Genomic DNA, 139,017 nt, shown 5'->3' on the forward strand with positions numbered 1-139,017 from the left:
ACAGGGAATGAGGGGGAGGAGGGAGAGGGAGGGAGAAGGAAGGGGAGGAAGGAGGAGAGAAAGACAGATGGGATGGGGAGAGCTATAAACAAACAGCAAAAGCACGAGACACAGGATTGCCTCTGTGACAGGGAAGAGGTAGAAGCAAGGGCTGTGCTTGGAGTGGCTTGGTGGCAAATGAATTGGTCCTTCAGAGCAGGTCACAGGAGCTCGCTGCCTCAAATGCCAAGGAAGGCCTTACTGACCCTACACCCTTGAGCCCCACAGCTAGTAGTGGCTGGCATTTGACCTAACCACCCACCAGTACCATTAGTTGTTTGCTGCCAGAAGCATTTTACCCCAGTTAAAGAGTAAATTCTGAGAGACTGCCAAAGACATGGGTCCTCAAAGAGGGTGTTCAACACTCTGGGGACAATCAGTCCAGAACCCCTGGCACTAAGCCCTCCCACAGCATCCACCCCCTTGGATGCTGCTACCCACCCCATGTGCCCTCCCTGCTGGCACCAGCCCTCACGCAGCTCCCCATGTGAGGCCAGTGGTGCTTCAGCAGCCTAGAGTGTGCAGCGGATCTCATAACACAGCTTACCTCAGCACAGGATAGCATTCCCTCTTTCCTGGCTCTCCAAAGGGTTACAAAGTCAAACCCAAAGGTCCTCCTTGTCAAGGCATTCAATGGCCAATGCTGACTGTTCAGGAAAAAACAGAGCTGAAACTCTGAGATGAAAATCACACCTAAGGCTCTGGCTGCCCAGCTCAGTGACACCTCTTACAGCAAGGGCAATACCTTGTCACATCAAAGCCTGGGCGTTCTCAGGGCTTACGGCATGTTTGTGAGGTATTCCGACAGCAGTCCCACATCACCACAAGCTGCCTTACCATCTGCAAAAAACGTGAGGTTGAAAAGAAGAGGTTGAAAATCCAAGTGCTAGCATTTGTCTGAACTTGGAGTCAGCTAGGAATGGGTTGAAATAGAATCAGCTCTCCCCTTTGGAAATATCCACTTTGATTTCCAGTCACAGAAAGAATAATCACCCTGATGGAGACCTCTGCCTCAAGTGAATGACCCAGCCTTGCAAAGACAAAAGCTGTCACTGAAATCAATGAATCCAGTAAGCTCCAGTCTTGGAGCACCAAGCAACCTTGTTTGCCCCACAAATGGTCTGTCATCCTCCCTCCCAAGTTGTATTTGTTGATCTAATCAGAGGCAGTGCCTCTTCCTACAAACCACACTAAAATATCTAACATGACAAGACTTTGAAATACATATACAACACGTCAATTGTCAGAGAACTGAGAATGTGAACTGCAGCTTTCCACTGCAATAACACCCACTTCAGCTCACATGAACTACTGCAATATGCCTAAAGCTCCCAACATCTGCTATAACACCATGATATCCTCATATCCTTTGATTTTAACTAGCCAGCCAGACACTCTCTCCTAAATACCCTTCCTGTGCTTAACCTTCACCCTGCTGTTTGCCTGGGCAAACACTGTGTGCACGTACGTATGTGATCAGCTAGCTACTGCCTTTTCCAGCTGATGAGTGATGATTTGTCCTTGCAATCACACCCAGTAAAGACACTTAGTTTCCTCTACCCAGGCTCAAGTTAACTGCCGTGGTCCTACAAGTTATATACATTTAAGGTGATTGTCTCTGTGTGACAATGTTTGGTGGAACTGGGAAATGGCTGTAGAGCTACAGGTGGAGATACTGATGGACTTATCACATAATATATATATATATATATATATATATAATCACATAATATATATACGCAAAACTATTTCTGTTTTGAGAACTCAAATACCTTACCCAGTTTTCTCTTTTCTCCATATATTTTCCAATAGATAGAAAACTTCAAACAGTTGATGGAACAGTCTGGGCTGTAATTCTGAAGGCAAACTGGATTCTGGGTTGAACATCCCTCTGTGCCTTGCTGGCCACTGGCTTACCGACCAAGTCAAGCATTAGGTGAACTGATTACATCCTGCTTGTTAAGTCTAGCCTACCAGCCTAGTAGTAGTGTTAGCAGTTACAGTAGTATTAGCAGTTACATCCTGCTTGAAAAGTCTAGCCTACCAGCCACTACTTAGAGGCATAGCTTTATGTTCAGTAACCAAAGAGCACTACATAGTGAGCACATTTTGGGGTCTAAGTGCTGTTCTAGTGAAAGTATGGGTTTTTACAAAGGTGTCGTATCCCTATAGATCTGTTCAGCATGATCACTGCACATCACCTGTTTGGTGGACACCTTGCTTGGACAAGGCTATAACCTTCATCTGAGGGGCAGGCATCTGCTCACAGAGGCATCTGCTCAGTGTGAGGTAGGTGCTACTCTGTTCACTATACCTCTGTTTGTGCCTCCCTGCATTAGCAGTCACACAAGATGCCTTCAAAGATGACAGTTGTGAGAAAAACAGGTAACATACAGGCAAAAACCAAATGCATATACTGGATTGTGCATAGCTGTCTGATGAGCTAAGCCAGCAAATGACAAAGAGAAGTCGCAATACAATACCTTCTTTTATTTATCTGCCACACAGCCCATCAGGTTCCTCCTTGCTCTTGCAGGCAACAACATTATCAGAAGAGCTGGAACTACTTTCATGGTGCTCATCGTACTCTTTCCATGTGCCAGCCAAGGCCCATTCCAGCTCTGCTCTACACCAGAACCTGCAAGGCTGCATATAAGGTTGGGGGAAAGGAGTCTGAAAAGTTTAACAAGTTGATTCTGTGCCTTCTGCCAGCAGTGTGTGGCCAGGCACTGAGAAGGAAGCACAAGGTGTTGACGGGGCAAGGAGAGAGCTCCAGGATACATCTCCCTTACTAAGCAGACAGCTGACACTTCCTGAGCAGCATGGGGAAGATTTTGCCCAGCTGCCTTTCTCCACAAGCTTTTCAGCAGAGCTGAGCCCCTTGCTGCTGCTCCACATCTAGGCGGAGGGGGCTCTGTGGAGCAATGGTAGCACTCAGTTATGCATCTCATGGACTTCGCTGTGGCTCTTGTGGCTGCCTCCATTGTTTGAGGGATATTCTCCCCCCCTTCCCTCCTTCTAACAAAGATTCTGATTAATGATCGCTCATTCCTAATTGTCAAATTTCTTTTCCTTCATCCTGTGTCTAATCACCAGTGACAGAAGCCATTACGCAAATGAGAGCAGACGACTTCTCACAACTGTTCTCTTTGGTAAAAGCCTTGTAATTTAAAGCTCTGATTTGTAGAGGAAAGCTGCGTTTCCCCAAGGCGTCCGGGCATCTGTTCCACTTACACTCCACGAGCCTCTACTTCCGCTCCCTCCCCCCACAATTAGTCCTCTGCTTGCAACAAATATTTGACTTTGCAAGGCAGTAATTAGAACTTACTTTGCATGTGTTTGTCACAGTAACAGCGTCTTTTCCTTTCCTTGAACAGGAACTCCTTCACAGCACCAATACAGAAAATCACCCAGGGAAGTTGGTGCCTTCAGAACTTCCTGGGACACTGACAGCAGAGGTGCTGTCTCCCAAACAGGATGGTAAGCTGAGGACCATAAAACAGAGTGCAAGGATACCCCTTGTGCACATGTGGCAGAAGGGAGTGCCAAGGCTGCAGTGCGCTGTCCCCATTCTAGGGCTTTAGAGCTGAGCAGCTGGTTGTGTTCAAGGTCAGCTTGCTCCTTGCTAAGAACTGCCCTAAAGAAAAGTAGCAGTAGCTTTGCCTGAGGCCTGCCCTTATTTATTTCCCTCAAGAGCTGCTTTAAAGCTGAAGGTCTCACCCCCACCTGTGTTACGCTGCTCCAGCATCACAACTATGTCTGCATCTGGTCTCATTCCTTCTCATTTCTGACCCTGACAAGGCTTCACCTTGGAACAGTCAAATGCCGCAGTTCGCATACCTGTTTCCTGTTTCTCTGCGTGACCTGAGACACTTCTGAGCTTCGTGGTACCAGCCGTGCATGTTACTCAAGAGGGACATGCACAAAAAAGACTACAGAATCAGACATTCGAGCAACTAAGCTCAGAATAACAGAAGCAATTGTGTGTCAGAGATGATGATCCCAGCAGGCACAGCAGGGAAGGGTGAATGCCCATGGCCACAGAAGACTTACCCACTTGTCTTTCCTACTCCCTCCACATTCAAAATATCCCTTGAGGATGTGAGGAGACTGCCAATCACGGTACCCCAGGGTCAGACAGCTGTCTGTCTCATCACCACCCCCAACATCCCTATCCTCTGTTCAACTTCTCCCCATTTTACTACACATTAGAAATTTGTGCTGATTTTGCCAACGACGTTTCACTGCTGGTTAGATGCTAAAATTGCTGTAGTTACCACCAGCATAACATGATCTATGCCTTTGGTTGGTAGAGAGGACTCCACCACCCAAGACCGCTAACAGGGAGAAGAGGTACACAAACAGGAAGCCTCCCACCAAAATCACCTTGACTAAAGCATGAATCAGATAAAGGATCTAACAGAGGACAAGATATTCCAAAGGAGAAAAAACTGACAGAACACAATAGACCTGACGATGTTGTTTGCTCCATTGGTTTCATCAGCGACCAGAGCATAGTGACAGCATTCAAGTCAGCAGGGAGAGGAATTTGTTCCTTCCCTAACATGTCATTTACAAAGTTCAAAGATATCATTTTATTCCCAGCTTTCCTTTCAGGCTGATGGGAGTAGTATGAGAAAAAAAATGCCACAAAGACACAGTAATGCAGTTGGTATTGCTGTTTTGAAGACAGCTTTGGAGACCAGCAGCCTTCAACAGCGAATAACAAAGTGAAGTTAGGCTGAGAAATAACTCCACACACACATCTCCTTATACAGCTCTCTTACGTAGCCACTCACAAAATAGAAGCCACACGGTTCTGTTGTTCAACATTGGTTGTATTTAAGAACTACACTTCAGAAGGTACCGTGTGTTTGTCACACCCCACCCCCTGCACACACACACCCCTAGCAGAGAACACACACAGCTTCCCAATACCATGGCAAGGGGCATTGAAAGCACAAGGTGAAAACGGAAGGGGAGAGTCAGTCCATCAGTGCATTGTAAATGAGCTTTCACGAAGTCAAGTGCAGCAAAAACTGTTCAGACACTTAAAAAGTTAGACCTTTGGCAAATAAAGATAAAAAGGATCCTAAAGTTCTGTAAGTACCATTCTCTCTCCACATGGGATGTGAACTCCCACCCTGAGCTTCAAGAGTTGATGGTGCCTAACAGGTAGTACTGGAGACTACTGTGTGCTGAAAAAATAGCACAGAGATGGGATTTAATTTGAGCATCTTTCAACCAAGGCCAGAGACTGCACATATGCCCAGGATTCCTGGGAAGGTCTTGCTTTTGGCCCATCAGCAGCCTAACTTTCTTCCCCACATGCCCAAAGGCTGAGCGTTGATAAGCATCCAGCTGAGTGACCTTCGTTTGGATCTAACACAGCTCTGGATAGTCTGCAACAAATAATATGGCAGTCAGACTACTCGGTGACATGGACACATTTCTTAATCAAGGGCCCTGTAGCTGCCAATTACACTTAATTTGTTCTGACCTGTAAGCAGCCATAAAACTATCCCCTAGGACTTCCTGTTCAAGATATCCTTCACCTTTGCGCAAGAGAAGCTCACAGCAAGAGGTGCATGAGCTGTCCCAGAAAAAAATGGAGCCTGAAGCCAAAGGCAGAGCACTTCCTGAGCACCATCTTCTCAACACTTATTAGAATACCATGTCAGGAAAAAAAAAAGGAAAATAATGGGAAGTCTCAACAGAACATTTGCTATTCTCTGCAGTAAAATACAACAGCTTCTCCCACCTCTAGCTCTTGGGACCCATTACAACTGCATCAAATATACAAGTCCACTACACTGCCCCAAACCAGGAGGAGCAGTGCAGTGGACCATGGGGAATAAAAAGCCAGCCTCCATATGAGCCTAAGGCTTCTAGTGGCAGAGGTGGAAGAAAGCAAAATCATTTTTTAGGATGATTGCCAAGGACTCAACCAGGAGCTCCTCTTGATCTTGTGCCCCTGGTCTTGCCACTACTTCCCAGCCTGCCATGTCAAGCCCCAGAACACAAGAAGAATCAAGATAAACTTAACCACATTAAAACAGAAAGCCCTGACCTCTTTCAAGTGACTGTACAAGGAAGGGAACCACACACTGTCATGGATTAAACTGATGGACAGGAGTCATACAACATCACACAAACATGCGCGCAAGTGCGCGGCCACACTCACTCGAGTTCTTGCAGTTTCAGTAAAAAAGGGCACTTCCCACGTTAGTCTGAGGAGCCAGCACCCCTGGTGGGGAGAAGGGAGGCTCCCCACCTGTCTGACACTGTCTTGACAGTCTCTCTCTCTCTGTGCCCCTACAGATATATATATATATATTTTTTAAAGATGTGGCTTAATCATTCAAGACTTGAAATTTGGCCTGGCATTTATGCATCTCCCTTCATAATGCTTCATCCTCTTTTAACCACACTACAGCTCCACAAGAGTAGGAGAGAAGCCTTCACTCCCCAAAACTGCTGTCAGAATGAAGGAGGTTTATCTAGACTCCTACAACACGGACATTTGGAGAGCACGGGATCTGGTGCTCACATACTAGATGAATTCACTTTTCTCTCTCTACCCCGTGCAAAGTCCCAAGCATGAAAGTCTTGCATTGAAGAAACTGAATCATTTGTCCAGTTGCTCATCACGCACAGGCCAGCTCACATTTTCGTTTCCACTACAGAAAAAGGTGCCAGAGTTGAGCATGGCTAGGTCCTCTAATAACAGAGGACTGTGAAACCTATCACTTTCCATCTTATATCCACTGCAGGCACCAACACATAAACCCAGCAAGGAGGCCCAAACCTCATGAGGCTGAGGAAACAAGATCATTCCCAGTTCCCCTCCAAGCTCTTCTTCAAATGCCTGAAAATCCTGAAGCAACACACCCGAGTGCCAGAAGCTGTGCTCCTTGTTGTGGCAAACAGGGCAGAGGAAGGGAAAAAAAACAAGTTAGTGAGCATGAATCCAGCTTCCAATAAGTGCAGACTCGTTCTTGGGAGGTTCTGTTAGATGACAGTGAAGGATGAATGGGGTACTAATGGTTTTGCAGTTCCAGTAGCCCCCTTTGTTGTAGTGGGGCAGGGACAGGGATGGGCCAGGAAACCCATCAGTCTGTTAAGTGCTGCGTGCAATACTAGCGCTCAGTATCTTCCATTGCTTGTGAACAAAGCAGCTCCAACATCAGTCACCCGGGGCAGCCAGGCATTAGTCATACCGTCCTTTAATCATCATATTCAACAAGGGACCCACCTGTTCAAAGCAAAAACACACTGTTAGCCAGAACAGCTACAAGTGGCAATTGCACAGTCTGCTTCTCCCACATCAAGACAGCTTACGAGCTGAATAGCCCAGGGCAGAGGATGTCAGCATGCAAACTGATCCTAAGGTACACTGAATCGGTTTCTAGGTATCTTCTAGATAACACCCTGGGGCACTCGGAGTTCTCAGTCAACACTCAACTTTAGTTGCCACCAAACATCGTGTGTGTAGCACTGCTTTGACTTTTTTTCACTTCCCAGCAGAGATTTATGATTTCTCAGTAGATGCTATTAAAAGGAACCAGTAGGCATCAGTTGCTTTTTGCAGGTGAGAGAAGGAATATTATTACCCACTGAATCCTCTCTGGTCTTTGGGGTCACCTGGAATTAAGGCCAGTACTGGCAGTTTTGCAAGGTTTTGTTTCTAGCCAAGACCACTCCTATTTCTCAGCACTGCCTGGAGGGAAGAACTTCAGCATGCCATGGTGGTAAGAATAACTACAGAGGAAAGGCCTGACCTCACGCTACTGAACTAAAGAAGAGTTCCTGCACAGTGGTAAGGGATACTGACCATGAAAGCGTTTCTATTCACATCCAGTATTTCCACTTTCAGAATAACATGAGATCTTCAAAAGCATGTATTAGTACTTTAGCGTACCATTTTTTAAAATACCAGTTGGTTAAAACTGCAAAAAATATGGAGATGACTGGGATGTGTTAAGGGGGAAGCAAATGACTTTATTGAAAAGCTGTTTCCAGTTTAACTGATTTGGATTCAATAGGTAAAACGGCTTTAGTTTTTGGCAAATACTGGGTATTGTTGCTGCATAGAAGACCTTTGACAGTTTGAGAGCAACACTTCCCTGGCAGTGCCCAAAGCCAAAATACGCCTTCCCGCATATACGAGAACAGTTATTCCACTGCCTGTAGTTTTCCTCTCCATAAGTATAACTTAAGGAGTTTGCTTTTTTCTAGCCAAAGAACCTTGTGAATACAGCATGAAGAACCCAGTCACAGCAAAAGAGGAATGCTGCTTTTTCCTACCCACACTGTGACAGTGTCTGCAGAGCCAAATAAGCAGGCATCTTGATTTTTGCATTAACCTACAAGCATTTCCACAGCAGTGACTATTTAGTTCTCCTTTGTACCTCTTGTGGATTTCCTAAGGCTTCTCCCAACATCTTCTCGATGTTCCTCATTATCGCCACTTTCTGATGAGCCTTTAACGGATATTCAATTCTCTTTGGGGTTGGGGCACCCTGAAATACCAAAAACAACTCATTGCATGCTTACTGAATTGACAGCTTGTTCCACCATCTCCCAGACACCCAGCTCTTTGCACACCACAGGAAATACAGAAAGTAGCATTCAATATTCAAGCATAGGATTTGGTGCAATTAAGTTACTGCAATGAGAAAACGTGCCGATACAGCTCTGTTTGAAGAAGTCCACTGGAACAGATCTATCCAAGCTGTGTAGGAAAGTGCTTGTACTCACCTTGTACCAGAAGTTCACAGTGATGGTAATCCCGCCATTCAGTAGAGATTCAATGTGGTGCCACCTGCACGGAAACAGCGGGAAAAAAATCAGAAACTATTGCTACAGCTTATAGGCAAATATTTGGCAAACATGATGTGTTCAGACTGCATCGGACAATCCTGGCCCTATATATCCACCACAAAGACCACAGAACTTCTGGAGAACTCTCCTTATTTAAATACAGACCCTTTTCTAGCATTTGTTAGTAGAGCGCACACACAACAATGTAGTATCAGGGAGAATTACCATTGCCATCCTAAAGTTAGGAAGCAGACTGGCCCAAGTTATCACAGAAAACATCATACTTGCTGGAACTGGCAAAACAAAATTTTCTTGAGCCAGACCAGCAGTTTAAAGAACAGAACCTCTGTTAAACCTCTGTTTGCGCGTCACAGCACAGTTCCCACCATCCTTCTTACCAGTACATAGGTATGTATAGTACATCCCCTGGACCCACCACCGTCTCATAGCCAACCACGCTCCGGAAATTTGGAAACTTCTCATAGTCGGGATTGTCAAAGTCCACCTAACACAAGAAAAGAGTAAGAAACTCAGGAAAAAACTTCCTGCAATGAGAGTTCTCCTTATTAGGTCTCAGTATGAAATCCTCCAGATCCTTCCTTTACAGGTTTTACATCCCCATTTGTCTCAACTCCATAGCAAGCTCCTGCAGTATCCTCAAAGTGCCACCACCTCAAAAGGAGTCTTGAAATTTGTCTACAAGTAAATCTGTCTCTGACCAAGCGATCAATGAACCAGAGCAGTGGAAGCAGCAGCTGCAGACCAGTTTTGTTATCAGTGGGAGACATTTATAATACTAATGCTTGCAAGTTAGGAACTGGCACAAACAGAAACTCCTCCAGTTCTCCCATCTATTCTCAATGTTAACCGATCTGAACTCAGGCATTGCCAAAATTCAGAAGTGGTATGCAGTTTTAATTCTATATAGCTTCTTCCCATCTAGCATCTTCATAAATGCCCTTTCCCCCCCCCCGATGAAGCAGAGAACAAATCTGCTGCTCTCACCTGGCTCTGTCTGTCACATGGATGATGCACAGGATAAGGGTAGAGGCATTCAAACTGATCAGGAGGGAAAAGGATACACCTCTTGTAACCCTTAATCTGAGCGAAGAAGTTCTGCTGCTCGTCATAATGAGCTGGCGTCACGTTCCCTACACGGAAAGGGCAGAGGATAATCAAAACAAGACACTCATGCAGTTAAAAGAGACTGAAGCAAGTTATATTCCTTGCTAGAGTGAAGAAAGTAAATATACTTCCATATATCAAGAAAATAAGCAATGAACATGACCCCAGAAACGCTACAAATTCAACATGGCATCAGTCAGCCTTTATTGAACAGTTGCTACCCCATTTAACAATTGCCATTCTAAATCCATATTCAGCAACTTGTGCTCCGCAGGATTAGGATTTCCAGCTTGTCTCCATGAACAGCAGATGGCAAATGTTGATGGGAAGTTTTTTCATAAAACAATGTTTAGCTGACAAGCTGTGGAATGGACTTTATAAAATTAGTATTAGTCTAAAGGAGTCTAATAGTCTGATTCTGAAAAAAGTCCTAGCAGTTTTGCCAAAAAAAAAAAGGAGTAAAGAAATCTAGTCATTGCGCCTTCATAACACAACTGCCCCTGCTCAGCCTAAGGCACTGATTATGAAGCTTGACTATCACCACTAGACATTAAGTTTAATCAAATCTTAAAACACAGCAAGTCATTTCACACCCCTCTATTGTTTTCAGGCTGTTTGCCAGTTCAGATATTGCTCTTTTGGCTTTTTGTTTTACATGTGTTTTCAATTAAGATATATTTTAGAATGAAGATAACAGTTAACCCCATAACTTCATTAAATAGATCACCCAATCACATGCTCCCATTGAGACATCCCTTTTTACTACTACACACTGTTTCACAACAATCCCTTGTTATTTTTGTGCAGAACCTGCTGATAATAGGATTTTTGTTGACAGTATTATTACCTATATGGAAGTGTTGATACAGTACTTTTATTTGAGGTTCTCTCTTCTCAGTTAGAAAAGCACATGGCGAAGACAAACTGCTGTAAGCTGAATATAACTTAATGCAGAGGGGAAAAAATACCTGCAGTCAGAACTGAACAGCCATGAACTGCAGGGTAATTGTAATTGGACAGATGAATGTTATGGCCACACTGATTATGGGCCAGCCCACTCCACAAAACTGTGCGTATTCCTGGCCCAATCGTTGAGATTACTTTCTGCTGGAGTGCGCTCCTTGTGAAGTGCAGTAGTACCTCTATATCCCAAGACACCTGCCTATGAATGAGTCTCCACATGGATTTGGAACTCTATCCAGTTATATTAGGGTTTATCCATCTTAAAGTTCTCCAGTGCCCTCTATTCAGTTCTTAATTGAAAGAGAATTCCTTTTTACCGTGGTGTGCCAACTCAAATTAGAACAGATACCTTGTAGAAGAATCAACATTTCCTCCTGTGGAGGAAATCTCTTGGGGGTGGATTGGTCACTCCTAAGAAAGGCCCAGAAGGCTAACTTTGCTCAACTTGTAAACTCCGACTCCAGGCACTGAAAATCTACCGTATCTGAAGCATCCAATCAACAAACATGTCTCAAAGTATGATCAGCAATCACTGAAAACCCAGCCCTGAGAGCATCACACAGAGCCTTTCCACGAACAGGAGATTACCTCCAGGCATTCTCAGTAAGCAGGCTATTATTTTGGGGTTTTTCTTCTCTATAACGTGTGTTGAGTTGTGGCAACAGTCCCCTTCCAGCCAAAAGCTTTAAACTGCTTGCTTGGAAGGAAAATTTAGAAACTAGTGCAAAATTAACTTGAAAGACAAACTTTCTCCCTGTCTCTAGTAACAGGAAGCCACTTACCTTCCATGCCAATAAGAAGCAAGTTAGAAGTCAGTTGACCCCAGCCACGTTTCCCTTGCTGTTTGTTAATCCAGTTCCAGTTGAAGCCAAGGAAATCCACTACAATCTTCCTTCCAACTGTGTCATTCAGGGTTTGCTGCAGATATAGCCTGTATTTCCCCAGAGGAAGGCAAGAATCAAATGTTAATCATTGTAATGAACATAAAGACGCATCTCTGCATCTCTTCAGAAAGACTTTAAAAACAGAGAGAGAGAACTTCTAGAGATTCTATCACCACCATAAACAGCTTCCCAAAGTCCACAACATTTGCCAAATGATTCCCTGGTACAAAACGGAACAGAACACAACTATGCATGAACAATCGCTGGAGAAAAAACTTAGAATTTTAGATCAAGAACAACACCTCATGGTGTAGCAGGAGGAAGCCCTTACCAGACCGGCCACTATCAAGTATCAAAAACACTCATGAATGATCCCCAGATAAATGTCACCACTTCTAGTCACCTGCAATGAGTTACCTCATCTACTACAAGCGTGTGAGGGCAAAGAAGTGCTCAGGAAACAGAGCATGTTTCCATGCAGCCTTTCCATCTGTAACTAAGCTCCTCTACCAATAGCACAGTCCGCCAAAACCAAGGGATGTGTAGGGCCTTCTCTATCCAAACCCTGCCATGGACAGAAGAAAGAATTTCTCTAGACATACAATTTGAACAGTTTTGGTTATTTAAGTGCATGGCTTTCTTTAATCAGATAACACAGCTGTAGCAGCTATGCAGGAAAAGCCTATACAAATGAAAAGTTTAAGAGGTTTTAATCATCAATGCTGAAGAGAAACATACCCAGTACATAGACTTGCAGAAACAGAAAGTCTTCCACATATCACTTACCTCTCAGCACTCCCTTTTTGTTGTATTTCCTGGAGTCTGTCCACAAACTCTGCAAACTTCATCTCTTCCCTGCTCGACTTGGGTTTGAAATTCTTAAAATTGGCCATCTTCTTCTCATCATAGTACAAAAACTTGTGTGTGCTGGCACTGTACACTGAGAAGTCCCCATTGCCAATGTTTTCCTGGAGGTAGTCCAGGTCCCATTTGAGAGCAGGATAAACCAGATTTGTATCTGTCAGCACCACTGGCTCCTGGAGAAAAACAGGAAGTTTATTAATTCAAGGACCTTTTGAACTCGAGAATGATCGCATTTGTTACTGCAACCCCACAAATTCTCTTTGAATGTGGGCAATTGAAAGAGGCATTTAGTGTGATGAGATACCTTTATCCAGATAGAAAAATGCAAAATATGATAGGAAGTTTTAAGAGAGTGGTGGCCTGCTCCTGCAGCAGGCTCCTAGGAGCAATGGGACAGGTTCCGCTATCTACTTGGCTAATCTCTGACATGCGAGGTTAGACAAACACTGCCTGGGAACTGTTTTAGGCCTGCTTGGTCCTGCCACGTAGCAAGGAGACATAGTAAATTCTGCCTGGTCACTTCCAGCTACTAAGAGGTAAATGTTAGCAAAAAGATGGTTTGAAGACAGAAAGGAGACAGCACTCATCTCTGTTCCTAGAGAATCACATATAACCTACAGTCACCCCAAACCCAAGAAATTATGTCATTCCCCCTACACTAAAAAAGAACTGCATTTTTAAACAAAGGTAGCCACCTGCCTCCTCGTGTGTAAACACTGAGACGTAAAGAGGAACAACAGCTGCTCTGCTCCCCAACTGTACACACACAACCTCCCTTCCTGCAGGTTTGCCTGCCCAAAACCTGCCAATCTTACCCAAACCAGACAGAGTTTGTCCTCCGGAGCCACCAGAAGCGCAGCTACCCCAACACAAACTCCACATCTGCGGCCGCTCTCATTTCAAAAAGTGCAGACGGAGCCCGCAGTTCTACCTAACATCTCCATGACTCCCACCCGAAGAAAAAAGAACGCGAAGAAAACGCAGCTCTCACAACCCGGCGCTGCCGAAGCGGCGGCGAACGCTCGCTACAGCGGACGGGGACGGGACGGGACGAGCCCCGCCGCACCTCGTTTTCGATGAGCTCCTCGGCACGTGGGTCGCTGTGGCTGAGCCGCGGGATGGGCCGCGTCTCGAAGGAGTAGCGGCGGAGCTGGGCCTCGCTCCAGCCGGGTCCCGCCGCCGGGCCCTCCCTGCACCCCGCCGCCGCCGACGAGGAGGCCGCCGCCATCGCCGCCTCCCACCGGGAAACCCGGAAGCGGCCGGCGGCCGGAAGCGGAAGTCGCCCGCCCCTAGCAACGCCGGAAGCGAGGGCAGGGGCACCATGGAGACGGGCGGAGGGAGCGGCGGCGGGCAGCGACCCCAGGCGGGCAGGGCCCGGTTCAGGGAGCCCGAGGCCCTGACCTCGCCTCGGCGTCCGGCTCCGCGCGGGGGCAGCCGAGGGAGCGCCGCTGCCCTCGTCCCGTCAGTGGGCCCGCGGTTAGCGCTGCTCTCAGCACTGGCGGCCTTAACGAGGGCCGGGCCGCGATGCGTTTCGATCCGCTGAGGGTCATAGCGGGGGTCGTCACAGGGACACTGCCCATTGTGGGAATAACCGGAGGGGACGGGCCCAGCCACCGCCGGGTTCACATAACGGAGCGGACTGCAAAGCCTGCTCACGCTCACAGTGATTTCACCCACGACAAGGCGCCGCTCGCACCTGCAAGCCCACCCCGCTAAACCCACGCGCCGCGCTACCTCCGCCCCGAGCCTTTCTGTCCCCGCCGGCCGCCGTCGGCGGCGCCTGCGCGGTGGGAGGAGGGACGATGGCGGCGGCCAGGCTCGGCGGTGTCCTCTGGCTGCGGGCGGCCGCCCGCCTGCGGGCGCTGAGGGTGGCAGCGCCGCTGGGAGCTCGGGCGGGTATGTGGGAGCTCGGGCGCAGCCGTGGTGAAGCGGGAGGTGTCCCTGAGGGCTGCGGGGTGGGGGTGTGGGGCTGGGAGGGCAGCGCGGCCCCCACTGGCCCGCACCCACCCCGCCTCGGTGCTGTCCCGCAGCCTCGGGTCTGTCCTCGGATTTGCTGCCTGGGCCCTACCCGCGGACGCCGGAGGAGCGGGCAGCCGCTGCCAAGAAGTACAACATGAGGGTGGAGGACTACCAGCCCTACCCCGACGACGGCTTAGGGTGAGCTCGGGGGGTTTTGTGCCCCTGGGGCAGCTGAGGCCTCAAAGTCTTCTCTGTTGTGTACCGCTGGATGCTGTGTGGTGAGCTTATGGCTCAGAAGGAACGCATAAATGCTCAAAACAGAAGCAAACAAAATGAATGGGAGGTCTGTGTAAATGTAATACCCCCTGACAGACTTTATATGCTGTTGTAATGAGAGGGATAAACTCTGTAAATTCAATTTACAGAATAAATATTTCAAAAGTTTAAATTCTGTGAAATATTCAGACTAGTAAAATAGCAGACAAGAAGGGTTCTGTATTTCAGTGAAGTTTACATTTTTTTCCCTGTACCATAGCCTGACAAGCATACCTTGAGGTATGCTGTTTGTTATAGTAACTCCTATCAAGGTGGTGATTGTGCAAGTTGCATGTGTGTACTTAAAAAAAAGTATATGCATAGTTCAGGACCCATAGAAAGTGTTCTTCCGTTTTCATACATCTATTTCATAGCGCCTTATACAATATATATCAAATTTTAATGCAGTTCTCTTGACTGTTTGTTTTCTGTGCCCCCGTTTCTCGCAGGTATGGTGACTATCCCATGCTCCCTAAGCGCTCTTCTCATGAGAGAGACCCCTGGTACCAGTGGGACGCTCCAGATGTGAGGCATAACTGGGGGGAGCCGGTAAGAATGCTACTAGCAGTTTTCATGCTGTTAATGCTACTGTTATTAAATACTAACACATGTCTACTTAGTGCTTTCTTTGTAATTCTTTGTCCAATTGCATCCCTGAGTGCAGGGGTTTGTTGCCTATGCACAACACAAAGACAGTCAATTAGAATTAAATTTGGGCTGTGGTCATCAGGCTAAACAATTGCTGTGGAAGTGCTGAGGAATGTTAACGTCTCATTACCTATAAGAATAACTTTACAAATTAAACTTTCTCTGTAGCAATGGGAAAGGCTTCTCCATTTTCTTTGCCTGATCTGTCTCAGTATCAGAACTTAGTTCAGGTTCATCTAGCTAAGAAGCCTCGTTTGTGTAGAGGTCCTTCTAGTCCAGTGGAAGCAGCTATAGCTGTTTTACGACTCCGTGATTCTCTTGGGATAGAATAGAAGTAAGGAAGCTTTCTCTGAAGAAAGTGTGCAAGACAGCCTAAAGAGAAATGGACAAACAGAACATCCACATCAACTTTCAAAATCAAAGTTTTTCAGGTTTCTTGTCAGGAGCTTTCAGTTAATACATGGTTTTTCTGTGAAGGGCTGAACTCTAGCTGTGCTTACCGAACTTGGTAGTTGACTCGAATGCTTTTTATTAGAATTAGAGATTACGTAAGCACGTGTATGTCATATGTCGTAGTATAAGCACGCAAGAGCACCCTATCGTGTGTACCACAGTAAAATTTAAAGTCTATGTTGTAATGTCTGCAGAAGCAATTACATGGAAGACCTTGCAGTGATTCTGTGCTGCTTGCTACAGGAATGCTTGAATAGTTACTTGGGCCCTTGAGCTGGGATAAGATCTTTACTTGTTAGAACTGACTCTTGCTTACAATTTATAGCTGTAATTTAGGTTTGAACAAGTGCTTGAAAACAAGGCCTCCTGCCCATACATTGTCCCTAATCTCATTGCTTTTTAGGGATGGCACCGTAACGCTCAGGGCAGGATTCAGTTGCTTAATCTCAGATTTTAGTGCCTTTTGAATACCTGAGGGGGGCTGAAATTTCCATGTGGAGTTGGCAGCTGGGGGCCTAGTGGCATACACTGGCACATTGTAGGTGTTGGCAGATGCTTCTGTTTAGGCAACTGAATTCTGTTCAGTCTGGCTCTCTGAGGTTGACAGCAAAATGTCTGTGTATGAAAATTAAAAAGTGGGGCATCTAGAGGTAGTACCTGAGCTGCAAATTAATGAGTTCTCTGTTTTCTGTAATGTGGTAAGAGACTAGGCAGAATGTGCTTAGGACTTCCCTATGTATATTTTGAGGCAGAAGTTTGAATGTCCTTCTGTTTCAGTCAAGAAGGGCATTGGCTTGCTACTGCCCCTGCTCTTGTCATGGAGCAGCAGCAGCAGGTGCTCTACCTGTTTTGAGGAGCCAGCTTCCAAATGGCAGGTACTTGCTTCTTTGTTTGAAATAAGTGCTACTTCTGCTGAGGTTTGTGACTGATCTTCCATAAAAAAGGGTGCCAATTTCTGCCGTGCCTTCTCAACAGCACTGGGGAGCAAATCTAAGGTGGAGTCATGATGCAGATAAAAGCTGCTGGTATGTTATAATTAACCATGCTTGCCTGGTATAAGCACATAGGTATAAACATGGTATTTGGAGTCTTGACTTTTACTGTAATCAACAACTTGTCGTGACTAGAGGTGACTTACTGCCTGTGTGAAACATGAAACATAGCTTCTGGCAGTTTTGTGAATGAGAATGCTGTAAATCTCTCCTAGGTAAGAGCAGCTTGAGTACTGCTGGTAAATGTGCAGTCTTTTTCCTTTGTTCTTTAGATGCACTGGGACTTTGACATGTATATTCGGAACCGTTTTGATACATCCCCCACTCAAATTCCATGGCATACTATGCGCAAACACTTCTTCATTTTTTTGAGTACCATGCTGATCATGTTTGGCATCGGAGGGTTCTACCCATCTTACAGGCCTGTGGTGAGTTACACCCCTAGGTAAAGGGCGGAACAGTAGCTCTTCCTTGCTGATGGCCAGACGGGTGTTTTTGCTGAAGCTGAGTGAGTGTGAGTGTGAAACCCTGCTGGCAGCAAGGGAGACCTCGTTCATTCTGAGTTACTCTGTTAGCTGTCTTGGCTCAGCTCACAGATTGTCTCAGTGAGCAGCTCCCATTCTTGGGGAACTATTTCTTAATTTTCTTACAGGATCCTTCCTTTGGTCTGGGTATTCTCCTCTGTGTGTGTGTGTGCATGAGATGCTTTTTCCTCTTCTTTCTCCCTGTGTTTAAGTTACGTCATGATCTCCATCATTTGGAATACTTCTGATAAATAAGTCTGAACATACAGAGATGAGCTGTTGGTTGATCAAATGTTTGATGTTTCTGATAAAGGACATGGATTTATACAAGAAAACTTATATTAGAATATTAGAGTACAAGGAAATTGAATATTCTAATTCTATATTGAATTGAATATTCTAATTCTAATACTGAATATTAGAGTACAAGGAAAGTCTGGAACATTCCTACTGAAGCACTTAAACATGAATTTAAGTTGTAACTGACAAGCCTTGTTGGGGGGGAGGTAAGGGAGCAAGAGGGGGAGATTGGTGGGAACTGGATGAAACATTTTCTCCTTACTCCTTAGGTTGCTTGTTTGAATGTCATATATTTGCTGCTATTTTTCTGCTTTTATAGGGACCGAAGCAGTATCCCTTCAATGACCTGTATCTGGAGAAAGGAGGAGACCCCAATAAAGAGGCACCAGTGGTGACGCACTATGAAATCTGAAAGCTGCTCTAAGTGTTTCTCCTGCATCAGCTCTGCAGGGCGTGACATCTTTAGTGTTCACTGTGACATACGTTAATGGTTGTTCAGTGTTTGACCACTAACTGCAGTGAAATATATCAATAATACCTGTTGTGCTAGTTGTCTTTCATCAAATTGAGAAGGTTAAGCAATGACCAATAAAATTAAATGGTGCCTGTCATTTTTCTAGGCAGGCTACTATATGGGGCTAAGTTCTGAGAGCAGTCCTAGGACTGCTGCTAGGTTTACTTACCTCGTGCAAAAATCACCCTTTGCTAAGCCCATTTATGTAGGAGATGTTGCCTGTTACAAAGTGGGTTGCTGCAGGTGCAGCTTGGAATTGAACTACAGCGCAATCATGTCACATGAAGTGACAGGTCTAAGAGCACCGATGCTGCAGTTGGCTGCTACGTGACCTGAGCTCTGCCACCAGGTTTGGGGTCAGCCTGACCCACAAAGTGAGCCTCTCTGGCTGCAGACCACAGCCTCCTACGGCTTTATCTGCAGTCTGATTGCGAAAGTTATGCATAGTTACATTTGATCAAGCTCCTAGATTATTTAGTGACACCCTTCCTTTTCCATAAGCTTTTCCCTTCTGTGGCTGAAGGGGGAGATACCTTCAGCACTGGTTTACGGTGAAAATTCAGTTCCCTTGATGCTGCGCCTGAGACCCTGCTCTTTGGTTACAGGAGCAGGTGATCACAGCAGGCTCGGAGTGCTTCCTATGAACCCCATGCTGTGCTTTGCTACTAACACCCTCTCACGACTCAGTTCGGTGGTTTCAGGGAAGCACATATTGAAAGAAAATTACATTATTTAAAGAAAAAAATGAAGGGGGCCGAGCCGCGGTCGCGCAGGCGCAGCGGGGCGGGCGGGGCGCTCCTGCGGGCGGCGGGGCGGGGGCGGCGCCTCTTGGGCTCCCGGCGGCCACCGGCGCGAGGGCTCAGCTCGGCGGGGACGGCCGGGGAGGGCCCGGCAGCCGGTAAGGGCCGCGGCCGCCCCTCCCCGACCCCCCCGCTCCGCCCTGCTCGGGCCGGTACCGAGCGGCTGCCACCGGCCCCGCTGCCTTGCCCTGCCCCGGTCCCGTGTCCCCGTCCCGGCCCCGGTTTCTGGGCGGCGGGGGGGCTGTGGGGTAGCCGGGGGACACCCCGGTCCCGTCGGGCAGCGTACCGCTCGGTGCGGAGCCGCTTGTCCCACACGCGTCGTGCTCGGGCGCTCGGGGCAGCTCTGGGGCGTGAGGAGCTTGGTTCCATGCCCCGGCGGCTGTCAGGGAGGAATGTGCTGAGCTCTGCCCGCGCCAGCCCCGCCTCGCGTGATCAGCTGGGGTTAGCGCTGTGCCTCCCGCCCCCTGCGAGCGGGCTGGGAGCGGGGAAGGGAGCGGGCCAGGCCCATGCGAAGGGAAGGGGCAGTGCAAAGGTTTTAATCGACGCTGGGGTGTGGAGAACGTAAGGCAGTCTGCACCGTAACCCTCGTGTCGTGGCTGAAAGGCCCTTCTCAGCCCGTAGGGTGGCTGCTTTCCTCCTGGGTGACCTTGGACAAGTCTCTTCTCTTCTGCTGCCCACGCCTGACCCTGAGCTGAGGGGATCGGATCAGGCCCTCAGCTTCCTCTGCCTGCTGTGCAGGAAGGCTGGGGCAGAAGGAGCCCTTCAGAGGTGAACAGCCAAGCTGGGGGAGGACTGGAAAAGTTAGGGCCGTACTGACAGAATTGGGGTGGTGGAAGAGAGAGAGGGCCTTACCGGAGAGAGCAACGCCAGGGTTAATTAGCACGGCAGGTCTTTTACAAAGTACTCTGAGCCACAAGCGCTTCAAGTTAGCGTAGGTGAGGAGTCCTGCCTCTGTCAGCGTTATCCGTGGTGGTTCCAGAGCGTGTGCCCTCACTCGTCGCTGCTTGCCGTGTGCCCCCCGGTGCGAGGCGAGCTGGCACCTTCTGCGGGCACCATGCAGGACAACACGGCCGGGGGAGGCCTTGGGGAATCGCTGCTCCTGGCCTGGGCTCCCCCCGGGGCCGCGATCCGCTAATACGTTAGACCCGCGATGGGATGCTTGGGGGAGGAGTTGTCATGGTTAATTAATTAGAGCTCCTGAGAAAAGCAAGAGCTTTCTCGGAAGTCTTAGGTGCTATTTTGGAGAGGTGACAGCAGGTGGCAATCTCTGCCTAAACATCCTAGGGCAGAATCCAATACTGTGCATTTCTCTCGGGCAGCCACAAGAGGTTGCTAAAAAGCTTCTTTTTTCCTTTTTTTTTTATTTATTTATTTTTATTTTTATTTTTATTTTTCTTCCCCTCTTAACGTTATGAGTCGAATCCTGGATATAGACTTATTCGTTGTACAAGACCCTTCTCTATTCCCAAGGCTCAGGCGTTTTTTCCTTCCAAACTCAGCCTCGTGATTTAAAGAGGTGCTGCTGCACTGATGCAAAACCTCAGCTGCAAAGGAGCTGGACTGGCAGCAGCACGGAGGGTAAGAGGTGGGAGCTTGTACCGTTCACCTGCTTGCGATGGCTGCAGGCTTCATTGCTCCCTTACCAGAGGGAGGTCTCTTGGCTGTTCTCTAATAATGCTGATGGGCTAACAGGGGAGCTGTCCTCTCAGAAGTCATGTGGCAGTGAGGCCTGGATGTACAGCCAGCTCCTACAACTGATGGATTGCAAGTGGAGGAGGAAGAGGGAAAGGGAAGGTAGGGAACATACCGGCTGTCCTGCTCCCCCACATCAGCGGAGTCACAGTGCTTTGTGCTGTAGGCCCGTGCTGGCAGGTCCCTGTGACTCCTTCTGGGGATATTTTCATTCCCCACTACTGATAAAGGGAGCAGACCGGGACAGTGTTTCTGTGCCAGCGTGGGACGCAGACAAGTGGGAGCTGGAACTTGGCAGAAGGGGTGTGGTGGAGCCCAAATGAGTACTAGGTAAAGCGTGTGCTGGAAGATAGGAAAATAAGCTTTAGAGGTCTGTTATGGCGATGAGGAGGATGTGGCGTTCCACCTTTGTTCCTGGGCTGCAAGAGGAAATAGTTGCATTTGTTTTATTGTGCAAGAGTTCTGTTCAGCTTCATCCGGGCCTCAGCTAGGTTGGGGCAAGGTTAATGTGAGAACAGCAGGTCCTTTGAGCTTTGGGAGATACTGCTGCAGGCTAATGCCAGAGAACATCAAATCCTAATTAAGGAGCATGTCCTGACAGTACATGGGGGAGAGAGAGGGTGCCCTTATCTTCTGATTGGTGGTAGAGAAGAAACCCTAAACAAGGTGTGGAGTTACTAGGCGGGAGGTCCAAGTCCAAGAGGCAATGCTGACTGGGTTTCCCCGTGTGTGGGCCGCTGGTAATTGGAGACTGTAGCTTCACACAAGCCGCAAGATGATGGAAGACTTTTTCAAAACTGTTTTTTAATATGGTTTGGCCGGGCAGTGTGCTGGCCGCAGCAAGATACCTCTGTGAACTTGGCTAGGAATAAACATCCATGTTTTGGTCTAAGTGAGGCCAAACTCTCAATCACTGACGGTTGTAGCCTGCATTTGGACAGAGGGAGCATGTGAACGCAGGCTGTGATTTAATTGCCAGCCTGGCTAGTGCAAACAGCGCCAAGTAGCCAGGAGAGGCTAATCCCAGGAAGCCAGTGAGATGCGGAGTGTTTTGCTGTGCTGCCTGCTTCCAGTCATATTATTCAGCATGATATCATCAGTATCATTTGAGTGCATAGTTAGCAGCTTTTCTTAGCTAGAATTAAAACTTGCACCGCAGCTAAGCTCAAAAGGTTTAGGAACTGCTCACGAGAGTGATGCTGCTAGCTTGTGAATGGTATCTCCACACATTACTTATGTCACTGACATGCCTAAGAGGCCTCAGACGGACATAGCCTGGGACTGAGAGGTGCTGGGGGCTTTCTTTGCATGTAGAACAGGATCCTACGTGGAACAACAATTTGTTTGTATTTACATTCAGCGTGTTGCAGCCTCCTGGCTGTGTACTGTTTATGTTTGGCTTTCAGTGACATGGGGAAGTTGTGTTGCTGTTTTACAGGTGTTAGCTGATCTATCGAGAGTCAATAAAAAGAATTACTGTCAGAGCTGGGCTTGAAACCCAATGGTTAACTTATGGATCGCTTCCTCTCACCTTCACCTGCCATTCACAAACTGAAGCAGAAGGGCAAATGATTTTTTCCTTTGGCTTCTCAGAGGAGTGAGAACAAAGTGCGTTAACTGAATTGGCACATGATAGCATTGCACTTTGTTTTCTGTTGCCACATCACTTTACTGCTTGGAATTTAGCCTGTCCTGAGATTCCTTTGGCTCCATTTGGCTTCCATATGCGTGCACTGACATCGGCTTGTTCAGAGGGGGCAACTAGTGCTTTGCAAATACGTTTAAGTGAATTTCCGCAGCTGATTTAAACCAGCCTGGACTGAAGACTTGAGTATGTTGTTTAATTTAGATCACCTTCCTTTAACTGAAACTTGCATGTAACTGGGGTACATGGAAAAAGAGCTATGTAGGAAAGAAAATCAGGGATCAGAAATCTGGGATTGTTGCCTTTTTTTGTTTGTTTGTTTGTTTTCATGATTTCTGAAATACCCAAATTCATCCCTGTAAAACTGTATACACCAACTCAGGAAGTAGTAAGTATCGTCTCTCTGAGAACAATTTCTTCCTTGGTACCATAGTAAGGGGGATATTTTGTTACCGGTATGATTATTTTCATGTTGGCTTTGTCTGGCTACTCTAACTGCTATGTGAAATTACTTCTAGAGCCTAGAAAATGAAGCTAAAGGAGATTGAGCGAACAGCTGTCCAGGCATGGAGTCCAGCAAACAACCACCCCATTTATCTAGCAACAGGTAAAGTTTTTCACAGTTCAATAAAATTAAAGTATGAGTCACAGAGAGACTCTTACATGCAGTTGTATTGGCTTTAACTTTCAACAATTCCCACTTTAATAACCTCTGGAAAGCTTACAAGCAGTATACTGAAAACATGACAGTGTTGTGGTTTTTTGTTTGTTTGTGACCTCCAGAGGATTATTTTCATGCCTAGCTTTGACAAGTTAGAGGGCTGTGATTTTTCAAAGGGTGAATACACTTTTTTTAAATTTAATTTCTATTTAAGCTTGTGTGACCTCCAATCCAATACCTGCTTGCTGTAAAAAATAAAACAAAATAAGGTTACTTACTTGGAATGATACAAAGTTCACTCTTATCACGTTCATTTCAGCTTACTTTCACTTTGATGGTTTTCAGTGATGATCATGTAGCTTGGCAGCCAAAGAATAAAATTTCCTTCTTCCCAATAGTGCCTGTTTTGATTTACATTCAACATTTTCAAAATCTTTAATCTCCATTTTTTATATTAATCATTATTCGCTACTTTTATAATCAGATTATTTCCTGAAACATGAAGTCAGCCTGTTCACTGAGATGGCAGTAGGTGAATTTAGTGTTCATGTGGAACTGTCAGCTGGGTTGTATACCCAGCATGAGAAGTAATCAGGCCTGTCTCTTGTCTGGGTTGTGTGGGGCTGCCATATTGTTCTTTATTTTTTTATTTTTTATTTTTTTTTCCTCCAGGAGTGACTAAAGTTCAGCTGTGACCTTAAAAGCAACATTACCACTTTTGGGGTAGTCTATTTTGTGTTTCTCTAATAAGGCCACAGTTTTGGTTGGACCAAATGCCTTGGCTTCAATCTGCTTTAGATCAGAGGCTGCATTGTTTCATTATTTATACTCCTTTTTTATAGTCTCTTGGGTACTTTCCTGCCATAGCCAGTTGCAAAGCATCCCTGTGGCAACTGTTTGCATGGCAGTGTCCTATTAGGCAACGTTAGGTCTATTTTTAGCTTTTACTCTGTAACTAGGGAGAAGGAAGGAAGCCATCACTATTTGGCTGCCAGATCTCTGTGGGTCATCAAGGAATGCTGGGTTGGCTAAGGATGAAGAACTTTTGGCATAGACTAGGTTTAGAAGTTATGATCATGACCTTGGGTCACGGTTGAGGAACAGTATACAGAAGTATTTGGGTTCATAATTGGATCTGGGTTTCATGATGCAACTGTATTTGTAATTTAGGTAAAGGCTTAATATCAGAAGCTTTGGCTGTTTGGATAATGTATAGGAATTATATCTATCCCAAGAGAGGAAGGTGTTTGCACAGCAGTCACGCTTGTGCCCAGAATTTCTTGAAGTTCTAATTTCTTTCAAAGCCTTCGTCATAACAGTTGGTTCCTGTTTCTGAGGCATTTGTGCACATACTGTCTCTGAGTGGGCACAATATTAATGTTGTGTTGACTCTCAAGGGTAGGTTACCAATGCCTTGCTCTATTTATATCCTGTGCACTTGAAAACCATGCCCAATTCTAAGTATTACCCTTGTGCTTCTGCTAGGAACATCTGCCCAGCAACTGGATGCATCCTTCAGTACAAATGCCACCTTGGAAATATTTGAGGTTGATTTCCGGGATCCCTCCCTGGACATGAAGCAGAAAGGAACACTTCCTGCCTCAAACAGGTATTAGTGTCTCATACTAACATATCGCTTAGTGGAACTGAAAAGGGCTTTTCTGGTACAAGAAAAGAGGTGTGTGGGGGGGTGTTTTCAGGGTATAAAGTGATCTTTTGAATCAGTTTACCTCTGGTTTTGAGAACTGACTATTTCTGGCTTTACACAAATCATGCTTGGTGTTTGGTAATGCAGAATAGTCTTCCACCGAATACTGTGGCCTATGCCAGTTTTATTTTCTTCTTCTTTAGGTTCCATAAGCTGATATGGGGTAACTTTGGAAATGGGTCCCCGGAGTCCTCTGGAGTGATCATTGGTGGAGGCGATAATGGGGTACTGACAATGTACAGTGCGCATCGGATCTTGGCTTCAAAGAGCGAGCCTGTAATTGGGCAGACAGAGAAGCATTCAGGGCCTGTTCGAGCTCTTGACTTTAACCCTTTTCAGGTATGCAAAATAAAGATACTTACAAACAAATTAAAGTTAACCCCCATGAGCTATTCCCATGGTGTACAGAGATTTATTAACTGAAGTTGCAGCTTTTAACCTGAAAGAGGCGTGGTAGTCGTGACACAAGACTGACTTAGAATTCTGATTTGTGCTCTGTTGACAACTTTGCCACTGAATTCCCCTGTGACCTTTATGGTGAGGTAAGATGACTTGATAAAGCATGACTTCTAATGCTGTTATACATTAGACCATTACCTGTTTGAAATCAGAACATCTTTGTTTATTTCTTCAGTTGGTGTCCAATTCAGTGGGTTTCTGATCACACCTGAAGGGACTACAAAGTAAGAAGTGAACAAAACACAATTTCTTACAGTAACACAAGGGCAAATTGGAACTTGTCCACGGACCCTTTTGGGAAGCCTGTACCTTCTCAAAAGGAATGTTTTTGATGCCAGGATGCAGGGCAAAGGCTCAAATAGCCAGAGGCTGGCTTTCAGACCTATGGTAGAGTTTCATGATGAGTAACACTAGCTGATGACAAACCTAGCTTGCTAGACAAATTTTAAACAGGTTTCTACCATGGCACGGCTGAAGACATGGGAGGCCAGAAACATACTCGGTTTATAATCCTGTTACTATCTTCTTAGCATTGGCTGTGAAATGCAGCTCTTATCTGACTTTGGAAGCTTTGTGTTTTTTTCACTTACATTTATTTTTAAGAAATCTGTCCTCTTTCCCAGTAAGTAGGAGTTTCCGCTGAGCTTATGTTTTTTCTGCAGAGTAACCTCTTGGCTTCTGGAGCCAATGATTCTGAAATTTTCATCTGGGACTTGAATAACTTCAGCGTGCCTATGACTCCAGGGGCTAAATCACAGGTAAATTGAGTTTTCCTCTGGGCAATACCCATGGAGTTTTATTTATCGGTAGGCAAGGCACACAGTGTGAGTGTGTGGAATCATCCTGGTCTAAACACTCTGAAGAGAGAATGATCTTGACTTTTGTCAGGAGAATGATGAATCATAACTGAACGATGGGTTTCATTCTGGGATATGGAAAGATAATTGTAAGGGGAGGGAAGATAGGCTGGCAAGTTGCGGTAGAATGCACTTTGCTTGGATGGGTAAGATCTTTGTGGGTTTGAATCAAATACCTGACCAGTTTATCTCATGATCCAGCTGTGGCATGTGTGATGGATTAAGAATGCTTATTGGACTCTTATCGAACCCATGATTTATGATACGCTTGGCCAATGCAGAATCCAGTACCTGCTCCCAAAATGCAAAGGTGCTTTTCCGAGTGACATTCCCCCACAGAGTTTGATTGTCCACTGTAGTCTCTGTGGAAAGAACTTCGCCTGCTCCCTAGTGATTCTGGACAGTGCTGCTAATATTTGCAGTTGCTTGATCAGTGATGGAGGAGGGGAACCTATATATTCTCAAATCCTTGACATTAGTCAAGCTAATGTCAGAATCCTGTGATCGGTGTTTCCTCAACGCAGGGATAATGGAACTATGGCCTTTCCTATCTTGGCAGCCTCATGAAGACATCAGTGTGGTGTCCTGGAATCGACAAGTGCAGCATATCCTGTCCTCTGCTCACCCCAGTGGCAAGGCTGTGGTTTGGGACCTCAGGAAGAATGAGCCTATCATCAAAGTCAGTGACCACAGCAACAGAGTGAGTGAAGACTACCATTCTGACTTGCTTTCAACATGCCACCACCGTAACTGCAAGCAGTGGCACAGGCTCCTGGTATCAAGTGCTTGTAGTGTGGGAGCTGTTGTGTCTGGTTTTCTTGGAGCTACAGCAACAAAGCATCTCTCTCTTTTTTCTTAATGAACTGCAAAAACAATAACCTTACCTGTCCCTAAAGTACAGTGCACCCTTTCTGTCTTCACAGCTCATGTATGAGAGGCCTCCTGTGTTTTAATCCTAACTGTCTTCCTAGATCAACTTTGAACGAGTCCTTCAACTTCTGTATGGTTAGAGTTTTATGGCTGTGTAGAGAAGGTCGAAATACTTGCTTTCTGCAGCAAGACATTGCTGCGCTTGCTTTATGTCAAGTATTCTAAGCAAGTTAATTACAGAACGATGTGGCTCTGGGCCATTTGCACCATTGCAAGCTTGCGTTGCTGAATTTTCATTCTATGCTATTTTTGTCCCTAGATGCATTGCTCAGGAATGGCCTGGCACCCAGAAGTTGCAACCCAGCTAGTCCTTTCCTCTGAGGACGACCGCTTGCCAGTGATCCAAATATGGGACTTACGTTTTGCTACCTCGCCTCTGAGCCAGCTGGAAGGGCACGCTAGGTGAGGACCTGCTTGTCATGTTGCATTTTCAAGGTCCTCCATTTTTAAAAGGCCAACATCTGGGAGACTGGAATTTAGAGAACTACAATTATTTATTTATTTCAGGCTGTTTTGTTTCACAATTGACTCTTGTTTTAGCTGGGGTGAAAACCAGTGTTCTGAACTTAAAGCAGCGTGTAGCAGCACTTCTTGTTGATAGGTTGAGAGAGAGAGCGGGGTATGAAGTCTGTTTTCTTTCTCATCTGTTTTAGGGGAGTTCTGTCCGTCTCTTGGTGCCAGGCAGACCCTGAATTGCTGTTGAGTAGTGCCAAAGACAACCGGATCTTGTGCTGGAACCCCAGTACAGGGGAGGTACATAACAGCAGCTATAAGTACACGTTATCTGCTTTATACAGAGCTGTGTGCTATTCTACATGTATGTCCCTTTTTTGTATCCATGTGGAGTGTCAATATCTTTTCTGTAGTATGTCTTCTGCATTCTTTCTGTCTGGAGAAAATGAGAATGTTGTGAGAGACTAAATGAGACTGAAAACAACAGGGATGAGCAGAGATTTCCTCTGACATATCTGTGTGCAGAGGTTGTACAGGGAAGAAAGGTTTAACTATAAACTTAGTTTCAACTAATTATAATTTCTCCCTGTGTTCACCCATGTAGTGTTCTCTATGTTTTTGTTTCTTCTTCCTCCTTCTCGTAGAGTACTGGAAAAAAATAGTGGGGGGGGGGAAGCTTGAAGGAGAATGAGGATTATTTGTTAGAGTCATTGAGAGGGGGACAATATAATATGCCTGCAAACTTTATTTGTAGTACAGTGTTTTTACATACAGTTATGTAGCCATGTATCTCAAAGTTACCGTCTTTGAAATACTTAAATATCACAATGGTTTTAAACATTTTAAGTGGGACTATGTAAAAATTTCTCTGCACACCTACTTTGTTCAATTATGAGTTTCTGGATAAAACTGAATTTTGAACTTTGAACAGATTTCACTATGTTGATCTTGATGATAGCACAGGGAAAATATGCTTACCATACTGAGCAAAGTCCATCTGTAAGTCCCAGGCTGGATTCATCTTATGGGGCAATTTGCTTAGCTGACCACCTTTGCCTTGGAGACAAAAAAGAAAATAAATTAAACCATTTTTGTAAAAGACATGAAATGTTGTTGTTGTTTCAGGGGATTTGAAGCTCACTGTGCACAAATGTCTAGTGGTTAGAAGAAAATCAGATTCTGAAATGTTCCTAATGTCTAATTTTTACTAAAGCATTTTCACTATATTTTAGAGGAAGAATTTAAAAGCCAAATTTACTGCAGCTGGCTTGTCTTTATGCATGCTGATGTAGATTTGCAGATTTTAAATTCAAGTTGGGCATCTATGCACATATTTGTTTTAGGCGGTTTTCTTGACTAGCGCCAATGGTTAGAAAATTTTCAAGTGATACAAGACTTAGGAGAGTTTTCAATAGTAAAAAAAGGGCATTTACAATGCTGATCTGGTAGTATGAGGAGAATAGTTGGTTTGATTTTGTTTGAAGGAGATTTTCTTTTTGGGGAGGATTATTTTTTGTTAAACTGCTTAAAAATAAATACATCGTTTTATTAGAAGTAAATGCAAGGTTTTATACCTAGGAACAGAGAGCACAGGTCGTGTTCCCACGCAGAATGAAGCAGTGATTCTGTATGCTGGAAAGCATTGTGCCTGTGAGGCATAAAGCAAATCTCTTCGTTTTACAAACTGGAGTCTCAAAGTCAAGGTTGTGTTAGTGAGTTGCTCCAAATCAGGCAAAAAGTCTGTGACTGGCCATGAATTGAACTGCAGATTTTTGAGTGCATGACTTGTTGTCTGCAATATCCTTCATAGTTTGTCTGCAGCTATCGCAGCCCTCTTTTCTCATTTTACTTCTTTTCCGTAGGCTTTTATTTTCCCTGTCAAATGTGTTCTTCTAGACTGTTTACACATTCTTGATCATGACACCTTCCTGCCTATTGGCTTCTGGTTTTCGTGTATTGTTTTCTGTGCACTACAACTCTATTGCAAATGCATCCTTCAAGCTAAAATATAAGACGTGTGTACAATGGTGGTATGTAAATAAGTCTAACACACTTGTTGTGGGCTAGTAATTTTGGGGAAAGCAGAGGTCTATTCTTATATTGTGTCCTTCTGTCTTCTCTTTTTGTGATAGATGGTTTACGAGTTACCTATTCAGAGTCAGTGGTGCTTTGATGTCCAGTGGTGTCCTAGGAATCCTTCAATCTTCTCTGCTGCCACTTTTGATGGATGGATCAACATTTATTCTGTTATGGGTGGGAGCTTAGAAGCTCAGCAGAAGACACAGGCTGACAAGGTAAAGTCCCGTGAATGTATTTTGTCCTGAAGGATTGACAGTTACTCTCCTGACTTCTTAGAGTGTTAGAGGCATGCCAGTGTAACAGTATGATTTTTAAGTGATGCAGTCAGTCCCACCCACTGGGGCATATCTGTATGGTATGGCAACCAGACGCTGCCTGTGTGAGGATTTAATACCCACCTAGACACAAGTGGACTGCATTGCGTTCTGACAAAGAGGGGTCTCTGTGTGTCTAGTAAAATTCATTAGTGTGTAAAGAAAACAAAGATCAAATATAGTTTTGATGTTACATATATATTTATAATGATTATTATTGCTAGTATAAAAATAAAGCAGCACAACTGTTAGAGCAACAAGCTTGTCACTAGGTTAAAATTAAATACATTGATACTAATTAATACAGAACGTTATTCTTTATTAGTTCATAAGAGAATTTTTAAAAGTGGCTTATAAACCACAGTTAGTAATCTTCCTCAAGTCAATTAACTATAATGTGGAGCAGGTTAATGTTTTGATACTGAAACCCATTATTTAGACATTGAATTGATGGGCAAACTCTGAACAAATTAAATGTCAGTAGCCTGAAATTTTATTTTTAATCTGGTGCCTGGTCTTTCTATTCCCACCCTCTCTCCCAGCCAACAAATTCATTGCAATACAGGTTTTAAGAGAATACCTATGAGCTGGATTAATTTTATTTATATAGTCATTTACAGCTGATTGAGTTCAGTTTCATAGGATTTGCAAGAGGCAAAGAATACTTTACAAAGCAACAGCAGTAGGAGATTAAGGATTTATTTAACCCGTGGTGGATTTTCTTTCTGTGCATTTTCTATGTGCATGTATCACACTTCAAAACTGGAGAATAGCCAGGTAGCATAACTCATAGATGAACAAAAAGTAAGAACAAAAGTAGGAGATGATGATAGTTATGGAGGCTGGAAGTTCATGACTAAGAGGTGGTCTTTTTCCTCTGGAGTCCTTGGTATCAGGGCAGAATCTCTGATGAAGACCTGGAGGTTGATGTTACTGATACCTTATTAGCATTGTGGTGTGGTTGGCTTGTTTGTTTTAAGGTTCAGGATCATTGATCTATAAGTTTAGGCTGTTCCCTCAGGAAATACTTTTTCTTTGGAAATAGTTTCATCTTTTGACTTCAAAGACAAAACAAGAAGGTCTTGCATGGGATCCTTTGTTTGGCAACCTTAGCTAGCCCAGCCTTGTGCTGCTTTCTTTCAGGTATGCCAGTGAGAGGTCTTTTGGAGCTATGTCATGAGATCCTGTCAAGCTTGAACAGGGTTATCCTTGGCTAACACCAAATCTATGCCAATAATGTTAAAAATAAGGAATGCTTGTGAACAGCATTGTATATATACTCACCAACTCCCTAAACGTCAGAAATCCAGATCAGAGGCTACTTCTGACATACTTTTGTCTAGGCAATAAAATCTGGAGAGGTTATTTCACCAGCCTCACTGAAGTCCTATAAAAACTTGAGACAGTCCTTAAAACTAACTAATTTGAAAGATTCAAGCAACAGAAAGGGAGTCAGCATTCCTTTATGAGCAATACAAGAAATAAGCTGACAACTTTTGACCATATTTTGTCACTGTCTTGCATAAAACAAGTAATTTTGTAATTCCTGTTTTTATGAGTTGAGTGCTAAGCCAAGCACTATTTGTTAGGGAATTTTTGTCTTGCTAAGGAAGCTTGCTTGAAAGTCTCTCAAGGTGACGTTTTCTTGAGAAATCATTTCTAGGACTGTTTGGAAATTCCATTTGTCTTACATTGGTCTTGGTAATATTTCAGGAAGAGATGCTGTAATAGTCTCTTTCTTCATCAGCATAGAGCATAACTATTAGCAGTATTTTTTTTTTGTGCTTGCTCCATACAGACAGGAATTGAATTGTATCTTATCCCTTTCTCCAACTGATTCTAGATCTCTTCCTCCTTCAACAACCTGGATCCCTTTGGCACAGGACAGATCCTTCCTCCTTTGCAGGTGCCTGAGCAAGTAGCTCAGACTACTTTGATCCCACCACTAAAAAAGCCACCAAAGTGGATTCGCAGACCTGTGGGCGTTTCATTTGCAGTAAGTGAATAGAGCATCCTTAGCTGAAAATGCAATAGATTGTGTCTTCTAGTAATGCAGTCCCTTTCTTTCTATGTGAAAACTTTTGATCTTCCTGCTGCTAGTTGTTTTAATGCCTGTTTAAGGCACTGTGTGGTTTCCCATATAGGGAAGCTTTTTTTGCTCAACGTTCAGGTACATTTCCAACATGAAATAATCCTGTCACAGAGAATGCGAGGTTATAAGGAGGAGTTAACAGAGCTAAGAAAGACTCATAAATCCTGTCCTTGTAGGCTGTGGCATGCATTTCTGTTCTCCTGTCTTTTCTCCTCTCTACCCAAGTATTTAATTTTCTTCCCTTCTTTCCTACTAAATCACAACTCTGGATTTTTCTTTTAGCCTGTCTTTACTTGTTTTCTGTCCGTCTAGTACCTGCTGTTTACAGGATGGCTTTCATCATTGCAGCCTGCCTCTCCATGTCAGAAAAGAACAAACAGTTCCAAACAGTACTTCTTCCTCTCTGCCATTCTGGCATTTGCAATTGGCTGTGCCTGCTTGCACGTACACAAGTGTCTTCATTATCAGTGGGAACTACAGCTTCTTCGGCTTGAAGGGCTCGTGATGGGAACTCCCTCAGTGTTCCTGCTATCCATACATGAGAAACTTCAGCTTCCTTGTGATCACAGCTGGAGCTTGAGTCTGCCTTGCTAAGTGAAGAGCTAAGAGGGGTGTTTTTACTTTTGTTTATGAAAAATGTTTACTTTGTCTCTCTGTCTTTCTCAGTTTGGAGGAAAACTGATTACCTTTGGTCTTACCAAAGCTCCTGGGCAGCAAATGCAGCAGACTTACCCACACCAGGTTTTCATCAGTCAAGTCACTACTGAAACTGAATTCCTGCTCCGATCCAGAGAACTGCAGATGGCTCTGCAGTCAGGAAACCTCCTTGATTACTGCAAGGGCAAGATCCAGACAGCCAAGTTGCAGTTTGATGAGAACCTATGGAACTTCTTGAAGGTAGGATGTCTGTGGTGAAGCACAGAGGTCATTTCTTTCGCATTCCTGGGGTGAAATGTGCTGTTTATGCTCCTCTCTAGTCTTTTATATTCCTGTTCTTTAAGATATAAAATCAAACTGAATTGGCTAGTTAATTACTTGTCTAAAAGAAATTTTGGCAGTTGAGGTCTTGGAGGTTACGTTATTTTTCAATAGGAATGGTCTTTTCAGTGGATTGGTTTGGGCTTCCTGTCAAGGTGCTAAACAGAATTTGCTCATCTCAACCCAAGTCCAAGCTATATCTACTACCTGTGGGGTTCTACCATTACTGTTTCTCAAAGCAAAGTCCAAATGGGTAATGATATTCCCCAATAATGAGGCAAAGATCTGTGGCAGCATGAGGACTGGCTGTAGCACTACATAGGATGCTGGCTTCATTGGCAATTTCTTACTTACGAAAGAGTTTGGTGGTGAGGAATTACCATCTTTCTAGAGAGGCTGGGCTTGGTAGTTTTTTTTTTTTTTACAGACACTCACAGGCAGCCTGCTTCTCTCTGTGGAAATACTGGGATCTTTTCCATAGCATAACATTTGGATGGAGAATCAGGTCTCTTGAATAGGGAGGCCAGTTGCTGTCTAGGTGGTGACAAGAGTCTCTGTCGCAAGGGTCTTTCCAACAGTATCTTCATCAGTATTGGATGAGATATCTCTAACAGTCCATCTACTGAATTCTTATAATCCAGAATGCCCATGGTCCTACAAGACAATTCCAGGACAGGCAAGCCCCACTGCTATTGATTTTCTTAAACTACAAACAAAACACCTTAATTCTGTACAGAAGGCTGTCCAGCATGAACCTTTCTGCATCTGCAGGAACAGTTTCTACCAACTGTTTACAAGTATCTTATCTATGTACAGATTGTTCAGTCCTATAGTAGGAACAGCCTGAAAGACTTAAAGAAACAGCCAGATTCTGCTTGCAAGACATTAATCGCTCATTAAAGCATACAAATAGCATGTATAAATCGGGCTGTGTACAGCCTGTGGGAAACTCTGGGACTGTTTGAAATCCCCAGCCAGAGACCTTCTGTAACAATTAATTAACTACTTTTTTTTTTTTTTTGTGAAGCCAGGTAGGAGTTCAGGCAACCACCTTGTCTCAGTTTCATCCAGACTAAGATCAGTCTGTTGTCTCTGCACAGAGATTAGCCTAGCAATCCAGAGAATTAATGGCCAAGTGCACTAAATAGACACAAAGACATAGTCCTGACTCTTGGTTGCACCTAGCTGTAACTATATGACAGAACTTGAATTTCACCCTTTTATCACCTTAAATTCTATAGGCTTACTGGTGGTATTCACTGGGTGTACTCGTCATAGTTGAGTTCTTCATCTATAAGCTGAGCTGTAGACTTTGCTGCTAGAAGTAGCCAACCATTGGCAGTGTGTAGATATCTCGGATTTTACACATTTTCCTTGTCTTTTTCTTTGTCCTTTGTTACTCAGGTGAACCTGGAGCAGGAATCCAGAACTAAACTCCTCAAGCTGCTGGGCTACAGTAAAGAGGATCTGCAAAAAAAGGTAAGGGAGTCTTTCAATACAGAGAAACCGTTACAGGACTAAAGCTGCTGCAGAAAGGTTGTAGGGTCACTGCTGGAAATGAGTGAGTGCTCTCGCAGCACACAAAGAACCAAAATGTATTTCAGCTGAGGGGCACCTGAAGTCCCCATTAAAAAGTGAATGTGGGAACTTGTAAGAGTATAACAGTAGTTTTACTGGATCAGACCTGGATGAGCCCTGTTATCTTACTGCCAGTAATTGCTGCTCAAAGGAGCGTATAACAGCAGCGCAGTTGTGAGAGCTGCTTCTAGCATCCAGCTCTCTGCGTCTCAGAGTTCCTCAGCCACAAAGATGACGACAAATGAAGGCAGTCTGGTGTAGTGCTGTTGGAACTGCGGGGGAGGTGACTCTTGCAGCACCATGGGCAATGCTCTGAAAAGGATAAATGACCTCTGCTGGGTGGCCAGCCAGGAACAGGGAGAGGTGGAACTTTTCAAACAAGTGAAAGAGCCAGGGGAGTTGTATGGGACTTGTCAGTCACTTGGTGGCTTTGCTGCTCATGTGTTTAACTTTAACAGGGGCTTCACCCAGTGAACGTCTGTTACTTTTCTAGATCGCCTCATGTTTGAGCAATGGGATCCCAGATAAACAGCCCCTTCCTGAGGCCAATGAGGCAAACACTGCACAGTCAGATCAGGTATGTCCTGTACATCTTGCCAGTCTGGGAGAGCAGCAGAGGGCAGAATGAACAGGAAGGTTTAATTCCAACCACAAGTTGTTGGGCTCAATGCAGGAATCGCAGAGGGCAGTTCACAGGCCTGTCTGACCCTCACAGGGTCAGACTAAGCGATCATAGTGGTCCCTTCTGGCTTTAAAACAAATCAGCGAGTGATGAAGACGGACTCCTGGCTGTTAACCCTGCAAGAAGGCTTGCTTCACCAGTGCTGATTTCTTCAGTGATAGACTTAGCCTCAGCCCAGCTTAACTTCATGCTACAGTTCTGGATTTCCTCTGTGAAGCTTCTGCTGTGGTATTTCTTTTGCATTTCTTTCCTTTTCACCTCTATCCTTTGAAATGTATTTTCATATGATTTCGGGATGTCCAACTTCATGTGCCTTCCAAGGCCTGGTTCAGCATCTTCTGTAATTTTGTTCTTCTAAGGAATCTAAAGCTGCTGTCCTCAAATTAGTGATCTTCACAGACCTTAAACACTTGTTGAGGTATTCTAGTGGTAACATTTGTATCGTGCATTCCTATCAAGCACCAAGCATGTCTGTGATCCTGCCTATTAATTACAGGCATCCCTTGTTGGGCTTGTCCCTGCTCCATGCAAAATTGTACAGCTTGCTGGCAGATGAGTAGATGAATGCTGGCCAGCAATACTGTTGTTGTTGCATGTCTTACACTGTCAAGTCTCCTAAGCTTTGTCAATAGCCACACTTCTCCTGTTGCTACCCCGGTGAAACTGTGCACGTTGGTAGTGCATTGACAGGAGGCATGAAGGGTTTCCAAGTTGAAATCAGATTTATATGAGCATTCTCAGCCAAATTAAGAGCAGCCCCACCCCACCTTGTAGACAATTAAACTGTTTGGGGCATAGTCTGTGTGGTCAATGAATGAAGTAACCTCTTGCACTCTTTGCACAGCTTTTGATAAATACCAGTGATGATGTAGCTGCTGTTTCCTCCTCTTCAGCCTTTTTTGACAACCTCATCCCACAGAATATGAGCACATTGGAGATTCCTGTCACAGAAGGTATATTACATGAAGTGTTTTTTTTTCCTGCTGTCTTTAGATAATGGAAGGAGGGTAAACCAGAAAATTCTCTAGAGACCAGGAAGAATTTGGACCACTCCAACAGATACATACCTTTAAAACACATGATGTACCCTACTGTCATGCAACATCTCTCAGCATTGTGCAAAAAAAAAGGACTTTTCACAGATAAGAGACCTGTTAAAAGTGGATGGGAATTGTCTAGATTATAGGGGATTAATGTTAAGTCAGTGGGTCTGTTTATTTGTTTAACTGCAAAACCTGATTTGTGTTTCCAGATCTTCCTTTAGCTGGATTTCCATGTTTTATTTTTACTGTCTGATCTTTAAAATGCATGACCAATGCATCCGGATGGTGCCCCTGTGGCTTGACTCTGCTTTCTCACCTCTATAGATACAGATGGACTCATCAGCCAAGCTCTTTTGTTGGGGAACTTTGAGGGTGCTGTGGAGCTGTGCATGCAGGCAGAGCGCTTTGCTGACGCCATCATCTTAGCTATAGCTGGCGGGGAGAACCTGCTAAAGGAGACCCAGAAGCGCTACTTTGCCAAGCAGAAGACAAAACTCTCCCTGGTTAGTGACAGTTCTGTTTTACTCACTGAGCAGTGGAAGGTGTGTGGTATCTTGGCAGATGTTTGTCTGAATATATATGGAAATGCTTTGTCAGGAAGTGGAATGTCAGCAGAATCTGTTCATCTCGTCTTGGCTAGACGTTTACTCTGATCTCTCGATAGTTTTATGACGTTGTCTTGTTACCCACCTAGAATGTCTGTTCTCTGTTCCTTTCTTTTCATTTAACAGTTTCTGCTTCAGCTCCCCATACCTGTAACCTGTTGAGCATACTGCCCCTTCACAGCTCAGCTAGGAGGGTCCTAGCTTATTAATAGCCTGATGGGGGATTGTAACAGGGGTTGCCAAAGCCCAGCATTGTATTCCCAATCATCAATACTAGCTGCTCTGAAACCGGGCATGCATATCTTTAGTCTTGCCTAGTGTGGCTGCTTTCATCTTCAGTGCTTTGTTGGGCTTTTCTCTTTCTTTGGAGACATCAGGTACCGATTTCTGTTAACACTGGAGTGCTGGGATTGGTGGACCTTAATGTGCAGTGAGGTGGTTGCTGCGTACTGGGAAGTGTGTCTGAAAGCGAGCTATCCCTGTGAATACACTTGTTTGAGCAGTCAGTATACCTTAGTCTTCAGTCACTGACAGGCCTTCTTTTTTCCTCACAGCTGCTTTCCTCCATTGTGCAGCAGAAGTGGCAAGATATTGTTTGCACGTGTGATCTACAGAACTGGAAGGAGGCACTGGCCATCTTGTTAACGTACGCAAAGCATGAGGACTACACCCAGCTCTGTGGTATGCAGTGTTGCTATCTTTTGATAAGACATTCCTTAGGGGAATGCATTTCTGGACTGCTTAACCTAAGAAGCAGACACATTTGAGGAAGGAAAGCACTTCTTGTTACAGCTAGCTGGAAGTCTTAAGTGTGGACTGTTAAGTTAGAAGAATGGATTATGTACACTGTAGCTGACAGTCATGGTTTAAAATGGTATGTGCTGGTATTTCCTGTCACCTCAATCCATAACTTGGGGAAAAAAAAAAAAGAAAAGAATAGGCAACAGACTGAGGTACTAAGAGTATCATGTTTATTATTTTATTCTGCAGAGACAGGGATTTCCTTGACAGTAGAAGGTCAGATGGCTTCACTCCATCTGGAAGGGGTTTTTCTGTCCAGCAGTTTCCCCTCCCTTTTAAGCTCAGAGATGGGTTCATGACTGATGGCTTCAGTAGTTTTCTCAAGCCTGTGAAAAGCCAAACATGCTCAGCAGCGGGTTGTTCTGATAAGGTAGAGTTAAGGGGCAGTCTAATGACTGAATGTGAAGAAACGTTACTTAGCTGGCAACTAGCACCTGGCTGACAGGAATGGCTAAGCTCTGTTGGAGAAGTGCCAGTACTTGATACGAGTCAGATGACATAACTTGAAATGCAAGAAAACAGGGCATCTAGTAGAGATCAAAGTATAGGGCAGGAAAGTTGCCCTGGCAGTGGCGATAGTGAGATAGCTCCAGGTCACCCTTATCCCCTAGCTTTTGGTGAACATTGATAACTACCAGATTACTTACTGTCTCTGATACTGGACACAACTGTTGCTGGGAGATATCCACACCTTAATGGAAAAAGACCATTGGAGATTTTGTCAACTAAATCTGTTATTTTTAAGGGTTTTCCCTTTTATAGCTCAGACATACAAGAATTGATAGATGTATAAGAAATGACTTCTCTTTTCAAACACATTGACTTTGGTACTCCTTAATGATGCCAATTTTTCTGTGTTAACCTGAATTAGGTTCAGATCAAATGCTGGCAACATCTTTTCATGCCAAGCCAGAGTAAGAGAGGAGCCTTGGTGTTTATGAGCTCTACAAAAACTAAGTATTAAATCTTGTCTGTGTTTTTTCCTTTGTAGACATGCTGGGTGCCCGCCTAGAGTCGGAGGGAGATGCAGCCCTGTCCAATGATGCCTGCCTCTGCTATATCTCATCAGGAAATGTGGAGAGGTTGGTGGAATGCTGGGTAAAAAACCATGAGACTTCGTCACCCCTTGCCCTGCAGGTACAGGTGCTATGGTGTTGGTTTGACTTCTCTCTGGGCCAGTCTGGTAACGCTAATCTGTTATCATCACATCAAGTGCAGAGTAGCTGGCTTCCAAAAGAAGTAGCTGTATCCTCCCAGTCATCAGCCAGCAACGCATATATCGTTGTATAGATACAGCCATTACTTTGATTTCTAGGAGTTGGAGGAGCTTTGAATAACTGAAAACATTCTGGTCTGTTTGTCAGCAGTAGTAATTTTTCCCTAGTGAATTTCTTCTGGTATGGTTTTAATCCTTTCTCTTCCAAGCTGATATCTCGTAACTCCTAGAGTTACAGAAATAATTTCTTAGTAAATAGATCACAGCTGACTGGAACTTCCTTGTGGTTTCTGATTTTTTTTCCCGTACTGTAAAAGTAGCTGTGTCAGGATTTGATTTCTGGTTCCTCTTTTTTCTCCATAAAGCACACCTGAAGAAGTGGTCATCAGTGGTAGTGTCTGGTGCCAAACAGAGTAACTTTTGTTCATGTTGGACCCGATTTCAGTTGAAAGGGAAGGGCCATCTGGCCTTGTCTCTGTGTGAAATTGGCCAGTAAAGCAAGCCAGATTCTGAATGGTCCGTTTCTCCCCCTCCCCCTGCCTATTCAGGATCTCGTGGAGAAGGTGATGGTGCTGAGCAGGTCCATTGAGATGCTCCGAGGCACAGCAGGACCAGCGCCAGGCCCTGTCTTGGCAGAGCGAATCACCCAGTATGCCAGTCTCCTGGCATCGCAAGGATGCTTGGCAGCCGCAATGGATTACCTACCCAACAGCTCTAAAGAGGTGAGTGAGAAACAGGTTGTTGTGGGAAAGGTTACTGTAAGGGGAAAATTGATACTTTGCACAAGAAAGCTTTGGGGTTTGACTTGTGTCAGGACTTAAGGTTTCACCTTAATTATGGTAACTTGAGAGAAGAGCTTTTTTTTTTTTTTCCATGTGTAAGACATGGCAATTGTCTCCATTTGTTTGTTTCTTTACAGTGCCTTTGATTTGGGGGGAAAAAGAAGGAAACTAAAAACCTGTAATAAGGTTCCTGGAGAGCACTGTTCAGAAGTAGCTCTCCAGGGAAGCTAGTTCTAGTCTAGTTCTGATACTAGCTGGTAGAAGGGAATGGGGAGGCCAGTCTGTAGTTTGAAGCAAATCTGTCCAATGGCCAAATGAGAGTGGGGGTTGGGGAGGGAACACCCTAAAGATTGTGAGAAGGATCAGGGAGACTTCATCTGTGAGGAAATATGTCCCAGGATTTGTCACTTACAGGTTTGTTTTTCCTGGTGACTACTGTAGAAATGGCTAGCTTTGCAGGCTGATGCTCCGTGCTTAGGATCAGGGTCTGCTTTGAATACCACCCCAGTAGCCTCCATTTGAGGCTCTAAAGGCACTTCTCCTAATGCATAGTTTGTTTCAGCTCCTGATCGAACAGCTCCGAGACCGTCTCTTCCATGCTCAAGGAGGGAATGTGGGTGATCAGCAGCCACCCCCTTTCCCCTACGCTCGTGTCAATGTAGGTGTCATTAAACAGACATCTCCAGCAGCCAAGAGGGGTTCCACCCCTGAAGGAGTGGCCCGTAAAACAGGTCCTAAACATCCAGAGAAGGTAGGCCTTAAATTCAAGTGCTCATGGCTTGGGAAGAAGGGAGGAAGGCTGCTGGGTTGGGGAAAGCATGTGAAGTAATATGAGATGGTGCAGACTGCAGGCATTGAGGATCTCATCAGTGATATTCTTCCCTGGAGCAAACACAAGCTCTTTAATAATGCAAAAGTGGGCTGCATGGCTTCTTTTCACAAAGTCCTGACCCACATCTAGTCACTGAGGGAAACTGCTACAAGTGCAGTGATCCACTGCAACCTCTAATGGAGTCTCAGATCTCGCATACTGAGGGAAAAGGGGGCTGTGGTTCAATCACCTATGCCACCTCACCCTCAGATGTCAGTAAAACTAGTGCAGTATGGGTTCGTCTCAGTTCCTGGCTTAAGAAAACTGCGTTCAGGAAGTTTTGCGTCCAGCTTCCTTTACTTTATTATTTATTCATTATTTCCTCTGGTTTTGCTTCCAGGAAGTAACTATGTGGAAATTGGTTCCTTGTGAAAGCCTGGGAATACTCTGAAGAGTGTTTCCCAGCTTCTAGAGCAAGCTATGTGATGGGAAAGGAAGACAGAGGGTCATCAAGTATTGTGCCAGCAGAGAAGGAAGCACCCAGGCTTGTTCTCTTTGCCTTCTCCTGCCAAACACAGGGATGGTTTGAGGGAGGTCCTTTGTGCTCTTATATATCTTTTATCTTTGATTCAATCCACCCAGAGCACTGACAGAAGCAGCAGCATCTCTTGCCTGAGAAGTGACAGGGATAGAAAGTATGTCTGTTTTATGTATCTGTCCTATATGACTCCCTTACCATTTCAAAGTCCTTTGTTTTGTAATTGCAGCCCAGCTATCAGTCACTTACCCCTTCAGCACCTCCTCAGCCTTCAGTGCCTTCCCTCTTTGCACCTCAGCCAGTGCCGGCGTTGTCCGTGACACCTCATCATGCTGCCACCCCCCAGGCCAGCGCTGGTCTACAAACAAGCGTCTACTCTAGAGGGCCCCCGTACCCACAGTACAACTTGGGCATGGTTCCACCAACAGCTTCAGGGCCAGGTAAGTATTGTCTGATAGTTGTCTGTTCTCCTGGCCTTCTGCAGGCTTTCCTAGACCAAAACCTTCAGCAGAGATAGCTGCTTTACCTCTTTCTCATAGGTCTGTTGTACTTAAAAAGAACAAGTCAGCTGTCAGAGAAGCTTCTCAGCGCTTCTGGCATATCTAGTTCTACCAACTGTTGCTGCACTGCCACTGTTAAGCATATATAGGGATGGAGGAGCCACTGCTAACTTTGTGGCAGGGTTTGACGGATGTAGCCTGGGTTATGGGGGATACGCTTGGCATGGATACACTTGGGCATGGTTTGGAGAAGGGAAGACTTACTAGGATGAAGGAGAGCACCAGAAGTAGATTGAACACGGAACGAATGATGCTGATACACTCTTTCTCATTTGTAGCTCTGTCACAGTCTCAGCCATTCAGCCCTGCAGCAGCCAGACCTGGTGGTCCTGCTTCATTCCCCAGCCAGCCTCCTCTGTCAGGACAGTCCATGCCCATGACATCTCCTGGTGTTCTACCACCTGGACCTGCCCTCTTCACTCCAGCCTCAGTCCCATCGTCTCAGCTTCCTGCAGCTTCTCCTTTCCCTGTGGCCAGCCAGTCTCCTCTAGGTTTCTCTTCAGCACCGTTCAGCTGCCCCATGAACATGGGTTATCCTCAGGGTGGTCCTGGAGCTCCATCTACTAAGCCCCTGCCAGCAGCCAGCCTTCCTCCTCCTCCCACAGGTAAGTACTGCTTGGGTGACTTACCTGTCCTGGGCACTCTTGGAGGCAGTTTGCAGTACATAATGGACATGGGCCTTCTGAGCTCTGGTCTGTTGCCTTAAAGGCTAGATGTGGGATTCTCTGAGGCTAAACTTACAGGCTCATTGTGCTGAGGCTTGCTGTGGTGGTGGAATACAGCAGTGATGACAGTTTCAGTCAGGCTGTTCAGCTTCTCTGTCCTCCGGGTTGTGGTTACAGGATGCTGTCTCTTCAGGTTCCCAGTGCAGCCTTGAGTAGTCATTGCCTCCAGAGGCATCTGGTCTGACTGAAAGGGTGGTAGTTCCTGGGGGATTATTGGTGGAAGGCTTGCCGATCTTATCCCTGCATATGTAACTTAAGTGAAAAGTACATTTGAAATGCTGGGGTAGCAAGGCGGTTCTTCTTTGTCCATAGGATGCCCCTTGCCTACCTTCAAGATAAAATACCTGTGTGCTGTGCACTGATTCTCCTCATTGTTTCCTGTTGCTATAAAATGTTTGCCAGGGAATCTCTTCTGATTTCCTCTCTGCAGTGTACTAAGTCTGTGCAAGCTCCTTCTGAAAAGCTATCAGGGATAGTATCCAGGAATATTATTTTCTGAGTAAAAGCTGTTGATGATGATGACAACTCCCACCCTGCCTTGATTTTCAGGTTTCTTCCCTTGGCTAGATCCCCACATGGATCATGCAGGTAGTACACAGAGAAGCCTCCAGAGCTGTGGGGGAGGCAATGTTGCTGCTTCCAGTGAAATGTGGGGTGTGTGTGCATGTTTAGTATGCATGCATGTGTGCCTGCTCATTGCTGTTTGTGGTTTCCTTGCATGTCTGGAGATCTGTACATCTGGGGTAGTGGGTATACTTGTCCTGAGGCCTAGTGACAGTTGAGGATGTTGTAAGTGAAAGGAAAACACTGTGCTATTACTGGTGAGTTTGGGTACAGAAGACAGAGACTTCTTCCTTCTCTACTTGCCTCCAGTCCTGGAAGTATTAGTATTCTCAGTCTCTGTGTCCCTTTGCACAGCTGCTGGGCCAGCAGGATAGGGGAGCAGCCCCTGCTCCTTTCTTGCTTCTCTAGACAAGGAACAAGCCAGTGGCTGTAACTCATCTCATGTTTTCTCCCTGTTACGCTCCCAGCCTTGTGCATGGCTTTACTTGTGCTTGTGCTCTCCCCAGGTAGGCTGGAAGAGGTGAGGCTCCCCCACGGGCAGCAATGGAACAGTTTCCCAAGCAGATGTGGGGGCTCTATTCCAAGGGGAATTAGAAAGTCCTCTTGGTTTTGTTACAGGACAAGGTTTGGGTCTCAATCTCCATCGTCTGGGGAGAAGTTGGACTGTAGAGCTTTTTCATACTGGTGCTTTGAACTGATGTGTCTCCTTGGGGATCATGGATGGCAGAAAATAGGCATCTCCTAGTCTGTGCTGTCAGTGGGTAAGGCTCGATGTCTTAGTGGGGCGGCTCTGCACAGTGGCTGCTTGTGCCAAAGACCATCTGCCAGGCACAAAACAGTACCCAGGGAGTCTCAGATTTGTTTAGAAAATCTGAATACTGGGTACTCACTTGTACCACCTAGCAAGCCTCACTGCGTAGAATAGGACTCCAGAATGGGAGTTGTCCATTCAGCAGGGAAACAAAAGGCCTCAATGCCTGTTAAAGCATATTCCAAGGCAAGGTTATCAAACACTTCCTCAGGCTGAAGGTGCCCTGTGGGAATTCACTGATGGGAAGTTCTTTTCTCCTGGTAATATTTAGCCTCAGTTTTCATGGGGAGTATATGGGGATATATATCAGCAGTGCAAATAGGCTTCCCTGAGAGCGCTTTCCTGCCTGCTGTTGCCCTGGTTTTGATGGGTACTGTTTTTAGCCTGGAAAGGGACTGTAGGATCACTCAATCTAGCCAGACGTACTTCCTTTGGAAACTTCTGAACATGAGCTTGTGGAGAAATTCTCACTAGCACAGTGAAGAGAGATCTTTGCTTGTAGAAATCCCATGCTCTCGGTGAGCATCAAGGACAGGGTGAAGGACAGTAACGTGTTGGCTGATCTCCTGTCTGGCTAGGATAATCCCTGACTTCATCTTGTGACAGTTGTATTTTTTCTAGGACAGGCATTGCTGGAGACTGCTGCTATGGAGTGTTCTTTTCAGGGTTGTTGAGAAATTGTCTTTCACAAGTAGTAGAGGCAAGATAGCCAGGGTTTTATCCCAGCAAAATGCAGCAGGTTCCTGTTGTCTCGTGTCTGATGATTAAGTGCCTGGCTTAAAGACTATAATTTAAATAGCTGTTTCCTGTGAGGATTCAAAGTGCCACTGGGCTGGAATAGTGCCAGGGACTGCTAGGCCACAAGCTCGGTGGGGGCCAGCAGAGTTCTAGGGCACAGAATCCCCAAGCTAGAAATAAGTGCCAACTTAATTAAACTGCTGATCCAAACTCATCAGAGAGTGAGTCTTGAAATCATGGGAAAAGGGAGGGCAAAAAGAGGCTGCCAGAGTTTTAATAATAAAGGTAATTAAAGTAATGAAACACCTTTTGCATCTTTCCCCTGTGATTTTTAAAGCTCAGTTGAGGATCAGTGGCTCATTAAGCGTGGCACTGAGCTCTGGCAATTTTCATATTGCCCCATAGAATTATGCCACATTCTCACAGATTCTTCTTGTCTCGTGGGCCTGAGGTTATTAATACTGGTGTGACAAAAGAAGCACTGGGGTTTTGTCTAGAGATCCAGGTACCCTTACAAGACAACTATAGACAAGGCAGTTGGAATTTGGCTGTAGCAAAATGAAGTGTGGTTGAAGGTCTTTTGATGTCGTGTGGTCTGATGGATTTTTAATTACCTAGAATGAGGTTGAAGGCTAGGTACCACTGGCTCTCTGCTGAGACACCCTTCTGCTCCCAAGAATTTTGCTGGCCAAGTCTGTTCCTTTCTAGGTAGAAAGGCAGCAAATTTTGGTAAGCTTTGTTCCTGAGCATCCTTTTGGAAAGGGAGAATTTCAACCCACCTCTAAAGTCTTCCCCCATCACAGTAACCTGCACTGCTGTGGACTTCCACAGTGAGGCACTCCTGTAAATGTTCATGAGAAAACCTTTCACCCATAGAGTAGCCTTTGCCGCATTACCACAGCGCTAGATTCTCTGTTTGGGGAACCCCAGGAAACCCCTGATCCCACATGCAGGTCCTGACTCTGAGGCTGACTTCTGCAGCCTATGCAGAATGTGAAAGGCTTCGGGTAGTTGAAGAAAAGGCTTTCTGTGTGGGAGTAGGGGTGTACCAGTACAGTCTGATCAGATGCCACCTCATGAAGCCTGTGCACATATTCAGATGCTGAGAATGTCATTAAGAAAGTGAAAGGAAATCAAGAGCAGTTCTTGGGTCTGTGAACTGAGCCTCAAACGGTCTGAAGGTGCAGAGATGGGGGAATTAGAGACATGGGCCCTTTGTTGATGGAAGTTCCAAACCATGCAGCTGTGGCAATCTTCTCCTAGTCTGACATCTGTGTATTGTTCTCTCACTTGACAGCTCAGGAATCTTGGACTGATCCATCTGTAAGAGGAGGCCTTCAGAAGAAAAAGGTAAGCTTTCAACTAGAATATGTGTTGGTTGTTTTTTAGCCAGGGAGCTGCATGCAAAAGATGCATTCCTCTAACTGCGCCTTGTCACACTCAGCGCCTCTCATTCCATGTTGATCTGCCCAGTCCTGCACCATGCGCAATACTCAGATTGCAGTCTAAATCATCTTGACTTTTTGCCATCCAAAATCACATACCATTATCCAGGGTGGCTGTTTTGCAACGTGATTATGTTGTCTGTGGTGCTGCATCTTCTCTCAGTACTCCCCAAGCTGACTACAGTCACCTGTTGCTAGAAATACAGATTTAATCTTATCCCCTTGCCCACACACCTTTTTTGATGCAGCTTGAAAGATCATGCTAAATTAACACCTGACTGCTGGGGGCAGCATTTCCCCTCAGCATGGTGAGACCCACAGTGAATTTCCTGAGGTGCTGAGATGGCACCTTCTGAAAGAAATCGGGACAGGTGTAGCTTTGAGCTGTGTGCCATGTTTGCTTTGCTGCTCTCCACCTTGTAGTGATTGCGCTGGAGGACCTGTAAGCATAGCTATTTTGCAACAAATGCTCTCAATACTCCATTTCTATTACTGTTGCCTGCTGGCAGGTGCAATGAGAAGCTTCTTTGGCACCATTCCCGCCCCCCACTCCTCTTCTTTAGCTTGGAAGAGACTTCTCGCCCTTTTTCTGGCAGCATAGCTGGGAACCTGCTTCAGGCTGTGCTCACTACAACAGGATTAGCCTCTTGTTAAAGCCATCTCCTTTTGATCTAGCCCTGTCAGAGTGAATCTATCCTGACTCTCTGGCTTAGCAGGGGCACGATGAAGTGTTTGCAAGAGGATTCTCCCCCCATGTCGTGGGATTTTCTTCAACACTTGCTCTGTTGGACACTTTACTGCTGCTAATCTCTACATTCAGGACTCGTGCCGTCGCAGAGCCAAGGCGGCTTTCTGAGGACCAGTGCTTTCAGGGGCAACGGATCTCTTTGATTGAACAATTCCAGAGGGGTTTTCTTGCTGATGCTTTGACTGTTCATCTAGGATGCAAGAGGAAGGGCCCCATGCTCTTGAGTCAGGGGGCTTGAAAGAACAGGGATGTGTTACACATCTTGAGAACTGGGCTCTCTGCAAGTTAGAAAGGATGTTGAATTTGACTGTGGAGAGTGTAACCAAGCCTTCTTCCTTTGACTTGTTTTTTTTTGTGTGTGATTTTTTTCTTTCTTTTTTCTTTTTCATCTGTCTTTTTTGCTGACAGTTGCCTGAGAAATTTACTCCTCCAGCCCCCATCACAGCTCCAGTAATGAGCCTTCCCACTGAGCCCCAAGGGATCCATCCTCAGCTCCCCAGGTTGCAGGAATCTGGCCAGTCACCTCCAGGAGCACCCAAGGAAGGCAGCCTGCAGGTATCCAGGGAAAGTGTGGTGTTCCCTAGCCACCAGCTTCTTGTCAAGTAGAAAAACAACTTGGCTTTTGAGATTCTTATTGCTTGGCAGCTGCAGGGCTTATGCCTGCTCCTTTGTCCTTGTAACATATCTCTGTGTGAGTGTTGGAGGAATAGTTAGAATTGCTGCCAGGGTGGAAAATGACACCTGGGTATGGCTGGGAGGGAGGGAGGCCAGACAGGCTGTCAGCCTGCTGAGAGTTGGGAATCCACAGGGGCCTGAAGTTGTACTGCAGTCCGAAGATGATAATATAACTTAGGGCTTCCAGGCATTCTCTGGATTTGCCAAGGGGTGAAATTCTTTCTGTTCATAGTTGCTGAAGGGGGATTTGTCTGCTCCAGCCTCTCATGCTCCTGTTGTATTCATTCAGCTGCTTTTGTCTCTGGCAGTATCACCAGCTACCTGCAGAGAGAGTTGAGAGGAAGGAGTTGCCTCCTGAGCACCAGGGGCTGAAGACCACCTTTGAAGGGCTGGTGCAGCGCTGCTCTGCTATTGCCACTGATCCAGTAAGTCCTCCCTTCTCTGGCCTTTGGCTTTTTTGTCCTCACTGATGTTTGACTGCTATGTACTTTCTTCTTTGGTCAGGGTAAGAGAGGGAGAGTCTTTTCCATATAGCAAGGTTAATCTCCATCTGTTTCCTCCATTTAGGCTGTAGTCTTGTCCATGTCATGGGATCTGAGGTGCATTCTCTAGCGTTTATTCAGTACTTCTCATTGCCTCTTTGGAAAAATGGTTCTGTCCTCCTGGCTCTTTTCTCTGAGGAAAGCAGAAGAAATGACCCAGCTAATTCAGCTTCCTTTTTCCCTGGCTTGATCTGCAGATAGTTCCTGCAGAGCTGGTATTGCCAGCCATCCTCAGAGCTTACAGGGAAAGGCTGAGATATCCTGGCTGAGAGAGAAAGCCAGACAATCATGATGTCTGAGTCATTGAAATTTCTCAGTCCCCGCTCCTGGAAGGCTGTTCGCACATGCGCTGCATAGCATGAATGTATCAGGCCAGGCTGTGTTCAGAAGCAAAACAGTGTTTGACACATCATGTTATGTTAGGCTGTAAGGTCTTCCCAGACCTTGGGGTTACCGTGAAGCCTTCCAAGTGACTTCTACTTAGTAGGTGTTGGGAAAAGCACTGAGCCCTGACTATCCAACTATCCTGGAGTCAGACAGCTTGTGTGTAACAGTAGTTTCAGCATGTTTGCTGTGTGCATCCTGGGAATGCAGTGTGTGTAGCAATTTCTGGGAGATAACCTAAAGGTTCCCTCTAGGAATGGAAAGACCTGTGGTTTGGGCTTAATATTCTCTAGCTCTAAGATGACATGGAAGTTGTAGGGCTGGATTGGTATAGCAATACAATGCACCTGAGCTCCTAAGCATGCCAGGCTTGTCCCAGCATTGCCCAGAGACAGGTATTTCTATCCACAGTATAATGATAACGTACCTGTGAGTGGATTATCCAAGGTGGGACCCCAATGTGGTCAGTCCCACCAGATCTTCAGTATTCTCTTCTGTGCTCAGATCCTTTTGCTGGTGGCTGCCTGGAGTATAAAGTATATTCCCTCCTTTCTAGTGGTTGCTCTGTCCTGTAGTCTGCAGACACTGTTACAAGGGAGGAATGTCTGGGCTGGGAGATGGGAAATGGAAACAAATTCCTGTGTTGGGAAGAGAACATGTGCATAAATATGTGCACAGTGAGGTCATAGCTGGTTGTATCACAGTCTCTGACTGTAATGGCAGAGGTGGTGATGCTGCTGAAATGCGAGGTGTTGTGGGAAGAATAGAGGGGAGGGCTGAGCAAGAGAAAACTGATACTGGAAGCAGTGGGTTTTAATCCCTGGCAGAGCTAGCAGTGCCTATTTTACTTTAGAAAACTCGAAGAAAGCTGGAGGATGCATTGCAGCGTCTGGAGACTTTGTATGAGAAGCTCCGCGAGCAAGCGGTAAGTAGGTGCCACCATTCCCTGTGATCGAGTTGGTTTCCTGATCCCACCTCTGTACTGGGCTATGGGTCTTGGTGTCTGTCTCAGTATTTCCAACACATATCCTCTTAAGAAAGCTAGTGATTGCCAAACCTTATAATGTTCCTTGAATCCAGCCTGCCTTATACATATTTTTCTTTAACCTTGGTCCAGAGATAATGTAAGGAAAAGCTGGGGAGGTATGCAGGATGCTTTTCCCCCAGGAAGTATACAGATACATAGACAGGTTCCAGATGGGAATGGGCAGTTGTAAAGAAATGTTTTAGGGGTGGTTATTAAGTGTGAATCTACTGTAACCTCTAGCTTGGAAAACTGAAATGGCTGATGCCAATTGCTGGAAGGTTATCAATCAAGGGAAGAACCTTTATAACATAAATTATTTCCCTGAGTGTCCATATTATGCCTGAACAGAGACAGGATTTTGTACTAGATGGACCTTTGACCTCCACAAATATATCATATATTCAATTAATGCTGAAATGGCATTACCTAGGACCTGCATTCACTGTAACCCAGCCTGGATATTGGCTGAATGTTTGTAATGAGCTTGGAAACTGAGGGAGGGAGCAGGCTATTCCTCCTGCCAGTGCTTGGCTCTGTAGGTGCTGTGTTTCATGAGGATTAGATGGAGAGCAGGAGGGAAGGGTAGGGAGGGAGGCGGGGGCCTGTGTAACAGTGCTGGGCATTCTGACTCATTTCTATTCCCCTCCCACAGCTCTCTCCAACCATCCTCATGGGTCTCCATGAGATTGCCCACTGCATTGAAGCTAGGAACTACCAACAGGGTCTCCTGGTTCACACCCAGGTGGTGAGCAGCAGCAGTTTCAGTGAGGTGTCTGGTTTCATGCCCATCCTGAAAGTCCTCATGACCATTGCTGGCAAGCTGAATGTTTAAGGTGCGGAGCAGCTGATGCAGTGCACGCTGAGAGCTGGTGGACTCCCTCACCTGTCGATGTGCTGCAGGTTGTGGACTCTCCTTCTGACTCTGGAGAAATAAGTCTGTGCCAGCGCCTGGAACTGTGCTGAGCCAGCATGCCTGGCCCATCTGCTCTCCAGACAGCCCACTGGAGTGTGGGTCTCCTGGGGGCTGTTCTCTCCCTGCTATCCCCCCAAAGCTAACTCCCAGCCCAGGGCTCTCAATTTCAGGTTGTCCAGGTTACAAAGAGATTCCCCCCAAAACTCCTCTGTGTAGCTTCCTCTTCCCTGTTCCCCAGCACAAAGGGGAAGCTTCCTCCTTCCCAGGTTGATGCTGCTTTTCAGTAAGAGACAAACAGGGCTGGCACCTCGGGCTCTATTCCCTGCTGCCTCAGTGACAGCTGGGCTCCCTTGGCACCTAAGCCGTGGTGTTCCTGCTCCATTGGCCTGCAGTCAGGATCTCTCCTCTGGTTCCTCCTTTAACTTCATTCTGATCTTTGACTTACCTCTTGCCCCTCTGTTCACATACCTGCTACAACTAGGGCTAACTACAAGCCTGCTCTGAGCTAGCTTTGGTTCTCTCTTCTTCACCCAGCCCTCTCTTCTAGAGGGTAAACAGGAAACCCAACTGTCCCCACACCCTCCAGTATCCATTTTCCCCCCATAAGTTGTAGGCTTGAGCCTTTGTTTCAGGCCCAGGGCTGGTTTCACCCTTCCAGCTCCTGAGACTCTCCCATTCAGGAATGCTGACAAGTTGGGCTGCTCTGTGTGCTCCTCCCAAGAGCCAGCAGCATTGTGTGTCTGGGCTAAAAGCTGCGCTGGCTGGCCTTTTTCACTTCCTTTATGCTAGCGCGGTTGGCTTGTTGCCAGCTGGTGTTACCTAAAGGCTTCCTACGTTGGGATTTCCGGGCAGTCTAAGGGCTTTAGAAGCAGCAGGGGTTGTACAGGTCTCTTTAAGTATCCCCTTGAGCTACTCAGAGTGACCCAAACTCAAGGAGGAGGAGACAGCTCCAAGTGTGGTGTGTTCATTCTGCCAGTGGCAATAGGTATGTGTGAAGGTGGTTCTCAAAGGCCCCTTGGCACCGTGCTGGTAGAAATGTGCTGCAGGAGGTGGCATTGTCAGGTCCCAAGGACATGGCTGTACTGAGGCTTCTCATCACTGTGGCATTTACTGTGGGGTAAAATAAATGAATGAAGCATATCTGTCCTATGGAAGAAATCTGGGAAGGTAGATGGGATTTTAGGGCCCATTTGTGTCTTTCCCTCTGTTCCTCCTCCCTTGTCTTCTTCTCTCACCCTCCTTCATGCTAGTGGGGCAGCGCAATCCTTGGACCCTATCTGGGAGTGAGGCTTCTTCCCAGTGTTTGGCTGCAGCCAGCCCCTGCTTTCCTCTGCTTGCTGCTTGAGTGATAATGCCATCGTGGGTCTGTGGTTCAGTGACTTACACAGATCAGCCTGCTCTACCATGGGACTTAAGAGGGAGGGGAATCAGAGAAGGGAAGGAGAGGATATGTCTCATTCTCTCCTTTCCAGGTCAAAGTGCCTCCTTGTTGCTGCTGTGTTCTGTTCCTATTGCTGCACTTTGATGCACTGAGAGATTACAGAACAGTGAAATAAAAGCTGTGTTTTGTGATACTTCTAGCTTTTTTCATAGGCTTTGGGCCTAAAGGCAGTTGCCTGTCATGTCTGGTTACAGGAGGACTTCTCTCAGTCTTCAGAGCCTCCCACTGCGATCTCAGCTTGCATGAGGGGGGAATTAAGAATGGTGTGGGGCAAACCAGATCCTGGGCTCTGCTGGTGTGGGCAGCAAACATCCTGGTTTGAGACCTCAGGCCTTACCTGCTCCACGGGGCTGCAGGGTCAGAGAATTGTTCTTCAAGACACCTTCCTCAGTTGTGACTGTCTTTCTGCATCAGATACAAGAAGGTCCCTGGGATGCTGGGGTTCCCCCAGGGAATCACAATGGTGATGGGGCTTTTACACTTGGCATCAGGAGTTGGAAGGATATCAGTAAGTAAAGAGAGGATCTGATCTTTGTGGAAATCAAACTTAGACTATTGAATTGGCAGTTCTTGCCACCAGGTAATAACTTCTGAATCTGTTGGCTGATTTTACCTAAGTTTTTAAGAAGGTATGAAGGCTGAGGTGGAACAGTACTGAGATAAAGAGGGAAGAATCAAAAACAAAATTAAAAAATGCTGGCTAGCTATTATGTTTGTACAGGCCAGCCACTCAGAAGACATGAAACTGAAGTATTAAAGACTGTATTACCTGTCTTGGGGCTGGGATGACTTGGGAGGAAATAAAGTTTGAGAAACACTCTGGCTTGAGGAAGATTTGGCCACTGTTGGGAAGGGACCATGGTTTATGAGGGTTCTGGGCTCTAAGGAACACAATACACACATTCAGGGAAAAACAGCCTTTTAAAATTCTGTTTGCAGGGGCAAATGCCAGGTGTAAGGGAGCCTTGCAGTGCTGTGGCAGCAGTTAGCAACCACTGTGGCCTCCCTGGTCTGCTTCATCAGGGGAGATGCAAGTTGATTTTCAAGGGCTGCATTTGTGTTGTGACCCTTGGATTCTGCTTTTCTGGATCTAGTTGTGGTACCCTGTGCAGTCCAGCCTATTTGCTTTAACTCAGGACACTTGTACCACTGAGAAAGGAGGATTCTTTCCATCTGTTTCTCAGATGCATTTGACTTCACTTTCCTCCAGCACGCACTGCACCTGCTACCCTTTGGTTCATGCAGAGACTGCCTACTTACCCTGCTTTTGCTCTTAGTCCTTCCTGCTTGTCCCCTTTGTCCCCCCATTGCTCAGTTCTGTTTCGGGTTTACTCCATTGAGCACTGTCCCTAAAACTCTTGGTAGGGAAACCAAGCAGGTGGTAGTGAGGGGACCCACACGAGGGGCTCGGAGAGGCTGGAGGCCAGGCCTCAGTCTCTGCGGCCCTAGTGCTGTTTGCTGCCTCGGAGGTGCAGTTGGAAAGCACTGCTCCAGGTACAGCTGTCTGGCTGCTAACAGCTTCTGCTTTACAGACAGCAGCCTGTCCGTGCCTCCTCCCGTGTGGGCACATGCTGCTGCAGCATCCCTGCGCTGCTGTTTCTGTTGGGTGAGAAGGCCTCCGGTTTGACAAAGAATTGGGGGGGGCAGGAGGAAGGGATCCCTGGGCATGGAGAACAGAGCTCTAATCCCGTTGCAGATAACATCATGTCTGTAGGCTAGGCTTGTGTGTGTTTGGGGGAGCTGGAGGGGCAGAGATTGTTAGGCAGTATTTGTTTGTAAAGCCACTTGCTCTGAAGATAATGCTTGCACTAACTTCTATTGAGGGAGCAGTGTGAGTCCCCACAAAGTCCTTTCCCAAAGTGTCTTTGAAGCCAAGAACCCATTGAAAGGAAGAAAGGCCGAGAGAGGGGATTAGTTTGTTCAGCAGCTGTGAATTTCAGTGGGAGGCTGATGAACTCCAAAGTCTTTGTTGAGATTTTTTTTGTAAGGAGCCCTGCTGGAGGGAGAGACCCACACGGGGGCCGCGGCCTTAGACAAGAAGGAATCCGAAGCGGCAGGGAGCTGTAAACGGGCCACAAGGACTTTTCCCAAACACTTTTCGGAAAAGGTGTTGTGAAGAGAGCGGAGGGGGATTAGCATGTGAAATGACACTTTCCATTGACTCCACAGAGGGGAGGGGAAAAGGGCTGGCTGGCTGATTTATTAGCATTTTGTTCCCTTCTCTTTTCTGCTCCCCAAGCAGCCCCCCTCCCCTTGCTCCCCTCCTCCTCGAGCCCTCTAAAGAGGTTTGGATTGGAAAAGGGAGCGGGGGGCTGCCTGTTTGTGTGTCATCTGGGCGAAGGTGACCACCTGGGAAGCTGAATGTAAATATTTCTCCTCTGAGGAATGCGCCTTCATTAAAGCGAAATGAATACATGGAAGCATCCAATCCTGCCACACAATGGCAGCAGTGCCTTTACTGCCTAGGGCTGCTTTTGCTGGGGAGGGGGACCCCTCCGGGCCCGACCCGCTGCTGAGGTCAGCACATTTTGCAGCTGCGGTGTCGCCATTTTGTCCCAGAGAAAGGAGCATGTGGCGGTGGGGCCCCTGCTCCCAATGCTCCCTGCCTGCCCCCTCGCTCCAGCAGGCCTGGGGAGGGATGGGGACGCTGTTCCCCTTCACCACCCTGCCCGGTGGGTGCATCCTGGCCTGCGCCACAGTCTTCACAGGACACTTGTGTGGGGCAATAGCACAGGCAGGGGAGGGAAGGAAACAACTTCCACAGCTTCCCCTTTTCTTGCTTTTGAAGCTGGCTGTGGAATGGGGGAGCACAGGAGGACAAGGGCTGGAAGCTGTCCTCTCTGCCTGTCCAGCCTGGGCTGGAGCTTTTCTCTGCTGGGTGACAGGCTCTCTGCAGCTCTTTGCATTCCTGCTTAAGGATGCCTCCCCAGCCCAGGGAGCAGGGCGAGGTGGTGGATGAACTGCTGCCAGAGATGCAAGAGAGACCTGGGGCAAGGTCCTTGTGTTAATAGGAACTTTGTGCACACAGCTGGTGGCTTGTGTCTGGAGTAGAAGTGTTTCAGCTTTCCCTGAGAATAGGCCAAGATATATATTTTTTTTTTTCAGTTTTTGAACTGCCAGGTTCTTGCTTGACCTGAATACTCTTGCTCTAGTGGGATCTCAGCTTGCCCGAGGTCTGAATTCCCACCCCATCAAAGTAGCCCTGAGATGAAGGGGATATTTTATAACGGAGACACACATACAGACTGCTGAGCGTCTTTAGTGTGTCACCTCTGAAATGGGCGTTTGGGCCCCTATCTGCCCCCCTCTCACCTCTCACAGCTGTACCACAGTTTGAGCTTGCCTGAGGCTGCATCCAAGACAGCAGAACCTTTCCTATCATGGTAGGGGTGGAGGTGGAGGGAACTGGTCAGCTCTCTTTGTGCTAAGCAGATGAGTAAGTGGCTGTGCTGTAGTCTCCAAAACTTTAACTACGTGCATCTGCACATGCAATTGGACAAACAAAACACCCAACAAAACAGCATTTTGCAAGCACTTAGCTAATGATTTATTGCATTGGCTATTGGTTTACAAATATTGACTACAAGACAGATCTGATGGCCAGTAACTTAGCTCTGCTGGCTTCTCATCTGTCTAAAGGACACTTCAAACAGCAAAGTCAAGTATAAATCCATAGCCTGAGGGATCACTGTGTTGGTGCAGTGAGTCTCCGCAGGTCCTGCTTCTGCTAGCCTCTTCCTTGCCTACCTCAGCCATGGCAAGGGAACAGAGATGCATCAAACAAATCTTCCTGCTGCTTGCTTAGCCTATAGAGTATATACAATATGCTGTGGAGGAAAAAATGTTATGTATACATCACAGTAACTGTGCAATAAATTAAACTTCAAAGTGCTTCACTTTCCTATTTACAATACCATTAAATAGAAACTGACATTTTCTCAGACTATGAGGAAGTATTTAGTTAGTTAGCTGACAGGGTAAGAGTGCTCAGCAAGTACACCAGGAACTGGGGAAGGGGCTCAGCTGGCAGCTCCTCTCTGGGTGAGACTGGGAGGGAAGAGGGACTGGAGAAGTGTGAGGGCATCATTATGGCACCAGTCAAGGGCTGGGGTGAAAAGGGAGGCCAGACCTGGAGGCTTTGAAGATACAGAGTAAGCACATAAAAAAGCAAGTGACAGGACCCCTTCTTAGGACAAATATTTAATGGATAGGTCAAGCAGCAGCTTGAAGCTTGCTGCTGCTGTCTCAATTGCAAAGTGAAGCATTGGAGAGTTTAGCAAAGCTGTGAAAAGATGGGAGGTGATGCTGTGGGCCTCCTGGAGGCTGGCTCACTACAGGAAGGAGTTGCACACTTCTTCTCTTTCCTCATAGTGCAGGGCTTAATAAAAGGCAGTAACAATTTTCTTTTAGGGCCTTTATTTTTTTATGGTACTAGAAGCCTCTTCTGTTTTAGGGTATACCACTCTGAGTGGCCTACATCTAGTGGTGCCATCTCAGCTTCTTCATGTTTTCATGAGTGTTGATCTTGTTTGCTTTAAAGCCCAGAGCAGCCTGAGCAGTACTTGCCTGGGGAAGAGACAAGCTGAAAGAAGCAGGAGCCACAAAGACCAGCTGTGCTTTCAGCAATAAAAAGAGTCACTGGATAGAGTAACCCTGGGCTGAAGGGACCAAATCTCACCTGGTTTTGTCAACACGACTATCCTCCCAGAGGTGATCAGCCACTGCACTACAGGAAATGCCCTGTATGGGCAAGGCCCAGGGGAGCTCTTCTGCCTTGTCTAAGCCCCAGTGAGGTGATGCTGTGTGAAGAGGCCTTGTTTGGGAATGAGTCAAAGCTCACCCAAAAGGAAATGGTGCCAGGGGTTGCTGGGGAGGTGGGGAGGGAAGGAGAGGGGCAAAGAGGACCGTGGAGGAGCAAGGGGCAGTTAGAGCTTTCTCTTGAGCTTGCGGCTGGCCCCACCACCCCCGCTCCGCTCCCGCTTCTCCTTGCGGACACAGAAGTACTTGGTGACCCTTTTGCGGCACTGCTCGCACCGCACGGCACAGCACCAGTGGAACTTGCAGTTACAGCTGGACACCATCTCGGCCCGCCTCTCCTCCACCGCCAGCCCACAGTCCCCACACAGCCGCCGGCAGCTCCGCTTCTCCCACTTGCTGAGCGCCTTGCCTCTCTTTAGGCACTCCCTCCCCTCCGTGCCCAGCAGCCCCAGCGTCTTGTTCTCCAGGCAGTAGTCAGGAGAGTCTTCCAAGTGGACTAGCTCCTTCTTGGAGATGGAGCTGAAGGTCTCGGCGATGGCACCCCGGCTGGCAGCGCTGTTCCCTGCCCCCTGCAGCAAGTCCACCTTCAGGGCCTTGTGGTACCTCTCCTTGAGGTAAGTGCCCACCTCCCGAAACTCGGGCAGCTGCAGCCAGCAGGTCTGGGTGGTGCAGCTCCCCGACACGCCGTGGCATTTGCAAGTCCGCTTCATGGTCCCTTTGACAGCCTGCAAGATGAGGAGAGAGAGGGAACATAAGAAAATGCCCAGAGGGCTCACAGGGGTCATTTCTGTGCTGTAGCTAATGGCTAAGTCTGGCTTCAAGCTTGCGGAGGGGTCTGCCATGGCCCCTCCTCGTACAATAGCCCTGCTCAGGGATGGTTGGTTAAAAGTTCAGATTTGCTCCTCCACAGTACTTTACTACTTGAAGAGGGAGAAAGGACAGCAAGGAGGAGTTAGCAGGGTAATTATGGGAGGTTTGCTATGTTAGAACAAACACCCATCATGTCAGTACTGCTACCCTGCCTTCCCCTCTCCTCAGCAAGGTAATTATTTCTTCCGGGCACATGCTGTTAGCCACAGCAAGCAGTGAGACTCCATAGTGAATGGCCAGAGTACATCAGGTATGTGCTTCCACGTCTGGAAGGAGGGAGGGAGGGGGCCCACCTTTCTACCCGCCTCATTGTTGTGCAGGTTCATAGCAGCTCTGGCATCTTGTCCAGTCTCCAGGGCATCCACAAACTGCTTGGAGATGGCTTCCCCGAAGCCCACGTTATCACTGCAGCCTCCCCACAGCCAGCCTTGCCCACCTAGGAAAGGAGATGAGACGTGCACTGCCAGGGAACCAGCCCCTCACTGTGCTGTGGCCCCAGTGATGAGAACGAGTGATCACCAGAAGCGATAGGATGGGGAATGGAGGCTGGGGGACAAAGCCAGCCATTTGCCCAGTGGTATTCCCAGTTTCCCTCCCCCTGGGTTTCTGCCATTTCTACTGAGGCCTGGGCAGTATGTGGCTCACGCAGGAAGTGAAGGCACATGTAACAAAGCCAAGGATTTCTAGGCTTTCTATAGAACAGGATTCAGAAGTGGTTAATTATCATATATTAGCATTCTTACATAGATGAGGCTCTGGGTCTTTAATCACCTTCCCTCTACACATGACTTTAACCAGTCCAGTCTGAAACCATACAGCAAGATGCAGCGGGTACTTTTTCTAACCTAGTGTGGGCTTGATAATTTAGCTCAGCTGTCTGGAAACACGTCGTGTGGTTTCTTCTTTTCCTCCTAGAGAAAAATACCAAATTCTCTGGGAAAGTTTGAAATCTGGAATATTCTGACCCCTGTGTGCCCCAGTGGTACATCGTGGGTGTTGTGGTTTAATGGCCTTGTGCCTCTTGTCCCTGAAACACCCGGCCCTTGCCTGGGTGCCCTCTCGCAGGGAAAGGCGGTGGTGTCTCACGGGAGGTGGATGATTGCAGCAGATGATGAAGTCCAAATCAAGAGCTGGGGCCAAAGGGAGAATGGAAACATTTAACCAGCGCAGAAACAGCAACCCAGAGTCAGTGTGGCAGCATGTGGAATTGAACCGTAATGTTTTGGACAAACCCAAAAATTTCTTTTGCCTGCCAAGTTTTTAAGTTCACAATGGAAAATTTTCATGAAAAACAGATATGTTTTGGAGAAAGGAAGTGTAGCATGACTAGCTCAGTTTTCCAGAGAAGATAAAATTTGTTGTGTCGTTGCCCAAAAGTCTTGCTCTGCTTAGAGATGGGCCATCCCAGGCCTCAGACACCTATGAAATGGTGACTTAAAAAGTATTAGCCAATAAAGCAAATTACTCAATACTGGGCACTCCAGTGGAGTTTGTCACAAACTGACATGCACCAACCGCCCAGTACAGTTGAGCAAGAAAAGGCTTTTAAAAGATCTTGATAATTTAAAAATCTCACTTTTTTCCTTTCAAAACAAAATGCCCAAATTTCAGTGTTTTGTGTGAGAGCTGAGGGGAGAGCCAGAGCGGTGAAGCCCTGGGGTTCCACACCAAGGGCTGCGCAGCGGCTAGAGGCTAGGGACAGCGGGGACGGGGATGGGATGAATGCTGGGCACTGCCAGTGTTTCTCCTGACTCTGCTCTCATGCATCTGCCACACTGATGAGAAAGCTCCTGAGATCTATATGTGCTCTCCTGCATTCCCAAGCAGTAATTCTGGTGGAATTGTGGAGGAGAGGAGAGCTTCCTTGTGCAGTCTGGAGCATGACAGAGGGACCCCAGCTTGTCTGTCCTTACCGAGCTGCCCATTGCGGGAGTCATCACAGCCGCAGTTGTCAAAATCCCCCAGGCTGCAGTTCCGGGTCAGTGTGTACATGACGCCTGCAGAGCTGATGGCATGGACAAAGGCAGTTTCTCGGTTTGCTGTCAAGCGGAAGACAAGGAGAGCAAATGTGCCAAAGATTTCATGGCAAGACCAGTGTTAGAAATGACTCTTATGCAGGAGACTGGGTCAGATGAGATTTACAATGAGCGGAGGGCAGAGAGGAGACCCTGTATGTTAGATCAGCTTTGTCTTGGCTTGAACCACATGAAGATGGAAGCTCCCAGGCTCAATCCAAACTGGCTTGTGCTGTTTCCAAGGGTGTGGATGAGTTTATCAGTTGGCTGTTGTGGGAGCACACCAGTAGGTATACAGCACAGACACCCAAATGTCCGCACGTCTCACTGATACACCCCCAGGAAGAAGGGGCCTTCTCCAAGGGTGAAAGAGCTCCCTCCCCACAGCCCCCTCAAGCCTTTCCTTCTGCTAGACATCAGCCCAGACTGACAGGGGCTCAGAATAGTGCCCATATCTACCCACTAAGATCTGTGTGGTGTTCATCAGCTAATGTCATTGGGCCTTTGGCTTTCATTTAATATCAGCAGGGTCTGTGTCTGAGCAGATAACCTAGACAGGAATGGTTCTGGGACTCTCTCCCCATCCCAGCTAACACTGGATTTCTGCCCAAGGTGTCTTTGACATCTCAGTCTCCTGGAAGCTGTGGGAAGATTTTCCTCCCTCTCCTGCTCTTTGGCCAGAACACAGCCGCCACAGAGCTCTGTCTGCTCACTTCACCCCCATCCCTCTGTTCGCTGCCCCATGCTGATTCCCAGCCCTGAAGGCAAGAGGCCCCCCTTAGGTATGGTGTGTCCAGCAGCCCACACGGGGCTTGGTGGGGCACTCCTGCACCAGCTGGATCTTGGTGGGTCCAGAGACAGCACTGGAGTTGCAAGGCTGCCTTGCCTTGAAGCTAAGTCCCAGCACATGTCTGATGGGTGAAGGGGCCTCCTGGAAGATCCCTCCTGGGCTCTGCCAGGAGAGGGACAGCCCATGTGGGAATGGGGCAGGAAAGGAGGCACATGGGAAGAGAGGAGGGGCTGCTGGGCTCTAACCTGTGGCAAGGGGGTCCCGGTAGTGGTGTCCAATGCTTTCCTTACCGCTGCGCAGCCCGCCGTGGCTGGAGAGCTGCAGTGCCCTCTCGGGGCAGTTCCAGCGGTCCCAGGCGAACTGGAACTTGCACTCCTCGATGCCGCTCTGCGCCCCGGCCGCCACGCTGCTGGAGTAGATGAGATAGGCCTAGGGGCAGAGCAGCAGGTCAGGAGGGGGATGGCATCACCCTGGCACTGCAGGCTCCCTTGCTGAGAGCCCATGGAACTGTGGCTCCTAGGAGGGTATCCCTGGCCCTCCCCTGCCTTGTTGCTGGAGTCCCAGGGTGAGGGGAGCTCTGGCTGAGGCTGGATGGAGAGGAGTGGGAAGGAGGAGCCACCCCCCAACCCCCTCCACTGGGTTTAGTGGAATCAGGGACAGAGATCAAAGGGATTTCTCTTACCTTGGGGCCCGTCATCAGGAAATTATTCACTGACCTGGAAGACAGAGACAGTGTCAGCAGGGAGGGGGTGACGGCAAGGGGCCTGGGGAATGCCTGGCATCCCAGGGCTCTCCTCTCAGTCCCGCAGCCTGCCTGGCTCCTGGCTGCAGGCACCTCTGGTCTTTCGGTGCCTCCTCCTTCCCCCTACCTGCTCCCCTTTCCAGGTTGGACCCTCTCTGCCTGCACAACCCCAGGGACCCCTCTTCCCCTGATCCCCATGGCTGCACTCTCCTCTGTCCTCCTCTCCACTGCTGCTCCTCAGCCCTGCTGTCTTCACCCCTCTTTCCCTCCCTGCCTCCTCTGTGCAGTCACCACTCCTTCCTTTTGCTCTCCTCCTTGCAGCTGCCCTTCATACCAATTCCCCCATGTTTTTAGTGCTTCCTTGCTCCCCTACCCTTGCTTTTTGCCATACCCAACTGCTGCTCAGCTTAACTCAGGGTAGCATGTGCCCAGCCCCAGGTGATGGGCCATGCCCCACGGCCTCCTGCATTCCTACAAAGCCAGCTTTGGCAGCCCATGCTCTCCTCTTGCTTAGCCCAAATTAAACTTTGGTGTTTTCCAAGTGAAATGTGAAAAATTGAGATGAACAGTTTCCAGAGCTGCCTACTTGTAAGTATTCCTGTGAAAAATGTATTTCTGCTACTGTTCATGGAAAACTGCCACTATTCATAGAAATTCATTTTTCTACTGAAAATGCACTAGGTCTGCTTCAGTAATCTTAAATTTTGGGCTCCTAAAATCTTCAGCTCTGTGAGCCTCATGATGCCTCTGCTTTGTTCCATAGGTCTGCAAATTCAACTCCTTTTACTGGGTGGGGGGGAATTAAAAATGCGGGCTCTCTTCCCAGGGATATTGCAAAATAAAGGAAAGGAACTCTAATATTTATTTTTGAATCACAAGTTCTTTGTAACCAATTTCATACTCTTCTGGCATGTGGCTTTTGCTTGCCATGGCACAACATTTTTAACCAGTTCTTCCTGCCTCCAGGTGGGAGGGGAAGGAAAAGCAAAACAGCAGTCTCTTCTCATTGCTCCCACCTGAGACTGCCCTGCCCAAAAGGCCACACCGTGCCCAGCGAGATCTGCTGCCTGCCAGGGCACTGCACAGGTGACTGCAGAGCCTGAGCTGAGAGCAGCTTCCCCCTTTCCCTGGGCAGTGGAGGGCCATGACCTGGCCACCAGCTGATGTGACACTGTCCTCCCCAGGGACTGAGAGTGTCCTGAGCTGATGCTCTTGGTGGGTGGCAGCTGGGGTCTGCTGAAGCTGAATGAAGGCTTTCAGGTAGTCGCTGTAGGATCACCAGCCCCTCAGCCTGGTTACTGCCTCGCCACAGGCTTGCTCTCAGGCCAGCATTCTAGTTGGGTATTTCTCCACTGGAAAATATCCCCACCAGCCTCCCCCGTTTCCTGCAGCCTTGAGCTCCTTCCCCTGCACCAGCACAATGATTTGCAGGATTGTGCTGGAAATCAGGGTCACTGAAACCATCCAAGTCTCTTTCTCCAGCAAGAAAGGCTGTTTCAATGCAAGTGGTCTGTCACTATCAAGGCCATGTGCAGTGCTGTGATCACCACGAGGGCTCTGGAGGACACAGCTTAGCTATGTCTGGCAGAAAGGACCAACAGCCAACCCTGACAATCCCTAGCCAGAAATGAAGCAAGAGGAGGGAGGCTTATCCTACAATCAACTTATTCCAAGTCTCCAGGTTTGCAAAATAACCCTCATGACTCTTTCTGGTGACTCTGCAGAGAGCCTACCCTGCAGGCACGCTGTGGCTCTGAGGAGATGGATGAGTGCTGTACCCCAGGGGAGGACACTGAGGCTGGAGAGGTGATGTGAGCTGATTGAGACTGCATTGAGTAACAGAGCAAAAGCTGGAGCATACACTGAGAGAAACTGGGCTCTCACAGAGCCTTTGCACTGGGAACCCCAGGGCTGGCTTGGGCATCTCAGCAGGCAAAAGCAGACACTAACACCCCAAGCCAGGGGAAAAAGTGCAGCCATGCGGCAGTCCCCTCAGCTAGAGCTGCCCTGACAGAGATCTCTCAGAGGTACACCACAAAAAGGAGGGCTAGCTGCTTTAGCTCAGTCAAAACCACAAGAAACCCGATCATTGCTATTACTCACAGTTTAGAAGGAGTTTGAAGAGCTAGTTTGCAAAGTTTCATTTGGCAAGTCTACTTTTTTTTTTTTCTTCTTTTTTCTTTTTTTTTTTTTGGTGGAAATGTATCCATATGGATGAAGATATGGGAAAGGCTCCCCCGGGTCAAGGTGGGAGGGGGCCGTGGCCAAGGCACAGTGTGAGAGCAGCAGGCCCTTTCCCTTTGTTTCAGGCCGGGGATTCAGCCCCAGCTGTTCTTCAGAGCCAGTGGGTGCTTCGGCATGAAGCTGATGGCTATTTTGCAGAGGAATTTTCCTCTGGGAGCCACTTCTGCATTGTACAGCTAATTAAATATTTCCTGGGACTTGGAGAGACGGCATCTGTAGCCGGGTGATTAGAGCATCGGGTGACCTGAATCACACAGGGGCATGAACCTGGGGCTTTTCAGACTGTGTAAGCTCTGTGGGTCCCCATCCTCGCGCAACTGGGTAGCAGCATGAACAAGTTATTTTCCATCTGTTTTCCCTCCTGTCCTTTGCCTTTTCCTTAAGAGCTTTGCCATTGGGACCACACTAGCTTGCTTATGATGGTTCTGGTATGAATCTGAGCTCCTGGTAGCAGCTGTGAGAAAATTCTGCTAAAATACCCTTGTGTAGGCAAGATCTAGGGAATTACAATTCCTCTCTCATCTGGCCTTTGTGAAATGAGAGACATCCCATCTGCACTGCTTCCCACTTCTTTGGTAGGGAAAGGCAAATTCAGTGTGCAAGAAGCATTTGTTTCAAGCCTTTGCGGGCCTTATCTTGGACTGGGAACATCCGAGAAGTTGTAAGGGTAGCTTTAGGAGGAGGACAGTAATCCACGGGTTCAGGGTTTACAGAAAACCAGTCTGCTAGCAGGCGTCAGTTGACATAACTGCATTGAAGCAGTGGATCTGTTCCTCCCAGGATAAGCCTCAAGGTTCACAAAAAGGCCAAGTTCAGGATATGCCAATTCACCATCTGCAGCAGAGCAAATGGTACAGTAGCAATTTCCCAGCAGGATATTCTGAATGTTTTTATTAAGTCAGAGAGACAGAAGGCATTTTGCCTGAGCTCTCCGATCAACGGGCAGGCACGCTGCTGCGTAGGTTTGTAGCACTTAGACAAGTAAAGGACTCTTTCAGACCAGTACACTTGCGCCCCCCCCCCCCCCCCCCCCATTTAACTCTTGCAGCTGCAAGTGCATTCAGGAGAAGGGGAGATGGGACGGTTTGAATATCGGGCTGCTATCTGCTGCAAAGTGGGCCATCGTATGGCTGGAAGTTTTCTTATTTATGCAGAGAGGGAACAAAAGTTAATAATGGAGACAAACTGTTCACTTTGTCCTTGACCATATGATCTAGCTAAGAAAAATTCATCTTTTTTCTGGATATAGTCTCTAGCAAGGACAGAAAGCAATTAAGCCACTTGTACCACAGAAGTAGAGGAATATTGGCAATGCCACTGGAGTCATCTCTGAAAGGCAAATAGCAATCACTGTGGAAATGAATCTCTCTTCGTTTTTGTCTCTGTAGCATGATTTGTTTATTATTTTTTATATTTTCTAGCTATCTAATACTCTTTCCCTCTGCCTTCAAACTCCAGGATAGCATTACGCAGATGGGAGCAGAGCAGAGACAGACCTCAGCAGGCAGGGAGTGGGGTCCCACCGAGTGCTGCAGCCACCTCCCGAGCCCACGCAGGGCACTGGGCAGGGTGTGCTAACTCTGTTCATCCCAGGATAAAGCAAACCTAGGACAACTGATGTTTCATTGCATCTGTTATTAGAAAATTATCTCAAAGCTAACCTATAGCAGAAGTTGTCTGTCACATGGTGTTGGGTTCAATAGGAAATGATGCCGCCAAGCATCTGTCTCATTATATTTTACACATATCAAATACTAATAAGCCTCTGATAATTTCTACTCAGTTACAATGTTACCCAATAGCACGCACCCTGCTCCTCAGTTTAATATGCCCTGAGAGCCTTATCAAATCTCCCATTAAAGAACTTGTTTGATACCTGATCACCCACTCATGCTACTCTGCTGCTGATTCAGATTTCTCTCTTTAGAAAATGATATAGCTGTATTTAGATCTTCACTGTCATTGTTTTAAACACAGAAAATGGATACAATTTCACTTTTGACCTGAATTTTATCCTCAAGCTATTAGAAAACCAGCAACACCAGAAACTAGAGGCAACCCCATACCTGAAAAAAGCATTTGGAAGCAAGTTGCGGCATTAGAGGTTGTTACATTATTCCTACAGGATTAGAAACTGGGAGGTAACTCATTAACATTTGAGGGTTTGCATATGTTATTTCATTTCTCTCGTTTTTCTTATATTTATTAAGTTTTTAGTTCCTAAATACAACCCTGGCATTTTGCTGGTGTAGAAACATGCTGAGCATTCCACCTAGCTTATATGGCAGAATCTAATTCCCTGTCAGAGAAGGGAGGTGGCCACATATACAATAAGCATTTATTGTTGATCTAAATACCTCCTCTTGCCCTGCTCCCAATTATAGTGATCGAATCACAGAAGGAAAAAAAAATCTTGTTGCATTTTAAGCACTTAGATCAGATAAACAGCAGAAATTGCAAGCAGGATTATTACAATTCCCATTAACTTTTTTATTATTATTATTATTATTATTTTATTTTTTTCCCTCTGTGAGAGCTAAGGGTTCTTAACTAAGAGTTCGGTAATATGACCATTTCAAATAAAGTTTACGATTTTCCTTTCTCTCAAGAAACTATGAACTATGAGCAAGATGCTCAGAGAAGAACTACCTTGAGCTATAAACTTTTCTTTTAGATAAAACCTTCTGAAAGTCAAGCAGGACATTTAGACATCCCACTTCCATTGAAAATATCTGGGATTTCTGTATTTCACTCCACTTCATGCACTGAAAATTCTGCCCTTTGAAGTTTTTCTAACAGATGTTAGATGTTTTATTTTTCCTTTTAATGTATTTTAAACCTACTTATATTGGGGAAAGTAAGAGACATAAAGGCAGAAGGAAAAGAACAAAATAAAATCAGTATGAGTTTTTGCCTTGCCTAGCCTTTCTGCATAACATACATATTCCCCTTGCTCAGGAAGTAAAATTTATCCTGAGTTTGCCACTGTATCATATTTAGAGGTATACAAGGGAGGAGAAAACCTCTGAGAGAACACAGATTTCACCCCCACCCTAGCAAGAATGAGTTCCCATTTAGTCTTGAGTTTCCCCTTCTGTAATTTTGTTTTTTCCATCCACAGTAACAACTCCAGAGATCTGCTGTGGGGGAGGCAGGGGATTTTAGTAACTGAATGGGAAAAGACTTTCCTTGCTGTTAGAGATAAGTCTGTGATCCACTGAGCAGATTCCCTGGGGCATCACAGAAAGGGAGAATAAAGTTTGGGTACTCAGTAGAAATCACTTATGAAAAAAATACCTAGAGCTAGGTCATTTGAGTCCATCTCCACTTGAGCATGGGATAGATATACTCCACAAGGGATGATAACTAGAAGTGATGCAAACGTAATCTCTTTCTGTTCACCCTTAAAAACATTTCTGGAAACAAAATAAAGCAACTCTGAGGATGAGCAATAGGTTGCCAGGAGATGACCACAGGTTTGTACCCGGGGGACACTTCTGATGGGTCCCAGGTAGTTGGGGACCAAACTGTAGGAATTTCTACACTAAAAGCTTCTCCGCAGGAAACCTTAACACACAAATTTCAGACATGTAATCCTCACCCTGTGCCTGCATCACAGGCTGATGCTCCTGTGCATCGAGCTTATCCCTGCTGTCTCTGAGCTCTTAATCAGGGACTGTCTTCTCCGGGGAGACTGAGAGAAGCTCCATTTGATTTGGTTAAGACAAGAAGCAAGTAGACAGTGAGCCTTAGGAAAACCAGAAATCCCTGGCTGTCCCAGTAGATATCTTCCCAATTGGAAGTGAGGGGCTAGATCTTCCACATCTGCTTTTGGGACATCTGCTCCAATTTACCCCAGCTCAGCATCTGTCCCATAGATTTACTGCTGGGAGGTGAGGGGAGAAGGGGAATTCTCTGCTTAGATCGAATGTCTCTGCCAATGGTTGTCTTGGGACTTAGTTAAATATCTGGTCCCACTAAAGAACAGAACAGCGCTCTACGGAAAAGAGGGGACATTTAGGAAGGTGAAGAGGAATATCCTTAGGGTCTCTGGGAAGAGCACCTGCCTGCGACACAGGCTGAGGTGCTCTCAATACTCACCAGGCACAGCAGGGTTGGAAGAAGGGAGTGAGGAGGAAGATGCCCAGATAAGTGTCCATGTGAAACATAAAATCCAAATAAAGAGGGAGAAAGGACATCCTAAAAAAATAAAAATAAAAATTGGGTACCACCACCAGGGAAAAGAAAAAGAAATGAAAAAAAAAAAAAAAAAAAGAAATGCAACAAAATTAGGGAAGGGATGGAGTTATTTTCCACCCGGCGCTCCTGGTGTGATGAAGAGGCGCATGCCCCCTGAATCCCAACTTCTGTGAAGGGTAACCAATCCTAAAGTAAGAGCTAAAGGGGGTTGGTGAAATGGAGCCGCAGAACTTCCTAAGAAGAGATTATCTACTTAATTAAAGATTTTTTTTTCCCTAAGTCCTTCAGCCAATCAGGACTCAAGTGCCAGAGAGAGATTGAACTGATGAAAAGAACACCCCAGGTTCCTCGAAGACAAATGCACCACGAAAGGGATAAGAGGGAGGGAAAAGGGGGGGAAAAGGAGAGAGAGAGAAAGAAAAATAGAGAGAGAGAGAGGGAGAAAGAAAGAGACAGCAAATCCCTTAAAGCAATCACTAGACTCAATCTCCACGGCTGCTGCCCTGCCTCTCCAACCCCCGCTAAGGCGGTGGGAAGGGCTGCTCGCCGTGCCCACACCTCCTCCTGCCACGGAGGCACCACCAGCAGCGGGGTGCTCTGGTCTGGGGGCTTGGGGCTGGCCCGCCTGGGCCCCATCTTTGGTGGTGTCAGGGAGAAGGCTGGGGACAGCAATATGCAAGTATTGTCCCTGCCTCGGTCTCCCCCAGAAACTTAAGGGGGATCAGTGCCAGTTTAGGACTACACCTGCTCCTACCTCATCACAGAGACCTGCCCTTTCTTCCCACCTCCTGTTTGAAGTACTGCATCTCTGCTCTGGAAGAAAGGCCTCTGGCTAAACCTTCCCTCACACCCTCAATTTCTGCGTTCAGGGTGTTCTGTGAAGTCCATGCAAGGGTATCTTGGGTTTGGGAGGGTCAGTGGTCACTCAGTGAGCTGTTATCTCAAGCCAAAGACATCTAGCCCATCCAAGCTTCTGGAGCCACAAGCATTTAAAAAAATAAGATGTTATTTATGCTAAGAGCTTGAAAATGTATATAGTGGAGGCAAAAGCTCTAGAAACTGAAAGGTAAGGGGAATAAGCCCAATTATTTTTTCCATGTTGAGCACAGTTTAATGGTTTTGGTGACCTAATCATGGCTCTGAATGGGTCTGCTCCTTCAGGGCAGGCCAGGGGAGAAGGAAATACCACATCCACCAGGAGCTTTCAAAATGTGCTCCATGTTTGACAAGTGTTTGCAATAGCAGGAAAAAGAATTTTCAGCTGCTTCTTGCAAGTGTCCAAAGGCTTGTTTCTGTACACTTGAACCAGGGTTTTCTCATTCCGTGGGTCCAGCAGCAACAGCATTTTGAAACTGGGCAAAACTTCATACGCATCTTGACCAACTGGAAAGGAAGGATGCACACCAGCTCTGCTGGGGTGAGCTATTTTTATTTATTCCATGACAAATGAAGTAAGGGGATGGCAGAAAGGAGCAAAAAAATAATAATTGTAGGCTGATGCAAAATAAAAATGGTGAATTCATGTTTTTAATATCTGGATTTCACAAGCAGGCTTTCCCCCAAGCTCACACAAACACTGACAGCACCAGGGTACTTCGGAGCCATCAGCCTTTCCAGTCAATTTATATTTTCCATCAAATGCAATAGTAACTTTCCCGTAAACAAGCGTGTTCTTCAAGCCAAAGAAGTTGGAGGCAATGCCTGAGGGAAAAAACAAAAAACAAAAAAAACAGTCCCAAACATTTTTAAAGCACTTAATTACAGTTCTCAAAGGCTGTATAATAGAAACATTAAGGTAATCTCTAAAGAAATGGGATGCAAATTTGTTTTATAATGTTCACCAAATTTTGTTATTGTTACTAACCAAAGCTCGGTACATTTTCTAAAATGGGTCCACAAAGCATTAAGATACATTTTATAGCCAGAGACTGGTATATTATCCCATCTGACCCATTATCTAATTCAGATCCCATCTGACCTTTGCATGGAGTTCTGTAACGTGTGTTTGACTATTTGCTCATCTTTCAGAAAGGCAAGCAGGGCTTGAGGACAACAGGAGATAGAGGAGCTACTACCACCTGTGGTTTGCTTAGAGTTTTGTTTAACAAAACAAACAAACAAAAATATAAAACAAAACACAAAAATAAGATGTGTTTTATTTCCAGAGTACAGAGGAAATCTTAACTGTCTTTAAAGAGCTTGTAAAAGTAATCACAGAAAGATTTAAAAATACAGTCTCTAACACTCTTACTGCCTTTCACCCTTATAACAATGCAACTGATGGAACTGAAAATGAGGTTAAGAAGTGGGGATAAAAATTCCAAGTCTGGCCCACAGATATCTCAAAATTTTATTGGCATCAATGCAAAGTTCCCAAAGGACAGATTTTTAAAAAAAATCAAAAAGGTCAGGAATAATAAAAAAATAACTATTTAAAAAAATACATCAAATGTATGAGATGAAAATAAGTATATCGATCATGCCTAGGGTGTGAGGAGAATTCACTCCTGAAAGAGCAAGAAGTCCCAGGAAGGTCTGCTTTTCCAGAGCAGTAAGCAGACTTCGATTGACCCGACTGCAACTTTGCCTTTTGCACCAGCTAAAATCTGGCTTCAGCAGTATCTGGTGCTTGTCAAAGCATCCCCAAAGGGCCCCCAAAAGTGTATGTATTACTTGCAATCCACTGCTGAACTTGCCCTATGCTATTCTGCTCCTGCGGTCAAGTGAGTCCAGAAACAAAGCTGGGGAAATGTAATACCTTTTATTAGAAGGGTTGGATACACAATGCAAGAAACTAATACATGTGGGTTTTGTTTGTTTGCTTGTTTTTATTTTTGTTTTACCATTTTGGCTTTGAAAAGGCAGAAAAGTTGCTGGTGTGCCCAGAAGCCTGTTATTTTTATTTTTTTTAGCCATATCAAACTAAGATTGTGCCACTACAGACAGTATTGACACACCTGAGTACGCAAACGGCTGCATGACCCCTTCACTGTAAGCTTGGCTTTGTAACCTTCATGCTCTCTATCGCTGTTCCCTGCATGGTTGACGCACACTGAGGAGGCTCCCATGAGGTCTGCTTGTGCTTTACCAATATTAAATCTGGCCTCATATTTGCAGGTTCTCCCTTCAGTTCATGCAGGGACAGTTCAAGGGACACTACTGCAGTGACAAGGCTGGGGACTGGGAGGATAGCACAGGTGAGACCCAAAGCCACATCTGAAGCCTTCAGTAAGACTTAGCAGTGTCCCAGAGAAAAGGGGCAATTTCTGGGCCAACAGCTTTCCCCCCCTCATTTTTGTTTCAGAAAAAAACTTTTCCTTCTGGCATCACAAAGCATTTTCCATCTGCAGCTCTCACAGAGCCTCAGCAAGACAGCTAGCATGCTTTTTCCTTTGTACAGAATGCAAAGCTGATGCTGTGGCCAGGAAGCACTTTGGGAACAAACCTGGTCTCATGGGCCCCAGGCTTGGCACCAGACTCCATCTACCTGGTGTTCAAGTCAGCCTGGATCAGGGGAACTGCAAAGGTTTCCGAGGAAAATTCTTCCTTAGCCACGATACTTTGAAGGTGGCTGTGCCCAAGAGCAAGGGAGCTTAGAGCCCCTCAAAAGCTCCAGTTCATCCTCAGCCTGTGCAACCGTGATTCCATTATCCAATACTGTAATAGTAGAGGATATTTCCTCTGAATGGTCTTGACTTGCTGTGGCAATAATTTGCACGGGCTCACACTGTTACCCCCCTCTTTTGACAGTCCAGAAAGTGAGTACAGGTGCAGAGTAGTTGTTGCCAGCATGCTCTGACTGGGCACCAAAAGGGACAGAAGTGCTGAGGGGTGGGTACCTGTGTATGAACCACCTCTTGAGAATCACAGAAAAGTGTGTGTGTGTGTTTGAGGGGGGGGAAGAGAGGATGCTCTGCCATCGAAGGACCAGCAGGATGAGCTTGGAGAAGCAAGACAGTCAGGGTGAGAGGGAAATTATGTGCAGCACTCCAGGAAGGTGTAATTAGGAAGAGCAGGACTGAGCAAGTCAAAGCACATTCCTCACTGGCTGGCAGGAGACAAGATCACCCTGGACGTGAGAGGGACCCCGCCAGCTCCCAGCTCAAGCGTCGTGCCCCGGCTGCCTGCCAGCCGCACCTCACTCCTGTCCTCGAAGGAAATTTGGGCTCCCATGCTCTCCCCTGGGGACCAGGAGCCCAGGCCATGTGCTGCTGCTTGGCCTGGACACAGCCACTGTCTTTCAGAGAGGTTTGTGTGGGCCACCACAGACTGAGTCATGGGGAGTCAAAGATACCCTGCTGTAGTGGGCTTAGGGCTGGTAGCTGGAGGGGGAAAGGTCTTTGGATTTGAGAGGTCCAGAGCTCAAGAGGATGAGGCAGGAAAAGCAGGAAGGTGGTCGAGCAGAGCAGTGTAAATAATGGCTCATGGGTGTCTTTGGCAGGCCTGAGGAACCCAAGAAAACTCTGCATGGGAGCTGCTGAAATAGGTTCCTGTTGCACCACAGGCATGCATTTTGTTTCCTCTTCAGGCTCCCTGTGCTCCCCTCAATATTATTACTATCAGGAATATTTGGAAACAAAACCCCATTTCAAACTGAGCAAAATCAAGCCCTTTCATTAAGAAATCTGCCCGGTGGCATGCTTTGATCTTTTTTAGCTGAACCCATCAGCGAGCTCGGCAGGAGCTGCAAATAGCCCCGGCCGGCTTACAGCTGGCCAGCCTGCGCTGGAGCGATTTTGCTTGTCTCTGGTGCAGAGACTGATTGGCTTGGAGTCCCTTTTGTAACACGGGCAGGAGGAGCTTTATCTGCGGGTCTTACATGATCCTGTGATCTTTTCCTTCACTAATTTGCCATGCAGCCTAATGAGCGTGCAGAGGCATGCGTCGCCGCGGATGGCTGCAGGCCTCTGCTCGGCAGCCGGCAGATGGTGCTCCCACCTCACCGCACTGCACCGTGTCCAGGCTTTGCAGGGGATCCTGGCATAAAAATCCTCCCCTGTCCTCCAGGACAAAGCACCTGGAGTCCCCAGCATGGGCAAAAACCATGAAAAACTGAGAGACGTCACAGCAGAGGAGCAGAGATGCGTGCGGAGGGCTGGCAGCAGCCTGACACGTGCTCTCTGTGGCCACCACACGTGTCTCGTGGCACACTCATCCCTGGGCAGCGTGGTGGCTGCTGCCGAGTCCTCTACCGACACTTCGGGAAGGGCCAGGTGCTCGCTGACCCTTGACAGGGAGGTGGATGCTCTGCACAGCAGATCAGGAACCACATTTTCACACTCATGCCCCCGATAGATCGTAGGACGACCCCCTAGGTCAGGGGCCCGCAGTCGTGGCTCAGCTGTTTGCCCTAAAACAGTAGTAAATACTGTGCTGGCACGAGCCCAGAGAGGTCCTTTTCTCTTTGCCTACGGATGACTAACATGACTAACCCTCGGCATTTACCCGCAATGAGTCAGGCCTGCAAAATCATGAGACTGGCTTGAGAATAATACACAGTGAGAGCTATTTGTGTCCAAGCCTTTAAGGTACTCTTGGGGCTTGTTTCCTCTGGAATCGGCAGGGCTGGGAACATGCTGTTCTTGCAAATGAAAGGCAAGCTGAGAGTCCTGAGCTGCAGGCGATGAGGCTTTCTGATGAGCATCAAATGTCAAAAAGCTCGCGATAGATTATAGGAGGCGGGAAGGCTGAAAAGGCATTCAGACCTCTCTGAGTTGCTCCAAACTGGCTGAGTGGGGATCCTGGCTGCTTGCATGAGAGATCTCATGCATTCAGTGCTCATGCATTAAAATACTGGATCTTTCTTGCTCTGTCCTTGGCCAAAATCTGCTCTTGGCTTTCATTGTGTTGTTTGTTTCCACCTTGGGAGTGGCTGCACTTCAGCAATGATCATCGGACCAGCCTATGGGGTGCTGTGGCTCTCAGTGAGCTGTAAGGAAAGCTGAATCCTTTCTTAATAAAACCCAGGGCTCAGGTTCTGGCTCTAGCGTCAGTGTCCATTTGTACTGACCAGGATCATCTCTACTGCCAAAATATTCAGTCAGCCCCAATAAAAGGTGACGATCAGGAGTTTGGAGGCTGAATCAGACAGCTGGGATGAAGAAACAGCTTCAAGACATTCAGAGTAAACTGGCACCATGTATTACAAATCCTTTGCAAATACCATTGGTGATGAAGACAGAATCCAGATCCTGTCAAAATCTTAAGTATGAGGCACTTTTCTTGATGGCTGTTAGAAAAATGTTGTGGACGCTGTTGTTGGACAACCTTGACCTCAGTTCTAAATCTCCCAAGAAACAGGGTGCTACATAAATAGCAAAGCAGCACTTTTGTTCGCCTGTTGGGAATAAGACCCTTGGCTTTCATACTGTCAACCTGTGTTCCCCACTGTTGAGGGCTGCCAGAGGAGTGCTGTTGAAGCATAATGCTTTCTGAAGGAGGTATTTCTTTTCCTGTCTAAAGGGATGAGGCTAAGAGCGTGGGCTAAGGCCTGATGAAGCTGAACAGATTTTCCTTGAAGCCATAAAAAGTAGACATCCAGAGACTGAAGGAAATAAAAATATGACAAGAAACAATAACCCTTTGCTTAGTGTGAATGTTGAAGGCCACTTAGGAAAGAGGGATTCATTCTGGTCAGGTGCTGCTGGGGGATGTAAGCACACGACAGCGAACTCTGTTCTGGCCATGCTACGTTCATTCATCATAACTGATAGCTGTCAAGCTTGCTTGTACCACTGTTTTACAAAGTCATTTGTGTCTGAAACTCCATCACAGCAGCATCCAAAGACATGGTCCACTGCAGCCTCTCGGTACACTTATGAAACATCAGCTGTTGAGTGGAGGCTGGCAACTGCAGCATGGCACAGGTAACGACTTGCCCAGAGTCAGGCAGTGAGGTGATGTATCGTATGATACATCTGAGCTGAAAACAGCAGAGCAGAGCCTGCTACCTGGGAGAGGAAGGGCAGTGAAGTTGCTCCCTACATCACGTCAATGCTGAGACAGGCGGAACCCTACTGAGGTGGGTGCAAGGCCATCCTGTGAAATGGGAGACTTCTGGCCAGGGGCTGCTTGGGGCTGAGACCTCAGTGAACTGGGATGGCACCCTACCAGGTGCAAAAGAGGATCCTGTGTGAAGTGAGGGCTTCCCAAGCACCAGAGTTTATTTGGTGACCTGCATCTGGTCTCAGAGTGCAAATCAACAGTGATGTTGCACCGGTTTTACAGTAATACATGCAAAGTAGGAATAAGCCCTGTGTTTAGAGGACACAGAGCATTCATTACACCATCCATGTCACAACAATAGAGAGAAGGCCAAAAAAAAAAAAAAGCAACTGCTACCACATTAATCCATCACCAGATGATATTTTCTGGAATTAGGTACTTTACCTAACTTTGCTGTTACCTGTTACGACCACAAAACTCATGCTAACTCCCAGAGTTTCTGCTGCCAGCCTTCATAGCAGTTGTTCAGAAGAAGAATCCCACCCTTCCTCTGCTCAGCTTTCAGAAATATGGCAAAATGATTCAGATCTCGTGTCATCAGGGTGAGCGAAGAGTACAACATAACCCTTGGTGGCAGTGAAGGCACGAACCTGGGGCGTGCAGTCGCTGCAGTTCCCTCTCCAGCACGGGGATGGCGATGCTGTCTCAGCTCTTCTTTCAGCCGACAATGCACACTGTGCGCTCTGTGAAGGGCTCTTTTTTTAGCACCACAGGGCGTGCTGATAGATGATTGCACATGACAGGAGTCATTCTTACAGCCAGAGTCTGTCTGCTCTTGCTACGTCTGAAGCCTTGCATGCAGCTGCTGGAACAGCCCTACCCGCCTGGGTTCTTCTGTAAGCAGAGAAAGAACAAAATGTCTTCAAGAATTAAGTGTGGCTGGTTTCTGGGAGGTTTTTTTTATGCCTAGTTACAGACTGTATCAGTGATTGGTAGGTGGTGATGCTCAGGGGAGAGAGCACATCCTGCTCAGGAAACAGGGTCTTCTAATTCCAGCTCAGACTTTGACCACGGATAACTTATTCCCCTTTCACATGCCCCAGTCTTCCTCCACAGCCAAAGTATCTACTTAAACTATAGGCTTTTGGAGACAGTATCTTCCAGAGTGGGTTTGTAGAGCACCTGGCAAAATAGGGACCTTGATCTTGATTGCAGCTTTCACTCATTATAAGCATCAAAGTCTTCATATAAATTAATTTACCTGAACACTCCCTTGGCATTATTGCCTCTAGATCATGCGTGATAAGAAATGATGGAGGAAACTGTGTGTGTGTGTGCACGTGTGCATGTCTGTGTGTGTAAAACCCCTTTCTGAGTTTGGTGTGACTGGAGGTGTGACACCTGGGCTGTAGGCGGAGGTGACTGCCCTCCAAGTGGCAGCACCATACCTCAGATGTGATGAGTGTGCCATCTCCGCTGCCTGCTGCAAGATTTCTTCTGTGTGGGAAGAAGGAGTCAGCTCCCGGGCTTGGATCCCCGAGGAGGATTTTTTAGCAGTTGTGGTGGTTCTCTGCAGGGAACACCTCCTTAGAGAGGGGGGCATACTGGCACAGGAGGGTGAGCTGGTACCTCCATTACACGTGGCTACAAGGGATACTGGTTGATCCATCTGATAAAAAAACAACCAACCAACCAACCAAAAAACAACACAAAGGTTTGTGCAGATAGGGAACTCCAGTCCCTTCCCTATTTTTCATTGTTCATTAGAAACATCACTGGAAGTAGGAGGTGTCAGTTCATAAGAGAAACTCCCTTTTGACTAAAAGAAGCCTGGCAGAGGACTTTTTAAACAGGGACATTTGTCATTTTTCTGTGAGTAACGTGAGGAGCACTAGTATTGCTCTCCTGTTATTAAGAGAGCAAACTTCCCCTCTAGCACAGCAGAAGACTGAACCCCACTGTGCACCTCACCTCTGATGGGATGTTGTCCAGCTTTGCTGGGCTGCCTGGAGTGTACAGCCTCTACCAGAGAAAGCCATTTGTGTATTCTTTTTTCTTGATAAAGATATCAGCCAGTCATCCAGAAGACCTGGTGTTTCTCACTCTGCTTCTTCAGGCCACTTTTGTGTCTTCTGTGTCTCTCTGCCCCAGTTTAGCAAACCCACATCAACACTACACGGAATCTTTCTGGCGACAGCAGGCATCCTGAAGCAACAGTGAAGCTCTGTTCCTCATCTGCCAGTTAGTTTCTAATCCAGGCCTTGCTATTTTTATCCAGTTAGGATTTCTCCACTCCCTTAATAAATATATATTGTGGCACTCTATCAAATGTCTGGCCAAAGGAAGAGCAGTTTGCAATCATTTCTGGCCATAGTGACCCTGAGCAGTTGCACTGATGATGTAGAAGGGGAGAGCTCTGAGAAGTCCTACCATGCCCACTGTCTTCCCCATGGACTGAAGAAGTAAGCACCCTACACGTCACAAGAAAGGACCTTCCTCAATGTCCCAACAGAACAGGAACTGTCCCCACTGTCATGCCCTCTCATGACATCAGCCCCAGTGTGTCCTTCACGTGCTACTTCTGATGGAGAGCTGAGTGACTCTTCTGGTCTAGACCACCACCAGATGTTGCTGAGGCTTCATCTGAGCTGAGTCAAAGCACACATTCAAAATGTGATAAGCCCTAGGATAATGGGGAGAAGGTGGCCTCAGACATGCCATTTGTAATAACAGCTAAATAGTGAGCTGTTTGAAGTGGAGCAGAGCTTGGAGCTGTTCTCCCTTCCCCTCTGCTGGGTTATCTTGAGTGGAAAAAAGCCAAAATTTCCAAGGTACTAGTGACCGTAAGTGAGTTTCCAAGAGCAGAACTCCTAAGAAAAAAATAAAAAATAAAAAAACCTCTCTAATCTTGATGCCCAGGAGGAATAATAATAATAACAATAATAATAATAATAATAGTATCCCTGCTCTATGAAAACAGCCCTTCACAGTATTTTTGGCAGGATTTCTAAAATCACCTTCAGCATATGTAAAAATATGTATAGGGCTGGATGTCTTCTATTCAGGGCTAAAATGATGATTCCTTCTCTTATGTTCACCCAAATATGTTAATATTTTTTTTTCAGGCATTGTTAGGTCTCATCTATCCACTTTGGATAGTTCATACTGAAATCAGCACCAGTTTGTAACTTCTCTGCTGAGGAAAGGCGAACTGACCTCTTACAGGGAGGCAGGCAGAACCTCAGCTGTGCCTCCTGCCTCCTTCCCCCTTCCAGGTGTGGGGATTGAGGTGCCGGGGGATGGAGGGCAGCTGAGCAGGGGGGCTCTGCTATAAAAGGAGCCTGCTGGGACAGGAGCCTTCAAAAGGCTGGAGGGGGGAGGAAGAGGGTTGAGAATAAGGCTATGTAGGATGTTGCTGATGTGATGTGTTATGGGGATGATAGGCTGCAGCAAAACTCGTAGTGTCTATCTAGAGACCGAACATCAGAAGTTGTGTCTGTGGGTTAGGCAGCTGTTTAAGTCTTGTAAAACAGCTGCTTGATAAAAGGGGAAGAAGATGTATTTGGAAACTACCTATTATGACTGGTACCATGTAGAGGAAGGGGAGCGTAACAAAGCATAGTCTGCTCTCAGGAAAGATAATTTAATTTTGCTGAGGAGGGAGTTATCTTTTGCAATTCTCCCTAGCTTCCAGCTGTTTTCTGGGATTAGGTATGCTCTGGTGAGAGAGGAAAAGACTTTAGGGTATGGGATTAGGAATCAGAAGCAATCCTGAGGGTCTACAGTTTGTAAGCGTTTCTATAGGCTCTTCCTACACCAGAGCAGCTCAGCTGCAAGGTCCTGTTGCCCAAGCCAGGACATTTCTCAGCTGGTGACCTTGCAGGCCCTGTGCTGGAGGGCAGAGCTTAGGCAGTGTCATCTGAGGAGCTGGAGGCTAGGGCCACCCTGTGATGAGGTCTGTTCCTGAGCTCCTATCTTGGTTGGGTGATTTCAGACTTGGGAGTGTTTGTGTGCTGGCCGTGCCTGGCCAGTTCATTTCACTTAGGTAACCCCTGTGCTCCTCCCGTGTCAGAGCGTGTGATGTGCATCCATCAGCTGGTTTCCCTGTTGCCTGGTATCAGTCTTATCGCCCGTGAAGTTTACTGTTCTTTGGTTTCTGTGGTCAGCCAAAGATTCAGCAACTCTCTGGCCCTGCTGTTTGCAGACAAACAGAAAATCTGGCGCTTTTGTTAGTGTGACCATGTCCCTGTGGTAGTTGGCAGGCTGTCCTGTCTGAGGTAAAATTGCAGATGTTTGATCTTCAAACAGCGTCCATAGGGAATCTTACTAGCTCTGAACAGCTACTGTCTTCTTTGATATCTGAAGAGTAGATATCCTAGCTGAAAGGTTTCCAATAGCTATATTTTCCTTGCTGTTTCATCACTAAGCAAATAAAGCAATAGCAAACCTTTGTATTGCTTAATTATCTATATTTTTAAAGCATTTTGATCTGGAGTTGACTTCGCATCTCCACCTGCAGCATGTTCTTAGGCAAAAGCACATAACCAAATAGGCCTTGGGATGTTTCAAAATAACCGATTCCCTGAGCCTGTGGTGATGCAGGGCTGTTCCAGTTATTCCTTTAACACGTGCAGCAACATTGCCTAAGCTGCAGCAGGGGTGTGTTGCACAAGGCTCTGTGAGGTGGGGACTAATCCCTCCTGTGACGAAGGAACAAGAGGACACGGCTGAGGTTCCTCTGTAGGTCACAGGCAGAGTGCGAAGGAGCATCCAAACTTCCTGAGCCCTAGACTCGTTCATGTTTTATGCATCAGGTGGGGAAAAAAAAAAAAAGGCACTTTGATCTTCATGAGAATGAAGGAGGCAAGGGGGAAGTGGGAACTTGTGCGCTGCTGGTGGAGGAGCTGGTATGTTCACCTCGTTGTATGTAGGGCCGGACCAGAGACACTTCTCTGGGGCGAGGGAGTGGATGTCCCTGGAGTCTGACTTGAGTGGGTGTGTTATTTGGTACAGGTTCCCTCATCCACTCCATCTGCACTGTGACTAATTTAGCTCCTAAACCGCTGGCATTTAATCATGAGGCTCTTGATGGCTTCTCTCTAGTAACTCTGGTGGTGTGGCCTTGGAGAACTTCCATGTGATACTTGTGGCTTTCTCAATGCCTCCCTGCCAGACAAAGTGCTATCTGCATGGGTGTCCGGCTGCTGGCAGCAGCAGTTTGGCAGCATTAGAGGCACGGCAGCCAGGCCATCAAATACGCACTTGCTGATGCACAGGGGGAGGCAGAGAGACAAGTGTTTCCTTCTGAAGTAGGAAGGTTTCTGCTTGAAACAGGGGGATTTGATAACATTTTGGCACTGATAGGGAGCATTTAGAAAGGAGTCCCCTTAGCATGTGGGGTGTCACCAAGTATAAAGCTTTCCTTGAAGTCTGAGATAGAGGTTGAAGTGTCAAAGCTAAGCAAAATGTTCAGGACCGTCTCAGCACAATTCACATCACCTGTTTCACACAGACAAAAGAGATAAGAGGAAAAAAAGGAAAGTGAGCTTTGAGAACTTTGAGTGAGTAAAAATTCATGACTAATACCATTAAAGCAGAGCTGAGCTAGCTCACTTTTCCCTTTATCTCTGATCACACCTGGCTTGATTCCTTTTGCTTGGGCATTAAATGAATTCAATGGCTGTGGGCATTGTGTGGGCTCAGGAAGTACCACAGGCTGGGGATCTTCTTTTGCTCTCCACGTCAGTTGCTGGGCAAAAAAGTGAAGTGCTTCGTGGTCTGCCTGAAGCCAGCTGATAACTGCAAATGTTTGCTGATTGCAGCTCACTTGGGCTGCCAGGACTGGCTGCCCAAACTGAGAAAGCGCTCACAGCCAGCACTGAACCTGGGATGAGGGTGGTGGTGGTGGAGAAACAGCAGAAAAACACTGCTCTGTGTCTTAATAAATCATGCTGTTGCTCATATCAGCATGGTGGGGTTGGAGGAGCTATCAGAGATGACAGGAACCACGCTTGCTGAAGCAGAAAGTTTTGCTTGAGTGCTGTTTCAGCTAGGCATGTGTTAGCACCGTGCTCACAGGGGTTAGGTGTGCATGTGAAACTTCAGTGATGGAGTCTGGAACGCCACCAGGAAATCTGGAAGCATATTTCACCTGTCACAGCCTTTGTTTCTTTGGTTCAATCATTCCCATCATTGTTTGGACAGATGGTTTTGAGACTATAACCCAGGAGCCAGGCTCAAAAGACTGCACTGGGTTCTCAGCTTTGCCGTGATTGCCTTGGGCTGCCTCATGTAAGGCACTTCTGTGCCTGCATCGGGATTTGGGGTTTTGCCTCTTGGGCTGCAGGCTCTCTCTAGGGCTGGAGCCACTTTTATGTGCAAGACTGTGACCTGGTTCAAGCCTTTCAGAACTTAAATGGGACGAGTGATCATCACAGACGATGAGGCTACTGGTGGTTATTAAAAGGAAGGGTCTGGATGTAATATGAGTGTTCTTCCTTAGGCCTCTAAGCATCTGCTTCTGGCTGTGGTTAGTCAGAGGATGCTTTTGGTGTTACTCAAGCTCATTTTGTTGCAATAGTGATTCAGACAAGCTCACGTTCTTTATGTATAATCTGGAGAAATCTGTTCCTTAACTGGAGGCACAGACATGACAGCCCTGGAGAGATGGGAACACAGATTACCTGGAGGCAGATTCAGGGGGAGGCTTACAAGGAAAAATGTTGTTGCGCCTTGCGACACTTGTTGTTTTTCCGCATTAGAAGTGCTGAATCTGCATAGTTTCCCTGGACATCAGTGGCAGCTCTGAGACATCAGCTGTGGAGACACCTGAAATAAGCACACGCTGTAGAAGAATTGCAAGCTGAAGTGACAGGCTGCTTCTGTAGAAAGTCTAATGGCGAGGTTGTGTCTGACAGTCTGGGGTCCCCCACCACGCACTGAAACATGCAGAGAAGACATGTAGGTGATGGAGCAGATGGCAGCTGGCTTGCTCTCACGTGGGACCTTCTCCCTTTGCCCTTACAAATATGCACGTGGTTCCTGTCAAATGTCTCCGCAGGGCTGGCTTTGACTGCATTTTTTTACAGCACGTTTCAGGGGGAGGAATATATTCCCCATGCCCACCAGCTCCCTCTGGCAAGGATTTCACATGGATTTCAGCAGACCGTTTCATAGCCAGTGGCTTGTTTGGTCAAAGAAGCTGTCTCCTATGCCAACACCATCAGTCCGAGTGTTGTCTGCAGGACCCAGCACCGATATCTGAGTGCCACACTGTCTCTGATGTGTTTCTTCCAAACAAGTGTTATAAATTCCTTTTTCCTTGTTAGCGGGAGACAAATCACAACTTCTATTTCTTAAAATATCTTTTATTAGCTGTTGTTATTAATAGAATCAAGCTGTTATGTGAAGAGTTACCTGCTATTACTAATAACATGTTCACTTGCATATTAATTCATGCTCACTGTTACCCAGCTGGAGCAACTGTTGGGAGGCCAACCCCAACACGCACACTTGGAAGCAGAAGGTCATCCTGATGCACCAGTGGTTTCTAGGTAGGTGTTTAGAAATTCTTTCAGAGGGCACTTTGTTTCATCAGGTGCGCACATAACTCTGTAGTCTTCACCTGCATATAGCAGCCAACACCCTCCTGGGTGTGTGAATGAAGTTATACAACCTGTTGTAGATGCTAATGTCTGCTGGCAGCTGTGTGCAGTATCAGGCTCCGGTGGTCTAAATTTATCAGTTCTTGCGAATTCATCAGGATTACCAGTCTCCAGAATTAATCAGTCCTTTGGAATTTTTCACATAGTATCTTCTTAGCACAATTCTTTTTGTCTTGTGATGTTTCCTTGTCACTATTTCTCCATTTGAGTTTATAGAAATATTTAGGACGTACACACAAAATTGCACAAAAGGGGCTTTTATGACACCAGAGGGCATTGTTTACTGGCATGGTGGAAGGCAAACTTACCTGGCTAGGCAATGGACTAGGGGAACATGCAGCCCACTTGAAATGAAATCTGTGCTGTCAATCCCTGTAAAAGCCCCATGCCTTTGAGCTGAAATCCGGAGCATCATTGCCCCTGACAGATACCAATATGCACAGCAATCAGCCCTTGCAGTACAGACTTGTTGCCAAAGTATGTCCTTGGCAGAGTCCACGATATTGTGGCATGAGGTGGGACTGAGTTCACTGGGAATAAGGTGAATGATAGGTACATGGATCAGTACTTGGGCATGCCAATGCTAGCGTCTCCATCCTCCTATGGATGAAGTCCGTGTTTATCCATTTCAACTGGCCTCAGAGCCTCTATGCCATACCTCCTGACTCAGAAAAGCCTCCATGCCACAGCTTTCCTTGGTGTTTTGCAGACTGTTTGGGTTCTGCAACACTTTTTTTTGCCCTGGATCTCTCCATCCATGGGGATGTAATTCCCTTCCTTTTTTAAAGCCTGTACCTGGGCTTGTGACCAATCCTACAAGCAACCTTCCTGTCTTCCCTTCTGACAAAAACTATTTGGTTACACACTTTGAAGAGGTCTAAACACAACAAGTTCAGGTAAACCAATGCTGGTTTCTGACTTTTAATAGTATCCATGGATTTTTGTCTCATGTCAGCATTTCAGGGCACTCCTTTTGACACCATGGAGCTGAATGTGGACATGCAGATGTTTTTACAGATGGTCTGGCTGTCTCACGTATGGAGCAATGACCTTCTTCACCAGCTGTGTCCTGTGCTGTAACGTATGGGTGCCCAGCCTGGCTGCAGGTTGGAGAAAGGAGCTCCCTGCAGGCTCTGGAAGGGTTAAGAGGAGCATGGTGACTACGTGGCACAGAGCAGCCAGCAAATTACACACCTGCCCTATGTGGGAACCTGGCAGAGTGGGATGGCCCAGGCCTTCAAACCCAGAGAGCTTTCTGGGATCTTAGCCATATGGCATGCTGCACTGGTTCCTCGTGAATAGGTTCGCTTGGGGCTTTCCTATACGTGTGGTTAATGAAATTGTCTGCTCCTTCAGCAGGTCTCAATTAGTCTGGCTGCTCTGTGAGAGGCACTGGCTCAGTCTGGCAGCTTCGCCAATGGTCTCAGTTTGCTTCTCTTGCTTTTGCCCAGAGGAGCCTGCTGCTGAAGGAGGAAACACCTTTCCTGGCTGCACAGCGAGGGTCTCCAAAGAAACCTGGGCTGTAGTTTGTGCGTAGTTGGCAAGACTGAATATAATGCCAGCCAGAGAGCCGGGAGAGAGGAGTTATCATCTTGGGTGTCTCCACAGTGGAGAAAAGGGGTGAGTGCTCTGCAACTCTTCCTTATTCAAGCCCTACCTTTTCCCCTCCATGGAGCCTGAACCTCCAAGAGGTTCCTGGCCTGAGCAGCCAAAGTGGCTGGGAATAAGAGTTGGGCTATGGGACACTGAAATAAAGAAGTCTGTGAGCTACTGAAGAGGCTCCTGAGCACCATCCCATGGGCCATGCCCTTCCCTGCTGCAGGCTGGCTTTCAGTGCGATTCGAGCAGTCAGCAAGGAGAGGAGAAACCGGCCTGCCCGATCACTCAGCAGCTTGGTGCTCTGCCCCGTGTCACGGTCAGCTGTGCAGGAACCACAGGGGGACCTGCCTGGTGTAACCAAGAGAACGGAGGGAGTTGGGTTTTTAGAAGGAACTGATATGGAGAAACAATTTGTGCCTCTCTCAGGCATATTGTGGTGGGGAAGGAATGACTTCAGGCACATTTTTTTTTTTTTTTTCTTGTGGAGAAAAATGAGAGGGTTGTGCTGCTGTGCTTGGCAGCTAGCTGTGTAGCTGTTACCTATGATGGTGTAGGGGGGGTCAACAGCGTGCAGGTTAACACACATTGAATGCCTTTACATTGCTGGCATTTTGTGGCAGATATCAAAAGTGTTCAGAAGTTCCACACAATCAGAAATTAAAAACAGGTGGTGGCTCGCAGTTCATATGATAAAATGCATAAACCAGGAGGAAAGTGTGAAAAGGCTAAGCTGACGTGTCAGTAAAGCACAGCCACTAGCTGTGGATTTAGGTGCTAAGATAAGTGGTGCTGGTTGTTTCACAAAGTCAGGTTCCTTATCCAGTTATTGCAGAGCTTCCATTTGGGAAATTGGAGCCATGTGCAGCCCTTATTGACAGATTTGCTTTGCATGTGCTATGCTACGGTTTGCAATGCCAGGTACTTTTTTTATTGTTTGCCTATGTCACTGATTGCCATTGCTGGCTGTGTCTATTGTGCCATTTGCTATCTGTCAAGCTCCCACCCACGCTACCCTGATGGCTCAATCAAAAGCCCTCCAGCAACTTGGTTATTTCTTGTCCTCTGCTGCCAGTTTCTTGTAGATGGTACTCTTGTAATCACTGTCTTGCAGTAAGAAGAGTTTTGCACCAACATCCCCATCTCCCTCAACACAAAGAGCTGCCTAGCCCTGTCCTCTCAGCCATGGAAAAGCCATTTCCAAATGCCGGAGAAAGGAGGCAGATTTTCAGTAGCTGTAAATCTGAGCTGCTGCTGAGAGGTGCTTTAACAATGCCAGCTGGCCTGGAGCATCTCCGGATCTTTCACTGAGGATGGGGGAATTATCTTTAAACTAAAGGGGTGAAGGGATTGTATTTCAACTCACTGTCTAAATGATCGCTGCTCTCCTTTACGGCTGCACTGGGGTTCTTCATGACCACGAACCAGCTATTTGTGCTGAGGGAAGTAGCCCTTTCTCCACAGTAGCCTTTTTACAGAGGGGATCTGAGGACATTTAACAGGCTAATGTGCTCTGAAGTGGGGTTTGCATGAAAGATACAGTGCCTGATCCCAGCCTGACCTTGTAAATATTTACTATTTGATATGCCCTGAGCAGTCCTATACATGTGAGCATGGCAATGGTCAGCAAGAACATTTATAAGTATGTGGGTGTTACTGCCCTTTGTGCTCAAGCTGGTGCCAAAAGGCCAGAAAAGCTCTCTCTGCTCTGCCTCTTGGAGACCAGAGGTCAGAAGCCATTGGCACCGACACCATGTGCTACGCCCAGGCAAACATTTGGGTTAGAAATGTCTGTATGTGCTGGCCATGCGGAATGGAGATGTATCGTTGTTGTGCAACTAAAGGGCAAAGAGACTGTCCTCAGCATTTGCTGAGCTTAGCATTCACCCGTGGCACAGCTCAGTGATGTGCTGCCGGGCAGCACAGCAGTCGGGAGACAGGAGGGTTTCTCCAGCCATGGAGCAATCTGTTATAGCACAACATGATACTGGGGCTGAATGAACCTAACTCGGCAGGGCAGGTAAATTCAGCTGAGATCGTTACTGACAACGACCTGCCAGGCGTGCAGTGATGCTTGCAGTATGTGCTGTACCCGCTCAGGTAGTAGAAGGGGCTGGCAGTAAATGTGCTGCTGAGGCATGAAAGGCCTCCAGTTCCCATGGCAAAGGCATTTACTGCTGGGCTGTGCTGTTCTGTTAGCTCAGGACATCCAGATGAGGATGCAGGCACAGAACAAATATTAGGAGAGCTGTACCTTGACCCATCTACCATTCAAAAGCATTAAATATTTAGATGTGCAGGCAGAAATGTTTTGAATCTCTTGACAGAAAACCTCCTGGGTGCGGGTGCTTTTGTTTCAGTGCATACTGCAGTGTCCTCTCATTGCACAGGAACTGGGTTCTGGTAAGGGTTTAGTTTAAAACAGCAAAAGATGGGATATTGTTTGGGTCCAGTTTTCCTCAGAGTCTGAGGGATAGCCAAAGTCCCTGGAGACCTCTCTTGTCAGCATCACAGAAACAGAAGCAGCTGAACTCCAAATGCAGCAGATAAGACAGAAATTTCATATCACAGCCATAAACATCCCTAACCAAACTCTGGCTCCCCTGTGCTAGATGTGAAGTCTCTTCTCCAGAGACCACAGCAGAAAATCTAAGGAGCAGGAAAGCAGCATCTGCGCCAATTCCTGGAGGATGAGGAGACCTACCCGGTGTCATGGAAGAAGCCAATGGCAGAGTGGGAAGTGAATAAATGCATTAGTTAGTGACTCAGACTCCAAGCTGGCCCAGCCCAAGGGGTGTGAACCTGCGTCATCCTCCTGACCAGCTAAATTCCACCGAGGGGACCTCTTGCCAGCGGATAATGTGGTCCCATCAGAGCTGAAATGCTGCCAGAAACCAGAAATATCATCTTGAAGAAGAAAGAAAAAGGGAGAAAATCATTCTGTCCATATTGAAATGCTGCGGTTTGGGTATTTTCAAAATGAAATGTGTCTAGCTTCTGCTTGGAAAAGACTTTCCAGCTGTATTTCTGTGCAAAAGAACTGATTGTATATATTATAATGGAAGGATTCAAAATCTAAAATAAAGGAAGCAAAACACTCAAAACTAAAAGACAGAACTCCCTCAAGAACAACCAACCAGACAAGAGCTGGGGAATCCCAGCTCTTTGTCTGTAAATCAATCTGAAAAGACTGAGGAGATTTTCCTTTGATTTTCCACGGTCATGTTCATCCCGCATCCAAATGAAAGCTCTTACTGGTATATGTAACTTCTGCAAAACAGAAATGTCCAATTTTATGCACTTTTCACTCATCCCCTTATGCTTTGCCTGCTCATGACTCAGCTGAATTGGAGAGATTAGAGACAAAGAAAATTCTCACAAACACAGAAAATAAATCCCATATGGATATTAAAACAAAGCTAGTGCATCATTAGCAGAGCTTTTAAAGAGCCTTGATATTTCCTGAAAACTCCCATGTGTCTGCAATATCTTCCACAACATCAATCCTAGCATGTTACATGGTCATTAGTCCAAAGAACATACTCATTCATTTATGAGTTTGAATTATGAGCTCCATTGCCAAAGATCTGATGTTTATTGTGTACCATGTTGGTAATTTGATGGCTGGACTTCTCAGAAGTTTGGAGCATTAAGGACAAAGCCTGGGGGAACTGAACTGGAAGAGCTGGAAGGAGTGACAAGGAAGGATAGGAGTGCTGTCTTCAGAGCCAGGTGAGATCCTGAGGCTGGGATTCCAGCTCTCTGCATCCCCATGCTGTGGCTGAGGCTGTGATGGGAGGAGAGGTTACAGCACCTGACAGCGGTGTGAAGCTTTCCAAAAAACCCTGTGCTGTGTCACAGCGATGGTCCATCACCCCATGTCATTGGTGGCAATGAAAGAGGCTGTGCAGGGAGTGTGCACACCTGGCTCCCGCCTGAGGTCCGCGCCACCAGCCCCGTGTCCACAACCCGTGTGTGTGTCAGAGGGCACCTCTCTGCCCTTAGCAACTCGTTTCGGACCTCGGTCCCCGTGAGTCTCTCTGAACTCTTTGTGAACACGCTGGTGCTGTCTGCCTATTGGCAGGCAACTGGCAACATTTTCCAGAAGTTTATCATCTCCTGTGTGAAAAAATGTACCCTTATCTGCCGAGCACATCAAAAATTTCCAAGTTTCCCATAATTCTTGGGGCATTTTGGACTTCCTGAGCTCCCAAACAAGGAAGGTGAGTCACAGGCAAAAGCCACCGCTCTCAAGGGACGCCTCGGATGACGTTGCTCATGCTGAGCACAGAGCCTGTGTTTTTGGGGATCGCTGCTGGAGAGCTGAGGTCTCTCCACAGCTAAAATCCAGGAGTGGAACTCATCACACCAAACTCATCTAAAAGACAGGCATCCAGCAACTGATCTGGGTGTCTGGATCCAAAAGTTAGAGATGCACCACTAGAGGATGATTCACCCTTTCCTAACACGGGTATCTCAGACTGCTGGTGTGAGTCACCCTGGGAACCGCCTCCCTGTCTCTCTTGACTATAGAAGATGCTTATTTAACCAGCGTGGATCTCATACAATAAGGTTAAAATTGCTGAAGTTTGTTGAAACCTGCCCCTGCCATCTTTGCCCTGTGAAAAGAGATACCTAAACTCCAGTCACCTTGGAAGAATTTTGGCCGAAGGGGAACACTGGGCGGGTGAGCGCAGGGCAGCCTGATGCTCCGCCACCTGCTCAGGGTGGGAAAACATCCCAACCTCTCACAGCTGTAATGCATCAGGATTTTTAAATTAATTATTTTGGTTTGTGGAATGATGCAGTTCCTGGTGGTCACCAGAGAACAATGCATCTAAGCATAGTTGCTTTGGGATTCAGGGTCGGGCCAAGCCCATTTTAGGTGATAAAATGGCAGTTAAATACTTGATATTTGGATCATCACCATTTACCTTGGCACCTCAAAAAGACGGTGAAGAAGTGCAATATTATGACTGTGTAGGTCTCCTAGTTTCTGAGTGTTAAAAATCACATGGCAGGTGTCACCAGAACTGTCATTAGCTTGTAAGCCATGTATTCCAGACATCCATGTAAATGCTACAGCCAGAATGTGAAAGCTCCCTGTATATGAAGGGACAAGTATTTACAATTGTTCAGTCAAAATGACAATTCGGCTTAGTCAGCTTATAAAGTGACTGAAGGTCACAGGCATTTTGAAAAGGGATCGGCATTTTTTCTGTTTGAGGGCTAAAGACCAGGGTTTTGTAAAAAGCTATTTTAGGAGGGCTGAAAAAATGTGAAACAAGCAGATGTGTTTGTTACGGAGCCAAATTGGCATGTAACAGCTGTCGTCATGCTGCTCTCCATTATGAAATACCACTTATTCTGAAAAGTGCTGTGTTTTTGCATATAGTTTAAAGAGAAATAAAAGTTTTACAGGTAGGCATTGGCTTTTTTTGGTTAAGAATTCCAAGCAAGGGGTTGATTGTTTTTATGCGAAGATAACTTTAAATATACAGTAACAAAAGGACTGGATTCAGAACACAAGTGGCATTTATGTGTATAAAATCGTGATTTTAAGCCTCTCTCCCAGATGTAAGATGTCCTGCTTTGTGACCGATCCCTGTGAGCTTGCATTTATATACACATGCTGAAGTATGGCCACGTGCGCACACAGGCTGCATTTTCACCTTCTGGACCGCGTGTGCTTCCTTCCCAAGGCTGACCCCAGAGCTCACTCTTGCAGGACAAAAAGCTGCCCGTGTTTCCCACGGCTGCAGCGCCCGGGCCGGGGGCTGTCGGGCTCGGTTCCCCCGGTACCGCGCCCCCCGGCCGGCACCGGGCGCTGGGGCCAGGCCTCCCGGGGCGGGCGCGGCGAGGCCCCGGGGCCGGGGCTGTCTCCGTCTCCGTCTCCGTCTCCATCTCCCCGCGCCTCCGGAGATGAAAGGATTGGGCCGGGCGGCATCAGACAAGGCTGCCGAGCCGCGGATTGGCCCTGCCCGCGTCAGGCGGCTGCACACACACGGCCGGCACGCTGCTGGAGGCCGGCCTGACCGGCAGTAACCTCCGCGGAAACTCAGCCTCTGATTTATTTATTTATTTATTTATTTATTTATTTTTTAAAGCACCGTCAGCCTTGGAGGGCGGCCCAGCCAATGCCCGGGAGGGGTGTGCGCAGGGGCCGCGGTGGCACCTCCTGCGCCTTGTGCCCGCGGAAGGGGCTGCGGAGCCTCCACCTGGCCGCTGCCTCCCTCCCCGCGCTGGGTGCCGAACAAGCAGCCGCTTGTTTCCCCGTCCTCCCCTTCCCAGCAGGGCTGGCTGCCTCGTTAACCCGTCCCTTCCCCGGCCCGTGCGAGGTTTTTGGGGAGGCAGCGCTGGGGTGCATCGGGATGGCACCCCTAATTCATAGATTACATGGGGAACCAGGAACAGGAATCGTGCGTGGGACACTTCCAGGCAACCAGCTCAAAGTGCTGAGCTGGCAGTGCTGAAGGGCTTGATAGTACAGGAAAACATTTTGGGCAGGGGATTTAATAACAGCCTTTAAGAAAGAGGGAGAGGCAGAGATCTGAGTTCCACTCTCATGAAACGCAGGCAGAGGGATCATTAACTTTATTTTTAGGCTTGGCTGAATAATCAAGGGGTTTGAAGATTTGCCTCCTCTGCCTCTCACTTGTTTTAGAAAGGGTTGTGCGAGCAGAGCTCAGATCAAAAGAGCACCAAGGCACCAGAAGCTGCACCTCTCTCACTTCCAGTGCAGTGTTTCTGGGACCAGCTGAAGACCCAGAGTGTTCCACGTGCTTGCTGATACAGCTCAGGACAGCTGCACAGCACCACACTGATCGGGCTGGTTGCTCACCTCCGGCTGGGAGAGCAGGGAGGAGCCCAGCCCTTCCTCCCCGGTGACCCCCTGCTCCCTGCCGCAGGCACCCGCTCCCACGCTCTGCGGCTCACCAGGCTCTGCCTCTGCCCTTCCCACCCAAAGAGCTTTCAGGCAGCAGAAGCTGCAGCTGGAAACCCAAGCGTGGGCCCATTTTGCTGAGGAATTCAGCACGCTGCGTGCAAGGGGCTGCTGTTTTGCACAGCAGTGCCTCAGTACTGCACCCCCTTGCATCCAAAGGAAGCGAGCTGGAGCCATGCGGCGATGGCCTTGTTCACCGCTTCTTCCAAAAGCAGCGGTTTGGTGGGGAAGCGGGGAAGGAACATGAATTACAGCAATCCCTGCTCTGGGGATTACCCCCTCTCCTTTCGCTTCCCTCCAGCTCTAAAAGGGATGAGGAGAGCAGGGGCACTCGAGGGAGGAAAATTCCCCCTGGCCGAGGTTGACGATCCCGTGTGACGTGCTGGCGGCTGCACCCGGCCGCAGAGGCGGGCTGCCTGTATTACGTGTTGTGCTGCATGTACATCCGTCAGCCACGGGCCCTGGCACCGGGCCCCAGCTGGAGGTAACCTGCAGTAACCCGGTGGCGCGGGCAGTTGGCTCTGCAGCAGCAGGCGTGCCCGGCCACCACCATGCGCTGGAGTATGAAAGCCATTATAATCCGCTCATTCACCGCGCTTAAAGAGGCAGAGGTTTTTCTGCCCTTTCCTGCTGCTTGTGGAAGGGAGGAGGCACTGGGAAACGGGATCGTGTAGCCGCGGCGGGAGCTCTCGCGCTTCGCCCAGCCCGCCATGTCATCAGCCCAACACGCCTTAAAGTAACATTTTTATTATGAACAAATAAAATTTCAGATCAGCACAACCAGATGTCTGTTTCCGTATTAGTAGAAATTATTTCAAAAAGTTTTTTTTTTCTTTTCCAGTACACAAAACAGAGATACTACTATGCAGAAATCCCTAAGCTGTGAAAAATCGTATCCTACTCTCATTTCAACAGTGACAGAGCTTAGACAATGTGCAGATTCAGCTTTCCAGTCCTTCCCCGAACACCCAACGCTTGGACAGCTGCTCTTCACGATACCATCAGGACTGGGAACGGTCTTGGAAAACAAATGCTTCCGCCAGCATTGGTGTGCGTGTGGTACTCCTACCTTCTCCTGCTCCCTGTGCCCTGGAGAGGCTGGGTGTAGCCCCGTTTCAGACAGGGAAACTGAGGCACAGAGAGTTTTTTTTTTTTTTTTTTAAGTGACTTTGTCCCAAAGCACGCAGTGAGCAAGTAGCTTACCTGGGAGCAGAGCCCAGGAGAACTAGAAGCTCGAGTCATGAGGTCCCGCTGCTGCCTCATCCACTACCACCTCTCACAGACTCATTTACGCTAAACATACAGACAATGCGTCCAGGATACAAACATGCCACCAAAAATATATATATATATATTTATAGGTGTATATATAGATATATATATATATCAAACAAAGTTCTACTTTAAGTGTTGTATCTGTTTCTTAATCTAACAAAAATTTCTAACTCATACATTCAAAATCACCTGCACCCACAGTTCAATGTAGGCAATTAAATAATTAAGAAACCCCTCAAATGTTCATAATTCAGCAAAAAACAAAACAAAAAAAAAACAACGGCAAATAGCTGTCAATACTCCTATGTATATTAAAGAAAGATTTAAGGCACCCAGAGATATTTGCCAATCTACCTTTAAAGTGACTGGGCAAACACCAGGACTGTTTGGTTACTGCTCCTCAGCTTCCACCCTAATTCCAGATTCTGGACCCAAATCAGCACTTGAAATTTGAAAGGAACCCTTGATGTCAAACCTTGCTTCTCTGCTGAGAGGATGTGAGATACTGCAGCAAGTCACGGCACGCTTCTCTACTGTAGGGTCTATCACACAACACACTAAGGGCACCAGGAGCAAGGACATTGTTCTCCTCACCTTCCCCCACCCCAAACCCCTTTCAAATTGCTGGCTGGAGCAAACTCATCCTCTCCAGAGACTTCCAAGACATCACAGGGGTTTAGATGGAAGTGAAGTCAGCCCACAGTTTCAGAGCTAACTGTTTCTCCTGTTTTGAGTTTTGTTTTTTAATGGTAGGATACAGTTCTAGCCAAAGCCCCTTCGCGGAGCAAGGGGGCCATAAGGATGCTGCCTCCAGCCAGCTGCCACCTGCCTTTAGGATGCCAGGAGCCAAAGGGCTCCCTGCTCCATCCTCCCATCACATCTCTCAGCCAGAGACCACATCTCTCCTGGTGGCTCAGAGCCCTGAAGGGTCCTGGTGATGAGCAGTAACAAGGCTGTGGCAGGGAGGCAAAAGGAGAGGAGGACTGCTTTTCTGAATATCAAGCTAAGGAGAGTTAAGGAGAGCATCACAGAGCTGTCCTGGTTCCTGGTGTGTTTCACAGCAGCAGGAGAAAGCAAAGCTGCAGAGGCTTGCTCCAGCGAGGCTTGCCTGGCTGCTACGTGGCAGAGCAGGGCAAGGAACTGGGCACCTGTGCCCCCTCTGCCCTGCCTGCCCCCAAAATAAGGGAGATGCCACAAACCCCACTCCAGCATCACCCCTTCCTGGTCACCTCTCGTGCTTTCCTCCAGCTCCATTGATGCGTTTAAGCAACACAACAGATACTATTGCTACAACTAATAGCAAAAAATAAAAATGGATAATGATATGGGGAGTTAAAAGGGAAAAAAAAAGCACATTCAGCCTGGTGAGGGGCTTGGGGCCACTGCACCCACGGCCCAACCGCCTGAACTCCAGCTGCGGTCTCTGCAACTTGCAGGAAACAACACCCACAAGGACCTCTTTTTCCCAACACACCCTTCAGCTGCTTGCCCACACTGTCTCGGGGCCCTGGTGATATAACTGACCTTTAAGCTGCCTCAGCCACCCATTCTGCCCACACGGCAGACAAGCGGCGTGCTCTCCAGGCTGAGGAGCGAGGTGGCGGTCACGAGGGTCTGGGAGGCGAGCTGAGGGACTGAGGAGGAGCTTTTTTCTCTTCCCATGCTCTCTTGGGAGCGCACCCCCATCCCTCAAGGAGCTGGGGGCTGCAAGCCACCTTGGTTCCTCACTGCCTGGCTCCGTCTCAGTGTTTGTCAGGCACTTGTTAATCGACTAAGCGGAGCCCACGTGGACAGAGAGACTTGCTCCATCGGTCCTCTAAGATGTCCTCACCCCTTCCTGAGCCCGCAGGCGCTCCCTCACCACGCTGTCCATGTCCCCTGCATCCCTGCACACAGCACAGGCATACCCATGGGACACACATGGACACCAGGACATCTACCTGCCACCCTGCGGGGACCCTGTTTCTCCAGCACATAAAGCAGCTTAACACCTTGGTGGAGCTTTGGTTTACATCCTTCTCCCCCTCTCCATTTTGGCACAGTCCCATTTGCTCGCACAGTCTCGGCGGCACCCAACAAAGCCACCCGAGGCTGGTGGCACAGCCCTCCGTCCCCTCCGCTCTGCGGCTCTCCAAAGGGGCCGCACGGTCCCGAGCCAGGCTCTGCCTCCAGCCCCCACGGGACACACCAGAGGGAGGAGGCCGTAAGGCCCCTGAGGCTCCCCTGGTGGTGCCCACGGCCACCAGAAGACCTGCCTGGAGCTCTCAGAGACTCTTGGGGCTCTCCTCCCTCCAGCCAGAGAGGCTGAGAGGCGGGGAGGGGAAGGCAAACTCCCTGCGCTCTACACCCGATGGCAAGGGAAGGGGATGGGGCTGCTTATCTCAGGGAGCAGTTTGGCCGTGCCAAGCGTCAGCAACCCATGAGGTGGGACAGAGGAAGGAGGGGAGGGAGTTTTGGGGAGAGGGTCACTGACTTTGGCTCAACTCTTCAGCTGGCTGGTACGGGCTTCTCTCAGCTCCGTGGTATAGCCGGCTGTGACGGCCGGGCTGCTTCCTACCAGCCCCTCCACTGGGGGAGGCAGGGACAAAGTAAAGCAGAAGACAGGGCAGAGGGGTTAGAGAGGAGAACGAAAAGGGGAGGAGGGAAAGGGGTGGCCTTGCGTTACAAAGGCAGAGCTCCAGATCTTAAATACATCATGTAAAATACAGTGTGGAAGGGGGTTAAAACTCATTATCGTTATCTTAAGCAAACTGGTAGCATTATTCAGTAGTTAGTAAACAGAACATTAAACCTTTGTCCAGCGTGTTCAGAGGGGTGAGGAAGGGAGAAAGGGAGAAAAAAGGAGGAAGGAGAGGTGTGGATGTGTGTGTGAAGGGGAGTAGGAACTCAGCCGCTCTTGTGACTCCCATCTCCAGTCCGCATTTTCCGAGCCAGGATGACCTCCTTGGAGACCTTCTTGCGATCGCTGGCCAGCCCCAGGAAGCACATGAGGTCAATGAAGGCCGTGGTTAAGTTGAAACGCCAGCCAAACTCACTGGTAGAATAGTCATAGGGGAAGGTGTGGTGGTAGTTGTGGAAGCCTTCTCCTGCAAAACAAGACCAGGGAGAGGATGTTGCAGGACTCTAAGGTTAGGGGTTAGGGCCACTTTCACTTGGCCCAAAGCACTACGTTCCTGGAACAGACTCTAGATTGACTCTAGGTTGCTTTCTCCTCTCAGCCAAATTTCTTCTCCCTGCGATCTACCCCATCTCATTTGGGCATGGCCCAGCACTGGGAGAAGCCTGGGCTGGCCCGAAAGATGCAAGGACAGCCATAGAGGAGCAATGTGACTTTGCAAGAAAACGAGCATGTTGCAAGGAACCTAGAAAGGCTCTGGTTTACTGGGGGAATCCTAGTGCCTTTTCCTCTGCCACAATGAGAAACCTCTTAGTATAGGTTTGGCTAGACCTGCAGCAAATCCATGAGCTGGGAGAGGTCAATCAGTAATCCTATAGCACCAATAGTCCTAATGCCAAAATCCAAAGGGCATTTTCCAGATGGGAGTAATGTAAACAGACTTCTACTAAGCAGCCTACCCTAGACAGCTACCCTCTGCTTTGGAGAGTGTCAAGGCAGGCTTCAGTGCTCACACCTTCAGTGGCACTGCCTGGACTCCTGTTCCTAACCCCTGGCCCTCTGCAGCTCAAATTCCTGCCTACTAAAAATCCAGGAGCAGATCTTTCAGCAGCGGAAATCAGTGCAGACCCACTAACGTACAGGGATGTAAAACAGCTGAGATTTGGGTTTGTCAGAGCAGATCAGGGCAAATGCTGACTCTAGGATATGCTTTCCTAGGTTCCCAAAACTTCAGAAAACACGTAAGATCTGTCTCGTCTCAACCTCAAGTACCCCCAAAATCACCAGCTACCCTATGAATACGTCCAAATATGTCTGCTGTCTTTCAATAGGATAGGTCTAAGAGAGATAAGCAGAGAGCACAGCAAAAGTTTTTCAGTCTGGTAAACGGGGCAGAGAGACCTTGGAGCAGGGTAAATAAAATATTGCTATTGAGATAAGGAGGTGCTAAGTGTAACAGAGCCCTTTCCAGGCTGCAGAAAGGCTGGTGGAAGCTGATAACCCTTAGCCCTTATTAGATAGCCCTTATGTACTCACTGACCAGTTTGGGAAACAGCCCCACATGCAAAAGCTGCAGGGCTGGAGGGGAAGGGTGCAGGGGAAATGCAGATGCCTGGATTCACAGAAATTCCCATAAACAGCCGCAGCACCAAGGAAGTGAAAGACATGGATGCTGAACCTACCTAGGGCCCCCAGGCTGACCAGGGGGTTCTCCCGTGGGTTGATGTTCTGATCGTACGGCCGGTTGCCAAACATGTGAGCAGCACTGTTCACTAGCCAAGTGGCATTGAGCCCTATAGTGTAGCGAAGGATGGCTGGAATGAAGAAGCTGATGATGATGGATTCGTCCCAGAAGTACCAGGGCACTACAGTGGGCAGGGTGAAGCACAGCAACACTACCGAGGGCTTGTAGTATCTGGAAAGGAAGGGACCAGGAGAAAATGGTTCAGTGGCAGAGCTGATACAGTCCTCCATTTGGAGGATTCACGCTTGCCTGAGCTATACAGGGAAAAATCAAGTGCAGAAATACCTCCGCCCTGAGACCTGCATCTTTTACCCTGAATACACAGAAGCCATTCCTGGAGACTTCAGTTTCCCATCCCTGCAGACCTGGTGACAGGCTCACCTCCTCTGGGGATGAGCCCCAGTACAGCCACAGACAGCTGAGGCACCCCACACAAGAGGCATGATTGACAAGACTGTCCTTCCCAGCGACAGCCCCTCTCATGTCCCCATTTTCAACTCCCCTTTCACCACACTGTTTCCAGCATACTGATGGGAGAGAGGCAGAGGCATGACCTGGAAAGCGTACCGCAGCTCCTCCAAGGATGGCCTGGAGGCACCCGCGGGTGGGCTCTGGGCCAGCCAAAGCAGCAGCTGGGCTGGGGGCAAGCAGGTGTGAAGGTGCTTTGTGGTGGGAAACTCAGCCTGCTGCTGGCGAGGTGCTACGGGAGAAAGGGGTGTAGGAGGGCTGGCAGCAGCACCAGCTCCCAAATACTTCCTGCAGGAGAGGCACAGCTCATTTCTCACAGAGCTCATCCCTCAGCAAAGGCTCAGGCAGAACAAAGACTCACATTTCTCTCGTGACACCCTCAGTCCCGTTCGTGCTCCATCAAAGGTGCTTGTGCTCCCCGGCCCACCCCACCCCACCCACCTCCGTGCTGGGGCTCTCCCCAGAACTCACTTCCGCTGGAACATCACCACTTTGTCGGCCTTTATGTCGCTCAGGTCCAGCTTCTGGCCCTTCTCTATGACGTCTGGGTGCTTGCGCACCAGCAGCCAGCCGATGTGGGAGAAGAAAAAGCCCCGCATGGCGTTGTGGGGGTCTGCATCTGTCTCAGAGAACTTGTGGTGGACACGGTGGTCCCGGACCCACTCGTAGATGTCATTCTGCAAGGCAAGGGGAGCAGAGACTTAGGGCCAGGGCTAGAGACGATCCCATCGAAGTTAACAGAAGGGCCTAAAACATTTAGACATCTAAATCCTGTTGACCTGAACTTGTATCCGTCATGCTATCTTTCTTTAGGGTTTAGGGTTTTGTTTGTTTGTTTTTCTTTGTCTTTTAAAGCAGGCGCTGGATCTTCTTTGCTCAACCATTTTAATTGTCTTCAAGATTTGTTTCTTTGGTGGGTCTTCTTTTCTCTCTTTTCTTATTATTCAAATCGATGTTTGCACATCCTCCACAGCACCACAGGCTCTGATGGGTCCATTAGTTCCCCCACCCCTGCAATAGCTGGTCCCAATTGGGCAGTCCATGCCTCCTCCCTCACACACTCAGCACTTATTGGTCATTTGTCCCTGTCTCTACATGCTGCCAGCTGGGATTGACCAACTTGCCCCTTCCCTCCACATTGACACTTTCCATGGGTCAACCTGCCTTACTTTTCCTGGGATTGCCTAATCTGTTTAACTTGGGGGCCTTTTTTTTTTTTTTTTTTTTTTTTATAAAAAACACCTTTTTTAGTTTTCTTGGAAATCGAATTATCTTAAAAGGCAGGTCCCTCTTTAGAAATAGAATAAACACATCGCTTCAGTGACAATTACCAAAAATCATCCCATTTGGCCCCTTTACCCATTCAGTTTGATCTGCAAAATCAATATGATTTGGAAAATGTCAGTTTTCATCATTTGTATTAAGAAGTGTTTGTTTTGGCCAGTTTTAAGAATAGATTCCTGATCTTGTTCCTTTACACCAAGATTTTGATGTGCTTAAAGCCATGTATTACAGCATACTAGGAAACAAGAAACAGATCCAAGCACACCTCTTGTTCCTTCTACTACACAACTGGCTCCTTAATCCCATAAGTACGTAGGACTTCTACATACCATGCCTTCTGCTGGAGGCAGCAGGCACAAGTCTGTAAAGAGATCATGTACCCCAGCTGGAGCATGGTACCTCCATCACACCAAGTACACAAGCATACCGGGGGCTCAAGGTTGAAACATCAGAATCTTAATCCAAACTTTACCTTATACCTTTTCTGCAGATCTTAGTTTGTGGTGACCTCTAACTGCAGCCCTGGCTTTCTCAGATCAGCATGTGAAGCCTAAGGAGAACCCTCCTTCCTTGAGGAGTTTCCAGCTATAGGCCATAACTAGAGGAGCTCCTAATGTGCTGCAGCTGCCTGCTCTTGTAGGTGGAGGAGCTGACTAGATGTAGAAGTCTCAAATTCTCTGACACCACAAGTACCTGAACAGCCAACAGGCATTTTCTGAAGGACCTCAGATAATCTGTGGTCTCCTCTGGCCTTAGTAATTATCAGCCTGATCTTGAAGCTGCTGCCACTAACAGGAATGAGGTAAATTGAAAATAAACTCTGTCTTGAAGTCATTGTAAGCAACTACTAAAAGAAAAATTGAGGAGGAATGGTAATGAATTTTCCGTAAAACTTTGGATTAGTTCCTATTGATGCTGAAATATTTGTCTGTCTCATTTTTGTCTATGGCTATCCCCTATAGCAATAACTCAGCAAATTCTTTCTCCCCTCTGCCCTATAACCCTCTGAAAGATGTGTTTTGTATGGGACTGGCCAATACACAGCAACCCATCCTGTTCCCAAGCTGAGTGCTGGACCAGCAGCTGGAATCAACAGCTTGGTCCTTCCTCTTCCTCATGGAAGACTCTGGTTTGGTACTAACAGAGAATAGGAATGTGAATGGTGTTTCAGAAAGTTTTCCAAAGCTGGAAGAGACATTCCAACCCTGCTCTGTTTACAGGTCAATGAAATTATATCCTTTACAGCTACACAGTAAGCAAAGAGATACTGGCTTTAAAATAGGTGGTCCACTTGGGCTTTACCTTTCTCCCCACACCTTGACTGGAAAATTATTTAAGGGCACAGCACTAGCACTTTTCTGTGCACCTTTTTCTAGCAGAAAGTACTGCACTCTGCTGCACTACCCAGTACTTCCTACCCAGTAGCAAGCCTGTATGAAGTCATTTTGAGTACAGTTGAAAGATGGAGTGCATTAGAGCTGCATCACAGCAGCAAACAGGAGAGACCACCAAGCTTTTTGTGTCAATCCAATTGGGGTTTTCTCTCTAACTTCTTCAGGGCCATCTCTGCTACTATTTACAGTCCCTAAGGACTTCCCAATTTGTTTGCTTTGTGGATGGTGAAGTGCTCCCGTGAGTGGTTAAGCAATATCCTGAGAAACTTATCAGCGGCCTGCAGTCACTTGGGCCACTCTGAATAGGCCCAACCTTTCTCTCCTTGAAACATCACTGCCCTGGGATGACTCTCTGGAAGCCAGTGGCAAGACTTAATAACAGGGTTATTCCTAACCATCACTCTTCTGAACCAAAGAAGCATCCCCCTAAATGCATAACCTCAAGTTCTTGGTCTTTCTGCAGCAGCAAATTCCACAGACTGGCTCCCCAGGCAGTGCAGATGTGTCTCCCCTTATCAGCAGTGCAACAAGGGGAAGGTGAGGCAACCTGAACACCAGGAGAGCACTTGGCACTTCCATACCTCCTTCACAGATCCTCCCAGGACAAGCACAGGGGACTGCACTTGACTGAAGAGTACATTCCTGCTTTGGAGAGCTTTCCTACCCTGGCCTTGGTGAATAGTCCTTCCCCCACCTCATTAGCAAGGTTCATCTCACAGTCACCCTCTGAAGGGATAAAGTGAAGACAAGATTGTGGCACCACAGCATTAGATAGAAAAGGCAGATTGTAGTAGGAGAGAGGAATCTATCTTAATCTTGAACCCTGTGTCTGAGACACAGATTTAGGGGAGCACTTCCTTCTGAGGACCAGCAGCACATGGAGGAGGTGCTTACCTGGAAGGCCACAGAGTTTGCAATAGTCAAGAAGATCCGCAGGGGCAGGGTGGCTTTGTAGGACCGATGGCTCCAGAGGCGGTGAGATCCAGCTGTTATCCCCAGAGCGCTCACCACAAAACACAGAACGGCTGGAGAGGAAATTAAAGTGTTGGAGCAGTTAGAGCAAGTAAGCCTGCAGCAAAGTTTCAGGCAGAAATGCAGGCCTTCCCCCAAAGCTGTGTATGCAAGAGAAAAACCCACAGAAAGCATGAACTAGGACATTAAAAAAAACAACAAAAAAAAAAAAAAAAACAAAAACAAAAAAACACTGGCCAGAAAAAAAGGTCTAATCAAAAAGATCTAATCTAATCAACCAATCCATTGATTCTTCACCTTCATCCCCATCACAGACTTAATACTGCCCAGAGGTTGCCATTCCCAGGCTCGTTCTGATCCCCCTTCCTCAAGGCTGCCTCACATATTCCCTTTCCACACAGGTCAGGAGGGGAATTCCTTGCCTCTCTGAGAGCTGGTGAAAAACCACATTCTTCTCACTCCAGATCATGTGTTTGTCTCCCCTGCCTTCCTTGGGCCTTTGGAGATTAACCTGGGCTACAGCATTTGGTCCTAAATGGAGAAATGGTCTTAATAGGGTCATAGCAACATTATGCTAGGAAGCTGGAGCTAATAAAGAAACTGGATCTGAAAAGTGACTCTCTAGGAAGGAAGAGTCAGGAGATTTGGCAGAAAGATGGAGGGCATTCAACAGTTGATTTGCACTCTAAGCTCAGAAATCAGGAAGGAAGGGTGCACATCTGTGCATGTGCCAATTGATCCACTTTCAGTCTGCTGGGGGAAGGGACATCTTCCCAGTTCCTGCAGAAGTAACTCTGTCCCTGGTACAAATTTGTAGATTTCAGCCAATTGGCTCAATCCTGCAAGCAGCTTCTTACTCTTCCACATTGGCCCACTGATAGGGACCAGTATGCTTGACAATACCATTCAGTCCAGCCAAATGGATCTAATCAACCTTATCTTGAATTCAGAAAATAGATATTCTGCCAGAAACTCATCTGGAGATCCAAGGCATATGCAGGGCTCTGTTGTCCAGTTTCTTCAGTGAATAATCCAGGCTTTATTTCCTATCATCTCCTGCTTCCTCTCCCTTCTCTCTGCCACCTTTTTTGTTTTGTATTTCTAGATTCCAAACCTAATCTCCTATTTACTAAAAGCCAGTCTCAGCTGATTTAACATCCTCTTTGGCCCCTTAAACTTGCACAAATCCTTCTCACCCCTATTATGCTGTCTAACCACGACCTTCCCTGCCTGTTGGTCTGACCGTGACTTCCTGGCCTCATCCTCTCCCTTGGCTCCCCAGCCTGCTGCAGAAGGCACTGCACATCTCAGGTCAGTGCACCTCTGCCTCCTGTCTTCCAGGGCCTCTGCGGTCCCTCAGAAGTACAATCACTGGCCATAACTGACTTTCAGGGCATGAAAAGGAAAGCAAATGCAGCAGGATCTGGCCTTTGCAGAAGATAATGGAACTGAGCAAAGATCACAAAGCTGGTCAGACCTGGAAGGGGAAAGGGAGGGATGCTGGAGTAAGGTGTTTGGTTCAGGTCTACCTTCAGCCTCACCAACAGAAAAGTACTTATTCTGGAAACCTTGAAGGCCTCCTCTAGCCTGGTGATGCTGACTTGAAAGTTATGAACCACTTCATGACTACCTTACTGTTGGTTTTAGATTTCAGCTCCCTTGAAATCAGTCACTTTCTACACAAATTCATACAGAAAGCAAACCTTGAGAACGCACCTAACATCTGTCTCTGATCTGAGGAACCTCAGACACTGCAGTAACAACCTAACACCCTCCTGGATGTTTCAGACACATCCTAGTAGCGGTAGGAGCATGACACACCACCATTCTCCCTTGGATGTAGGCTGCTATACCCTGCAAACCATATTTCATAAAACCTCTGGGCAACTTTATACCTACTGCGCACACCTCAGCAGCTGAGGTAGGTTTTGAAGAGTGACAAGCAGTTTATAGCAGAGCTGAGAGCAGTATCTCTCAAACTTGTGTATACTTTGTGTGTATATACCCCAAACAGGGAGTCAATGGAAAAAACAAAGGCACCTTGCAACAGATGTTGGATCAAGGATGTGGGAGGCAACTTTCTAGGGAAGGAGCCCAGCTCTCCACTGTGGGGTAAGTAGGTGAGAGTTAATGGTGCACTGAGGACAGAAATTGAACTATGCAATCTTTCATCATCTTTAATGGCACTAGAAAGTAAATGCCAGGTTAGGAGAATACAGGCCCTATTTATAGCCCTGAGTTCAAGCTTCACTTTCTAGTTAACCCTCACATGCTGACCAGGATTTTTTTGATTAAAAAAGGCCTCTGGGAAGATGGGACTGGCTGAAGGCTGTGGTATTTCAGTTTTGCAAGAAGGAAGCTGCCAGCATCTCTTTGACACAGGCATTTCTCAACATTTGCCTGTGGATATCTCCATCCCCCAGCAAAAGCTGACACCAACAATGAAGACATATCAGTCAGCACAAGGAAACATAGAAGAGACATGGTGGGGACACAGACAGACCCAGAAACCAGATAACCCAGTACTTACTCTGGGTTGTCTTAACTGAAAGACTTTGTTAAAAATCTGGAAGAGTACCCACAGCTTTCAGGTGCCCTGGCACACAGCAGTCACTGTGTTCATTCAAAGCCCACAAGCAGCAGCAGCTCATGCTGATATCTCTTGGAGCTGAGTCCCACAACTCTAAGCCTGTGCTGCCCTGCCTCTTGCGCCTATACAATAGCTGTAGTTTATCTAAGGAGCAGTCACATTCTGTGGGAAAGGACTTGATTCTCAGGCTCTGCATATGTGGCACTCAGCCCCACAGAAACCTGAGCTCTACTTGGGGGCTATTAGCTCCACCAGACACATAGGTCATGACAGTGAGAATTGCTGCAAAAACAGGATCTGGAATCCAGAACAGAGAACCCTAATCAGAGGGTTCATCCCTACAGATAACCATGGCATAGCCAGGGAACGAGCATCTCACAAGGAATGAAAAAAGCATCTCCAAGGTCACTCACTGGGATGGGAATTGAAAAGAAAAAGGCAAGGTAAAGTAGCCCAGGTTTTCACAGCAGCCCTGTGATGCTGTCCCAGACTGAAGGACTCAGGCACTCCATCAGCTGAGGTTACAACATCATGTTCTGTTCCGTGACATGATAGTGGCTTTGAAGTATCCAACAACAAAACATTGTCCCTTCACAGGTGATGTTGTCAATGACCCCTTCAACTGGAATACAAAGAATTATGACCACTAGCAGTAATATACACCCAGTGGTCCAAAAAAATGAATCCAAAAACATTTCAGATTCAGTCATGCCTACATGACTCAATAAGCTTCACCTCTTTGTGGCCTGGATTCAGACCTCAAGTTATGATAGGAAGCCAGGAATGTGCTAAAGGCATTGTCACCTGCATTCAACACTAAGGATGTTTACTTGAAGAGGTGTCCCTGCTCCAACAAGTGTCCTTGGGCTTCTGCTCAGTGGGAGGGAAAGCCACAGCTCAGGACTGTTTCCTCCTTGCCTCCCAGTCCATGCTAGCCAGGTTGTTCCTAAGGATAGCAAGACAGCTGCTGCTCTCAGAACAAAGATACCAAAAGCAAAGAAACGCATGCAGGCATAAGGGGAACAGTGTTTAGAAGGAGCAATAGGAGCTACTGTTACTAAATTTTGACTTCCCTGTCTGGCAAAAATCAGAACTTCCCCTCCATGCTAGTTAAGCCTGGAGAGGACACTAAGAGAGGTGTTACCAGTAGCGGCCTTGATGGGAAAGCAACAACAGACTTCTGTAAACATTTTGCTGGACACATTCCTGCGGCTACTACTGGCTGAGATTTTCAGGCTGCCAGTTACCTAAATTATCCAGCAAGATTCTCCTTGGTCCAAAGGTGATGCAGCAGCAACAAAACCCAGTATCAAGCCATGTTTCTGCCACCACTAGTGCTGCAAGAAGTTACGGTATTGTCAGAGCACCAAGCCAGGAGGAGCTGTCACTGTTTTATAAACATTGCTAGCCAGGCCAATAGGGGTTTACACATATATCATCTCTCTGCTGCACCTGAGGGCCAGGAAGACACCCTACAAATCGTATTTTGTGGGAGGCTGAGAGCAGTGAAAGAAGAAACTGTCAATCACCTTCGCATTCTGCCCTTCCAGGCTCAGTCTGGCAAATGATAAAAAATCTGCCCGTGATCCCTGAAGAGAAAGAGAATGAGCCAGACTTTGTCAAGTGCAGTGGAGATGAGAGTAAATAAGAGGGGAGCTGGCTAGAAAGCCAGCTTGGAGAGCTCTCGATATGGTGAGCTTTCACCTGATCAACAACCCCAGCTCGTTCTGGGAAGCTCTGTACCAGAAAGAGATCAGGGGATACAATGCACACAGCAATGCAGAACAGCAAACAATGATGAAGGCAGGGCTGGAGAGCTTGAGAGACAAAGAGGAATTAGCACACAGAGAAATGAAAACAAAAGAGGACACAGTCACCAATATAACTGGTTTCAGAGGGACAGAATCATCAAGGAGACAGTGGCCTAGATGAAGAGGATATAAGCAGGGAATTGCTCCTTATAAAAAATACAGTAGGTAGATCAGCTACCAGGCACTACAGCTGCCTGCAGCATCACAACAGAGAACATCTGGGGCCATGTTGGTTTTATATTGTACGTACACAGCCTAAGGAAGAAATGGTCTGAACAAACAAAAACAAAACCAGCAGCTCCAAATCTATCACTGGGAGACCTGCTCTGCCATGAGCCCATGGCATATGGTCAGGAGCAAAATAAGTCCCTGCTGTTCTATCCTTGTGTGTCGAATGGGAACTGTAGTCCTCACTAACAGGGGGTGCTAGGAAGGTAACAGCAAGTCGCTGAAAAGACAGTCACAGAGACCTGTATGTCCAAAAGAAAGGAATCAGCTGAGAAAGCTGTGTGCTGCAGGGTGCAAGAAATAGTGGTCCTTTCCCAGAACAAGTGACTTCGGACAGGGAGCTCTCTGGAGCTACTGCAGCTCTGTTAACACAGGATGGATCTTCAGCCCGTGCAAGACAATGCAATTCCCCAAACTCCATTTCCTTCTCCCTGTCCCAGGCCAACTGTCACTCCAGAAGCCACTGAGGAATCATGCAGTGCCTCACAGTGGCCAGACAGCCACTGGCACTTCACATCAGAGTTGACTGAGGGAGGGGAGTGGGAGGGACTGGAGCCAGGAAAAAAAGCAAGGCAGATTCCCATGAAGTACTGTGGGATGCCATGCAGATATCCTAAACTTGCACATGGTTGCAAGGATACTGCTTCAGAGATCATTTTGGGGGGTAAGACATCACTCACCTCCTGAATCAAGATGCTTGAGCCCACTTAAGTATCTCCAGGGAGCTCAAGAGAGAAGTGTTGGATGGATTTGGAAATCACAGCACATCTCAGCAGAAATGAAACCAGTAAGCCCGACTTACCCTCTCCCTCCTCTTTGCCCCAAAGCCCTGAGGATATTTGGCTGGGGGTTGGATGACCCTGTCTGCCAGCACAGTGTGTGAGACAAGTCAGCAGCCCCTGCCTGCAGCCATGAGCCCGGGAATGGGACTTCCCACCACACAGACAGCCCAGAAACACTTTTCCAAGGTTGTGCTGAGGCTGCATGTTTTGCCCAGCCTTGCCAGCCCCAGGGAAGAGCACAGCCCGTCCTTGGAGCCTGTCAAATTTTCACAAGGGAAAGGTCAGCAAAGTTTTCTTTCATAACGGCCCTGTGAAAGGCCACAGTGACTGTGTGGGAACAGGGAACACTGCCTCTGTCCCTGCTGATGCTGTAGCCAGCATCTGAGTCCTGTGGCCTCCCTCCAGTGACGCTCATCCCCAGGCCTCTGCCTGTGAGATGTTCTGGTGGTTGGTGAGGGACAAAGTCAGTCTGGCAGCCTAGGAAGCCATCTCCTTCCCAGCCCAGCTGCGATGCTCCTAGCTTACAGCTGTCAGGAGGACAGGCTTTGAGACTATGACTGTCCCAGGGTCCCATCCATCAGGGACATCAAGGCAGAGCAAGAGACTCCAGGAAGACATCTCTGGGGCCTGTCCAACTCCAGGAGGACCTCTATGGGGCCTGCCACCAGGCTTCAGCTCAGCACTTTGCAGGAGCACCACTGAAACTAAAAGCACTGCTGCCATGCCAGCAGGTCTCAAATGTGACCAGTGCTTTTTATTTCAGGATGCCCTGCTTCACAGAAAGGCCAGGGCTGGATGCAGTCTCTAGACCTCCCTATTGGGAACAGTTCGGCTTATTGAACCCTCTGGGAGTCCACACAAAGCCTCATGGAAAGTGAGGCTCCCCAGCAGCTCGGGCCCTGGTCCCAGCTGCCTTTCAAGCAGTCAAAGGAGAATTTTGGTTCCTGCCCAGGGAAAGGTCTCAAAGAAAGGGGAGCTTCTCCTAGCTACCTTCTGCTTGGTTGTGCTTTCCATTGGAATTTGCTGCCTGGAGAGCCACTTATTTAATTTTTGAAAGTTGTCAAACTTAAGTCTGGGATGATGGAGGCTAATCTGTGCTTTTATAAGAATGGTACAAGACTGGACTTCAGACTTAATTCTTGAGTTTTACCCTCAGAATAACTGTATTTTGTCTCTTTTCCCTCACACGCACACACAGAATCTCTGCAGGTTTTACATCCTCCCTTGGTAAGGGCAGGAATCGTTTTTATTTCTGGCAGCAGCCTCTCACCAGATTTCCTGTATCTTGCATTCCCAGACACCCTTGAAAGTGCTCTTGCTAGTATCTTTCTTCCTAACTTTCTGGGACTGTCACAGTGCTCCATCAAAGATTTTCTGTGTTTCAATTTGCTAGTGGCTGCACATTCAGGTGTGGGCTACTTCCAAGCCTAGCAGACCAGAATTGCTTCATGTCAAGATTTCCCCCCCCCCCACACTCAACGTCAGGAATGTTCCTGAGAGGGCTGAATGTACCAGAAAATCCCCCCCCCCCCTCCGCCAGCTCCCACTGTAATGGCCAGTCAAGCAGAGGACCTCCATGAGCCTGCAAGGATGCTGTAAAGTAGGAGGAAAGATCTTTCCCACATCTTGTCTAATGCCTATGCACCAAGTTTACCCTTTACACAGCCAAGCGGTCCCCTGCCAAATTCTTCCCCCTCATGACCTTACAGGAGACACTAGCATGCCTTCCCACAGCTTGCTATGAAGCTGGCTGAGGACCTCCTTCTAACAGAAGACCTCCAATTCTTTCTCCTCCCTGAGTCTGCAGGCCTGAAGGAAAAAAACATCACCACCCAACAACAATATTTGCAGATGTCAAGAAACAAGTGGAGGAATGTGCTTACCCCATGCTAAGGTCTGGATCTTTGCAGAAGGTATCAGTGTCAACCCAAATATGGCCCCTAGATGCAACAGGCTCATGAGGATGATATTCCTCCAGACGTATCTCATGGGAGGCTTGGGGCCCTCCTTCTCACGGTAGGTCTCATCAAAGATATCATCTACCATGCCCCTGGCCGCTGCCAAGTCCTCGTGACTGAGTAAGTCCTTCTCCATGACGGCATCCCCATTCTTGGTCACCCGGGAGGTGACAGTGCCGACGGTGGTGGTGCTGGAAGCGGAGGAGAACTCCTTGGAGAGGTGGCAATGGATGTTTTCGAGAAAGGAGAAAGGGAAAACAAAACAAGAAATCGGTGGTTACAAATGTGGGAAGCTGCAAGATGCACAAGTAGGCTGGCAGTACCACGACTCGCAGCCTGCAGTTTCCCTGGCAGGCTCCATTTGTTCAGCTTAGCCCCTGGCACCAAGAACAGCCACTCCAGCCCCACCAAGGGATGGCCTGCAAAACGGAGAAGGCCTGTTCTTTCCTGGGGGAGGAGGTGAATGGCAGGCACCATGCGGAAAGTAAAGAAAAAGTCTTGAAAGCCAGTCTTTTATCCACCAGTGGCTTTGGTGAGTTCTTTTGCAAGCTGCAAGGATTTTCATTTTCCTTCAGTTTTATTAGTGGGCGTTTTTAAGGTGGGTTTGCAGTCTGGGCATGTGCACAAGCAGGCAACAATAAAGGAAACCTTGTGAATGAACAAAGAGGTGGGAGAGAAATATGATCTGAAATATGATTTTATTTTCAATTGTTGGGCTGCTCCTGACCTCCTATGTCTTTGTGTCACCCCACTAGGGATCACAAGGGAGCATCGGGAAGCATCCAGGGGGGGTTCCTCTGGGGGGACTCTTCACATCCCCGTGCCTCACCACCTGGGCTATGATGCAGCAAGACCTCATGCAGAGACCAGTCAGACCTGCAGCTCCTATTTCACAGCTGCCGTTGAGCCTCTTATCCCTCTCCCATTTTTCCACCCACAGGCAAACTGAGGCAAGGGAAGACAACCCCGTGAGCTGAGGCCACCAGTGCAGGGATAGGAAGTTTTAAGGAGCAAGCTCGTTGGGTCTGGCTCCCGGCTCCCTCCTGTAACCATGACACAACATTCCCTCTCCACATGCTTGTTTGCCCTGGCGCAGTGACAGCCCGCCCGAGCAGGCACGCATGACGAAAGGCGCAGGCAGGACTGACCCTAATGAGACAGGTCACTGAACCCTGAATCACCGATTTCCATCTCCATCCTGACAGCCACATGTTTGCTGGCGCTCGCAGCCCTTCCTCGGGCCCGAGCCCAAGCACACGCCTGGGCTCGACCCCAGAGGTGCCGAGCACGTGGGACATGGCTGGTGGGGGCACGCTGCCCCGGCCTGCCTCCTGCCTGAAGGCCATGGCCCTGCACTGCCTGCTTCCTCGGGCAGACAGGCCGTGAAGCCCCCCGGCAGGAGCAGGAGAGACAGGGTGGTGGGGGAGGCCGCGGCAAAGCCAGGAGCCTGCAGCCGGGGAGTTCCTTTCCAGACAGAAACCTTTCGCAAATCAAAAGCAGATTGAACCCCAGGCACTCAGGATTCGTGAAAGACCACCGCTCTGCCATGGCCTAGTTTCCTGAGGGAGACATTAAAATCAGGCCAGGCAGCTTACGTGGCCACCCCAACTCCTCCCTTTCCCAAGGGTAGAAACTAGAGGGTTACAGACATACCTTCCTGCGGGGAGGAGCTGGTAAAGCTGGGAGATTCCCCACATTTAGGAAGTAAAATGATTGCTACATGAGGAGCTCTCTAAGTTTTTCCTTCTGGAATTGAATGTATCCCAGTGAGAAAGGAAAAATCTTGGATACTACTGAGCACCCTGATGTTTCCAGTGAACCCAGGCACTGCTGAGCACAGGACCAGCCACCTCGGCATCCCACAGGCCATCCCTCCCTGCTTTTCTATTTAACATCAGTCTGAGAGCGTGATATACCAATCTGCTGGAGAATTCAGCAATTGCCCCAAAAAGAGCCATGAGAAATGGCTTCTAGTCCGGCGATTAGACAAGCAAAAGTCCTGCCTGTTCCGAAGTGTCAGATATTCTCGTCTGACATTTTGGCAGGAAGGCAGTTTTCTTCCTTGGCTGGGAGACAATCTACCAAAAAACCTAAGACTTGTCTATGCAGGAAAAATTCCCAACAGAGAGCTGGTGGTATAATTAGACGGGTAACTCTCCCCATATGGACATGCTGCTTCCAGAGTAAGAATGTGGGGTTGGAGTTGCATTTTTTCTCCTCCATGATAGCTTATGTCACTGTCAGAGTTACACGGGAGCAGAGGAGGAGGGAGAGTGCAAAGGAAACAGCAGAGAGGAAAAAAAATTGTTCTTCCAGCATCGCAGTAGCCACATGAGGAATTTTACCAGCATGCCTTTGCTGCTAGAATTACCTTGATATAATTGAACTGGTCATTTCTCACATGTAAACTAACCTTAAATCAGAAGGGCTATAAAACAGCTGTGAAATTCAGCTCTACCTTTACAGCCTTGATGAGGGGGGAAAGGGAGGGAGAAGTGGGCAGCTATTTAGCTGGAGACCAGGGAAACAAGGAGAGAAGAAAGGATTTTTATTCCCTTATGGCCACAGTAGCTCTGGCGGCTCCTACCAAGGAAAATGGGATGGGAATTGATCTGGGGTCTACAGATGAGAGGGGGAGGGAGCCAACTAAATCATTTTCATGAGCTCTCCCTCCTTTCTGAATGACTTGGCAGCTCTCATCTGCAGAACAGATGTGCTCCCCCATCTCCACACCTCCCCACATACCCTACCAGCACCGAACACTCAATAGGTGATCCTGGCAACCAGCCAGCACTACAACCAGCTGCAGCTCAAAGGCTCCAGTGCTGGGTTCAGCCGAGGGGCCCCAGGGCACTGAATCTCAGGTCCACTGTATTTAAATATGCCCAACGTGACCCAGGGACAGGATTCTTCCCAGCCTCTAGGATATGCCCCAAAGTACACGTCAAGACCAAGGAACGTGGTCTGAGCACACTGTCCTTGGCATCCATTTCGGGTGGTGAGAAGAATACAATTATTTACATCACAGCATCCCTGGAAGGTCACAGCACCTGCACAAAAGGATGGGGAAAGACCCTGCGTGCTGGTGATAGGCAAGGCAGTGGGGCTGTGGTTTACCTCCCACTCCTTGGCACAGGCAGAGGTGGAAAGGATGAGAACACAAGAGTAGAAGCATCAGGATCAGCCCCTGCTTCCCCTCGGGCAAAGGGTGATAGCCAGAAGGCAAAATATAAAAATAATAATACAAAAAAAAAAAATCTCCATCTCTTCCTGTTGCTCGGTTGTTATTCAGACTGTCTTATGCCAAAAATGGGCTGTCTCCCCATTGTATGTTTGCTTGGCTCTGGCAATGCAGACACAGTCATTCATTTCATCTGGGCAGCTGGCCACTTTCACCTTGCGTCTGTCCTAGAGACGCTCCCTGCTGCAACATTTGGCTTAAGAACGCTGTTAAATAAAAGCCCTTTCTTTCGGAAAAATAAATAAAAATCACAGTCTGAGCACTACCAAAACCCCACGACCTCACGCCGCAACGGACCTTCCTCAACAGCCCCGATCAGCAGGCTTGGATCGATGTTTTTAAAACAAGCCTGAATTTTCTGCTCACTTCATCCGAGGGTGCTCCCACCTCCCGGAGCCCTCTCCGGGGAGATAACCCCAGCGGCGGAGGCCCCCGCTCCCTCCGCCACCTCCCCACGAGCCTCAGGCGCGCACCGATCGCCTCGCCCGGCGATGGCCGCGCACATCGGCGCTCATACGAGTGCGCACGGACACGCGTGGCTGCCCACGCCGCCGGCAGCAGCAGCGCAGGAAGGAGGCTGCGAGGAAGGAGGCCGGGGCGAGGCCGAGACAAAGCAGCGCGGCGAGGCGCGGGGCCGCCCGCAGCTCCGCGCTTACCTCCTCCTGCAGCAAGTGCGCAGGCATGGGGCAGGGCTCGGCTCCTCGGCGGCGGTGCGCGGATGTCCCCGACGGCTGCGGGACTCTGCCTCCTGTCGGCCCCCTCGCCCGGCGAGCTGTGCGGCTGGGGAGGCGGGTGCGGAGCTATTTAAGCGGGGCCGGGCTATCCACGCCCCGGCCTCCCGGTGACCCCCTGCCCGCGGCGGAGATGCGCGGGGTCAGCGCGGCGGGCGGCGAGGCGAGGCGCGGTGGGGGCCCGGCTCTCGGCGTGCCCGGGAGGGGAGGCGCGGGGGGGCGGGGCGGGGGGCGGGAGGAAGGATGCTGAGGAAGAGGAGGATGGCGAGGGCCAGGCAACTCGCATGATGCCTGGCTGCTTTTTTTTTCCTTTTTTTTTTTTTTTTTTTTTTTTTTTTTTTTTTTTAATCCTCCCTCCCCCTCGCGAGCCGATTGGCTGCGGGAAATTTGGTGCCACCTCGGCTTGCCCTCGCCATTGGCTGCCCGCAATCTGCTGTTCGCTCCCCGCGGCGCGCACCCTGCGCGCCCGCTGCTGCACGGCTCCGCGCACGGCTCCGCGGGGAGCGCGGCCCGGCCCCGGCCTGACGCGGGGGATGCTGCGGGTCCCCCGGGGGGCTCAGCGCCGGCAGCCGCCCCCCCTTGCGTCCCCTCCGCTGGGGCACCCCAGGGGTGGAGGGCTCCGCCGGCATCCCCATCCCCGGCTGGCGGCAGGGTGCTGTGGGGAAAGAAGGGGCTTCACCCCAAAACAGCTCCTCGGTGTAGGGATCTCTGCGGGGAGCATTATGTATATATAAATATATATATATCGTATGTTTTTTTGCAAAGAAAAGTACATTCGCAACTGTGTGTCTGGATGTGCATGTGTATTTGTATGGGTGTTTGTCCTGACATGCACAAAGAGTCTGAAAAACGTTGGCTGTAACCTTTAAAAATGAATCCTGGCTATTTTCTGCCAAAAAACAGTCCCTTCTGGTGGAGGGTGGAAGGAAGAAAGAAAAAAAAAAAAAGCAGTTCACTTGATATCAGTTATTTTCCATAACAAGTTTCTCGCCAGCCCCAGTAATACCAGTAACAGGGAACCCAGGCTGTTTCCCAGGGAGACCTTCCCCATTAAATGAAGAGGAGGGCACTTCAAATAAAATCTTGGTGGCTGGGCTTGCAGGCAGCTCTCCTAACCCCACCAGCTGGACACCATGCCAGGCTCCCTGAGATGTTTAGCAAGGCCTGGGGTGTTCTAGTGCCATTACCCCAACCAGGGCACGCTTCAGCTCCTTCCCCCAGTCATGGTGTGTTCCATGCTCAGTCACTGCCCACCCGTGGCACACAAGTCACCCTGGAACAGAAATGTCAAAAGCCATGCTGAAGTGTGCCCGTATCCCCTGAGCCACATCCTATGCAGGCAGCTATCCTGCAGCCATGGAGCCGACCACACAAGGTGCAGACTGACAGCCACGTCCCTGCAGAGTCCATCCCGGGCTGATCCTGCTCACACACAGTGGGGCTGATTCAGTGGCAGCTGTCAAAAGTGAGCTGCATTGTAATCACTGGGAGGGAAAAGTGATGCTGAAAAATAACAGTAGGCCAGTTGTTCTCTGTTCTAGAGGTATCTGGAAAAGGGAAAAATGTGTCTCTCCTTTTTCATTTCACTGTGATGAATGAAGAGGTCTGAGAGGGGTCTGTGGTTTAGTTTTACGTTAGAAAATTGAGTCTTGCCTACTCTCAGACACAGGACTGAAAGAGAGAGCCCACATAAGAAGACACTCCTAGACAGTGAAAGCTGGCATGAGTCAGAAAGGGAATTGTAACCATGTCTTAAGACTCTCCCTTAAATGTTGGTTAACAATGGTGATGGTTACTGAACACTGGGGAGAAATGGTGTTTTAGTTAAGGATGCTACTTTCTATATGAGTGTTGGCAGAACCATAACCCTAAGGAAATAAGACTGCTACTATCTTCAAGGGAAAGAAAACAACAAGAACAATAAACAGCAAAACAATGAGATAAATATAGAAGAAAAAAAAGAATAAGGTGATGTTTGTTGATTAATATATATATATATATAACACCTCGTGCCCCATGGTGAAAATAATCTCAATGTCACGAAGCAAGTTGAGAACTGGAAATGCTGCTGGTTGATGAAAAGGAGGTTTCTGGGGATTCCAGGTTTGTGATTTAGCAGATACCCAGACCCACTGGGGCCTTTTCCTTTCCCACCAGTTCTGTTCTTCAGAAGCAAAGCATGGCTAAGGGGAACTTAACAGGGCGAACAGACTTTGCCATCCTCTAAAATCAGCACTGTGCCTGCTCCCAGCCGGCAGGGCTGTTATCTGAACAAACCACCAGAATTATCCTTGCCAGATGGTCCCGGGAGGTGACCATCACATCCTTTTCTTGCCTCCCGATCCCGATGGCAAGGCTGGGGCACGGACACCTGGGGGGACAGATTGCCCTCCCGTGCCGTGCCGAGCCGTGCCGTGCCGAGCCGTGCCCGCCACGCTCCCCCTGGCGGAGAGCTGCTGCCTGGAGGGGAGGGCGAGGGCAGGGAGGTGAGGCTGGGGGTCCAGCTAAGGGTGGCAGCCCCCTATCCCCTGCCCAGTGCATGTGCAACTCTGCAACACCAGGCTGGAAAGTGGCCACATGAGACTCGGAGATGTAACCTGCTGGGCTGGAGCAGCCCCGCTGCCTCCCTGGAGTGGGGTCTGGGGGCAGGAGGGTCTGGGGGCAGGGAACTTGCATCTATTGACAGGCTGGTCTCCTGCAGGTTCTGCCTCAGCTCTGCTTCTCAAGGCTTGAGACAAAAGGGGTGATCGACGGGCAGCCCAGGTGGGATATTTCTAGCACACATACAGCAATAATGCGTAAAACTGGGCTTTTCCTGCACCTGTTTGTAACTTTGCCCCCCTTCGGGGGAGAGCTGCCCAGCTGAGCCTTCAGCAGAAGCATGTCACTGGTGGAGTTCACCAATGCTTCAGGAAAGATTCAGCTTTAGTCATTGTCCCCAGGAAACTGATTCAAATCTTCTGCATCTGGTGACTGCTGCCTAAGGTCATGGTCTTCTATAAATGCGTTGATGCAATGCCAGAGCCGGGGCACTGGGCAGTGAGGAGCAGCAGCTGTACCACGGGCAGCACAGACCCTGAACTTCAGCACAGACTTTCTTCAAACCTGCACGGTGCCTACGTGAGGCTGCTTGCACCTTCCTGAGAAGTCCTCCCCATGGAGGCCAAGTCAAGGCATTGTACCACAGAAAAGTATCTTGCAGACTACTTTTTGTCAGCAGGTCTCAAAGTGGGTTATCAAGGCTGGGGAAAGAGAAGCACAAACCGTCAGCAGTGCCACCAGTCACAGTCTGTGAGCAGTGCCCTTATGAGAAAGTGGTTGCATCTCTCTCATGGGATGCACTAACCAACCTGATTTTCCTACCATAGTGCCACTGGCAGGATGTAGAAAACTATTTCATCAAAACATTCTCCTTCCCCCTCAAAAAAAAATAAAATAAAAATAAAAATAAAAAATTTAAAAAAGTATTGCTTTTCCACACAGCAGTAAGTTTTGCAATAAGATTTTGTCTGGTGTTGACATCTTGGAAATTTTGGTGAATCTCCTCAGTTACCCCCTCCAAAAGTGTTGAAAAACCACACGCAGCAAAACTTGCTGCAAGGGCTTTGCAAGGTTTGTTTCATGTTGTTTGTTTATCTTCTTTTACAGCATTCCCTGCCCCCCATCCCCACCCCCTTTTTTTTCTACTTCATCACTGGCAGTTGAAATAAAAAAAGGAAGAGAATCAAAGAAAGAGAGAACAAGCTGAAAACTGGGGAAAGAGCTGACCCCTTCTCCTCTGCCAAAAAATAAAGGTTTGCAAGAATTATCCCAGGACTATTTTCTGCATCTCTTGCATTGTTTTCCTGAAGAAGTATGAAGCAATTCAAGCTTTAGAGCTTTTTTTTTCTAGGGATAGGAGAATTATGCCAGGACCTTTAATCCAAGGAGAAGTGCAGGGGTGGTTTATTGTCATTTCATCGCTTCTGCTTTCTTCCTCCTCCCTCCCCTCATACAGAATCTGCCCTTCAAAGGCATCGAGCCTTCTGTGCAGAACAGATGAATGCCAGAGTGGTTCACCACTGGCTGCCAGCAGTTTCATGGGTTAATTGTTCCCCAGGTATTGACAGGGGTGTGCAGTTATATGTTGCAGAGAAATGAGGTGATGGCCCCCAGCTACAGAATGAGTTGGGACAAGACCCAGCTCAGACTGCAGGGTTCAGCATGAACACCTGCGTGAGGATAAGGTGGTGGCAGCTGCAGGTCTGCCAGGATTGTCAGCTCCAGGAACTCAGAACCAGGAATCAGACCCAGCTCGTTGGGTTGCCATCCTGGTTTAATGTTGCTTTGTCCCCATGCACTCCCTTTTGGAATCTGGTGTCCCTGGGCTGTATTTACACATACATACTCCTCCTTGGACAGGAGAGGTGGCAAATGGCCTTCCTCTTTGAAATGGAAAGCTAAGACTGTGTATTCACCTGGCTCCAGAAAACAGGGAATTGAGGAGTCTAATATCATGGCATTCCTCAAAAGTGAGATTTATGTCTATATGAGCTGGCATCACCTTGCTTGCTTGCTTTCTTCAGGCTTGCCCTCTCCTTAAAACACCATCTGCTGCTCCATAAATTCAGTGGATCCCACAGATCCCTGAAGATCCCCTGCTCCGTCCTCTCCCTTCAGGCATGGCGATGTTCAGGGTCCGTTAGCTGGGCTCTTTAGCTAACAGCTGCTCTTGGGTAGCTCCCTGAAGAGAAGCAGTGGCCAAAGCCCCAGCTGCTTTCGCACTACGGCCTGCAGAAAGGCTGGGGCTGAAAGAAGCTGGTGCTCACTTTGCCACCCTGCTGTGGCTCAGTGAGGGATGTGAGGTTAGAGGGAGGGGATGACGTCCCAAAAATCACTACTCTCTGATTGCCAGGGTCAGAAGGGAAAGCAGATGTAATTCAGGTGACGGACCATGCCTCCAGGCTGTGACCAGGATGGCTGAATTCCCTGCACTGGTGCAGAAATCTTATCAGCACTGAGAATTAGGCTGATAACAGGATGATGACTGCGATAGGGTGCTTATCTCTGCACTTTGTCCCATCCCTTGCCACCCGAGCCGGTGCCAGCCCCCCCAACCCCCCGCCCATCCTCCTCCCCTCCTGTTGCCCCAAACAGGCTTTGCTCCCAGCCCTTGGGCTGCCAGCAGCAAGAACCCAGCCGGTATTGTCTAAACAGGGCCATACAATGGGCAGCATTGTTGACACTGGATTTTTGCCCTCATTAAAGATGACCTCACAGCCCACCCCTTGGCCACTTCAGCCATCCCCTCGGGACTGTAAGGCTGTCTTTTGAACTCGGGTAAATAAATTGGGAGGGGAGGGGGAGAAAGGGATGTGGAGCAGAGGAACACAGCAGCCTTTGTGCTGCCACCCTCTCCTCAGCACTGGTGCTCTCTGGTGTCTTTCTACCCACAGCAGACATGGCAGGCCAGGTGCCAAGGAGCCAGCATGCTGAGTGCCCTTCTCCACCCTCCCCAGCCTGTGATCACTGCGACACCCTCTGTGATCCTGCAGCCTCCTTTCTGGATATTTTCTGGACATCTCTCCTTGTCCCAGTCATTTCAGCTGTCCTTCCTCCTCCAGCCTTTCTGTGCCTCCCTGCCCACACCTCCTGCCCCTTCTCTTTAGGCTGAGACCATCCTCTCAACCATCTCCTGCTGCCAGCAGACATACCCTCATAAAGTGAAACTGGTGGGCTGCCCTGAGAACATATACATGCTGCCAGGATGAGCAGGAAGGACAGTGGGCGAACCTGCTGGATCCTCATCCCATTCTTCCCCACTCTACACTCGGAAGGTAGCACTCAAAGAAAAACAACCCAAACCTCAAAGATGGGGTGTGCCTCTTCCTGTCTGCCACCCCCAGCTGCCTACATCTATACTTCAGTTTCCTTTAAAGTGAATGTTTTGTTTCCTCTTCAGCAATGGGTCTAGAGCAGAGACCTGCCTTTATGTTCCTCCAGTGGGCAGCCCTCATGCCCTTCCTCTGTCTCTTCATTTATCCTGGTGAAAAGCTATGTCTTGGGAGCAGATGTAGGAGGAAGCTACTGGCTCAACACAAACTCTCCGGAATGCTGCAGTTTCCCAATATGTGGTTTTATTACCTAGAGCTGCCTTTCCTGGAATATTTACACACATACAGCATTGTGGCTAGAGATGGGATAACCAGAAGATATTCATACCATGAGTTTAGTGCTCTTCCTTTCCCCACTCAGAGGATGAGGGCCAAAATGGCCTTTAGATCATTATAACATTATTTGGTTGTGAAATGTGCCAGCAAATGCCAGCATTTGGCCACCAACTTTGCATTAACCCAACACTAACAAAGCTATGGTGGGACCCCACAGGTATTTCGAGGATTAGAGAAGTGTCTTGATTTATGCTTCATTATCTCCATCCACACCAACTCTTTGGTAAAGCAAGCCAAATAAAAGGCATCGCTCCTCACAGCCAAACAGATGAGGATCAGTGGTTCAAGGTACAAAGTCCTCATCTGCTTCCAACCAGCCAGCACTAACCAGGCTGCAACCCCATGACTATGGTGCAGCTGGCCTTCTCCACTGCCCTCAGCTACTCCCAAAAACAAAGCTTAATACTATAAGCAAGGAGAGCACAGCTGAGCTCTGCCAGAGCAACCCCAAATTTGTGCTCAGCCAGCACAGGCAAGTGGCTTCTCTCATCTTTTGTTTTGCCCTTTTTTTTTTTTTTTTTACTGCCTATAAAACGGGGGTGGTACTCATGTGCTTTGTCACATTCACAACCGAAAATCCCTGACAGTTCCCACCTGAGCAGAGTGCCTCCCCACCGTGACTTGTGACAGGCTGCAGCAGTGTGCACGACTGGCCACGGAAAGGACATTCGGAGTCCTCAAGGAGAGAGGTGCTACAAGCTGCTACACTTCTGTCCGGGAACATTTTTAGGTTTGCTTGCTGGGAATGAAGCCCTTACCTGCCTGCCTGGTTTTGCTGCCTTTCCAGGTCTTTGAAGAACCTGTCTACCCTGTCTCCTTTAAAGAATGGAGCTGGAAAACACACTCTTCCCTTTCCACATTCATTTCCTCGCTTAAAGAAAAGGGCTGCAGACATGTGGGATCATGTCAGTTTTGGAGGGTAATATGCCCCAAGTTAACTAGTTGATTGTGTTCTGAGTGATAATAGGGGGAGAGATCTGTTGCAAGTGTAAAAGAAATCCTCAACAAGTAGCACATAAGTGACTCTGCAGCCCATTATCTACTCCCAGTTATTTCTGATCACTTTTTTAAAGCCTCCTCATTTTGTCTCTTAAGTCTTGTGACAGCATCAAGATAGAATTCCCATTCAAAAAGTCAAATTTACAAATAGTTCTCACAAAGTCTGGACCTTATAGCACTGGAGAGCTGTGGCAGATGACAGACCACCACATGCATTCACACATTCACGCAGTGGGCATTTGGCACGTTCTGGAAGGTATGCTTTTTCTTCCTCCGTGCTTTGTTTGGGTCATATTTCCACAGGATTCAGGTATAAACTTCAAGAACCCATATGGGCACAGAAATTACTTTAACTTTCTCTAGCTGATAAGGACAGGCCTTTTTATCCATGAGTCTTTGACAAAAGAAAGTAAGGTAAAGGCAAAGTAGCAGAGTTGCTATCTTCACTGTGACTTTTGATCTAGAGTTACACAACATTGTCAGAGCTGTTCTTTCCCTCCTAGCTTTACCTAAATGAGGATGGTTTGCAGAGGTTTTGGGAAAATGTGCTATGAGCCTACACTTACAGGTTGCTGGAACAGCACTGGGATCCAAAAATGCAGTAGGGCTGCTCAGTTTCCCTACTGATGTATGTGATGGAAGAGCTTCCTACTTCTGTGGACTAGGAAGAGTGCAAAACATGTTGGAGGTCACTCTGCTTAGATTTCCAATAAGATCTTGGCAAATGTGATACGTGAACTGAAATAAATAGGATGCAACTCACTAAACAAGTACAAAGTTCTAGCTTGAGGGGGAAGAGACTCAACTGCCCAAACCTACACTTGGAGGGCAGTTTGGTGAGATAGCTGCTCTAGAGTTAAGGGTCTGAGGCAACAGTGAAGCATGTGTTCAAAACCTTGTGCAACTGGGAGCAGAGCAAGCTGTAGATGTATATACAGTGGCATAGGAAAGGCACATGGAGTAACCATCTGGTTCTGCTTGGCATTGGGAACACCTTAGCTCTGAGGTTTTTCTCTGTTTATCCATTGTGTCACTCTGCTTTTTCTTTTTAGTCTGCTGGCTCTGTACTGTGTCTTGGGAATAACAACTCTGTAAAAGGAATTACATATAAAGATTAACCTTCCTGAACACACACACACACACACACACACACACACAAATAACACAGAGACAGAACTCAGGAAAACTTACCCTGTCCTGCCCCAGCAAAGCTTCATTTGCACATGAGATATTGACATGAGCAGCTCTGGGAGATGCCTGTCAGGATGGCACCACTCAAACCACTACTAAGGGACTGCAATGTCCCCCCCACTGAGCAAGTCCCCATCTGATCACAACTTCTGAAATATTCTGAGACCACCCCAAAGGGACCCTGGGACACCAGCTAACAGGTCTTAGTGCTGGGGTAGGATGAGTCTGGAAAGTGCTGGAACACAGATAACAGCTGGCTGGTGTGCCAACATGCAGCGTGGCCAGTGTAGGACCTGGACTTGTCTTTCACCACCTCTTTCTCAATCGGTCAAGAGCCGGCTCAACCAGGTGATTGGCTTATCCCTGAATATTAAGCACATGTAGCATCTAAGCCTAACAATGATGCCAGCCTCTTAAAAGGCACTTGAGCTCTTCTTATTTTTCTACCTATAAAATGGGATACTTATGGATTATATGGAATTACATGATTGGGAATGAATAAACACAGAGTACTGTGCAACACAGGACTGTGAAGGTCGAGTTTATGTTCTGTGGAAAAATGATCTTAATCTAAAAAATATTTTGGTTAGAGAAATGGGATGGACAGAGGTAGGAAGGTGGCGAATCATTTGCAGCTTTTGAGGAATCCACTCCTCTGCTCTCTCGCCACGACTTGGCCAGCACCATCAGCCTGACAATCATGGGAGTGAGCTCCTCAGGACATGCCGGGACAGAACTAGGGCAGCTCTTTGGTGCCCAGAGTCCCTGCCTCAGTTTCCAAAGGTGCCTGGATTCCTCACTCTGTATTTCCATGCTGGGGCTTGTTGCTGGATCTCAGGATGTCCCTGTCCCTTATGTGCAGGGACCCACCTCTTCCCTGGTGCTGCTGGATCTATCATAACCATTTCTTGCACCCTTGGGGACTGTCTGTTACTCCTCTTCAGCATGTGGGTGCTAACATTAGTTTCGGCAGGGGGGAAAAAACAGCACCAAAATGTTATCAGGTGACACCTGGAGGAAGAGGAGAGAGACAATCCTGAAGCAGGTGTCAGCGACACGTGAGATTTTGCTCTGGAGGTCCCTGATCTCAGCGTATCTTATCTCTAAAGCTTGCTCTGGGCATGACAGGAACAGGCAGGGGTGGGTTGCCCTAGCCAGGTGAGAGTTACGTGATAGCTAACCAGTGCTGTGGATGCTAGTTTGAACTCTTAATCCAATTTTACCCCCCAGTCCCGTCCCTTGTGCTGCAGCATGTGAACAATGTGCAGGAAGCAGTAGCCTGCCAGAGAAAGCCTTCCCAGGTGGAACAAATTGCATTTGCTTCACCCCAAACACTCGCACTGATCCTCATAGACTATTGATAGCCAAGTGCTGTGCCTGGCTCTTGCACAGGATTTGCTGCCTTTCACATTGTTGGCAGATGTCTCTAGCTCTGTCCTGGCAATGATAGGATGGGTTTTGCTGGCACTATGCTGGCTCTGCCCGTGTTGCCTTTATTAACCAAGGAGATAGAGTGGGTAATAATTGAATGAGTTTGGCAGAGGACAACACCAAGCTGATTTGGGAAGTGAGTGCTGGTGAGATTGTGGTTCCCAGGGCTTGTGGCTCCTGTGAGATGTGGTCCCAGGCAATAAGAACCAATTTAGAAGAGGGCCATGAAGGCAGGAGCAACCAGCTGCACAAAGGGGACAAGTCTGCAAATGCACAGGCATCTGTTCTGTGCTGCCTGGCCCAGGAGGCCTTGTGGAGCCACAGCTGGGCACAAGTCAGCAGTATACCAGGGGGTTGCTAAATAAGCTCATAAAGCTTGGGCTGTGGCACTAGGACCATCAAAGGTCACCCTGTGGAGTCATTCTGCTATTGTGAAGGTACCAGCTGAAGAAATGTGTCAAACAGTGGGCACCATGCCCTCGGGGTGAGTTTGGGGGGCAATCTAGGAGGGAGGGAGGAAAACAGGAAGGGATGCACGGTGTGTGGTTAGCCTGAAAGGGCCAGCAGGCGGTGGCCAAAGCAGAAATGAAGGGAGGCAAGGACAAGGCAGAAGGAGACAATAATCTGAACATTTTCTTCACTGAACAAGGGGGAATGGGGCTATGTTGCAGCAGAACAGAATTAGACCAGGCCTAACTTGGGCTCACAAACCATGCTCATCCTGCTGTGATGGTGGTGCAGCCTGTGCCTCCCTCCAGGCATGGGCTTGTGGCGGGGGAAACGAGGGGAAGAGGTGGTTTGTCGTCACTCAGAAGTGCCACCTCAGCCCCAGACCTGCCTGGGAACAAGGACACCCCTGAGGACAGCCTCTTGGACAGCAGCGGTTTGTCTTCATGTGCATTTTGGGCAGCATGGGCTTTGCCACGTGTGCACCACAGCTCTGGGCCATGCCACATCTTGCAGCGCATCCACGTGAAGGGCCAGTCACGGTAGGAAAACAGCCGCCGGGCACACTGTGGAGGAGCACACTGTGACGGCTTGGCCCACAGCTCACGAGCTGATTGTGCGTGCTCGGGCGGCCTCAGGTGCGGGGCTGGCGTCTGAGGGCCCTCAGGTGCGCGGCAGGCGGCCGGGGGCCCTCAGCTGCGGGGGCCGCGGCGGGAGGACGGAGCGCGGCTGCCCCCCGCTGGCCGAGCCCCGGCGGTGCCGCCGCAGCCCCACAGCTCGGATGCGATGCTCACAGAGAACTTCAAACATTGGGGGGGTGGAGGGGAAGAAACTGAGAAGCATATTTGGTCCGTTGGCTTCTGCAGGGTTGCCAAATCCCAGCAAAAAATGGAGGCATAAGACTGCAGCTCTCAGTGTCCCACAGGGATTTCAGTTGCTGAATTGCACCCCGGTCAGGGAGCAAGTGTCTCAGGTGGTCTGGACCCAGACTGCTGAGGGATTTGGACACCATCCTTGGAGAACGCATCCTGAAAGGCAGAAAAGGCCTGATGCTCCCAGAGAGCTTCCTCAAATAAGGCAGCCCTGTGAATGTAAGGTGTCTCCTGGCTCAGCACGTGCCAGCTTGTAGGCAAGAGTCGCGTGCAGTAAATTCTTTTAGGAGCTGCCCAGCAAAACGAGGTTGTCACACTGAGTATGAGAGCTTTACTGAATTCTCAAACGTGTAATCAGTGAGTACAATAAAAACCAATGCAGTGCAAATAATATCCAGTGAAACCACACGGTGTTTTAATGTAAGATTTACTGTACATAAACTGAAAAGAGTAGAGGCCTTACCTATACCTCAGACTAAATGCTTAAGTACTGGTGTGTCTGAAGGTAGGAACACCAGCAGAAACACAAGTGCATAACAAAGGGAACAACATCACAACAGAGACATTCTTTTACCAGTTTCTCATTATATGTGTTACTCCATCAGGCAAGTGGATGTAACTGTTCTCCATCATGCTAGCAAAACGGGTGGCAAGTCCCAGCTCTTCCTACTTCTGTAGATTTAAATTGCTCTTTGCGCTACCTTATCATAGAAGCATACCACATCATATTAGGTCTTACAAGAAGATGTAAGACTTCATGTAGGAGTTTGCTGATGTTGCAGTATTACTGTTGGTCAAGTGGCTTTCTTTGTGGAAGCTTCTCTATACAATGGAGCATAGAGAGCAAGGCAGCAAGCTGATCCAAATGGGTGGGATCTGGTCAGCATGCAGGTAGTTTTGGGGCAGCTTTTTGGTTATCAGAAGCACGGGGGGCAATTTTAGCTTTGCCTTTGTGGTGCAATTTAATTGGTGTAGAAAGCTAATCAGCAATGGGCTTTTGCAAGTGTTACTGCCATACATTTAGAAGTAAGAAAGGTGCTTGAGCTAAACCATCAGAAAGGACACAGTCCTCTAAGCTGCAAGGTGGGAGGGATGTAAAATCTGCTGCCTCACAGCCTCTGAGTGCTTTGAGTGCTTCTCCTCTCAGTCCCATGACACAGCAGATGGTCGAGCCTTGTTCAAAAGGTTCAAAAGTAAACGCTGAGGTGCCTCAGAGAGGGTCAGCAGAGTGGGGCTTCGGACTTCAGACAGGGGACAGTACCAGGGGGCTTCAAAGGGAAACACCGAGGTACCTCAGAGAGGGGATAGCAACGGGGTGCTTCAATGGGAAATACTGAGGTACCAACAAGAGCGGGCAGTACCGGGGCAGCATTAGCAGGAAACACTGAGGTAGCTCAGAGAGGGGGTGCCACTGGAGGGGGGGAGTTCAAAGGGTAATGCAGAGGTACCTCTGAGGGGATGGTGGGGCAGAAGCCCTGAAGCACCTCAGATGGGTCAACAAATTGTTTTGGATAGAAAATACTAATGTAAAATATGGGAGAATGGCAAAACTGTAATTAGGCTTCCTAGAATGTATGTAGAGTTGCAGTAACTTGGCTTTGGGAAAGAAACTTTGAGGAAACTCTACTATGGGAAAAGAAGCTCACATCTACAATATAGCCCTGCACATGCAATTTTAACTTTGCAGTTCTTGTAGCAGTGTTTGGCTTCGGTGAGGCTACTGTGTGTTCGTCAGCAGTTGCTGTAGTGTGGACTCTTGAGGAGAACGTGAAGCTTTTCATGCAGGAGCTGGTAGTGTTGTTGTGGGGGTCCTCATGCAGGTGTTTGATGTTGGAGGAGTACTGCAGGAATAGTTTACTTTGTGAAGGCGTGTCTATGAGATGCAGTAGAGGGCGTAAGAGCGGTCTAATGTGAAGGGATGAAATCTGGTGAGTTCCCAGGTAGGTCTTGAACTGTTTGTTGTTGGTTGGACAGTTGGTGTGTGAATTAGGTGTAGCATAGAATGCAAAGTTGGCATTGCCTGTGTGGTGTAATTGCATAGGTGTGGAATGCTAATCAGAAGTGGGCTTTTGAGAGTGACCCTAACACTCACAAATCATCTGGCTGCTTCAGACCTTTTCCCTCACTGTAGCAGGGCTGAGGAAGCCCAGACATGACTGCAGTGTTACCAGACCCCACTGGAGTATGACACTGCAAACTTGAACATCACAAATTCCAGAGAAAGAATAACAAAGGTGGGTAAACCTGGTATCAAATGATAAGATTCTTATACGGATGGTGAATTCTCCTCTGTCCAGGAAGACCAGGGTATTTCTGGTGCTATTTCACCTATTTCTAAAATTACGTTTTTGATTGTATTGCACATTATCAAAATAAAGCTGCTTTTTTTCCATGCTTAATTCTTATCACATGATAGTAACCAGAAATAATAGAGATACTCAAGTTCATCCTAGCTGAACTGGAAGAAAGGTAGCAGGGGTGTGGTCTGTTTAGTGAAAACAAAAACAAATGTACCATCTCATTACCTTTGAGAGTATTTTACTCTGATTAATTCATTCTCAATGTACTGTGTATAATAAGGCATTTAAGTTCAGAATGTCCCTTTGCAGAATTAAGGAAATCAGATAAGGTTCCTCCTTTTATCATCTTAAGCCTATATTACATTCTCCTGTTACCAATTTTAAGGGCCCACCTTTCTCCCAATTAAAGGGCACAGTGACTGTTGTGTCGTTGGGTAAGGAGGGGTGTGGAGCTGGCAGAGGGGATGGATTGCAGACACCAAGCAAGGGGCACTTGAGGTGCACCAGAATTGTGGTGTGAAGTAAGTAAAACAGGGCACCACAAGCCAGGAGTGGGGCCAGCTCCTTCCTTTTGAGGTTGGGGGTTGGCTGTGGCTGTAGTATTTTGAGTTGGGGCATGACCTCAAGCAGCGCTGCCATGGGAGAGGTACTGTTTCTATTAACATCAGCTTTAAAATCAAGAATGGTGAGAACCTGACATTCACTGCTAAAGTGCATGAATCTAACAATTCCATAACAGAACACATTCTTTTACATAAATTGTTTGCTATCTTGGATATCTACTATGTTGGAGGATTTGTTTTTTAGGGAAAGAGAATACCAGGAAATTAAATAACCATTTAATTGTGGTGTTATACGTATACACTCCTCTTTTTTCTACTTTATACTATTTATAGCTTTGTTTTTATTTTATTTTATTTTGAATTTGGATTGTTTGAGAAGGAATTCTATTTTAGCTCTACATAGGTAATCTGTTATTCCTTTATGAGGTCCCTTTATCACGTATCTGTGGCAGAGTGTGATCATCACACTACCAATTGATGGCAAAACTATCTGTGGCTTATACTTCTCCTATAAAACAGTTCAACGATATATTGATCGTGACAGAAAATAACTTCACAGTGGAAAATTTGAAGGAAACTACTGCTGTTATATTTAATTGTAAATTGAACTATTTATGGACAACAAAAGTCCCTACTCTTTTATTCTTTGCTGTGCAGAAGGTGGTTTGACATTCGCTTTGCAATGAATGAATGTTATAAAAAAAAATCATCCCATGTAAAGAAGCAGGGTGGATTTATTCATGCCATATAAACGCTTTATATTAGTTATGTAGAGAAACAGCATTTTTTAAAACAAAACAAAAACCTGCAGATTCCTGCATACCTCTTCTGTATGTGCTGTGATGCCAATTTTCTTGAGATCCTTTGACAGCTTATCTCCTTTCAGTAAAAAATAATTATATAAATATTTAAAGAAAACCAAACTGTATTGTGCCAATGAAAGAAAAATATTTTACTACCCAAATCAGTTCACAACTCCATGAAAAGCTAGTGAAAAGGGGGAGGTTTGGATCAGGTTCAGAGATTGTTTACAGGCTCATGGTAATGCACACTTAGTATCCACGAATTTGCATTGCAATTGCTAAGATAGTCCATGGGCACTGGAACTGTACCTGGCATGTGTGTTCATTTCCCACCGTGACAGTCTTTTCTGTTTCTGGAGGTCTTTGGAGATTATTGTTATATAACTATATACTATAGTATATACTATACTGTGCTACACTACACTATACAGTATACTATCCTATATACTATATAACTATAACTGGAGATGATTGTTATATAACTATTTCTAAATGGCACAAAACTTCCAGAGTTTCCTGCCCAGCTGCTGCTAAACTACAACTGATTCTTACAGAATTTGATGGTGTTAGAATAGTAGTGATAGCTGTTGATGATCCAGCTGATGTTGATATAACCAAGACAAGGGATTCAAGGAAAGGCAATAAATTTTATTAAGCCAGAAGACATTACTAGGAAAAACATTTTCAGAATCATAAGCCTTTTCTTGTGAGACTTGCAGGAAAGTGAGAGAGGGTTTATGTATGCAGAAGCAGGCCAGTTGTTTCCCAAGTCTGCCACATGGCCCATTAAAGGAAAATCCTTCTCCTTACAGACTTTTTTTAAAAAAAATATAATAGCAGCATTAATTACTAGAAGTATCTTTATTCTGTTTAGTGCTGATCTTCAGTGCTCTCTAACAAGAGTTGGTGGGGATCTTGATAGCAAATAATAGTGGTATGTGCAAAGTGTACCCCAAGGTAACTTGATTTTTTTTTTTTCTTTAGCCATTTTGTTTCAATTTATCATTTAAATTAGCAATTTAAATAAAGCCAAAGCACTGACATTATCCAAACAATGCACCATGATTTGGAAAATCCAACAACTAACAATATTCTTCTCCCTTTCTCCTCCCGTGATTCATCTTTTAATTTGTTTAAATAATAATAATAAAAAGGAGGAAGTCATATTTCTTGCCCAGACTAAGTGTGTGCGTGTACATGCCTGGCAGCGCGTATCAACAACACCCAGTGTTTTACTTTAGTCTCTTGCCAGCCTCCTTGCTAGCTAACATTGCTCTGTTATTCATTGAAACAGGTCTGTGGCCACAGGCTGTTGAAGATGTGAAGTGGTGGCAAAGCAAAGAGAGCACATCCCAGCCCCTCGGGGAAATGCAAGCCAGCTGAGAGGCACTGGCCAGCAGTGCGCTGCTGTATCCTGCGTGAAGACTCGATGTGCCAGGTAGGAATAGCTTACAGGCTGTCCAACGAAGCTGCTGGCCAGCTGACAGAATTCATCTCTGAGCTTCACCTAGCCTGCTCTTAACAAATTATCTGGCAACACAGAGCTTATCCCCTCCCTGGCTGAACATTTCCGTGGCTCACTACTTCTGCCTTTAACAATAACATACCAAAGAGGAAGCTGGGAAAACTCACCGGGATCATGCTTCAGGCCAAAACCCGGTTTATAACCGAGAGCAGAGGCGATGCCTGGTTACAGAGCCGCAACCCCACGAGCTATGGTAGCGATATGGCTATCTAGTCCCAACTATAATGATAAGGCTCCCGGGGCGGGCTGCCAGCGCCACCTGGTGACCTGCCCGGCCCGGGTCCTCACCGCCTGCCTTGAGGAGGGAGGATTTCTGCTCCATGACCCTTCCCTGGCCTTCCCGAGCCTTCCCTCGCCCCTCGACCCATCCTTCAGCCCCAGAGCAAAGGCTCCACGCTGAGCCATGCCGTGTTTGTTCGGGCATCCTGTGACAGCTCGCAGCTGGAGCTGACCCGGGCTGCGGGCAGCCTGAGTGGTCCAAGTAAATCCCTGCCTCCCCCTGCAGCTCGGGGGCTGTCTCCTGGCAGCCTCCCCTTCCCACAGCTCCAGCTGGGTCTCTTATCTCTGTTTGGAAGCAGAGACGGCGTCCTGGCCACGTCGGTGTTCCTGGGACTGATAGGGCTGGTGGTGGTTCTTACAAGGGGCAGTGCCACCTTCCCATACGTGTCACCAGTTGAGCTGGTATAAAACGGGGAGGATGTGTCCTGCCTGCAGGATGCTGGCGGTGCACCCTCCCTCAGGCTGCTGAGGCAGACACACTATTTGGCATTGACTGATTCCCTCTCCGCTAGCTTACAACTCCAGCCTAGGCAGGCTACGTATACAATTCCAGCTAATTAGCACTTCTGCTGCCAGTGAACAGCCATGAGCTCTTCTCACCTAAACAACAGAGCTGAGAGCCACTTTCGAGCCCCAGAGGAACATGAACTGGAGACTGTGGGGAAGAAAGCTTGGGATAATCCTGTTTACAATGGCTCTCCCTCTACCTCCTTGAAGATTCGAGCCATCTACAACCCAAAGTCCATCCTGGAGAATCCCTATGAGAACTTTGAAGAGGTGGGGGATCCACTTCCCTACCGGACAGAGCAGAAAAAAGCTGTGGATGGGAAGACAAGTCTTTTCCTCAAGTGCTGCTTCTACATCTTCAGAGGCATCCGAGGTAAAGTTCTGATATTTCAGTAGAAAGGATTTACTAGCCATTGGGAAGAGCAATAATATTTGTGGGGGTGGACTACAGGGGTGCAGAAGGTAGAAACTACATAATATCTGTGTAGTACAGGAACATGCTCCCTACAGACTGTCATTACTCTGAACATCTTTAGCTGACATGAAAGGATCACCCTCATTCTGTGTGTCTTGCTGTGCCTCCTGGGTCTGTCCTGTCATATTTGCTACAAGGCAGGAGGTACGGAGAAAATGGGAGTATCCTTCAGTCCACATGTCATGTTCAAAAGAGATTACTTCCCAGACTTTCAAGGTTGGATGATGCCAAAGGAAACACAGACAAGTACATACTTCACGTATGAGGTGGTATATTTCCATGGCATGTTTCCTAAAGAAACACCTGAAATAAAACCTCAACTGGTATAGTTTCACAATTACAGGATGCAACCTGAATGATAAGGGTACTGGACAAGACTCACAGTCCTCCGGGTATAATTTTGGTCCAGTTTATGAACCAAATTTTCAAGGATATTTGAGTATCGCTGCATTTAGGTATTCCAGAGTGCACTTATATTCCTTCACCTCTTTTCTCAACATTTGGTATGAGGGGTTCCCTGCCTCATGGGGTGTTTGTTCACAAGGACATAGTTCCGTCCCTTTAAAGTACCTTTTGTTGCACTGGAGTGCACTAACATCTTCTTGTCTCTTGTTGCTTGTAACACACAAAATGAGAATAAGATTCAAATCTTCAGGAGCCCAATGACTACAATGAACTTTGTGCCCTTCTCTGAGTAGCTGGCCTTTATCATATACTGACTCAGCCTTACTGTTACCGCTTGCAGTAATGTCTCTGCTCTGTTGTTACCACTGATTTTTGTTTGTTTCTGTTGTGGAGTTTTCACAGACTACATGCTACTCTCCTGCACCAGAGTAAATCCACATCTTCTCTAGTCTCTCATTTCTGTTTCTGGTCTATTGCATGGCCAGAGCAGTCTGTTAGTTTTTCTGTCCAGCAGTAAGGTTGGATGCCATCATGAGCGAGGGTGGCAGTCATCATGGCCGCTGAATGTGCAAAAAGCTCTCTACTTTGTTGAGATGCCAAAGCGTTATCATCAGGATAGGAGTGAATGTGTGCTATAGCACTTTTGCTTGTTCCAAAGCAAAAAAGCCTGTCTCCTTCCTCGACTTGAGATGTATGGCCTTTGATCCCAATTTGCAGGGGGATGATAGTTGCACAGCACTGGGGATAGGTATCAGGGCTGAGCTCTCTAGGAGGTGCAGAAAGCAGGAAGACTGTGGGTATTATTGATGCCAGTTCCATCACTAGGCTTTCAAGTGGAGTTTCTTATGCCTTTCAACTTCAGGAGAGCTTCTGAAAACACAACAGAAAGCCATTACAGCAAGAACAAGCAAGCACACTAATGGTGTTAGGCGGTTCATCAAAACCAAAATATTGAGGCTTCTTTTAAAGAAAGTGTTCCCGTCTTTTTGATCAATCCTGATGACGTTTAATGAGTTGCTTTTACTGTGTGAAGAAATCAGAACATTAGCTGGTATAAATCTGTACTGAAGCCAGCAGAGCTCCATTGATAGACGTCCTGAACACGATTTGGCTCTAAATTTTATGCTGAAAATATTGAGTTAGGCTATTTGATTGAGTCTTATGACATATAAGATATCTTCAAGTATGTGAGCAAGCAAGGGACAAATATTTGGAGCTTGATAGCTCAGTATACATAAAAAGAACTAATAGCTGTAAAGCTAAAATCAGATGCAGTTCTGCTATGGAAGTCCTTATCAGAAGGTCAGACATGCATGACTGAGATGAAACTCTGACATTGCAGGAAAACTTGTGACAAAGACTGAATTTCTGCAGAAAGTAAGCTGAAAAACAGGCAGGAAAAAACAAAACAAAACATCAATGACAAAAACAGTCCATACTGAAGTCTGGCAGAAAACTGAAGAGTGATTTAACAAAACATAACGGTCAACAAATTTCCATTTTGGCCAGCCTCATATCATTTGTTCACGCTGGAATTTTTCATTTTAGAGATTATTTAACGAGTTTTAGTCAAGTTTTGAGATTAAAAATGGTTCTGTTTTGGAGAGTGACAAAAATCTAGCAATTCATAAGAGTGTTCTTTGGGAATGGGACTCCTCCCATAGCCTTTGAGAATGGCCATCAAACCTCTCATTTGTTTTCTTTACATCCCTCAGGCCTGTGGGGCACGACGCTCACTGAGAATACAGCTGAAAACAGAGAGCTTTATGTGAAGACCACACTGCGAGAGCTTCTAGTCTATATTGTGTTCTTGGTGGACATTTGTCTATGTAAGTAGGTATCATATCTCATAGCTGTCTTCTGTGTGTAGCGTGAGGGGAAGAAGGTGAGGTTTTATTACTAGACTTCCTTAACCTGTTGTAGGTGTTAAATTGATGGTACATGCAATCACTGCAGCAAGCAGGTGTGTTGTTGCACAGAATAGCTGCTGCACACACAGGTAAAATGGCTGACAATTGCTCTGGACTGAACTGATACCTGCTAGATTTAAGCAGAATTTCCCAAACCACATTATCAGCTCTAGCTGTTGACATCACAGTCCTGGAAGAATCTGCACAGCAAGATTAGTTTCACAGCAAATGTTAAAACCTCAGATTTAGTTTTACATCAAATGTTCAAACCTCAGACAGCAGCTCTAGAAACTTCTTGGGATTAGAGACACAGGGTTCAGAGAGATTTTTGTCTCTGAGGCTGGTGAGGTGGCTGAGGTGATAATGCAGATGGCAGCTTGTGTTGTTCTTGGGTAGATTTAATGCGGCCCTGTACTGAATGCTAGAGGCCTTTGTGTGGTTAGAACAATGACTGTTTGTTTTTTGGGAAGGCTCATTCACTATCACAAATGAGCACCTGTGGCACAAAACAGTGAAGAGGATTATATTTCATGGGCCCTGTAGCAGGAGAGATAGAGAGACAATACCAACCCAAGTTACTATCACATGGACCCAGGGAGACAGTCCTTCCTGAAGAACCAGGGCATGCACATTGACGTACATGCAGTCGCACACTGACTCACCTAGAAGTGATTGGGAGGTGGATGTTGAATATCTGCTGCTTTATTTTCGCAGTATCCTTTCAACAGTAGGACTTGTTCCTAGTGATCACTGTGACGGATGCTCTTCTGCAGGGAGGAGCTCTGGGTAGCTGAAACATATATTTGTTTGATTTTTTTGGTAGACAAAAACTTACCTGGAATTTTCCACTACAGGGTAGTCACTACTCCTTCATAGCTTTAGATCAGAACCAAGTGCACGCAAAATACAGATCAGGAATTTTGTTCTGGGAAAAAATATTTCTCTCAGAAATTTTGTTTGAGGGGGAAAATAAATGTTACCCAGGATGTTCAGTTGCATCATCCAGTGGTCTTCTTTGGCTTTTAAACTCCTAAAATATGTAATTCTGACAGTTTAAATTCTGGAGGATGCAGAAAATACAGTTGAGCTCCTTAAGCAATCAAGAAAGCAATGTGACTAGAGCTCTCTCAAGGTTTCTTCTCTTCTGCCTTGCTCAGCTTACTTATGACAGTAGGAGCTATGCAGAAAATGAATGTATATACGAGGCTCCAATATTCAGGTCTAAGGGAGGACCCTCCTCTTGTCTCTTCTCTTAGTGACATATGGAATGACAAGTTCCAATGCCTATTACTACACCAAAGTGATGTCTGAGCTCTTCCTGCAGACCTCTTCGGACAGCCGTGTCTCTTTCCAGTCCATTGGCAGCATGGCTGACTTCTGGGTGGTGAGTACACATCTGGCCTGGCATGGAGAGCCCTGGAAATCTCAGCTAGGGTGGGATATTCAGTTACATCTGAATGTGCTACCTAGTGATTTCAGCAAGCCATTCTACTGCTGCTTGCCAGCTACTAGCAGTAGATATGGTATCATTTACATGCAAAATACACACTGATTTAAAGTATTATATATCCCTTTGAGCACTGTGGCCAGAATACTGACTAGGCTAAGTATTGCATGTGTCCAGAAAAGTCCATTCCAGGCTTTCTTGTGACAGACATAGCTTTGAATCCTGCAGTCTAATGTATTCATGCTGGTCTCTTAGTAATAATGTTACCTCAATTTTCATGGGCAATTGTAGTTAACCTGTAATTTATGCATGGCTTGTCCTGACCTGTAGATTCTTTATGGAGAAACTGGATTAAAATTTGCACTGACTTTTACCAAAGAAAATAAAGAGGGGAAAAGATGTTGGGATCTGTCACATTTTTATCAAAGAACTGGAGAAGGAATAATATGATCCACAGTGAATGTCGTTGAGATGTTGCAACCACCTATCTCTAATGGCCAGCCAGAAATTCATTGTCAGTTAGCTTTGCCTTTTTCTGATATATTAAAAGAGCACAATGAACTATGGCACTATTGTTTCCCCCACTGTTTACAGGGAACGGGTCCACCTTATTTTAATAATTCACACCTCATGCCAGGACAGTTCCTCCAGGCTTGTGTTCCCTGAAGAGGAAGGGACAAAGAGGTTGTAGGGCCCCTGTCTCTTTGTTAGCATAACGAGGTGCAGCAAGCACGTTACAGACCTGAGAGGAGCCACCACGCCACCCTGCGGCTCAGCATCCTTCTACCCTGCAGCTCCACCCAGCTCCATAGGGGGGCTCCCCTCCTTAGGATATACGCAACGCAAGCTCTACTAGCAGAGCAGCTTGAGTCAGGTTTTATCTCAAGCCCAGACTAAGAAAATTCCTCTGATATATAGGCTATGAACCATAGAATCATATAGGTTGGAAAAGCCCTCCAGTTGCTTTCTTCTCCCTCTCATGCAGTATGCACAAGGTCCTCTTCTGGATAACCTTTACTGGACAAAGTGGTACAACAATGAGTCCCTCGCAGCACACAACACCCAGTCATACATTTATTATGAGAATCTGTTGCTGGGTGTCCCACGGATGCGACAGCTGAAGGTGAAGAACAATTCCTGTGTGGTCCATGATGACTTCAAGGAGGAAATCTCAGGCTGCTATGACGTATACTCAGAAGACAAGGAGGAACGAGTCTCCTTTGGACTTGTCAATGGAACAGCGTAAGTATATCTTCTGCTGTTTGGGATTAGAATATTTGTGATTTTTACATTTTTAAATTGCCCAAATTAGTCTCTTCTGGTTAAAATAAGATCTGCTGAGCTGCAGAATTCTAGGGATGAGAGTTTCTCACGCAAGGCTGGAATTGGCCTTGCAGTTAGAGGCAGCAAGTCCTTTGCATCAAGCCTCTTTGAGGAGAGACAGAATGAATGCTAGAGTGGAACCTGCTGAGAAAGCCATGAGAAATCCAGATGAAAATTAGGTAGACATTGTTGTCTGTTTTTAAGGGAGTGCACCTCTTTCATCTTGAAAGCCTATTCCCAGATTTTTTTTATTTTTTTCAGACAGAGTTGTCTGATCCATTTTCTTAAGACCCAGCTCTCTTAACTTCTAACTCTACATTGAAATGGAAGGTAACATGTAAAACCACCATCACACTTGGTTATTTATTTATTTTTACTGATGGTTCATGTAATTGATGTGGATTTTCCTCTATAATAAAGTGAGGCAACTGCCATTTAATAACTCCTTGCTTGCTGCTTGAGTCTTGATCTGTCAAAAAGAAACTATTGTTCACATGGAAATTTGCATGCAAGCGTGTTCTAAGTGGAGAACTGTGTGCAACATGGTAGAAGGCAATATAACAGACCCTTTGAACAACCCACAAGCAAACAAGGCTATGGCATAGCCAATGAGCCTGCAGAATTTTCCCTCCATGGTATGGCAAGTTTTGTTATGTCACTGCTGGGAAGTACTACATCAGAAATCTATCAACAATGAACAACTGGTGTAAGCTCAGACCTGGAACAGGAGTTAAGTGCCAACTCTTTGGTTAAACTGTGCTGTCCTTTGAAGATGCACTTTCAGTTCTCCTGACTGCAAGGTCCTGTCCAAGGCTGTGGGTGGTAAGTGATGCCTTTTCTCATGGCTTGTCTGTTGCAGGTGGAGGTACCATTCTGAGGAAGCACTGGGTGGCTCATCTCACTGGGGAAGACTAACCAGTTATAGTGGGGGAGGATACTACATAGACCTCAAGTTGACCAGAGAAGAGAGCGCTGAAGCCCTGCAAATCTTGAAGGAGAAGTTGTGGCTGGATCGGGGGACACGAGTTGTCTTCATTGATTTCTCTGTGTATAATGCAAATATCAATCTGTTCTGTGTTCTGAGGTAGGCTGAGTCCCACTGGAGATTCTTCTGCCTCTTGCTTGTTTCTCAGTGCCACAGATTCTTAAAATGCAAAAATAATCTGGTCCACTATGGGGTGAAGGACTGAATGGCATCAGTAGATGTTGTATGGATTAGCAGGAAGACTTGGTCTTTCTGACACAAGTGGACACACTTCTTTTGACCTTTCATGCTTTTCTATCACAAGTAGTGAAGCAGCAGACAGAAGAATGCATGAATACTTGCACAACTCTTCCTGTCACAGTTTGGTGGATAGCTTATACTCAGGCTTGATGCTTCCATCCCACCATTTGTAATTATCAGTATTTTCTTGTTCCCTTTAAGGTTAGTGGTTGAGTTTCCAGCCACTGGTGGTGCCATCCCCTCCTGGCAAATCCGGACAGTCAAGCTTATACGATATGTCAGTGCATGGGACTTCTTCATTGTTGCCTGTGAAATTGTCTTCTGTGTCTTTATCTTCTACTATGTGGTGGAGGAGATTTTGGAGCTGCGTATCCACAAGCTTCAGTACTTCACCAGCATCTGGAACATCTTGGATGTGGTTGTCATTCTGGTGAGGATGCTTGCACGCTTTTTTGGGGGAGGGGAAGGGGGAGAGAGGGGAAGGGCAGAGTGGTATAAGAGACACAACTAATGAAAGAATGGGTAAACTGGTCTAGATAAGACAAGAGCTGACATATGTTTTGCTCCAATAGAAAAATGGACTGGCAGAGTAAAGGGACATGTGCTTTTCTATCACATATTAGAAGAAAATTCTTCCCTTAATTACGTTTGAGAGGCTGTGAAGTCGGGTCATCACTGAGTGCATTAGGGCCTTATTTCCATCCCCCATCAGTAGTGTTGTTATGAAGTGTGATACTAAGTAATTCTGTGGCACTTTAATATCTGTGGACACTTTAACTTCTACACTTACTGCAGATCCTTCCTCCTTACAGCTCTCCATCGTTGCTATTGGATTTCACATCTTTCGCACCATTGAGGTGAACAGACTGTTGGGGGAGTTGTTGAAACACCCTGACACCTATGCGGACTTTGAGTTCTTGGCATTCTGGCAGACTCAGTACAACAACATGAATGCAGTCAACTTATTCTTTGCCTGGATCAAGGTATTGTAGGGGATCCGGGGGGTGCCTGGGCTCCAGTCTCAGACCTGTTCCACTGGATACCCTGGGGGCTAACTCTTCCATCTTTCTTAGTGAATGAGGGTAACAGCTGTAGAACAGGGAAGGGTTTCCTCAAGCATCATGTGCTCTGTTTTGTAGTGAATCCAGGCAGCTTTTCACCTTGCATTCTGAGGCCAGCTCTGTGGAGAGAGCAGAGAGGGAGTTCAGAAGTTGTGGTGTAAAAGGCTTTTGAAAATGCCGAGTACAATACGATTTTGTCCATTCTATATTATGTTCATGATAGCCATCCAAGAACTGGGAATTACTTGTCCATTGGTATGTACCTTGCATTTTGACCAAAGCATCTTGGCATGTTGAAAAGCTATGCTGTATTCAGCTATCTTGATTATCCTTAAGATATTTGTCCTCATAGCACTCCCTCTTTACGTTTTCAGTTGACACAGGGAACAAAGACATATATTTATGACCCAATAGTAAGATGGTGGCACACCCAGGACAAACAACCTGAACTCTAGGCCTCTATTCCCCCAGCTTGGCTGTCTCCTCAGTGCTTTGGTACCATAGAGAACCTCTTGTATTAGTAAGCAAGTACATGTAGGAAAGAGACTGATCTAACTGTTTGGCCTAATTTTGTCCCTGTTCTTTCTTCTTGCAGATATTCAAGTATATTAGCTTTAACAAAACAATGACACAGCTCTCCTCCACACTGGCACGTTGTGCCAAGGACATCCTGGGCTTTGCCATTATGTTCTTCATTGTCTTCTTTGCCTATGCCCAGCTGGGTTACCTTCTTTTTGGGACACAAGTGGAAAACTTCAGTACCTTTGTTAAATGCATGTAAGTGTATTAGTTGTAACCACATTTTCATCATTACCAGCTGCCATCAAAAGAACTTTAACTGCTTTCCAACCTATCCCCAATTGCAAATATGAACGTTAATCAGACACTCGTTGTAATACATGTAATAAAGTCATGATGGCTAAAAAGTTGCTCACAGTCCCACACCTATAACATCCTTGTGGACAAAAGAATGTAGTGAGAAAATTGAAGGTTACAGACAGATTCTTGTTTGGTGTTTATAAGCAGCCCTTTGGGTCAAAGGAAAGCCCAGCCTTTTCAGGCTGAGAGTTCAGTTCTGTTTTGCTGTAGTCTAGGCAGCTTTCAGCTGATGTGGAGTTGTTAGGCACACCAAGGACACTTTGCATGCAGAGTACTTTACAATCATTCTGCAGAAAAGCATTGTAGCTGAGCTGGTAACATAGTTTCTGTTCACCAGGTCATTATGTCTGATTATGTCATATGGTTCTGATTGCTGCTGAGACCTTGGCAATTGTGTTTTTATACACCAGCAGGTGGCTTTTGGTCTACTTAGGTTCAACTTCTCTGTAATTCTGGCAGTAGGAATTAAATAATTCACAATAAATGTTTTGAAGTAAGCTCAAAGTATTTCCTTTTAATATGGAAGGTCCAGATAGAAGCTCTGGAGATTTGATATTCTCTATCTTCTAGATAGAGCCACTGAACACATCATTTCAGTGCTCAACAGCTGCTTGAAACCTTGTCCGTTTTTCCTCAGATAGTGCATTTTAAGAAAAACAAAGATTTGATATGAATATTGTTTGTTGCTTCAGGGCTTTCAAAAGAAAGGTTGGAAGTAATGCATTTATCAAGATTTTAGCTTTAAACACTGAAATGGAAAAAGTCAGAAACTATTTCCCAGACAGGATTTTCAGGCTCTAGGATCTCAAGACCCTTTTCTCTGCAGAGGGCTTCACGCTCTGTGTGTCCCTTTCTGTCTCTATTCCACCCTCCCCCCCACCCCCCCTTTTTTTTAATTGCAGGGTTTGTTGGTTCATTTGTTTAACAGAGTCATGTCAGTGATCACTTTCCAGAGAAGCCTGACAAATAATGTTCAGGATACCTTAGGTGAGGGTAGATGAGTACCCTAGGAAGGGTGTCAGGGAAGTGAGTTAAGAAGAACAATCTTCAGTCCACGTGCCCAGTCAGGCAATACGTGATGTTAGGGAGGCATATGCTATAGCAGTGTTTTTCAGCCTGTGCTCCATAGTCCTCTGGCATCTGGTCCTCTGAGAGGTTACTCCCCTCTCAGGGACTTAGACTCTGCTCTGGCTTCTGCCTGTGACCATCCAGCTGCAGGTGGGTTCAGGGTTCTCCTCAGGATTATTAGGAGGTAGAATAAATAAATATATGTGCCTTTGGGTGACCTTGTGCTCTACTTCTCCTCCAGATTCACCCAGTTTCGGATCATTCTTGGTGACTTTGACTACAATTCCATTGACAATGCCAACAGGGTCCTTGGGCCTATTTATTTTGTCACCTATGTGTTCTTTGTCTTCTTTGTGCTGCTGGTAAGTAAGAAAGGCCTCCTTGCCTCTGTTTTGACAGCGGTGTTGGAGAGGCTCTTCATAGCCATCCCTCCCCTGTGTTAGGTGCAGTGCAAATGCCTAGAGAGAAATAAATTTTCCTTTACAACATTTTTGTAGTGCAAATAGACCAAAGTAGACACAGCACATCATTGCATT

The 139,017-nt window shown here is 47.2% G+C and overlaps 6 protein-coding genes and 3 long non-coding RNA genes across 13 annotated transcripts in view; 5 read left to right on the plus strand and 4 right to left on the minus strand.

The window, feature by feature from the left end:
• Nucleotides 1-4,859: 4,859 nt before the first annotated feature.
• On the minus strand, nt 4,860-13,974 carry HIF1AN (hypoxia inducible factor 1 subunit alpha inhibitor). Its single transcript, XM_035329999.1, has 8 exons — nt 13,765-13,974; nt 12,621-12,871; nt 11,733-11,881; nt 9,868-10,013; nt 9,261-9,367; nt 8,800-8,863; nt 8,451-8,561; nt 4,860-7,294 (listed from the first exon to the last, which is right to left on the minus strand). The coding sequence occupies exons 1-8, from the start codon at nt 13,924-13,926 to the stop codon at nt 7,250-7,252; spliced, it is 1,035 nt and encodes a 344-aa protein (XP_035185890.1). The 5' UTR covers nt 13,927-13,974; the 3' UTR covers nt 4,860-7,249.
• A 461-nt stretch (nt 13,975-14,435) lies between these two features.
• NDUFB8 (NADH:ubiquinone oxidoreductase subunit B8) lies at nt 14,436-18,433 on the plus strand. The gene is made up of 5 exons (XM_035330000.1): nt 14,436-14,594; nt 14,729-14,855; nt 15,422-15,521; nt 17,338-17,493; nt 18,209-18,433. Exons 1-5 carry the CDS (start codon nt 14,501-14,503, stop codon nt 18,299-18,301), a joined length of 570 nt encoding a protein of 189 aa, XP_035185891.1. The 5' UTR covers nt 14,436-14,500; the 3' UTR covers nt 18,302-18,433.
• Nucleotides 18,434-19,211: 778 nt separating this feature from the next.
• SEC31B (SEC31 homolog B, COPII coat complex component) lies at nt 19,212-55,591 on the plus strand. Of its 4 annotated transcripts, none has more exons than XM_035330476.1 (27): nt 19,212-19,301; nt 23,059-23,147; nt 24,687-24,810; nt 25,053-25,248; nt 26,031-26,126; nt 26,785-26,925; nt 27,415-27,557; nt 27,809-27,908; nt 29,741-29,902; nt 31,845-31,997; nt 32,760-32,990; nt 34,476-34,550; nt 35,143-35,226; nt 36,176-36,284; nt 36,699-36,877; nt 37,534-37,660; nt 38,772-38,917; nt 39,545-39,718; nt 40,341-40,529; nt 41,357-41,567; nt 41,966-42,292; nt 42,962-43,000; nt 45,823-45,875; nt 47,127-47,273; nt 47,702-47,818; nt 49,173-49,244; nt 49,999-55,591. In XM_035330476.1, the coding sequence occupies exons 2-27, from the start codon at nt 23,069-23,071 to the stop codon at nt 50,176-50,178; spliced, it is 3,654 nt and encodes a 1,217-aa protein (XP_035186367.1). In that variant the 5' UTR covers nt 19,212-19,301; nt 23,059-23,068; the 3' UTR covers nt 50,179-55,591. The 4 variants fall into 4 exon arrangements, with proteins under 4 accessions (XP_035186367.1, XP_035186370.1, XP_035186368.1 ...); XM_035330477.1 differs by lacking the exon at nt 19,212-19,301 and adding an exon at nt 21,084-21,392; XM_035330478.1 differs by lacking the exon at nt 19,212-19,301 and adding an exon at nt 22,368-22,726.
• Nucleotides 55,592-56,625: 1,034 nt separating this feature from the next.
• WNT8B (Wnt family member 8B) lies at nt 56,626-61,211 on the minus strand. Its single transcript, XM_035330082.1, has 6 exons — nt 61,167-61,211; nt 60,816-60,849; nt 60,424-60,562; nt 59,242-59,367; nt 57,622-57,764; nt 56,626-57,183 (listed from the first exon to the last, which is right to left on the minus strand). Exons 1-6 carry the CDS (start codon nt 61,205-61,207, stop codon nt 56,626-56,628), a joined length of 1,041 nt encoding a protein of 346 aa, XP_035185973.1. The 5' UTR covers nt 61,208-61,211.
• A 5,155-nt stretch (nt 61,212-66,366) lies between these two features.
• On the plus strand, nt 66,367-70,469 carry LOC118169316. The gene is made up of 3 exons (XR_004752020.1): nt 66,367-68,385; nt 68,629-68,736; nt 70,232-70,469. It is a non-coding gene; the product is annotated as an uncharacterized LOC118169316 (long non-coding RNA).
• Nucleotides 70,470-78,067: 7,598 nt separating this feature from the next.
• On the plus strand, nt 78,068-87,153 carry LOC118169317. Of its 2 annotated transcripts, none has more exons than XR_004752021.1 (2): nt 78,068-81,817; nt 83,285-87,153. It is a non-coding gene; the product is annotated as an uncharacterized LOC118169317 (long non-coding RNA). The 2 variants fall into 2 exon arrangements; XR_004752022.1 differs by having other exon boundaries at nt 83,288-87,153.
• Nucleotides 87,154-91,198: 4,045 nt separating this feature from the next.
• On the minus strand, nt 91,199-111,727 carry SCD (stearoyl-CoA desaturase). The gene is made up of 6 exons (XM_035330480.1): nt 111,488-111,727; nt 107,516-107,801; nt 100,144-100,274; nt 97,043-97,248; nt 96,042-96,274; nt 91,199-94,828 (listed from the first exon to the last, which is right to left on the minus strand). The coding sequence occupies exons 1-6, from the start codon at nt 111,512-111,514 to the stop codon at nt 94,629-94,631; spliced, it is 1,083 nt and encodes a 360-aa protein (XP_035186371.1). The 5' UTR covers nt 111,515-111,727; the 3' UTR covers nt 91,199-94,628.
• On the minus strand, nt 97,386-100,137 carry LOC118169315. Its single transcript, XR_004752019.1, has 2 exons — nt 97,814-100,137; nt 97,386-97,777 (listed from the first exon to the last, which is right to left on the minus strand). It is a non-coding gene; the product is annotated as an uncharacterized LOC118169315 (long non-coding RNA).
• Nucleotides 111,728-128,633: 16,906 nt separating the features above from the next.
• PKD2L1 (polycystin 2 like 1, transient receptor potential cation channel) overlaps nt 128,634-139,017 on the plus strand; it is a 15,816-nt gene continuing 5,432 nt past the window's right edge. The window contains exons 1-9 of the mRNA XM_035330288.1: nt 128,634-129,061; nt 131,284-131,397; nt 132,735-132,862; nt 133,911-134,167; nt 135,108-135,332; nt 135,675-135,903; nt 136,286-136,456; nt 137,130-137,311; nt 138,723-138,843. Coding sequence (XP_035186179.1) covers nt 128,767-129,061; nt 131,284-131,397; nt 132,735-132,862; nt 133,911-134,167; nt 135,108-135,332; nt 135,675-135,903; nt 136,286-136,456; nt 137,130-137,311; nt 138,723-138,843 — 1,722 coding nt within the window. The 5' untranslated portion in view covers nt 128,634-128,766. The remainder of the gene's footprint in view (nt 129,062-131,283; nt 131,398-132,734; nt 132,863-133,910; nt 134,168-135,107; nt 135,333-135,674; nt 135,904-136,285; nt 136,457-137,129; nt 137,312-138,722; nt 138,844-139,017) is intronic.

Source organism: Oxyura jamaicensis, chromosome 6, assembly GCF_011077185.1.
Source record: "Oxyura jamaicensis isolate SHBP4307 breed ruddy duck chromosome 6, BPBGC_Ojam_1.0, whole genome shotgun sequence".
Classification (NCBI taxonomy): Eukaryota; Metazoa; Chordata; class Aves; order Anseriformes; family Anatidae; genus Oxyura; species Oxyura jamaicensis.

Bases quoted from the DNA above. Each gene is read 5' to 3' on its own strand.
- SEC31B (XM_035330476.1), top strand. From the start codon at position 23,069: ATGAAGCTAAAGGAGATTGAGCGAACAGCTGTCCAGGCATGGAGTCCA. The intron at 23,148-24,686 runs GTAAAGTTTTTC...TGCTTCTGCTAG, and splicing joins CCCCATTTATCTAGCAACAG to GAACATCTGCCCAGCAACTG. The intron at 37,661-38,771 runs GTATGCAGTGTT...TTTCCTTTGTAG, and splicing joins GGACTACACCCAGCTCTGTG to ACATGCTGGGTGCCCGCCTA.
- HIF1AN (XM_035329999.1), bottom strand. From the start codon at position 13,926: ATGGCGGCGGCCTCCTCGTCGGCGGCGGCGGGGTGCAGGGAGGGCCCG. The intron at 12,872-13,764 runs GTGCGGCGGGGC...GTTTTTCTCCAG, and splicing joins AGGAGCTCATCGAAAACGAG to GAGCCAGTGGTGCTGACAGA. The intron at 8,864-9,260 runs GTAAGAAGGATG...GTTTCCGTGCAG, and splicing joins CTATACATACCTATGTACTG to GTGGCACCACATTGAATCTC.
- WNT8B (XM_035330082.1), bottom strand. From the start codon at position 61,207: ATGAAGGGCAGCTGCAAGGAGGAGAGCAAAAGGAAGGAGTG. The intron at 60,850-61,166 runs GTGACTGCACAG...TCTGTCTTCCAG, and splicing joins GAGAGCAAAAGGAAGGAGTG to GTCAGTGAATAATTTCCTGA. The intron at 57,184-57,621 runs GTGGGCCCCCTC...CTCATCTTGCAG, and splicing joins ACAATGAGGCGGGTAGAAAG to GCTGTCAAAGGGACCATGAA.
- NDUFB8 (XM_035330000.1), top strand. From the start codon at position 14,501: ATGGCGGCGGCCAGGCTCGGCGGTGTCCTCTGGCTGCGGGCGGCCGCC. The intron at 14,595-14,728 runs GTATGTGGGAGC...GCTGTCCCGCAG, and splicing joins GCCGCTGGGAGCTCGGGCGG to CCTCGGGTCTGTCCTCGGAT. The intron at 15,522-17,337 runs GTAAGAATGCTA...TTTGTTCTTTAG, and splicing joins GGCATAACTGGGGGGAGCCG to ATGCACTGGGACTTTGACAT.
- SCD (XM_035330480.1), bottom strand. From the start codon at position 111,514: ATGCCTGCGCACTTGCTGCAGGAGGAG. The intron at 107,802-111,487 runs GTAAGCGCGGAG...CACCTCTCCAAG, and splicing joins CGCACTTGCTGCAGGAGGAG to GAGTTCTCCTCCGCTTCCAG. The intron at 96,275-97,042 runs GTGAGTTCTGGG...CTTCCTTTCCAG, and splicing joins GTGGTGATGTTCCAGCGGAA to ATACTACAAGCCCTCGGTAG.